Source organism: Stegodyphus dumicola, chromosome X2 (assembly GCF_044657685.1).
Source record: "Stegodyphus dumicola isolate Sdum_Otavi_A_Nest chromosome X2, ASM4465768v1".
Lineage (NCBI taxonomy): Eukaryota > Metazoa > Arthropoda > Arachnida > Araneae > Eresidae > Stegodyphus > Stegodyphus dumicola.
Genome location: NC_140781.1, coordinates 91,303,181 through 91,447,359, shown reverse-complemented (window position 1 = coordinate 91,447,359; position 144,179 = coordinate 91,303,181). Strand labels below are relative to the sequence as shown.

General features: G+C 36.1%; 1 protein-coding gene across 3 annotated transcripts; it reads left to right on the top strand.

The window, feature by feature from the left end:
• Positions 1-30,996: 30,996 nt before the first annotated feature.
• Positions 30,997-117,088, top strand: LOC118201163 (uncharacterized). 3 transcript variants are annotated; one of them, XM_085808759.1, is made up of 5 exons: positions 30,997-31,251; positions 32,627-32,807; positions 70,877-70,999; positions 88,611-88,755; positions 116,611-117,088. In XM_085808759.1, the coding sequence occupies exons 2-5, from the start codon at positions 32,773-32,775 to the stop codon at positions 116,761-116,763; spliced, it is 456 nt and encodes a 151-aa protein (XP_085664885.1). In that variant the 5' UTR covers positions 30,997-31,251; positions 32,627-32,772; the 3' UTR covers positions 116,764-117,088. The 3 variants fall into 3 exon arrangements, with proteins under 3 accessions (XP_085664885.1, XP_085664884.1, XP_035229086.1); XM_085808758.1 differs by lacking the exon at positions 32,627-32,807 and having other exon boundaries at positions 31,000-31,251; XM_035373195.2 differs by lacking the exons at positions 30,997-31,251; positions 32,627-32,807 and adding an exon at positions 69,077-69,268.
• Positions 117,089-144,179: the final 27,091 nt, after the last annotated feature.

The following is a 144,179-nucleotide window of genomic DNA, read 5'->3' as shown; positions in this document are numbered from 1 at the left end:
GAGAGTGTTGTAGGTCTTTCACCACAAAAATTAATACTTTGAGATTTTCCTCTTTTACCTGTAAGTTTAATGATAATTTCCCGATGCAGTGACATGTTTTTCCTTGCGCCGCTATAATTTCCGTATTATTGGTTTTAAATAGTCGTATCCTATAAAAATTCTTTTTGAAGAACTTTTCACTCATAAAATTTTCTTCTGCTCCTGTATCGATGAGGGCTTCTACTGGTACATCGCCAACCAGGACTTGTATAATTGGTAGCTGTGAGTTTTTTACGATGACCGTGTTTAAATGTCTTTTTGAGGGTTTTTTTTAAACTTCCGGGGTCTGGACCCTCCCTTTCACAGGCCCCTCTACTCGTTTAAAGCTTTCTTTTCAATCTGTGTCTTTTGGGTACGCGGATGTTTATTTTCAAATTTTCTTATTGGGCCTTGACCTTCGAGTTTCGATGCGTTAGCTTGATAGTTCTTTCCCCCATACGAGCGATTTCCATTTCTGGTTTCCTCCTTCCTTCGGGTACTTTGAGAATACGTTTCCCCTCTCGCTTTTTCCGCTATTCTGCGATTTTGAAACTTCACCACCAATTCGAAAAGTTCCTGCAATGTGCTTGGGTTTCTAATTTCAAAGTAGTCTTGGACAGCGGGTAACAATCTTGGTAATATTATTTCAATAATCTCCGCATCGGGTTTTTTTCCATACAGCATATCCGTTAGCTTGATTTTTCGTAAAATAAAGTCCGTCAATTGTGCTGTATCCCGTTGATAGAAACTATATAGTTCGGCTTCCAGCCGTGTGCGATCTTTCACTATGGGGAAGGCCTTTACTAACGATTTTTTGAAATTTTCAAATGTATACGTCGGGCTTCCAAATTCACCTAGAAGAAATTTGCCTATATTTTTCCACCATAGCGCGGCCTGTCCTCTTAGTGCTGATGTGGCGATGGCTACTTTTTGTCTTTCAGGCACAGGGTAGAGCTGAAAGTGGTTTTCTAGACCTTCTAAAAATACCGCCACCGAATTTTTTCCGTCGAAATGGACGTTTGGCTTGATTGATGCTCTCAAAGTCTGGACCAGGTATCCAAATCCTTCTAACTGAGTTGTCATTTCTTGGTGTTTTCCAGCGGCTTCCATCCAATTTTCGGCCATTTCAGTTCGATAATTGTTCGGGCGCCAATATAACGTTGCGCGCCTCCAACTTGCACGCAACCAAGAGGTGACTGTGAAAACTAGTATAAAAGATAGAGTCTTGTAAAGGGTTTAAGTCCCTTTTTATTCAACGTAATAAATTACAATTGCGTGCTCTTGACGCTCACAGACTGTGCCAACTTGGCAGTCAAATAAAAATAATAACCTGAAACGAAAGTAAAGACAAGATTCTAACTACGAGGCTCTCTAAAATAACTAACTCACCGCGTTTTACAATACCGCTGCTAATTCAGCCGACTTGAAGCTCACTGGAACGATTACCACTACTTCCCGCCAAGCACATAGGCCGCAACGCGGGGTTCTTCAATTCTCGCTTACTACCTCCGCGCTCGCTAAGTAAGAATAACACACCGAACTTGTTTCCTTCCTATTTAAATCATAATACTTCCGCTGATAATTTGAATCCTTGCGCGTTCTACTCAAATTTACATATTCTGGCATTGGCAGTTCCAGGAAAAAGTAAGGCTTGACAGGAAAGATAGTTTAAACTTAAAATAAATGTTAGTTAAAATAAATATAAACCCTACAACAGATAGAAAACCATGGTACTCAATAAAACTTAGTCAACAATGTCACTGAGGATAGCAATAGGACTTTCAGCATTACATTGATCAGGAGCATCGTAGTCATATATTTTAATGGCAGGATTATTGACAGATTTCATATCGTTGTAGAATTTCTTAGCAAGGCGACAGTAAAAAGTTCTAATTGGATCAATTCTCAGTTCAGTGTGTAACCTATGATTCTTAACATACCATGGGGCATTAGTAATTTGTATCAAAAACCCCGTTTTGAGCTGTTTGTAATTTTTTTCATAACGATCTACTTAAATAGGCCCAAACTGGGCACGTATAATACAGAATGGGACGTAGCAGGGACTTGTAAATGAGTAAACTTGTTATCTATAGAAAGAATACTGTTTCGAGCTATTAAGGGGAATAGTGTATGTTTACGTACTCGAAACTTTCTGATAATAGATTCAAAGAGAGGGAACCATGAGAGAGTTTTACTGAGGATCACCCCAAGGTAAAGAACTTGCTTGACCCAGGAAATTGACACTCTGTAAAGGTGTAAGTTTTTGTTGAATTTTTCCCTTTTTGGGAACAGAACTGCCTATGTTTTTTCCACATTTACAATAATTGTCCATCTGATGAGCCAAGTCTCTAATGCATGTATATGGTTTTCTAACCGTTATATAGCTGGACTCAGAAACGCACTTTGTGTAAGGATCGCAGTGTCATCAGCATACATTGCGTGTGTTGTGTTGTTCATAGTGGGAATGTCGTTCACGTAGATATTAAAAAGCATAGGCCAAGAAGACTTCCTTAAGGGACACCTGCAAGAATAGGCCTGGGTATAGAAAGTGTTACTGTGACACGAACGACAAAGTGTCTATCTGTCAGGTAGGATTTAATCATGTGTGTGATGTACTCTGAGAAACCCAGACTGTGTAACTTGTATATGAGAGTATCCAGCCAGACATGATCGAAAGCCTTAGCTATGTCGAGGAAAAGGCCTTCTGTGACCCTTTTTCGTTGTAGGCCTTCACTAATTAACTCCACAACTCTATACAGCTGATGGGTCGTTGAGTGGTGGCTTCTGAATCCGAATTGATACGGGATAAGTATATCGTTGCTTTCGATGGGTTGTTTGAGTCTTGTAAGGATGGCAGTTTCCACAATTATGCTTAACGATAACAGGCTAATAGGACGATATGATTCCGGAACGTTTGCAGGTTTCTGAGGCTTGAGTATAGGCGTGATCACTGCAACTTTCCAACACTCAGGGAAGTGTTGTCACTTGAGAATGATGTTAACAATTTTGGTGAAAAACAGGATAGTCTTCTTAGGAAAGCTCTTGATCATCCGGTTCGTAACTTTATCATAACCAAGGTGTTCTTAAGTTTCTTGATGTAGCTGCAGACTTTCGACTTCCGACGGCAGGACTGGAATGGTGTTGTCTGTGCGTGGATTTGTTGTGTAATTGGCATGAAAATTACTGATTAACTGCTCTGTAGGAGTATCATGATTGTTGTTAGTGCGAAACTGAGATTCTAGATGCTGAGCTAAAAGTTCTGCTTTCTCACTTTCAATGTAATGGGTCCGTTGAGGGCTTTTAAGGGGATGAATAGAATTGTGGCATTTTGTATACCTTTTAAGAAATTTTCACAGAGATTTGTCATCTATAGTAAGTGATTCAAGGTACTAAACCCAGCGGAGATGTGTACAATAATTAGTGTGCACTTGACTGCATCGCAGAGTCTGTTGAACGTGGGTCTATCCAGTGGATGTCCCTTCTTTGGTACTGCCTTCTGGCAGCGTTTCTCCTTTTAATTAATTGAATCAGCTCTTTAGATCACTTTGCAATTCTTGATTTCTTTTTGAGCAGTGCAGTGTGCATTTTGTATTGCTGTGGTGAATTCCTTGACCAAACTGTCAATGTCATTCTCCGAGTGAATTGGTGGAAGATTGTAATGAACGTCGTTTAGAGCTTACTGACTGGCGAATGCACGCCAGTCAATATTAAAGGCTCTTTTGTCTGATGTGGTATAACTAATGATATCAAGATTAGTCTAACCGGGTTGTGGTCAGAAGACAACTCATCTAACACGAAAACATCCAGCGGAACACTGGTGTTTTTGAGTAGATAGAAGTCTAGAATACCAGTGGAACCAGCAGTATACCGTGTTAGGGGGGTAGGAGCTCCTATGCATAAAGGGGCCTCATGGGCCAAGTTAAATATTATTATGCCATTAGTATTCGAATTATAGCAGTTCCACGCTCGGTGTTCTACGTTGAGGTCTCCACCTATAATAACAAGTGTATCAAGTGAGAGTAGAACGTTGAGATCACTTTCAACATTTACAAAATATTTGTTGGAGAGTATTTATAGGTGGAAATAAGGGTGTATGTTTGCGTTGGTGTTTGTTATGATGGAAATAGCTGTGGCCACAATGGCTGAAAGCTGTGGAATTTTTATTTCATAATGAGGAATGAAGCGCTTGACAAGGAGTGCTGTTCCTCCTCCTCGAGATTTTTGAGAAGTAGCTGGTCTGTTTAACCTCATAAACACAGTAATTTGCCATGTAAATTGGAGTGGAAAGGTCAAGACGGTATTCCTGTTTTAACAAAAAGTCAGAGGCGTACTCATTTACGAAATCCCGTAGCTAATTGAGTCTACGGGCAACTCCATTCGCGTTCATGTAATTATATTAATACAGGTATTTACAACAGACACAATCACACATTATTAGGTAAACTAAATATTTCTTCGAATACAGAGAATAATATAAATAACTTATCAATTGAATGCTATGCGAGTAGTAACCACAGGTAACCGGGTGGCGGAAGTGACGTCACAGAAAGGGTGCGACCTCCGCCATCTCGGATTACGTGACAACCGGAGGTGACGTTGATGGATTGGATGACGTTCACGGAATGACGTCATGCATAGTTTCGTTTGTTTTGTGGCAACGAATGTGGCTATTTTTCAAAGTTTTATTTTTGTGGCAACGATTTCATGAACCACGTGTTTGGAATCACATCAATTTTAATTCATTATTTAATATTAACTCTTTCGCATCAAAGTCGCCCCAAACGCCAGACATCGGCTGGACGCCCGAAACGCCTGAATAATTTCCTACCCAGTGCTTTTCCCCATCACGTTATTGCATTACTCATTGCTTTCAGGTGTTGTTAAATCACATGTCAATCATTCTTTTGAAGCTACTAAAAGTAGCTTCCTTGTTTCCTTTGTTCCTTCCTTTCCTTTGTTTACTGTCACTGTTTAGCTTTTGATGCCCGAAGTTGCAATCCCGTCCCAAGGGGTAACTTCACACAGTGTCAAAGCGTCGAAGAAAGAAGTTCTCGCTTTACTTAAGTAAGGGTATTGTTAGCGCTGTAGTATTCAACTTGTCATGGGGGAAGGAAAAGCATTCCAAGAGAAATTCTTAGATACGGGCGTTTTCGATGTTTGGGGAATTGAGATTTTGCCCTCTCTCGACGCGAAAGAGTTAATTGCTTTTAATTATTTACTTTTTGAATTATTTTATACGAGATTAATTTTGATTACTTAGTACGTCATTATTTTAATTATTACCTTTATGACATGTGATTTAATTAATTTTTAATGAATTTAATATTATTTTCTCTGAATTTTAAAAATAACCCCATGGACAGGATTCGAACCCGCCATCTCTTGCACAGGAGACTTTAACGGATGGAACTCTTTTTTTTTTGTCATCAACAAGATTTTTAGTGTTAGAACAGTAGTTAGTGCGAACAATAGTTAGCGGCTGCTATTCGAATATAGTTGTCCGAGTGTTCATCAGTGAGTCAGTTTCTGTACTTATTTTTAATGAATTTCATATTGTAAAAAGAAATCTCACACAGATATGTAGAGCTGAACATTCCTTTTACTTTGAGACAAACCTGGACCAAAATTGGGTATTTTTTTAGGAACAGGAGGCCAAATATTTTCAGGGCTCGAAGAAAGCGATTTGGAAGATAAATCATTTTGAAAATCAGTCAGTTCTAACTCCACTGCAGCGTAGTCTTCTTGAAAAAAAAAATGATCAATGACAGAAGTAGAGAACTCTTCAGCATTAATCTCTACTAAAAGCGATTTGACAAACTGTGCAACAAATGAAATTGTTTTAAAATCTTGGAAGCGTTTGTTGAATTCTATTCACAAATCTGAAATAATTTCAACGTATTTTTTGCTGTTGCAAGGAGAAAAGACCCTTGCTTGTCAAGGGTTTGTTTCAAATAGGAAAAGTGTTTTTATTCTCCATGTATGATATTTTTTTCCCACTATTCCAGCCTTTTTTGAGAAAAAAGCAACACCTGAAATTGTTCCACCAATATCGTTATCTTTACCTTGAAGCTGCAAGTTAAGGGTATTTAAATTTTGGGTGATGTCTGCGAGAAAAGCAAAATCCTACAGCTTTTCTCGCAGAAAGAATTCTCTCCTGGAATGCTTTTCCTTTCCCCATGGATCTTCTAGTTCACGGAAGGATTCGCCTTGTTCTTTGAAAAATTCTGCTAGGCAAGAAGCAACTTTTGAAAGCGTTGTAAAACTCAACCAACGAACTTCCGTATGAAGCACTCGATCATCATATTGGCATTCTAGTTCAGCGGCCAGTGCTCTGAAAAAACGTTTCTGAATTGCATGTACTCGAACTTTGTTCACTATTTCTATGAGTGGTTTCATTATATTGTTCATTAGAAACTTTCCACACAGTGATTCCTGGTGTATTAAATACTGCTAAGACAGAAATTTCGGAAACCTGTTGACTTTACGACACAAGGTTATGAATCCCTTCCGTCTACCTTCCATCGCTAAAGCTCTATCATTTGATAAGCCCACCAACTTATTTATGGGAATATTTTCAGAGTTCATAAGATCTTTAACTACTAAAAGTAGGTCCTGTCCTGTAGTGTGTCCTGTTAACGGTGTAATATTCACCAGCTCTTCTCTTGTTTCGAAAATATCAAAACCTATTCTTGCAGAAACGGTCAACTGAGCTGTATCAACTATATCAGTTGATTCGTCAAACTGCAGGGAGAACTAGTTGTCAGTGATCAAAGTCAGTTTAAGTTGTGAGGTAACGTCAGAACTCATAACGTCAACCCTTCTCATTCCTTTATTTGTAGAAAGCTGTACAGATTTGATAGCAGATATTGTCTCAGTTTTATTTTTGAAACTAGTATCAAATAATGCATCTGCAGCTTTTAAAAATTCAATTTTGATTATTTCACCGTTTTCGTATGGCTTCTTATCCTCTGCAATAATATTTCAAACTCGGAATGATGCCTCAGTTGCTGTTTTATTCTTGTTTAATGACTTCTAAAAAGCTGATTCTTGAGCATTAAGTTTAGATTTTAACTGCCTTACCTTTTCTTTCCTTAGAGGAGAATGCAGTGGGAAATCCTTTTCAATTCCTGAGGAAACAGTTTTGAAGTGACGTTCGATGTTCCCGTTCTTCCCAATGTTTTCCGCAATTAGAACATGCTTAGTAAAAATGCGTTAATCAAACTATCCAAGATAGCAAATGTGTAATATACACACGAAAAACTATGTTCACAACCTCATTCCGTATACAGTCAACTATGAGATGAGGCTGACAACGGCAGTTGCATGAGAGAAACAACCAGTTGTTGTCGTTAGCATCAGCTCAGTGGTGGAATCAAGGTTAGCCAACCGGAGTGTTAACGCGGTCTACCGAAAATGTCCCCGCGAGCTACTAGTAGCTCACGATCGAAGGTTTGGCGATCACTGGTTTATATGATTATGACAAAGCCTTCGTGGAGGACTTTCTGATGGAAACTGGCCTGTATCACATGAGGAAAACCAAGAAAACGTCCCTGCAGCCAGCTTGTTAGCATAGAATCGAATCTTAAGGCGAATTACCATTGTCGAAACAAGCAATTTTCACAATACAATGCATTGGAGGAGAGCAAGCGGTGAACCTCTAGACGGGCTCTAATGGAAAGTATAAAGCGTGAATTTACTTACACATATTCATTTCTGTTGTGGATTTCAGAAGGCATGTCGACGCATAGTTAAGAAAAGGCGGACATCCATTTTATCTATGATTTTGCGAATGGAAATGCTGTGGAAGCCGAGAGACTGTACAGGCGGCGTTTGCTGAGAAGACACATGCCAGACCAAAAACTGTTCAAGCGATTGCATCGGTGCGTGTGTGAAACGGAATCTTTTGTCACTGGCATGTATGAAACAGGGCGTGGGAGGAGTGTGCGGGCGCCACAAGTAGTAGAGGACTTTCTGTAAAGAAAGGAAGATCGTCCGGATATTAGCGTGCGTGAGGTTCCCCGTGCGATAAATGTGCCCCACTCAATTGCTTAGTGAGTATTACGGAACGAGGGATTACACTCCCTACAATGTACAAAAAGGGAAAGCCTTGATATCTGCTCAGTTTTGCCAGATCGTGCCATTTTTCGCAAAATTTGCGACTTTTGACAAACTTGTGCTACTAAAACTTTAGTATTTGCGATTTTGCGAAATTTTTGCCACCTCCGTCATTTTCTTATGCTACTTTTTGAGTTTTCAAAGATTTTTTAATGTATCGTAAAATGCTTATATGTTAAAATAATGTATCAATTAAAAGTAATTTATATTAAAAAACAGTTTATTTAAGCTTAAATAGAAGTTGACATCTGGCAATTCTGTTACAATGTAGGCTTTCCCTTTTAAGGCTGCACAGCCTGACTCCGGCATAACGAGAAGAGGGTAGGGGAAGAGGGAAAAGTGGGAAAGAAAGAAAAAAACTGCTTCGGGACCTCCTCACCTTCGGGACCACTCGTCCACCGTCTGCTTTGTTTCTGAAGAGGTTATCACTTCTAGCAACAGTCTCTGCTAGACGGGACTTTTCTGAGAAACGAGATTCTGGTAGCATTGGTTTAATGGGGAGGTTTCCTAAAAAAAAGCTCCGCTGGAAGCGAAGTCCCGCCTAGCTACGGAAACGATGTAGCGGCTACGCGGGATTTTTTTCAAACCTCACAGAAAATGTGTCGGCTGGAGCACTGTCCCGGGTAGAGATCAACCAATCAGACGAAAGTTCTGCTTCTGAAGGATCACATGATCCTATTCTGAGCGATAATCGATTACTGTTTGGAGTTCAAGAGTCTTTTTAGTAAGTGAGAATGGTAATCTAGCTACGTGGGTTTCCTGGAAATATGCGGGTTCTGAGAATTGTCCCTTTCTACGTCCCGTTCCGTCTAGTCGAAACCTATTGCTAAGAACTAAGCAAAGGAAATGACTTTTAAAAAATCAAACCAACGGCATTTTTCTAGTTGACAACAGAAATAAATTTAACAGTGAAGTAACAAGGCTTTCTTAAGTAATCATAATCTGAAATAAATCCACCACGCAGAACGGAAACTCAATGAAAAGCATTCCTCAATTAAAATCTTCATAATTAAGCATAAAAAAAAACAACGAATTAAAAAAATTAACTGCCAACTCAAAAAATTTAATTCAAAAGCGCTAACAATCCAGTGAGGAATCTCTTAAGAATGGATATGCACAAATTAATTTTAAAATACAAACCTAATTTAAATGAAAATCAAAAAAGAAATTGATATTTAAATAGCTGAATATGAGTAATATAGTTTTAAAATTTTCGTTAAAGCTAAGATATGTAATTAAAACGACTAAGAATCGAATACAGTCAGCTACTTACGGAACCAATAGACAGTAAATTTGTGATGACGTCAGAGCTCATGTGAACATAGATAACTATGATGTCACAAAAATCAAGTAATCTCTGACATCATTTGCGAATTTTTTAGTCTTCTTTTGCTACTTAGGTTGAAAAACATCTGGCAACATTGTACCTGCTTACGCGCCATGTTTTTGCAGCAGCTAGCAGCGCAGCCGATTTCAGTGTATATGTGTTATTCGCGAATGAATGCACCGTTACCCGTGAAGGCATTTCTAATATGCATCTTTATCATCCCTTACATTTTTGCTCATGAGTTTCGAAACACCCTGTGTATATTTGGTACATTTCGTTTAGGTGGCTATATCGAGCTCTGCGCTTATGGTTAATCAGTAAAGCATATGAGGGCTATGTTCCCAAAGAAAGGCTTCATGGTGGACTTTCGCAAAGAACCTCAATGTGCTTTTGAATGCAGATTACTTGAACATTTAAAGACAGACTACACCTATTTTTCTCTAAATAGTCATAATCTTACCGTATGAGCATTTGTATTATTGTTTGAAGTAAAATGAAAATCCACAATGTGATAAGCTGCTTTAGGTTTCTAATTTCAGAAGTGCAAGCAATAATTTCATATTACAATAAGATTAGCTGTTATTTATCCAGCAACTTGTTATATTACTTGATATCTTCCAAACGGCATTCATAACATCACACTTATTTATTTTAGTGCTGTTGATAAAACAGAGAAAACACCTACAATTTTTTGAAATGGTGTGATTGATAATAAATCTTTACTTAGCATTTATTAGCATGCTAAAAATAAATAAGTTTACATTCTTTAACTAAACATTATTTCGTTTAAATAATAAATGTAATTAATAGTAATGAAAAAAATTCGCAATGTTAATAAAATAGTATATTACATATGTTTACAAACGCCTTTAATTATTATGCACACACACACACACACACACACAAAAAAAAAAAAAAAAAAAAAAAAAAAAAATATGGAGGTGTTCTAAAAAGTAATTCAGGCAGACGGAAAAGGACAAAAAGACCTTTTTAAATTGTTTTGGATATTTTTATGCAGTGAAATCGGAGAAATACTCAAGTTTATCGTTTATACCAAGCTCAGTTAGAATACTTTCAAGACTCCACAGCTGTATAGTCTACTGCAGTGGTCTTAAACTCAAACACGATCTGAAAAACAGCTGACAAGCCAGAATATTTTTTAACAAAATGGTAATTTTTTATTAAAAAATAAAACGTAATTTATATAAATTGTAAGTTTTTATTACTAATCATTTATCAAAGTATACTTAAACAATAGTAATAACATCGAAAAAGAATCAAATTTGTATTTATTTTCCATCTGAAATCTAAAGTTTGGTAACTGCAAGACACTGTCACTGGTTACACTTTGTTATTCAGATGTACTGATTTCTAAGTACTGAATTTTCCCACTGACGTTTATTTAAAATTTCTCTAAGATATTTAATTAATCATTAAGTAACTTACTTTGAATTAAACTAAAAATAAATTAATTCTGAAAATTTCCTAAGTTTTTAGAGAAAATTTACCAAGTTGGACAAACTTGCGAATTATTAAAATTTTTTCCGACTCATAAATAAAAATAGGTATTTTTGTATGTTAATAATTATAAACTTCTTTACGGAGTTTCGATTTAAGATTGCAGTCTTTTAAATAAATTACTAAAAATTATCCTTCATCACAAATTGTATATACTCATTGGTTTCTCTTATTATATTTCAGCTCTGAAAAAAAAAATAATAATCACCGCAAAACGATTATTCTTAGAGCAAAAGTGCGTGCCTGAGCTTATTTACTTTTTTTGACAAGTATGAATAAAATTTAATAAAATCTGCATCTTCAAATCTTTGAATAAGATTCACATCTCGCCGTAAATTAATCCATTTATAGGCTTGTACGATTCCTTTATATTAAGTAGCCAGTTATTTTATGTTCTGGGTCTTTACTGTCATTTCTCCTTTCCATGTTCCAGCCAGAATGCAAATTAGTTCCCGAGTATTTACAGTGAGAGCTTTAGACTGTAAAACAGAGCGTATTCTGCCTCTCAAGGCCACATTACTAGGTTGCTAGCCCAGATAAAAATTGTTGTCTTCAGCCTTGCACTGTAATCGCCGATACTGAATCTCCACGCCGGTTAGACTATGAGCCAACTTTGCGTTAAAGTAATTTCTTGAATTTAACTTTATATTTGATTATTCATTTAAGTTATCTCGCCGGAAGTGCTGGCTGAGCTTGTAAACAACAGATGCGTCTTCTATTCTCGACGTAAAAGACATCAATGAAGGCCGCCGTGGGAGAGAAGTTAGGTGTTCTATAAAGATATTCTTGCTCGGTAGGAAATGATGAGGAAAAGGAAGTCTCGAAAGCTTTGAGAAAAAATATCAGCCAAGGCCGCATCCTGAGTTATTGCGACTTCGGGAGAGAACCGTTGAGAGCAGTCGATAAAAAGACAACTACAAGGCCATGCTAATGAAGCAATGGCAGAAGGTCTGAGACGATGCAGACATAGGCAAAAGAGTGTACACTTTTATAACAAAAACTAGTGAAAATTACATAGTTCTAAATCTGAAGTCACATGGTTTTTCATAAGTACGTCAGCTATCTCCATCGCTTTAGGGAAATGATAGATGCACAGGCGAATGGGTTTGCGACTCGGACCGCTATTTACGTATTCCAATACCCTGATACGAGAACTTAACACCTTGAAAAATCATCTCTCCAGAATTACTACGCATGGGCCAACAATGCATGCAGTAATTCATAAAAAATTAAACATATCCAAAGCTGCACCAATGCTTTTTCTCGATTTGGAACAGATTGCAGGACTAATTGTGTAAGGATCCTAAGTTTTACTAACGTTTATTTTATTTTAAAACTGTACTATCACTCTTATTTTATACTTCCGGCCAGAATTAAATGCTTTAACGTGTTTATGCAAATTGTCTTGCTAAGGCCCAAGTATTTAAGTCGTGGCTTTTTGCCAAGAGAGAGAGAAGGAGATTTAGGAAGCGAGCCGCTTGCCACTGCAGGCTTACGAGTTTTTCACTCGGTTGCTGTTTGCCTTTAAGGCCAGAGGTTTAGCCCTCTTGATATTTGAAAACGTATTGTAGTTTCAGCAGCTCGGCGTACTATATACGTATCCTTTTAAATAAAGGCCAGGCTTAGTGCTAGGCATTTGTATACTAATTCAAAGTTAGCTTTTAGTTAGAGTTTTAGTTAGTAGTTTTATATTTTTACGCTCAGACCACAAGTGGTTGGTCTCTGTATCCCGAAGTTCGGGAGTACCTATAAAGTAGTAGAGAATAAAGGGTTTCGTATATCCTTCCTGCTTGTGTCGTCTGTTCCACACAATCTGGAACAGAGCTTTAGTAAGCTCACTGTTCTTATTCAGGATACAGTATATTCCCGAAGCAAGTGAAGGGGCATACATCACCTGACAGTGGCGCCCGAAGAAGAATAACCATGGCCGAGTTTCAAGAAGAAGCTCAGGTGCCTGCAGCAGCGGCTCAGAATCCAGAAGTGCCAGCTGCCGCCCTGGAAGGATTTGGTTCCATAGGCCAGACCATGCGCGCATCGATGAAACCAGCAGGAAGCTTTGACGGAAACTCACCGGTGACCAATTTTTTGGAAAAATTGGATGACCACTTCATGCTACATCCAGTCCATGAGTTCCAGAAAGTCATCTTAGCTACCAGCGCTTTGAGGGGCCAAGCGTTTAATTGGTTCAAATGTATCGGAAGAAACCTCTTGGGTCAAGTGGAAAGTCCCACTTACACTTACGAAAATTTCAAGACCGCCTTCGTAAAGGCCTTCCCTGTCGTAAGAAATAGCGCCAAATTGGAGGCGGAACTCTTTAGCACATACCGGCAACGAATTGAAAATCTCTCAAAGTTAAGAAAAATACACGTCTTTAAACTTTTGTATGGAAGCCGGCCGGATGCTGAAATAATCCAAGTAATTTTGCCTAGGTTACTTCCCCAAGTACAAGACTTCATTGAATTAAGGAATCCAACGACATTGGAAGAGTTACTTGAGCTCGCAATTGAGTTTGAAAGTAGAAGAACGGCGGACATTGAAAGAAGACGCCAGTATGAGCAACGAAGCCAATTTGGTGCGCCAAGACCACAACAGAGCAAGATCACGGCTACGGAAGCAAGTCGAATCAGCGGTCAAAGAAACTTGAGTATCCAAAAACAACCGGCGAACGTCGACAGTTCAATAATAAGCCAGAAAAAAAGTTTGAAGGCTAGCGGAAAAAGAAGGAAGGCCTGGAAAAGAAGAAGATTTAAACTTAAACGGATTTCTGCTGACGGGAGGGTGCGGAAGTCCAAAGGCCAAGAAAATCCCTCTTCCTTCAAGCTCAATACAGTGATTGTGAAAAATTTGATTCTTCCAAAGATTGAAGTGTTGGTGAACAATATTCCAGCCACCGCACTCCTGGACATAGGCGCGCAGTGTTCCTGTGTGGCAGAAGACTTTTTTAGGAAATACTTCCGTAAATATAGAATATATAATTCGGATAATACGATAGTATTAGCTGCCCAGGGGGGAACGATGCAAATGCATAGGTAAAATACCACTCTACATCCGTATTAAGGACGAGCAGGTAAAAATTATGATTTTTATCGTAAAAAATCTGCAAGCACATATAATTTTAGGGATAGATTTTCTTTCAGAGGCCGAAGCAACGCTTGATTATAACCAAGCATCCCTTAAGCTGACGATGAAACCAGTGCTGGAAGAAAAAACAGAACCGCCCACATTAAATCTCCACCACCTGCCTACGGGAGAGCAAGAAAAAAAATTCGCCAAGTGGTAAGTGAATTTTCTTCTTTATTTAGTGATATTCCCGGATTTACTCAGGTTACAAATCATGAAATCGATACAGGAGATTCACTGCCAGTTCGTCACAAGCCATATCCTTATGATAAGACTAAAGAAAATATTATAGAGCGGCACATTCGAGATATGTTAAGTAAAAAGGTCATCACGCCCATCTCAAGTAGTTATGACAGCCGGGTTGTGTTATGTAAGAAAAATAATGATTATCCAGTACACATCCAAAACGGTGGCGTTTCGCAATTGACTATCCTAAGTTGAATAACATTACTAAATATCCGGTATATCCGTTACCTATTATTGAAGAAATTTTAAGGAACATAACTTCTACGAAATACATGACTACGTTAGATTTAACGACAGGCTATTTTCAAATAGGTGTAAAACCAGAAGATGTGCATAAGACTGCTTTTATAACTAAGTTTGGCACTTATGCATTCTTGCATATGCCGTTTGGCCTTTCAGGGGCATTGAAAACATTTCAGCGATGTATGGACATTGTGTTAAGCCCTGGTCTAGGAAAGAACACATTTATATATTTAGACGATATCATTATTACTAGTGATAATTTGGATCAACATATAAAAGATTTGAGAGAGGTGTTTTCATTATTAAATGAGGCCGGTCTAAAAGTTAATGTTGAAAAGTGTAAATCTGCAGCCACTGAATCAAAATACTTGGGATATAAAATATCTCAGAAAGGAATCGAGACGGACAAATAAAAAATAATCGCCATTCGAAAGTATCCGCCGCCAAATACGGCGAAGAAGCTGTCTTCTTTTCTAGGACTTTTTTCATATTATAGGTCCTTTATAAAACCTTTGCAACTATTGCTGAACCATTGTTAAAATTAAAAAGGATAAAGGCAAGTTTCTCGTGGACGGCGGAAGCCAATAGTGCTTTTGAAAAATTAAAACAAGCTTAACACAAGCCCCTGTTTTAAAATTTCCTGAGAACGACGAGAATTTAGAAATTTTAGCGGATGCTTCGGATTATGCTGTAGGAGCAGTTCTTCCCCAAAATCAGTAGCCCGGGGCATTTTTTAGTAGAACTTTAAATGAAACTCAAAGAAATTATTCCGAGACTGAGAGAGATGCACTTGCAGTTCTCTTAGCAATGCAGAAGTTCGGAGTCTATTTTAGAAGTGCGCCAGCAACAGTGTATTCTGATCATGCGGCGGTAACTAGATTATACTCAATGGAAAACTTATCCCCAAGGTTAATAAGATGGATACTCAAGTTACAGAGTACAATTTGGTAATTAAACACACCCCCGGAAAGGAAAATATCGTAGCAGATGCCCTATCGAGAATAAAAATGGATGAAGAAGGTAATACTGTAAAGGTGGCAATGCTCACAGCATATACGATACATTCCCGAGAAACTGTAATAACCGAACTGGGTAAAGATCCGGAATTTAAAAATATATATGATTATTTAAAAGGTCCTGAAAATTTTAGCCACCAAGATATTGTGGCGATAAGAAATAGGGCGGCCCATTACATACTAATAGATAGCCTATTATTTTATACAGAAACTACGAATTCCAACAACGAATTTCGACCTGTTATCCCAGCTAATCTTAGCTTGAATATACTGCAGGAATTGCATGATTCGCTGTTGGCATCTCATGGTGGTATTCGAAAAACCATCCAACGCGTACGCGAAGCAGTTTATTTTTCTGAGCTGCAAAAGTTAATAAGGGCGTATGTCCAGTCCTGCCCAACATGTCAAGCAGTTAATTATGTTAATTTCCGGTCGGGTTTCTAAATAGCATTAGATCAGAGTTTCCAAATGAAATAAGTGGCATCGATCTATTGGGCCCTTTCCCAAAAAGTCAGTTAAATAAAAGTCGGTATCTCCTTGTTATGGTTGATCATTTTAGTAAGTGGACCGAAATTGTTCCCTTAAAACGAGCCTCCGCGAAATTAGTTACTGATTCTATTTGAAATAAATATATTTTAAAATACGGGGTGCCCCTAAAAACTATATCGGATAATGGTCCACAGTTTGTAATTAACATATTTGAAGATATGTGCCAAAAACTGGGCATACGTCATATAAAAATGGTCCCGTATCGGCCGCAATCAAATATAGCGGAACGGGTCAATAGAAATATAGTGAAAAGTATTCGTAGTTATGTTAAATTTTTCATAAAAGCTGGGATAACTATGTCAATGAATTAGCTTTCGCCCTTAGGACCGCCAAACATGACACGACGGGCAAAGCTCCTGCTGAGGTTTTTAGGCAGAAAGATTATAACGCCGTTAGATAAATTATTTTATGTTCAACAAAGAGCCCCGGAATTTCAAATGGGCAATAAAGAAAATTTAATTAAAGAAGCAAAGAAGAACACTGAAGTAGCACAAAGAAAACAGAAGCTGTATTATGACATGAAACGATGGCGAGTAACTTTTAAAGTAGGGGATGAAGTGTTAAAAATTAAGCATTCACTTTCTTCAGCACCAGAAGATAAAATTGCATAGTTCTATCCACGATTTGAAGGACCATATGTAATAGAGAAAGTAACTCGGCTGTAGTGGTGTTAAAAGCCAAGAAGGGGGAAACCTGAACCGCAAGCATTGACCAGATAAAACAATTCAATTATCGTAATAAAATGCAAATATTTCAAGATCTTTTGCAGGATCCGGCACGGCAGGCACAATCTCCAGAGGTGGCGCAACGACAATCGCAAGGACCAGCCATGAGTAGAGAGGTCTACACGAAAAGAATGTTCCCCGTTGGAAAACTGAAGGTAACAAGAAAAAGAAGCCGTTCCACCGACCAGAAAAGAGAGGGCACGACTGCCCTCAACATGAAGAAGGGAAAAGTTCTAGTAATGCAAAGAGAGCCAGGAGAAATGGTCGCAACCATAACACTGCTCCAAAACGAAAGAGGGAACCATCGGATAGGATTCTACGCAGCAAATGTCGACGAATCGACCAAGGAAAACTGGCTGCAGATGCAAGGAAGCAACTAACGTTTAAACAGCCTGCAACTTGATCCAGGTAACAACGGAAGAGAGTTGTCCCGATATCTCCAAGAACAGCTGCCGTCAAGCGTCTGGGAGTACAATCAGAAGTCAAGAAGAAGGTCTTCAAGAGTCATCAAGAATGCAAAAAAAAAAAAAAAAAAAAAAAGAAGAAGAAGAAAACGCACTGATGAAGGAACTGAAGGTTGAACCCACACAAACGGAGGATAAACCAGACAATAGTCTTCGCCATTTTAAGGACTGGGCGGCTAAACGGATGTCTGAATATCACAAAGAAAAGTAAAACTTTATGTTACTTTGAAACTTTAAGTTAATTTTTCGTTCTTACTGCAAGTGGCAGAATTTAAGAAGTTTTTACCTCATGTGAGGCCTACCTTTATCGCCAAAAAGGCGAGAAATGAGTTTTATCTATTTTGTTACTATGTTTTTCAACTACTCGCGAGTAATCTAAAATTATTGTATAATAGTAATGTGTAAATACTTGAGTATTGTAAAAGCTTTTGTAATCTATGAGAAAGGTACCTTAAGAAAATTGTAAAAATATTGTATAAAATTTTATTTAAAAAATTCTGTCAAGAAAAGAAATTTTAGTCTGAAGGACTTTTGAAATGTAGTATTTAAATTTAAAAGAATTCGCACTTGCTTTGAAGAAATAGAAGTTAACAAACATTGTACTACTAATGTATGTTTTGAAATGCGTAAAATTAACGGCATGCTAATACGTATGTTCTTATGCACAATGTGAACTGTTATCTCAAAAGTTAAGAGGTACTGTGATATGTTAGAAATGAAAATGTTCTAGTAATGCCAAAATTTTAACTTACTGGTATGACTGAAACGAAAGAGTTAAGCATTGTGAATATGTGCTAAAGGTTGAATGAACATAGTTAGGCTCTCTGACGCTACACTTCAGAGTTAGCCACTTCTTGAGAATAGTATCTCAGGGTTCAGAGATGAATATAAGTTGTATTCTGAAGTCTTGTTATGTTGAATTTTAACACGTTAGTGTTTTGATTGCAGGTGGTAGTGTTGAACACTTGTACATAGACACGCACGTGTTTGGTGTTTCTCTTTACAACACATGTCAGAGAGCACGAGGAGATAATTAAATAATGGCATGAATGAAATAAGAATAGTTTTAAAAGAAAGATATACGTGTTCATGTTACTTGCCATTCGATTGTTTAACATTTCATTAAACTAGGTTTCCTTCCAGTTCTCTGGAAGGCCCACCAGCGGCCGAGCGGTAAGTCACTGAACACTGGTAGTTCGGTCCGAGGTTCGAATCCCGCGAACGGGCTGGCTGCATGGGCGTTTTCGTGGTTTTCCCCATGTGTAACGTGTATACGAGCCAGTTTTCCTTAGAAAGTCCTCCACGAAGGCATCCCTCCCCTTAGGCAGATAGCCCTCGAGGCTTTGCCATAATTACGCACACACACACACCTTCCAGTTCTCTGGAAGGAACCAGATTCAACTAAGAAAACTCCTGTTTTTAGATGCAGTGCAGATGAAAAGTAATTGTCCATGGAATTGATCATGTGAAAACAACTTTTTAATTTCTAGATTAGATAGTTTTTAGTGAGGAGTGTTTGTGAAAGATTGGCCTCGCGTTAGATTTAGAATCTAGAGCTAAAAGTTTCCAACAAGGTCGTTTAGACCTCAGTTTCAAACTAATCAACTCTGGCGGGAAGTATGTAAGGATCCTAAGTTTTACTAATGTTTATTTTATTTTAAAACTGTACTATCACTTCTTATTTTCTAAATCCGGCCAGAATTAAATGCTTTAACTTGTTTATGCAAATTGTCTTGCTAACGCCCAAGTATTCAAGTTATGGCTTTTTGCCAAGAGAGAGAGAGAAGGAGATTTAGGAAGCGAGCCGCTTGCCACTGCAAGCTTACGAGTTTTTCACTCGGTTGCTGTTTGCCTTTAAGGCCAGAGGTTTAGCCCTCTTGATATTTGAAAACGTACTGTAGTTTCAGCAACTCGGCGTACTACATACGTAACCTTTTAAATAAAGGCAAGTCTTAATGCTAGGCATTTGTATACTAATTCAAAGTTAGCTTTTTAGTTAGAGTTTTAGTTAGTGGTTTTATATTTTTACGTTCAGACCACAAGTGGTTGGTCTCTGTATCCCGAAGTTCGGGAGTACCTGTAAAGTAATAGAGAATAAAGGGTTTCGTATACCCTTCCTGCTTGGTCTCTGTATGGTCTCTGTATCCCGAAGTTCGGGAGTACCTGTAAAGTAATAGAGAATAAAGGGTTTCGTATACCCTTCCTGCTTGTGTCGTCTATTCCACACAATCTGGAACAGAGCTTTAGTAAGCTCACTGTTCTTATTCAGGATACAATATATTCCCGAAGCAAGTGAAGGGACATACATCACCTGACAATTGAAATTTACTGAGTAGTATGTTATTCTACTTTGGTATGCGTAGTTGCTACAGTATCATACAAGCGTGTATTAATTTCTGACAATGCAGCTTGAATTACCGTATTTTATTTCTAAAACTATGCAGCTTCCAATATGCAAGTTTTCGAGGGTGGCTGTATAATGCCATATAGAGAACTTTACATGTTTCGTTCGAACTGTAAATTCTTCATAACAGAACATGAGAAAAGCAACAGTTATAGGAAACACTGTCTGGCTTGGCAATAATTAGAAAGAGGTCTGTCTTCTGATACGGGTAGCGATTACTTCGATACCTTTATCAGAAAACAGTCGTGATGTTACAGGCATCAATTGCAACAGAATTTGTCAACATTGTGAAATGAATCGTTAATGCTATATTATTCTTTGGCGAAGGTAGACTTGCTTCGAGTTGTGGTTCTCAACGTATTAGTGATAAGGACAATGGAAATTTTGGGTGCTAATAGAGTTATTGTCTCATTGAGATGCAGTTCTAAAAGAATATGTGTTTTCAAGTTAAAGAGTCAGAAGAAAATAGAAACGACTTAAATGCGTTAAAAATGCGTAGAATCACGTAACTGTCCGTAGACGTTTTTTGGTAAACAATTTTTTTCTAATGCATTCTAAAAATGAGTGATATCAATTTCCGGCAACGTTGTGCTATCAAATTTTGCTTTAGACCTGAGCACAATAGGACAGAAATTTTGCAATGTTTCAGCAGGCCAGGAGACAATGTTTCGTCAAGGGCCCAGGTTTTCATTTGGTTTAAAGCATCCTTACAAGGTAGTAAGCTGACTGAAGAATTAACAAAAATGTTGCCGGAAACCGAGTTGTTATATATTTTGAACTTTGCTTGAAAGTCAGAATGGTAGAAGAATTGAATTTGAATCGCACCACCATTCATCAGATTTTGATAAGTGAATTCGGAAAGAGAAAAAACTGTGCGAAAACTTATCCCCAAAAACCTTTCGCAGGAACAAAAGAAAAAGAAGAGTGACAAGTATCTTAATTTTTTGGAGCGTATTAAAAATTATTCTCAATTTTCTGGATCGTGTAATCACTGGTGACGAGTCTTGATGGGTGCTCGAGTACGATCCAGAAACGAAGCTCAAGAGCTAATATTGGCACACTTCAAATTCACCAAGATCCCGCCCCCTTGGAAAAAAATCTAGAATAAGCAAGTCAAAGATCAAAGGTATGCTGATTTGCTTTTTTCGATGATTAGCAAGTTGTTTACAAACAACTTGTGCTTCCAGGGAAAACGGTGAACCAGCACTTTTACCAAGAATTTCTTGAAAAACCTCGAAAGAGAGTCTTGCATGTGACACCAAGAATCAAGAACAACCGAGTGATTCATTACGACAATCGCTTTATCACACAGCATTTTCAATTAGGATTTTGGTACGTAAAAACATCTCTGTGGCTATTCCTACCCCTTACTCTTCTGACTTGAGTTTATGTGACATTTTTCCAAGATAGAAAAATTAGATAGATACCCCACCCCAAAGCACGTGATTTTGGGACTGTAGGAAACATTAAAACAGCTGTAACTGATCAGCTAGCTGATCAGCTGAGTAGCTTCCTACGGTGATTACATTGAAGGACAGAATGCAAGATTTTAATTTTAATTGAAGAAAAAGTTATAAAAATCAGTTTCATTACTTTGTATAAATTTATAAAAATCAGTTTTACACACGCTGTATTTCAAAATGGGATTCACTTTGAAAATGTTGGGATCTTCCTGAAATATTTTGCTGGCAAAGAAAAAAACCGCATCTGACGTAGCACAAATGATTGCAGATATATTGAAAGAACATGATATTTCACTCACCTATTTCCAAGCACTACACAACCAACATTTCAAGAAAATATAAAAGTGCATAAAAAGAAAAGCTTAAACAATGTCCAATAACTATAATTTCAAAATGTCGATATCCCAAACTCCTTTCTGTGGAATCATGCTGCAGAACGTATTCCTGAGCTCATAACATAATTTGAAATTATGCATATTGTTTATACCTTGTTTAGTTCTAGTCCACATCGATGGAAATTTTTGCAGAATCGTATTTACTGCTCTCTTCACAGCATACGGAGGATACAGGATACCTTGGTCAAATCGTGCTGAAAGCGTGAAATCCTTTGTATCTCATTTGCTTGGCATAAAATTAACATTAGGAGACCTTTTGAAGCTAAACTTCAAGGAGATTTATTTAATTTACTTAGCAGTTATTTTAAGCAGCTTTCCTGTCGCTCCTTTCAACTCCAACTTTCCGTTTCATGTTGCCAGAACGAAAACGGACAAGGGAGCGTGTATTCAAATGAGGTAGAAAAAAGTTAGTATTTAAGGAAAGGTTTTGAAAGGTAAAATGAGAGCGTGTTCCATCTGCTTGAATGCCACGTTGATATCTTTGATTCTCTGTTTCCAAAACGAAAGCCCAGATTAATGGAATTTTATTTTAAATGCTATCATTCATTTATGTGATAATGTACGTTGCATGGTACAAAATGTTGATTCCAATTAAAATTTGTAACACAGATATCCAACCCAGAAACGGAACGCTACATGTTGAAGTGTCGAGCAAAAACCCTGATTTCAGGATTGATAAATCTTCGCAAAAGGAGATTCTGTGATGACAAGGCCAATTTGTCTAAACAACATGAAACGGATTACTCCTCTGAAGAAGAGTATTTCAAAAAGTCTCTACTCTGTGCAATATTTGATAATGTACTGGTGCATTCACATTTCGTTTCAACGCAGCGGAGAACATTTGTGAAAAGTTCAGGTTCCTTTGGAAGTACATGGCAATTCCTGCAGATAGTCTATATGAAAACCTGAACGAAAAATGTGACAAAGAGGATCAATATCCTGCTGATATCAGAGTAGATCTTGTAATAGATGTGAGTCATCTGCCAGCTACTCATTGACCTAATTTTGAAGAGAACCGAGACCACTAGAGCTGCTGAATTGCTTGAAAAACTGCAAACTAGAACGACTCTTTCTTAGTACATCTGTATTCTGTTGACAATTCCTGCCACTGCTGTCTCTGCAAAGCACTCATTCAACAAACTAAAACTGGTAAAATATTTTCTAAGACCCAGTATGTCACAAACACGATTTGATAAGACTCAGTATTAAGTCTGATATAACAAACTGAATAACTCTGTCTGCTTCAGAATTTCGCCAGAAAAAAGGCCAGAAAAGCACCTATATTTCAATAGACAGTAAATGCCATTACAAACGTCTTTTTTAATATGTTACTTTATTATTGCATTTATAACTATTCATACATATCATATGTCACTATAATCTACAATGGTTAGAAATAAATAATAATATTATACATACATGTTATAAAATTTTGTATAAGGAACTACAAACGTTTTACAGAAACTCAGATTTTCCTTCGGCCGTCGTCGTAAAACCTTGTCTTGCATAGAAAACCAGGAAAATATCCATGCAGACAGTCAATTTGCCAGGACTCGAAGCTATCGAAATTATGATGAATCCAGAGTATTTCACATTTGAAATAAACAGACTGGAAATTAAAATAAGGGAAACTTGGCCATTAACCATTTTGCTCTTCTTTAGATCAGCCGAAAGTGAATTTTAACAAATGAATTAAGCTCTTTATGATTCGGAGTAACTGAAGTTTAGAACAATTGTTAATTATAGCGACTGAAAAAATATTTTTTTCAGAAAGAGTGAGATTGAAAAATAAAGGACTCTCTCATTCCAGATCTCTTAACAATTCTGAGGGCATTTCAGCTAAAATATTCAGAAGTTTTCACATGCAAGTCCCAGAAAGCCTTCCACCTATGCTTGAATTCCGAATGAAACAAAATTTTTCGATATTAATTCAGTTAAAAAAAGATATTTTTTGAAATGGCTGCAAGAAAAGATTTCGCAGAACCCCATCAACCCTGGCAACTGCTAATGAATCGAAGGAAAACGGAAACATCATTTCGTCGTAAAACCTTGTCTGTCATCAGAAAAAAATTTAAATCACGCGGAGAACGGCAGGAAATTAGGTTTCGACGTTTGACCTTAACTAGCAGAAATTTGACAGTGGTGGCTAAATAAATCCGACAAAAGCGTAATAAAAATTATATGTAAACATCACGAGCACTTTTGTCTCTTTTGGAGTCTTTTTATTTATCGTTGCAATACAATACATACATCTCGCTTCCTTGCAGACTTTTAAAAGTGTAAGAATCCATTCTGAAAACCAGAAACATAAAGTAAAACTTGCTACTTTTAATTTAACAGCAGTGTCCTTTTTAAGCTTTTGTACTAAATTCCCCCTTCAGAAATATATTCTACGAACCGCATTTGGTGTTGGTGTATTTAATTATGGCAAAGCACACGAGGGCTATCTGCCTAAAGGGAGGGATGCCTTTCGTGGAGGACTTTCTAAGGGAAACTGGCTCGTATACACGTTACACATGGGGAAAACCACGAAAACGCCCATGCAGCCAGCCCGTTCGCGGGATTCGAACCTCAGACCGAACTACCAGTGTTCAGCGCCTTTACCGCTCGGCCGCTGGTGGGCCCGAACCGCATTTGAAATCTGCGGACTGTTTGCCAACAAAATAAATTTAAAATTTAAATGCTTTAAGTACTGCTTTAGTTAAGATTGGAAGTTAATAACATTAGATTTATTGCATCATTGTGTTAATTTTACGTTACAACAAAAAAGGATTTAGGATCTGCTATGCATGTAAAAAAATATTATTCTTACGCATGTTATAGTGATATAAAAATATGAAATAATCAGAATTCTTAAAAATTGTTTTCGAGTTTAAATACATTGAGTAGTAGTGATATCCTGGCAAATGAGCTAACTAAAGTGGTATTTTCGTTTTTTTCCCATATGCATCATAAATACGCGACATTCTCCAGCAGAAAATCCACTCCTTTAGCAAAAAGCCCTTGCAAGCTTTGTTTTAGTCAGTTAATCAAACATCTGTGATGAGATGTGTGCTTAACGCATTGTGTTACACGTCATTTTGATATTTTGTTATTTAAAAAACTTTTATGCACAAAAATACACATTATTGAATTTAAGCTAAACATTGCTCAGACTGCTCAGACTGGTTTCTCTCAAAAAGCAGTCGTAATTCAATGGTACTTTCTGAAGTGTTTATTTCTTTTACTCGAATAAAGATTAAATGACATAATGGACAAAAATGTATTTTTGTTTGATTACATAATGTATTATGAATTAAAATAAATTGATGTATTTTGCATCTTGCAATATAAACATAAAAAAGCAATCAATAGATTCCTAGAGGACCATGAACTCCAAGTTTAAGAAGCTCTCTTTTAGAGATTTATTAAATGACCTGATAATGGGGATTTTCAGCCCGCCCTAAATGAAAAATTAACGAAGCAGAATGCAAGGTAGCTTCGGTAGATCAATTGTTACAGCATGTTAAGGCACTGGTATTTTAAAACTTCGTTGATCAGACCTACTCAAGAGGATAAGTGTTACATAGTCTCCTAGGCACAGCAGCGGTCGTGGGATAAATTCGATGAACACTAGTAGTTCGATTTGGGCTCGATTCTTGACTAACGGGATGGCTGCATGAGTGTTTTCGGGGTTTTCTCGATGCGTAACTTGGATACGACCCACTTTCCCTTAGAAATCCTCCACAAAGACTTCTCTTTCCTTAGACAGATAGCCCTTGAGTGCTTTGCAGGAATCATATAAACCGAATCTAATTTAACATACTGGCAAGTGATTCACGTTCATAAGCCATCTGTCATAGATATTTTTCTGTTTACTGTAAAAGACTAAGAACAAATTTTGGGTTTTAGGCTAAATAATGTAGCTGTGTATTTTAGTTCTTTAAATTGTTACGTTCAGCTAAATTCAGCATAAAAGAAAATTAAATCTACCCTACAGTCCAACATACGCACACTGACATAAAAGAAAAAATTGACCTTCCTGTCAGGGACATGCTGTAATTTTCAACGAAGGGAATCTATCAGGGAAATATATTTCTTAAATACAAAGATAAAGGAACAATAATGTTTAATATGCTTTGAACAGAGTTTAAAAATCAGGAAGAGGCGTATTAAGAATATTCATGAGGTTGATGGATGTTAAAAAAACAAATAATTTTTTTACGTTTAAATTTGTTTCAGAAAGAACCCAAGAGCAGCTAAACAATCTGTTTTTCAGTTAGTTATAGTTAGCCAGGTAACCAAAAATTTCGTTTTTCGTTTTTCAGTGATGTTTCCCCGAAAACGTCGATACGATCGTAAACGTGAATGGAAGATTAACATAAATATTTGCCTTGGACAGCTTAAAGATAAGGCTTACTATCTGAAAAGTTTGAAAGATCAATTGAGTTTTCGTTGTAGAGAAAATTTCTATTTATGAACAGTATCATTATTCCAGGGTGTTTGTTGTACGAATTCCAACTGGGTACAAATGCTTTTGAGACATGCAACAAAGTAAACAATGCATTTGGGTACAATGCAGTAATACATCGAAAGACACAAGGATGATTCCGAAAATTCTGGATCTGGTGAAGAATTGCTGCATGATTAGCAACATCCGAAAGACCATATATCATTAACAATGTTGATTTGACAAAAGATTCCTCCTTTACTTAATTGGAAGTTCAACGCAACAACTGAAGCAATCTGTTTGCACACGCCCAAACGGAGAAGGCGGAAAAGGGAAGCAAATATACAGGGTGATTCCAAATTCATCGTACAAACTTGGAGGGGGTGTACAGAAAAAGATATGAATAATATTCATGCAGGAAACGGAGGTCGCGATCCATTTATTGAGTCATAAATACAGCTACCTTACTTCAACTGAAACAAGATGTTTGCAAGAACTGCTCAAAATTCCGCCTACCAACAGCGATACATGCTTGTCAGCGTCGGTGGAGTGACTCGCGTATACTGGCAAAGATGCCAAGTAGTTCCCGCACAAGCAGCAGCTACTGATAATGGGGCAACGAGATCATCAACTGAGTCCCGTGAAGTCGCATAAACAAAATTCTTCAGATGTCCCCAGAAAAGTAATCGAAGCTCGATAAATCGGAAGAACCCAAACACCTGTCCCAAAAAATAGCATAACGTTGGCCACTGAGTGTCTTCGGCAGTAGGTATGGGCCAATTAAAAAGTAGTGGAGGAAACCCGTCCACACATTCATACTGATTCGTTGTTGAAACGCATGTGGTCGCGTTGCGTTTTAATGATTGCGGGCAATAAATACACCTTGGCTGGTAAGGGTCACCTTATTTGTAAATAGTACATGAGCTGTGAAGTCCGGCTGTAATGCAGATTGCTGCAAAAGGCACTGGCAGAAGTTAGGCACAGAGCGTAGTCTTGTGGATTCAAAGCTTGTACTCGCTGAAAATGGAAGTGATATAAGAGATTTTCGTTTAACATTCTGCAAATGGTATGTTGACTCTTACTTACGTTTTGTGTACCTGCTCTTGTACTTGACTCTGCTCTATCAGCCACAGTGTTCAAGATGCTTTCTTGGATTCAAATCTTGAATTGCGTACAGTTCTTCGTCGACCAGCATCCTGTTTGGTGACGTCGAAAAAAATCTGTTTCACAAGGTTGACGATTAGTGGCATTAAGGTAACTGTGACACTAATCAGCGACTGTACTGAAACATTCTGTAATCCGGCATTTGCCTACCCGGAAACTGCTCCTGACACATTCGTAGCGCACCTCTGGCACCGTTTGCACGGCCGTACATGTGATGCATGTTTGTTTTTTCGGCATACGTAAAATCTCCCATCACTGACGACAGCACAATCAGAATGGCTTCTTCCCCTACTCAGATGCACTCCTGCTGCCCTCTACAGCCAATACTGTATTCTTATACAAATTACTCAGACTCAAATGTATTTCGTAACGTAATTTGAAGCAAGGTGTTTTTAAGTGATTGATAAAAGATTCTGTGGGTGCTGTTCTTCTTATGAAGTAATTCATACAAGATGCTTTGTGATTTCAATCTCATTTTAAAGTTTTTCGTATTGTAAATGCATTTTAAATTGTATTTATGACTAAATAAATCGAGTGCGACTTGGGTTTCCTAGGTGAATATTTTTCGTATCCTTGTCCTGTACCTCCCGTCCAAGTTTGTACCATGAATTTGAAAGCGCGCTATATAACGTGGATACGAGCAAGTTTTCCTTAGAAAGTCCTGCACGAAATCATCTCTCTCCTTACATAGATAGCCCTAAGGAAAAAACGGATTTTTTAATTTACTCATATTATACAACGAAAACTGATTTTTTTATTTACTCATATGTATCAGCTGTATTAAATAATGCGCTTAACATACACTGCTGTATTGCGCTGTAGAATCATTAGGTTATTTTGAAGCAGGAAGACAAGAAAAATGTACAATGCCTTCGCCGGGACTGGAACTTGGATCTCTCGAATGCATGGTGAGTGTGCTACCGTTACACCACGAAGGCATGCTGGAAGAAGGGAGAAAATACTTTATATACTCCCCCTTTTAAAGGGCGATTGGGGATTAGGGGACTCACTCAACGAATCCTGGTGGTGACGAATTATTGTCCAACACCTTTTAATTTGGGGGCCATTAGCCATCATTTATTTCGAAGCAGGAAGATGGTTAAATTGCTCAATGCTCTCGCCGGGACTCGAACCTGGACCTCTCGAATACGCGTGGAATGGGCTACCATCACAACTACACCATAAAGGCGTTCGGAATTTAGTGAACATTTACTCAACATAGCAAAGAGATTATTAGAAACTGGGACAGACACATTGAGTGTGAGCGGAGCGTGCACATACACATGACAGTAAGGAGTTGTTTCCGTGACAGGTGCAGACGTGTTAAGTGATTAGTTGAATGCTACAGAAAATAGTGCTATTGATAAAACAGCTCGTGGTCATTACTGAGAGTTACGCGAAGCACCATTCGTGGAAAACGTGAGCTGAATTGCTTGCGGAAGGTTTGTAAGGTGTTGTTTCTCTCTTTTTTGCATGCCTTCGTGATGTAATTGGAAACATGGTCGATGCATTTTCAGGAGGTCCGGAGCTCGAATCCCAGCGAAGGCATTGCAAATTTTTTATGCTTCCTGCATCAATAAACCTAAAGACTCTACAGTTGCGCCCGAACTAAGAAGTGATGGACGATAATTCATTATCACCAGGATTTGGCGACTGGGTTCCCTAATCCTCAGTAGCCCTTTAAAAGAGGAAATATATATGGTACTTTTCTTCCCCTTTTTCGCATACATACGGTGTAACTGGAAGCACATTCAACGCGTATTCGAGAGATCCGGAGTTTGAATCCTGGTGAGAGCAATGCACATTTTTCACATCTCCAGCATCAAAAACCTAAAGATTTTACAGGTAGCAAAATTTCCAGCAAATATACAACGCAAAACTTAGTGGGAAGATGACACGAAACTGACTTTGTAGTAATAAAAACCGTAACTTTACAAAATGAGTTCAAACACCAAAAAGTGTAGCTCAGATAAATGATAGCCTGCAGAAGTCCGAGAGCACATCAACACCAGTTATTTGTGTAAGTGGGAATTCAGAGATCGTTGTGTCAGAATATTATCAAGAAGGACTTGCATCACAAATTTTCAGTTGCTTATGAGTTAAATCTTCCAGATAAACCTGTGTGTTCAATTCTGAGGTGATTTCCGAATAATGCTTCAAATTAGAGTTTTCGTTTCATGAACTTGCTTTCTGTATTACCTCTTGATATATTGAAAGAGAACTGCAATATATGGTAAACGATCTATGTTTTTCTTTGAACTAAGAATGCACATTTAATATTTCAAAAATTAAAAACAATAAAAGTACTATTTTTTCCTAAAAACGTATCTTCATGACTGAATCCATAAAACGTCATGGGAAGAAAACTGATTTAGTTCCTTGTTGTGTTTGTCGCCTGTAATAACGCTATTACCGCTTCCATTATCTTCAACTTTTGTTAATGACTTTTATAGTTTTAGTTTTGCTGTTGTTTATTATCCTCATCTGAATCGTAGCAGGTCTATGAAACTCATCAAGGCCAAGATGGAAAGAGTAGTACTTGTCTTTGGAAACCGTAATTGCTCCATCTAAATTTTAATCGAGAACACTCCGGGAAACGAAAGCCGAAGATCTCCTATGCCCTCTTTCCCTATCACTCACCTCTCGAAGGGACGTTTTAGATTCACTTTCAGACACCTTTGCCTACTTCGGGACTAGAACCGACGACCAAAAACATCCCAGCTGGTTTTGTTAACCACTACAATGGACAGGACGACTCCTTGTGTCGCGAATACGCTCAGTGATTAATTTGCTAATTAAATTTCAGTTGCAGTTTTTGAAGATAACGGTCTATTTCGTTATAACACAGTTTAATAACTGTAATTTGTAATTCGTTTTAATAACTGTAATTTGTAACTATAGTTACAAATTACACTTATAATCTTTGTCTGAGGAATTTTATGGTAAATTTCATTTTCTGTTTTTAAATTCTCAAATAATAATCTACCTGTAAAAAACGCCTTATACACTTTGTTGCGCCTGCGCGCGCATTTCATTACTAGCGTCGGCGCATGCGTCTTGAGATCTTGAAGTTTGTGACATGAGATTGTGAGCTAAGAGCGTGTGAGAGAATTCGTGGCTTCGAATGGCCATGAGCTATGTAAATTAATGAGAATTAAAGTGAGATATAATACAGTCCATTGTTCCTGAGTTTATTGAATTATAGTGTAGTGCCTGTGCAAAACACACTTAAATTCTCCAAGACATCCTGTAATCAGAATGGCGATTATTTCTTAAGTTTATGAAATTTAGAATAGTTTTCGAAAGAGGATTTACATGAGATGCAATAAATTCAATTTAAGAAGATGAGAAGAGGGCATAAAATACAGTCTGTGTGCAAAATAGCGTGTTTATACATGTAAACAGTTCATCAACCACATTAAACCGGTGAAGAAGTGATTTTTTTCAGCTGTTCTTTATTGATTAGATTTAATAATTTACTGCCACTCGTACTATGATACAGTGAAAAATTATTAATACGTTTTTGCATTTGAATTTCTAAGAAAAGAGGTTTCTATTTTGATTTGGTTTAGTAATTCACCTCCACTACGAGTGCGATGATACGGTTAAAAACTAAACATTTTTTTCGTTTGAATGATCAGCAAAAGAGGTTGTCTACGGATTGTATTTAACGTGTGCACTACGTGTTCAATGATAAGGAAAAAAATGTAAATGTCTTTTTTCGTTTTAATTATCAAAAAGAGCGATATCTCGCCAAATGCTGCAATTCTTAATAAAGGAAAGTATCCTTGACCGTCAGATTCGACTGTTACGGTGATAACAGCGGGTTTCTTCGCGGCGGCAAGACGAAAATCATTTTTCATCATTTCATCTTACGGTCTGGTGTAGCTTTATAATTCCTTCAGCTCCACAAGGAAATTTCGCTCTCTGATTTCCTCCGGTATCTCAACAGCCATATGGATCATGGGCTCGGGACTTTCGACTACGTCTAGAGCAGCTGTTAGATTGACGAACGACAAATGTTATCGGACAGATTCCAACCGCAATCAATTCAAGTAAGTGCCCGTCATAAATATTTTTAGTTGATGAGCTAATCGGGATTGAATTTCTTGATAAATGCAACAAGTAATGGTACTAGCTTTCTAAATGGTAGACGAAATATAAGCTACCTGTTAAATCCTCGACGAGGTATCAAATTTACTTTTTCACTAAAAGTACAGTTCTTAACATGAGTAAATTAATATGATTCGTTTACTGTTCAGAACCTTTACTGTTTACTTTTTTTAATATCCTAAATTTTAGAAATATTGTTAATGTATTCCAGAGTATTCTTTTAGGAAATCTTGAGATAAATGGCAACGAATTACTGGATTTGAACAACAATTTTCAGTTTATACTTTTTCCTTGAAGAGAGGAGAAAAAGCATAAGGTCAAACTGTAATGAAAATAAGTGATAGTACAGCTTTGTTTGAATTCGTATTTTACTTTGTATGTGTATTTTACTTTCAATTTTTATATTAGTATTCAATTTGTATTTCAATTTGTGCATATTTTACTGTCAATAAACCCCGAGCTTTCGATTCTTCCATAAAATATTACTTTTAAATTAGAAAATTATTTTCACAGAAACTGAAATTAAAGAAAAAATACTCTTGTAAGGTAAAAGTGTATAAAAATAGTTTCTTTTTTAGAAAACGACTGCGCAGGAAAGTTTTCAAAATTACGTTTGGACTGGATATTCACTTTAATTATTTTCTACATTTCTTTAGTTTTATAACATTAAATGCCCATTTGGGCTGCATATATTTCTACTGTTGTAATGTGAAAGATAATAGTATCGAGAACAGGGAAACAAATTCTTATTTTTTTGCACTAATATATTCATGATTAAGTTTAACTAAAATGTTTTATGCTATACTTAATGTTTAAGTCTTGGCGAGGTTATCAGTTTGAATAATTTTTGCAGAAAATATTTACAAACCGTTAAGATTGCTAATACTGTTTTTGATATAAATGAGTTTTAAATGCAGATTTTGTTTAGTTCAAACTACAATTAATGTTTTGGTTGCGTCCCTCAAATATTCCCATCTCTAAGAAATGGCCCTTCTTTTCAAAAGATACGTGTTATTTTTAAATAAAAAGAGAGAAAAGAAAGCTCATGCATGCAGATGGCGGCCTGTTTTTTGTGATACGTGTTATTTTAAAATAAAAAGAGAGAAAAGAAAGCTCATGCATGCAGATGGCGGCCTGTTTTTTGTGATACGTGTTATTTTAAAATAAAAAGAGAGAAAAGAAAGCTCATGCATGCAGATGGCGGCCTGTTTTTTGTGAAACTCTTTTTGCGTTACTATTATATAATATTATTTGTGCTAAAATTATTTTATTTACTATATGGAGTTTTCAGAGTACAAGCGGTTTAATTGCATCTAGGAAAATGTTGAGGGAATCCAAGTCCACAATTTCACTCCAGAATTCGCCTCTTCTGATGATGTCAACCTTCCTGTGACATCACGGGCCAAGCCTTCCTCCAGCTCATTCCGGAAGGCGAAGAACCCCCACTTTATATCTATTTTTAGATGTTGGATCTTTTCTTCACTTGTGTATATTTAAGGTACTTTGTAGATGAAATTAATGTTTTTACTCAGGAAACTGAAATATTTTTCTTCTTAAAGTTGTAATCATCGTCTAAAACTGTGTTCTTGGTAATCCGCAAGCGACTTTTTTAACTAAAATGTTTAATTCTATTGCAAATAACGTCTTTGTTAAAAAATTTGTAAAATCAAAACCTTGACTTCTTCAGAATTAAATCCGCTTGCAGACTTCTTATACGATGGTTTCCTAAATCTTGCTTTTAAGCGGAATGACTGACATGAGTTATAATTGCACGAGATAATATATATACACAACTGGAAGAAAAGTGATTAAGGAATTGCGTATCTTCTACATACTGTTATTTGTGCAAAGAAACGTTTTCAGTCTTGCATTAGTATGAAGCAAATATCGAAGTCGGTTACCTTATTTTAAGTGTTCATATTTCTCAGATATTGTATAGTTAAGAAACGTCAACTACCGGAACAATAGGATACAACAATATATATATATATATTCGTTGTAATTGTATCTTTTACAAATTTTTATCAAAATAAATGTTTGAAAAAAATTTAAACTCAAGATGTGTGTAGTGAAGTACTATAAATGACTTAAATACATGAAAATATTTTCTTGCCTTTTACTAAGCAAAAGTGTATAGTCAGGCGCCCGACAGTATTCACGTTATATTAATGTGGTCTTTGAACTCATTTAAGTTTCCGTACGTACTATGAATATTAAACAATTTTGCTATTCTCAATAAATCGATTTCCTTATCTACAATTGAGCCATCAGCTAACTGCTGTTTTGGGCTTTCTTTATACTCCTTCGTATGTTTTAAGGACTGCATTGGTGCTCCTGACAACACTTCTGCATTTATATGAGTAAGAGTGAACCAAGAATAATCAGTTTTTTGTACTATCGTGTCGTGTTATTTTTGACCTGAAATCAAGAGTTACCAACGGCCGAGCGGTAAGATGCAGAACTCTGGTAGTTCAGCTTGAGTGCAGATCCGTGGGTTCGTGATGCAGATGTATGGAAGATTTCGGGGTTGTGTAGTATGAATACGAGCCAATTTACCTTAAAAAAATCCTCCAAGAACGTATCCCTTCACCTGGGCAGATAGCCTTCCTGTGCATCGCTATACTCCAAATAACCTAACCTGAATAAAAAGCGGTTATTTCTGATGTGAGAATTGACAAAATTGTACTAATCTGAGAATTGACAACATTGTTCTAATCTGAGAATTGACAGCGTTGTGCTAATCTTAATTCATGTTTGAATACTTCTTGAAGGGATACAATAAAGTTCTTCCACTGAGCTGTCTGTCTTCTAAAGAAGTGTTATTCGAATTCTGTTTTATATCAGGAACATCTAAAATCCCTGTAATCCACCATCCCCTAAGAAAAACTGCTTCTTTTCCGAGGAGAATTTTAAAATCAATAAACAGATATGATACGCCATGTTTTCCATTTTAATATTAGTTATATTCATTTTCTTTCTGTATATAACGGGTGGCCATAATTAAGCTGACGGTGCTCACAGTGCTCTGTAGCGCGATCTATTTGCGAGAATGACGCCACATTTTGTAGGAAGATTAAATTCCAATGAAGTTTGCTTCACGCTTAATAATATAAGACATATGAAGAGGGAGAGGCGATAAAAAACGCCACGAAAGGGTGGAGGGCTTTGCATGCTTCCTCCTCGTTCATTAGACCATTAAACTGATTCTGAAGAAGTTCAAGTCGACAGATTTCGCCGTGATTAAAAGATGAGGAAATTAAAAAAATAAAATAGTTTTTTAATAGTATTGCTTTTTCATATCAATCAATGCTGTCTGTAACTTCACGTATGTGATAGAATTGAACTTCATTTAAACGTTGTGTTTTAAAAACTGAGCAAATTCTCAGTTTATTTTCATTTCTCTCGCTAATGATGATTAATTTGTGATCAATGGTGCAAATGAACTCTTCACATCGTGGAAGTACTTCCGTAGTGAATGAAGTTCTACTGCAACATTGCGTTTGGATGGTATTTATTGCCTCTGCATAAATCATATACTTGTAACTGATGTCCAAGGCTGTTCCTTAAAATATGTTTTAAGTTTATTACCGTAATATAAGTTCTAATGGTGCGCTAAAAGCTGTTTATTTCGAAAAGCAGAGCGATCGCGTATCAGGATATGTTTTAAGCTTATTACCGTAATATAAGTTCTAATGGTGCGCTAAAAGCTGTTTATTTCGAAAAGCAGAGCGATCGCGTATCAGGAAAATTTTTATTTCCTTTTATTTATTTTATTTCCTTTTAAATTTTTATTTCGTTAACGCGACTATTGTTTCAAGCAGTAATTGCATAGCTTTCTTTCAATTCGATAGGTTACTTTTAGTTCGCCGACATAATTAGCCGATATTAACCCTTTAACTACTGTCCTCTGTCTTCACACTTATTCTGGACATTATCAATTTGACAAAAATACTGTACTGTCTTTTCCTTGAATATTTATATGTTTTTATTAATGTCTAAAATATTACAAGTATTGAATATGTAATAATTAATATTTAAAGTATTCGGCTGCAAGAAACGATCACTTTCTCATTTACCGTATATTCTTTGATGTGGAAATCGTTGGACTAATTTTTTATAATTCTGATTTTATACGCTGGCTCAGCAATAAATTAATAATGCACTCCTGCTCAAAAGATAAGCAACAAAGGCAATACACGAAATGAAACAAATACTATTTAATAGATATGCGTAATACTGATGCAAGAGTGCGTGACATTGATCCAAGATGTTGGTATGGCATTACTGGACCACATAGCAAACAATAAAACAAAGACATACAAAAACACGTGTATTACGACCATTATATCGCGAAAGACCAAATGGGTTGGAAGAATGTGCAATGGAAACATCACGCTAATAATGGGTATGATACCTCTAGCTGAAATCAGAGCTTAAATTGCGCCGGAGCTCACCGGAGCCTGGCTTCTGTACTTCTCAGTTTCTGAGGTAAATCGTAATTCTAGCCGAATCACACCAATTGCCCTAAATAAAAGGGCTGCAGTACTTCTTTTATGTAAGTAAAATACAATTTCAGCAGATAAATTTTATTTTAAAAATAGATATACCTCTAAAATCGGTTATAACTTTCGCATTTATACCTGTCTTTCTCTGGGGAACAAACGCTTTGACGGAGGTTAAGACATTTAAGGAAAGAAAAGCCTCCCATCCTCATATCAAAGCCTTATTCTCCAGACAGTGCAATAAATTTATGAAAGTGGGTAAAATGTTTTGTTCCAGAAAGTATTAACAGTGATTACCTTGGTCTTCCACGTCCAGTGCTAATGACCTCTCACCGTAGAGCTCCTGCAGACTTAAACTATGTAACCATATACGGCGGACAAAAATTTTCACCTTACTACATGTGCTCGCCTGTTGTCATCGGATCGGATTCGGGCTAAATACAGTAGCATTCTGCTTGACAGCTAGAATTATATTGGCAAGGTATAGCGGTCGGAAATCGTTGGACTGTTCTCTCTTTGATTTCGAAGCTACAATTCTCCATTAAAATTTCTTTCCATACTCACATATGTTTCTAACATTCTCTCTATTTTCATTAGCGACGCTCTAATAGTTTAAATTTTTTCCACAGGTGTTCTGGAAAAAGAAGTTCTCCCCCCATTGAAATCGTACATTTATATTTAGAGTCTAAATTCAGCTGGAGGCCGGATGAGCTATTTCTTAGTTTTTTGTTTGAAATTTTAAGTCCAGTCGGAACTCCAACTAAGACGAGTTTCGATATTTTATTTCTTTTGTTTAACTAATTATAATTAATTTTAATGATTTATTAAAATTTTTATTTATATCTTTATGTTTATTGAATTTTAATTGTAGTTTAATTATTTTAATTATTAATACTTTTATTTATTTATTATCCACCCCCTCTTCCCGACAACCTTCTAGAGGGCTCCAGCACTTCTGATTTTAGAAATTAAGCCCTGGCTGAAATACATGCTTGACAAGGCCAAGGCAAGCTGGCAGTAGTTTTGTTGATCGCTTGTTGTGGCAATATCTACCATGCCTGAAGTAATGCGTGTCGGAACTCGTGGAGCGTGCCTGGCGGCACACTGCGACCTGCTATCCGTCGTTTCAACATATCCCACACATGCTATATGGAATTCAGGTCCGATAATCTAGCTGGGCACGGCAGATATGGAATGGTTTCACTCTCGATGTAACTCCGCATCACACCAGTTCTATGCGGGCAAGCGTTTATAGTCCGTAAATATCTAGTCGGATCCCATTCCAGGAGTAATAAGACGCAGAAGAGGGTGTAGAATTTCTTCGTGATATCGGACGGCTGTGACGTGAAATCGATGATCTGACGTATTGCTGACACATATGCCCCAAAAGAATGTTTTACGAAATGGTGAATATATACATAAGTTTGATGCGAATAAATTTATGCCTTTCTACAATAACCCCTCTCCCCCTCTTAACAGGAACTGACTTAAGGCGAACATTGGGTTAACATGAACAATATATCGGTTCCGACAGCAATGTACATGATTTTATAGGAAGTTTTATCGCTTGACGCGAATTTCACCTAGCACAAATTACGAATTGTCTTTTGTCCGTTGCGTCATTAGATTTTTTTTTCTCATTTAACAAAAACTTTGGAAGTTTTTCATATATTTTTGCTGTTGTTTCTCTGATAAGTTTGAGTTCAGAAATGTTCCTTCTCGTTTAATTGAAAAACCTCGCAGAATACACTATATTTTTAAAACATAGCCAGCACGAGTAACATTTCTTGATAATCACTGTCGGCGCATCAACAGTGAACTTCAATCGACAAATGCAATTCTATGTTCAGATGCGCGTTTTTTTTTCTTTAAAAGTTATCTAGTACGACTAATGTTAAATCTTGAACAATTCTTAATTGATCAAGTAAAATTATTTATATGCCTCCTTCTTCCAATGGTCACCGGGGGAACTAGTATCTTCTCTTCTTCCTAAAATTCTCTTCTTCCTTCTTAGAAAGTCCTCCACGAAGGCATCCCTCCCTTTAGGCAAATGGCCCTCGTGTGCTTTGCCATAATTAAATAATCCAATTCAATCCAATCCAATCTGGAGTAGCTGTTCGACAGTCCTGTAGATGGCATTTGGGTAGCTTTCAGGACGCAACGATTAACGTTATGTTGCAAGCAGTAAGAGAGTGAGTCATAGCTAATACGAAGTAGGCAGACGTAGATCTGCATAATGGAAGTAGACCCTGGTGTATTGAAGAAAAGTACGATTGCGAAAAAGTATGTAATTGCCAAATCTTCCTTATATCTACAGTACTTAAAGATCGTGAAAATTTTCGTAATGCTCTTGCATAGGGTTCCGAGAGCAAATCTAAGTGACTTCGCAGCGCTAAGTAAGAAGATGTTAAATCTAAAATGGTTCAACCATATGCGCGCTTCCAAAGTACCTTTAAATGGACCTGTAATTCAGTCTAAAGCAAAAGGTGTTACAAAATATTTAAAGAATAAGTTGTTCCGTTTGTTGCCTGTACTGGTTCCATACGAGACAAACAGTTTCGTCAACAGTGATTTTTGGTAAAGCAAATAAAGTTGATGAAGAAGAATGAACAACTGGTTGCATGAATTTGACCAAGTGAGAGAAAAGTATGCCTCGTTGTGATATCTACAGTATGAACGAAATTGAAAATTTTTACAATTTTTTCCAAGTCGCACCCTTGGAATAAAAGGTCACAAGTGCCATGGTGGAGCATGCAATAAACAACGTGTAACTAATGTCCTTGTATATAATGCTGACGACAGTGATAACACTCTCACTGGGTGATCGGTAAGTCCGAAAAACCATGTCATTTTAAGAATAAAACCCTTGAATCTATTTTCACCATAAGAAAGATTGGATCGACAGCTCATCATTTCGGAAATGGCTTCTTTGTTTTAATAGTCGAAGGGTGTCTAAGAAGAGGTATCTTCTTACGACATTGGGCAGATATGCAGCCCCAAAATTTACACGATTTGAACTTAACGAACGTAAAGGTTCTCTTCCCCCCCAAATACAACAAGTCGTCTTCAGCCTTTGGATCAAGGTTTCTCTTACGAAGAGGTCTATCTCAAGCGACTTATGATGAGAGCTCTAATTCGCGCTGCTGCAAAGGAGTATTTTGCTAAGGCAGAGAGCTTGGAGTGTGCTTACTGCAATAAAATCTATTGCCGCATCCTGGAAATCCGTGTCGTCACAGCACATACAGAGCTGTTTCAGCAGAACCTGGACACATGACGACTCTAATCCCATTGACGAGTTAGATGGTGACAACGATACCACTTCGCCAGACGAATGGAATATTCTGCAAGACGATACGAAATCTGATGTTAGTTTTAAGGAGTTTTGTTTATACAGATGACAATGCTACCGGGTGTGCTGCAATAGTATCTGATGTACAAGCAATTGTGTCTGAGGTGCAAGAAATATCATCAGAAGAAGTGAGCCTGACATCATTCGGCCACCAGCCAGAAAATGTTGCACGCCATGAACGCTTTTTAGAGCGTTTTGTCCGAATTGAACAGAAACATCCGAACTGAATGCTAGTTTTACGGAAGCCATGAGTGCAGTTGCCCGTGAAGTTACCAGATATTTTCTTTCTCATCTGCGACAGCGCAGTATACAGGAATGTTTCACCAGATAATGATTTGTGAGTAAATTTTTTTCAAGTTCCAGTATAGCAATTAATGTAGTACTGTAATGTTTTCTATGATGACATACATAATATACAGTAGTACTTATGTACTTTGTAGATTCATTAGGTTTTTGAAGTAGGGGAGGTGAATTAGTATAGCAATTAATGTAGTACTGTAATGTTTTCTATGTTGACATACATAATATACAGTAGTACTTATGTACTTTGTAGAGTCATTAGGTTTTTGAAGTAGGGGAGGTGAAAAATCTGCAATGCACTCGCCGGGACTCGAGTTCTGGATCTCTTGAACATGCATCGAGTATGTTTCCAGTTACACCCCGAAGGCATGCAGAAAGAAGGGAGAAAATACCTTATAACTAATATACTGCAAATAGTTAAGGTGTAGAAAAAAAAAAACTGTTCCAGAAATAAAATTTAAGTCAACAGTTAACAAGAATTTTTTATTAACACGAACTCTTGATTTTTCAGTCTCTTGAGATTCGTGTTAACGAAGGTTTATTACAGTTTGAGAGGAGTAAAGTTTCCAAGCATACGTCTGGATAACTGTCTGTGGTGATATTTTTAACTACAGATCAAATGGAATTTTGTTTAATTAAATACCTGTGTAAATAAGTGAATAAATCTTTACTTAGCATGTATAATAACCATCCGCATAAATCTACTGGCATGGGTAAAGTATTTATTAGATATTTTTTATTATATTTTAAGGCAGATATTTATAAAATGTTTATTTATTTAACTTAGTTAATTAAAACCGAAACAGAGTGTTCATTAAAAAGATTGGTCTGAGAATAAATTAAGGAATTTTTTGTTTAATCCACCGCAATTGAACCTGAAACACTGGAGAATTCAGGAAAACGAAATTGATAAAACTTGTGCGGTTCCTGCCTTTTATCCATTAACTAAGTGTGGAGGAACCTAGTGAACTACTAAGCAAATAATCGCTTAAGTCCGGAAACAGAAACGCAAAACTCAAGAAGGATTAATTACCCTTTATTGCGCAAACTAAAGGTGTACAAACGGACCCTTTCTAAGAACGTACAACAAAGCTTCCACTTGGCATTAAACTAAAAAATATAAGAAATAAGAACTTAACTAATAACTAACTAAAGAGATTTAGCCGAAGCTAACACAGTGTCTAACTAGCTGGCCCTAATATTAAATTAGCTAGTTAAGCTATCAAGGGCACATAATACGGCAGAGCGTAGTAACAGCTTAGAGAGACGTCGCCAAAAGGCAAACATCCGGTATTCAGGAAATTGAATTCTCTCTACCGAAGTTAGTGGACTCCTCATTTGCATTTAACGCGATTCTAAAAACTCATTCAGGTAAAGAATTGTAAGCTGAAATTAGGAGAGATAAGGAAGGCGTTTTAACTTAAAAACAACTGTTATAAACTTAGGATAAACCTTAACTGAGACTTCAAACTGACAAATTCCGAAATGATAAATTCAAAAATTGATAAAACGAAATACTTTCGGTTTAATTCCTTGATTTAAAGGCTGTTACACAGTAGTAGTAACCTTTTCCCATCTACTGAACTTTGTTGTTGCTACGTAAAATAATCTTGTGCAGTCATTAGGTTATTTTGAAGTAGGATGCCTGAAAAATGAGCAATGCCCCCCTCCGGGACTCGAACCTGGACCTCTCGAATACGCGCCGACTGTGCTATTGTTACACCACGAAGGCACACAGAAAGGAGAGAGAAAATACCTTATAATATGTGAAATGTTCTTAAATTTAGGAATAAAAAAAAAGTGCCCGTAATCTCACTTTAGGTTTTAGCGCGATGTTTCTGAACCGCTGGTAAAAATTTTAAATATGCGTCGTTACGATCTCAAAAGTTGCTAGATATATTAAAATGCTAAATTGACTCCTTGTTTCTGAATAATTTCTGAAAGCTGAGTAACGAAATGTGATGTCGTAATTCATGTCTATACGTATTTGTCAATTCTTTATCTAAATCCAACTTTTGTCCTTCCTTAGATTATATAAAATATTTATATATTTACGAAATTTGGTGAAGTATTTGTGCCATTTAGTGTGTTTGTTTATTGATATAAGATTTATCAACACTAACGTTAATGTGTGTGTGTTATTTTATTTCTATTGTAATATCGTAACTCTTTTCCTACCTATACAAGGAGAACGCCAGTTACGTATACATTTTCAAGGGATACATGAAGCATAACAAGCTGAGACCTGTTGGTCTAATGAGTCTTTCCAAGCATGAATATATTAATAGGACGCGTTTTTCGATTTCTTGGGTCCAAACGTTTCTTCCTCAGCATCCCTTGTTTTTTTTATTTTTTCCTCTTTTACTCTGATGATAAGTTTCTGCCTTGCCGAAGTGAGTAACAAATGCTTTTTGGTAATAAAAGAAATTCGGTGTCATCCATTATCATCATCAAGATAAGATCGTATGCACATTGTAAGTTTAACAATGAAACAAACAATGCACGTGCTATGAATGTTTCAGATCAAACTAGTTGCGCGGGCAATCTTAACAGTCGTCTGTTTAGACGAACAACATTCTTCCTACCAAGTGTTCTTATCCCCCAACATTCCGGTATATTCATGAAATGAATCAGTGTGGTTTAAATGCAATTTTATTAATTTTCATATTGGAGTGAATTTAGATTGTAAGAATATGCACTGTAGAATTAGTGAATATATTTTCTAGAGCTGTATAATCAAAAATTACTTTCACAGCCATGATTATCTTCAAACTCCATTAATAGCCGTACATTCTAATGAAATATTTGGAATAGCGTGACTTTCAGAAATACCAGAATCTGACTGCAATATGAGTGCATTCGATAAGGTTAATTAAAATTAAAGCTTAAATTCGAGCTATATAGCAGTGGTTTTGTTAGAAAAATATGGTAGTATAAGAAATATTTCGAACTGAAAAATTTCCAGACATTACGGATCTAGTTTGTGTTTGCATAGCATTGTATCAATTTTATACTTTTCATATCATCGATACTGTATAGTAGAATATATTCAGAAACCCAAAATTTATATTACACTATTATTTCTTGACGCGACAAAACTGATTCTTTCTTCTTGAATGTTCTTGAAGACTTTAAACACCACTTAACGGGTAGAGTTTTTAAGCACTCTAGCCTTTCGCATCTCATGTGTAGAACTCGAATGTCGGTCAAAACAGCATTTTAGTGCTTTAAAATCTTCTTTATAATGTATTTATATAATTAGACTTTAATGTGCCAAAAATGGCTCAGAGCAACAAAAGCAAATCCTTGAGCCTTGATACAAAAATTGATTAACAGGTCTCAGTTAATATAATTTTCTAGATCATTTGAAGATCAAAGCCTTGGAATATTAGCCGTTGAGGTTTTGATGCCAGCTTATCGAATGGTTAATATGTCATGTTATAAAATAAGGCTATATTATTGCTATGCATTTGGGAGCTGTGATCGATTGTATTAATAGAACTCCGTTTCTTATGTTGCAAGAAACTTGTTCATCAAAGGATAATATGTTGTAAAATATGGAATTCGGTACACTGCCTGACGCTGAACGTAGAAATATGCATAGCATTTGGATACATATCTAACATTGTGTGATAACATAAAATGTGAGGAAAAGGATTGTAGGTATGCAAGGAGAACCCGCGTAAGTATATTAATGCAAACACCGTGTGTAGCAGTTTATAGGATTTTACAAGGTACACTGCTCAAAAAAAAAAAAAAAAAAAAAAAAAAAAAGAGGGGGGGACAGTTCTTCCGTTCTACTGGGTCGATTGACAAAATTCAAATTACGTTTTTCATGCCTCAAAAGCGCGACTTAGGATATATATTAGATTTATATATAGCACTATTCTAAAATAGGTATTTTGACACAAAATCGGACTTTTTCTGAAATAACACACCAATTTTTTTTCCATATTTCGATTCTACGACTCAAATTATGCCAGAATGCCAAGTTTTGTAAAAATTGTACGAGTAGTTTTTAAAATATTAGCTCTCAAAATTTTAGCTCCTCAGTGTTAATTGAATTTGGCAAATATTTATTAATATCTCTTTTTTTTTATTAAACTTTTTTTATTTTTCCTTTCACATTTCGAAATTTAGGTTCATTCCAAATAAAATTTATTCATTTTTTGTGTTTTATTTTTTAAATTTCTATTTTGAAATATTTTTTATAAATTTTTCGAAAACCATTTTGAATTATAACCTATAAAATTTTTACCATCATCTTAAAGTAGGTGTATTTCTAAGCATACCTGCGAAAAATTAGACTTTTTTATTCAACATTTTTAAGATATACACGAATTTACATATTTTCGCGTTTTGAAATTTGGCATCTTTTTTTGAGCAATAATAACTCCAAATGTGGTTTATAGATTTTTGTTACAGTGAATTGCGACAGCTATTTTTAATCTTAAATTTCAAATAAATTTTTACGGAAAACTAATTATATGAAATTTTTTCCCTCAATGATGCTTAATAAATATTTATTAATACTATACGAAAAGCTATTTCTTTTTTAAATTATAGATGATATTATTCAAATTTTTAACTTTTTTTTAAAAATTTCTCTTTTTCTTCCTTTTTTTAAAAGAATATTTGTAAGAATAAATTTTTATCTTTGGCATTTTATCGTCTGCTGCGTTAATTCGTTTAAATCGAATTGTCTAAAACTGAGAACTTTCGTTTGATGATTATTTGAATTTTATGAAAATATTTTATAACATTAACTGCGTAATTTATTTCTAAACAAGCTGTTGCCTATGAAGTGGCTGAAAGAGCGGCTGATACTATCATCCATATTTTTAAAGCACAGTATATTTATATAGAAACAGAAGATTTAGAATAATCATTTTTATAAAAGTAAAATTATGATATAAACATACAACCCTCTAGAGGCCGAATTAATGGAAGTTCAGTGGTTATGTAGAAATTTTCTGCAGCTACCTAATGGCTGGATAAGTCAACAGGTTCTGTGGACAAGTAAGAATAATTATATAAACGAAACTCAACGTTCTGGATTCAATTAACAACGAGGGTACGATGTTTATTAAATGAATTTAAGAAGTTTTTAAACATAAAAATCAACTCATTTTTTATCCTAAAATGTATTTTTCTGCGTAGCGTATTGTCATTATATCCTTAAAATTCTAATTTCTAATGTAATTGTCAAGAACTGAATTCTAATCATCAGTAATATAATGAGTAATTATTACGGTTATTAATAAATCCTTCTTATAGAGTAATTGTAAATATTTCAAAAAACTTTCTGTCTGAATGCAAATATTTTTCTATGCAAATATTTCTAATTTTATATTAATCAAGATTGCAGTAGATATTATTTATTTGCACTTCAATTCTTACCGTCAGCTCTAGTAGAAGTTACAAATCAATTATGTTTAATTAAGGAATGACCATCTAAGTTTAGAAACAACGTACCGTAACAGCAATTTGATTATTGGCGCCGTATCTTTCATGTTACTCCCGATTGGCAAGTGATTGGCAAGTGATTGGCATTGTATATGATTTTTAATGAGTATTCGGGTTTTGCTAGTAACTTCTTTTGGAAATCGCGCTTAAACTAGTTGGTTATTTGAACATAGAAAGAACATGGGAGCTATTTGGTTAAGATGCTTTCATAGAGAACCTTTGTAAAGAGAACCTAGAAAACTACGAAAACCAACCATGCAGCCTGGATTAGACAACGCAACAAACAATTAGTATTTAACAATCCTCAATTGCTAGGCAACTGGTGAGGCTCCAATTTAATATTTTATTTGTAAATATTTAAAATATTGTTGTATTCTTAGACACACAAAAAAGCAGAATTTAAGTTTTGTTAACTCGTTAGTAAACTACCAAGCCGTAGTGCAAATGAACATTCAATTTCTTTTGCAATAATTGTATTCACTTTATATTCTTGGAATATGAGCTAAAGAAGGAATGTTTTCGTAAGGTTAAAGAATTGTTTAAATCCAGTGATATTAGGTTTGTCTTACACGTTCAGGATCAAAACGATTCTGCAATTGCCCGAGTAGGTGACTTGTAAATGGCTGTGAATTAAGCAGATGACTTTTAATCTTACGTTATTCAGTCAGAAAACGTATTCCAAATGTTTTGTATTGCATCACACTGCATCTTTTCATTATTCAATAACCAATCGGAGAACCGCTTGTGTTCCGAAAATAAGTATGTGTACTCAATCGTCCTGCATGTTCTTCAAATTTGTCTTCTTGTGATTTTTTTTTCTTTCTCAAAAACTAAAGTTACCTCTCAAAGGAAAGTTTTTTGACACTGAACTGACAAAAAGAGTATGATATCTACTTTTAGAGGCATGTCAAAAAAAAAAAAAAAAAAAAAAACTTTACGAGCCTTCTCTTCCATTGCACATGCATTCAGACAAAAAGTTGCATCAGCGTAAATTCTATAATCTATTTTTATTACACTTTGATTACTTTATTAACATACAGTGAATATATCCTAAACCTTTTACTTTGGCTTCAGTAATTCGGAATTTTCGATGGAATTGTTGTCGGAACTAGGACTTAGAAGATAAGTCAAATTGAATATTTCGATAATTCAATAAATTCAAGGTCGAAGTTTCAATATTTTATTTTCGGAAGGAAGGGAAATTTTTTCAGTTTTGGTCCATTATCCTAAGTATATTTGCTTCGATTCTTTATTTTTTCCATAAAAGCGAAAATCTTACGCATGGTATACATATAACGCATAGCTTCAAATTAAAATTTAATAATATACAGTGTGGTTATAATTAAAGTTCCACTCTGAAATGGTCATAAAAGGAAAACTAACTGGATGAAATGTTATCAAACTTGGTAACCGTGTAAAGGAGGTCATGGGAATTTATTTTTCCCGAAAAAGTTCGAAACCTCACCACCAGAGGTGAAATGGCGCTGTATGCAATATTGTTAATCGAAATAAGGGTCAAAATCTAACTTAACCTTTTGTTACACGGGTTTAATATGTTGCATACCCTTAAGAAACTTTGAACTAAGAAAATTACCATTTAAAGGCGTAAAGTCGATAAAAGTCGAGTGCGCCATCCGTGTGAGAGAGAAATTCGTCCGTGAAAACCACGAATTAGAGATTAGAAAATGTGAGATCGCAAATCAGTCGCACAAGTGCGCACATTCTGGAAATCGTTTTCGTACAGATCTCTAATTTGTAATTTTTGAAGCCTGAGTTCGGCCCTAAAACATGAAGATACTGATTCAAAACGCTTTTAATCGATTTGGGCCAAAGAAATCCCTCATGTTATGTACCTAGTTCCATTGCATTCTCCTACTGCATTCCATTGCATAGCAGTCATTCCACACAGTTTGGTGTGGAATGACAGCTAGTTTCATAACTGAACCATTTTTCTCTGAAGAGCAGTCGACAGCTGGACCACTGTGATTGCAGCTTGATGAGAGTCAATGTTAAAATGTTTCCTGATACATGAACTGCACTAAGGCATTTTAGATACTACGATTTTTATGCAAGGCTGGGCCCCACCTCACATGTGTCACACAGTTACTTAGGCAACATTTCACGAATGAACGTCTTATAGGCCAACACTTCCCCTCTTCCCACCAGACCTCAACCTCTGTGACTTTTGTCTATGAGGTTATCTCAAAAGCACTGTTTATGGTGATAATCTAAACAATTTGGCAGAAATGAAAAAAGTGATACACCGACATGCCCGTAACATTCCTCCTGATATGCTAAGAGCTGCTGTTGAGAATGCAGTAACAGGAATTTAACTTGCTTTCGAAAAATGCTGGACGCTACATTGAACATGCTTTGTAATATGTTTCGGAAACGTTTAAACACATTTTAAACCGATGTTTTTTTCATGCCTTATTTCATTTAATAATATTGCATACAGCGGCATTTTTCCCCTGGTGGTGAGTTTTTTAACTCGTTTTTTTTTCCCCGCGGAAAAAGAAATTCCCATAACCTCCTTTACACGATTCTCAAGTTCGATAACATTTGGTCCGGTAGTTTTCCTTTTATGACCATTTCAAACTGGAACTTTAATTATAGCCACTATGTAAACTTTAAAAGTTTGACAGTTTGGTTCAAGTCCTAGCTTTAAAAATATATATATAAATATAAATTTTTATATTAATGCTTTTAGAAAGAATGTTTTAAGAAGCTAATTTTTCTCTCGCGTTATACATTGTATAAAAAAACATGATCTTTAATATGATTTAGATTGTTTCAGCAGCCGTTATAAGAATCGGGTCGTTCGGTGGTACAGATAAACACTGCTGGACTGTTTTATTTCTTTGTCATTTAGCAAAAAATCTTTTAATTAAAATATTTATCCTTTGGACTTCGCTTTAAACTTTATTTATAGTTAAAATGACTAGAAAATGAAAAGTTGTCTTCAGATGAAACGCAATTCATGTAATTGATATTTTTAAAAAAATGACAAGAATGCAAAATTTATGGAAGTCTAGCAATCGAAAAATCTGAATTTTTTTTTTTTTTTTTTTTTTTTTTTTTGTGTGTGTGTGTGTGTGTGTGTGAGCACTGAAAATAACTGTAGAAGGAAAAAAGAAAATGAGGGAGAAAAGTAAGCAAAAATTTGAAGGGAAATTTGGCTGTCAGACATACCAAGATGTTTCAAAAAGTATATACTTTCAGGATACTTTAAAGAATTTAGGTGTTCAGAGAGAAAACACGTGTACAGCAGCAAATACCATCAATTCAGTTTGTGTAACAGAAAAGACAAAAACGATATCATTGCAGATTAAAGTGAAGAGAGACTGGTTTTAAACTATATGGTTGTATAAATTTAAATTAAGTTATAGAACATTATATCGTATCATAAACGGAGAATCCCATGGTTTCTCAGTCGAATTATTTGAAGATTTAGGAGTTTATACAGTGATGAATGTGGATGTCACCTAAAGACTTTTTTTTTTTTTTTTTTTTTTTTTTTTTAAATGAAACAACGGCCGAGCGGTAAAGTCGCTGAACACTGGTAGTTCGGTCCGAGGTTCGAATCCCGCGAACGGGCTGGCTGCATGGGCGTTTTCGTGGTTTTCCCCATGTGTAACGTGCATACGAACCAGTTTCCCTTAGAAAGTCCTCCACGAAGGCATCCCTCCCCTTAGGGAGATAGCCCTAGTGTGCTTTGCCATAATTAAATAAACCAAAACCTCTTGATGAAACCAGTCTTTCCTTTCATCTCATCTCATATTTTCAAAATGCCTAGCCTCTAAAGACTGATAAAGGCTCTGACTAAATACTGATGGAATGGATTGAATTGGATTATTACGTTACGGCAAAGCATACACTGGTGAGGGTCCGAGTATACAAGAACGTAGCGCAATATTCGATCTTTCATCAACGTATTTGGTGAATGTTAACATTCTCCGGTGAAAGTCGACATTCACCAATTTCGGTCTTTCACGGTAACATATACAAGGATTTCAGAACTCCACGTACAAACTTAGAGGAGAGGCAGAACACATCAATGAGATCAGAATCACTTAGAAAAGCAGGGTCCCAGATGGCTAGGTGGCGCCATAAGCGAGTTCTCGAGGTCAGCACGCGCGGTTTTTTCATTATAGCCGGCGACGGAGTCAGGTGAACATTTACTAACTTCAAATTGGCCGATATTCATTCGTTTATGGTCTAGCTAATGGAAATGGGCGCGCTGCTGTACGGCTGTATTGAGAAAGATTTTCAACGAGGCGAATACTACATCACCAAATATTTACTCATGTGCATCAGAACTTGTGTGAACGCGGATCCTTTAGACTTTAGATCATGACACTGGGCGGATGAGACCAACACGAATAACTGACTTGGAAGAGGGTCTGTTGAATGCTGGGGACCAATGCTGCCCGGTGGGTGGTATTTCGAACACCTCCTTTAATGCTTTATTGTTTTAGTACTTTTTTTGTCTGATAAAATGCTTTATACTGCTTTCTGCATTGTGTCCTTGTTTTGTCTTTATGTCTCTTTATCACCTGGTGGCGGGGCCGACATCTGGGACCCTGCTTTCCTATGTGATTCTGATTGCTAATGATGTTTTCTACCTTCCTTCCAAGTTTGTGCGTAGAGTTCTAAAACACCCTTCACACACACACACATATACATATATATATATATAATAATAAGATGACTTGGAGTAAGCTGCAACAGTTTGACGATTGTTCTCTGGCGTTATATTCTGGGGAGACCTTACTGCGTAGTTAAAAATATGACACTCGAAGGAGAGACTTGTAGACAGCCGTGGCCGAATTGAATATAATTTTTATTGGTGCTTACGAACTAATTACCGAAAACATATTTTTCGTCACATTTGATCGTGGGCGCAATATGAAAACACACAATTTTATTTAGAGTATGACATTTTAGATAACGGCGTAGGTAGTAGTATGACAAAGCAAAGGCAGCGAAGTAGCGTATTCACAGCAAGAGAGCTGAAGCTTAAGTGCGCAGTTATCCAGTATGGTAGTTTATCAAGAGAAAGTTTTGGTTTAGATTAGAAATGTTTCAGTTCTCAAAATTTTGAGTTCGGGCTTTGAATTAGCTACGTCCTCATCGTTACGTAAGCCATGCAAGATAGACTGATTTAGAAAGGATGCAGTTCAGAAAAGTTATTACGATTATTAGAATAGAGAGGGAGAATTAGGGGGGTTATAGCTAGTCTAATTATAATTTTGATTTACATATTTTTTATTTCATATATATATTTACGATGCCGTAAATCTAGAATTTCAAACTTTGAAGAGTATTTCAAAAACTCCTCATTGTTCTTGCTTTCTGAAATGCATTTAGGAGAGAAAATTTTAACTACTTTCATTTGCGCTTCTAAATATCGACAACATATCTGGCTGTTCTCCTTATTTCACGATAATTCCTTTGTGAGAAGATCTTCATTAGCTTCTGAGCATTCAAACTAGGAACTGCAGTAGTAGATGAGAGGTGATGAATACAGTTGAGCATTTCACAGTTTAAAGTTAAATACAAAGCTACAGAACTTTATTACTTTTTTATTGTTATTGTGTATAACTCGTATTAGTTATACATAATAACAATAAAAAAGTTATTTTATATTAATTATTATCCAACGCCTAAAATCTAATGAAGTAGATAAGGGGAAGGCACACAGTGCATATACATAAGTGTTTGAATTTACGGGAAAATATCTTCTCCGATACATTTCCGCAAAATATTTTGAAAGTATGGAAGATTTCCTAAAATTTTGAATACAAATAAAATGTATAATTTTTATGTCAAAAACTACATCGGGCAAATGTAAAAATTTTAAAGTAATTAAGCCGCTTGATTTTTTAATTAACAGGATAGTCTTAATACCACATGCGTAAATTCTCAAATGGATTATTCAGAAAGAGAAATTATTCGGCTGCTCTAGAATGCTTTATTCAGAATCTGTCTAAAGGAATTTGGCTAGAGTGGAGAAAATTCCGGGAAACACTGAAAAACCTGTTCTACAGAATAAATATTTGGCGTTTAAACAATTTTACCTTATTATCTTTTATGTCTGGAAATAATTAATTAGAGAATGTTTATGACCATAACTTCCAGTAATGTAATATATATATATATATATATAAAACTTGCACTGCTATACTAGAAAGTTCGTCATTATTGTTCTTACATTTAAAATTGTCAGAATTTTTATATTTGTTAAAATTTGCATACGCAATTAGTTTTAAATAAAATTCGCTAAATATTAATGAAAATTATTCAAATGTTAAAACAATTCTAAAATAATGAGTTTTCAAAGGAATTGATGCATTCTTCTCATGTGATCCAGCAAGCGTACTGAACCTGTTATTTGAAAGTCATATATTCGATTCTTGGCAAGAGCAATATCAGTTTCTGTAGAAGAATCACAGAATCTGTGTGAACATTTTGTGATTTCTCGAAAGTTAAAAATTAAAAAAAGTATTGCCTTTTTAATGATTTCGAAACAAAATCATGCTTACGTATTTTAATATATGGGAAGTTTGAAAATATCATCTTATGTGAATACTTCAGTTTATGCCGCACAACCGGGAGGGTAGTTAATGATGCTGACTACCGTACCGAAGGCCCCGGACTTGAATCCCGGAGAATGCATCGATGTTTAAGTGTTCAGTGTCTGTGCGGCATGGGGGTACTGTAAACATGCAGCTAGCCGAAAGTCCCCTGGAGAGGTTGCTAGTAGAGGGACAGAGGTGAAAGAGTATCGGTCCCGTCCCCCCCCCCCGCGGTGCGCTTCCTCAGCATTGTTGGCGGAACTAGGCAAAACTCGTAATCTTACCTTTATGGTGCCCAGTGCTCTTGCCAACCACAGACGCGATCTTGACTCCATGCCACGATGAATTTCGTGAGCTTGCTCTGATTTCAGAGACCTGATTTGATGTTACTGTCGATCGAATAGGATAAGACACAAACACACATACTTCAGTTACTCTTTGTTCATGTATAAAGTATTTCTCCCGCCTTCCTAGCATGCCTTCGTGATGTAATGGTCAGCACATTGAGCCGGTATTTAAGAGGTCCGTGGTTCGATTCCCGGCGAAGGCGATTGCGTATTTTTCATCTCCTGCTTCCAAAAAAAAAAAAAAAAAAAAATCCTAATGTCTCTACACATTAGTCGTTAATATTGGTATTCCCTATCTAGATGTGACTCTGTACTCTTTTTTTTTTTTTTTTTAAATTTAGACTTAATAAATGTCTGCAGGGCGGATATCATACTGCAAGGGCTTGTTCCCGGTCAGTAGTCCTCCTTAGCAGTGTAAAAGTAAAAAAAAAAAAAAGTCGTTAATATTGCAATTAAATTTTGCTCTTCCTCTCATTTCTTACTTTAAGTAAGCATCTTATTCGGCCAACACTTGGCATGGATCTGATTAGACATACGCATACATAAAACATAAAAGTTTCAGAAAAGGCTTACCTTTTACGAGAAGCTTATAGGTAATATTCTTATTTAAGCTGACGTATTACAATTATTCATACAGGAAATAAACTTCTAAAGCTGTTAAAATTTGGAGTGAACAGGAATAGTTTGATATTTTTAAGAACATCTTACTAGAACTCTTCATTTTTCAGAAAAACATGCAATATTTTTGCAAAGTAATTGATTTTCGTTTATCGCCTTTAATTTTTCCCTGATTTGGAAGATGAATGTCTATATATTACCATTCTAAGTCAAATATGCTGGTAATATTAGTTTGGTCGACGCTTGTTAAAACGATCATTTCATTACAATGAATCTTACAAAGGTCAGTAGTTGATGAGAGTATTAAATAAATTTTCGCAATGTCGATCATTCAATGTATCTCATTTCTGTGTGATGCGAAAGGTTAAAAATAAATTTGCAACGACTGTTCATTACCTTGTTAATCATATCGAAGAAGATTTTAATACCAGTATTAGTAATCTTCACCTTAATCACACGTTTTATTTGCGAGAAAATTTGACATGTGGCAATAATATAAAATCACTTCCTGAAACTAGGAATTCTGAGAGTTCTAGCAAACAGCTTCCAGTTTTTTCCGGAATTCTCCTAAGAATTTCTTTGGTTCTGGCGAACAATAGGGGATCCTGATATACAGTGCCTTTATTTTTTTCCACTTTTCACACACGCTCGATCCAGAAATTTAAAACTTTTCACACAATTAGCCTGAGCACCAGTGTTTCACCCGTTACTACTAATGATTTGAAAGCACTCGTCTGGGAAGGAAGAAAAGAAGTATGAGCAGTTTTTTTTTTTTTTTTTCGTTTTGTATTCAGATTTGTTTTCAGTTAAAATTCTGATTGATGCACATAACACAGTGGTAGAACTTGTTTTCTGTATTTCCAAAGGTCCCTTAACGTATTGCATTCATATTTTATTAAAGCCATTTTTTTTTTTTTTAAACATCTAAGTTTAAACATCTAAGTAGAATTCAGCATGAAATGTAAGCCCCCCCCTTATGCCCGGCACACCTTGCGTACCCCTATTTACGCGACTGACATCTATGAGAGCTTAGAATCAAGGGTTTGAAAGAATAAGTACACCTAGGCCTTTTCTTTAGCATTTTTCCTATATCAGATTTATATTTATTCTTTATCTATAAGTTTGTCAGAGGTTTGGTGGAACCCAAAGTAACTAAACTGGCTGGCTTTTGAAGAACTGCACTGTTCCGAAAGATGATGTTATTCTCAAAATTTCTTAAACATCAGCTTATTAAAATAAGAAATTTAAATTGCTTTTCATGTATTCCGCATACATGGATACTCATATATTCCGCATGGGAAAGCAAAGCCTATTAATTCCATACTTAAATAAACTGTAAAACAGCATAATCATGGCAACAACTGGTCTGTTGTGAAATACCGACAATTGACGCATTGCATAACTACCCAGCCAATCGACCTTCAGAATCCTGAGTGAGAAATCTACGTTTTCAAAACAGTGAGGCTTTCACAGTCAATGATTTTTCTTTCTTCTGTCAGGTGCAAGAGAAGTCTGAATGAAGCGCAGCAGTACTTTCCTTTAAAAGGAGTCTTCACGGAGAAGCGTTTCGCAGAATGAACCCCCTAGCTGTATCTCGAAAAAGAATTAATATATTTCATTTGAGATGCTATCGACCTCAAGTAGCATAATCAGCGGTGGTATGAGAAGAAAACAAGTTATGTCTATAGCTAAAGGCGCGAAATAACCCTCTTTTTTTTGCGTTTCTTGTTCAGACTTCAGTGAGTGGAGTGAAGGCCGTCTTCGGACAATCCAATAAAAAGTGTCGCAAGCGGCTTGGCTTCTGGCGGTCGGGTTATTTGTTTTCCCCCTATCTTGCATACTAATTAAGGAAAGCTTTCCCTCTTTGTGGTAATATTAGGCATTCATAATCAACAGCTTATTTGTGAGGTGAAATGTCGTTAATATTTTAAATGTGAAAGTTATCCTTTAGGGTTATAGACCTAAAATGCTGTTCAAATAATAAGGAAGAGGATAAAATTCTATCAGAGTACCATAGATCATTTGGAGCCGAGCAAATAAAATCAAACCGCTGGTTAATCATCATAATTTAAGTATTAGCAGCATAAATGATTTTCGTGTTCTGATTTTTACAACACACTTTATAAGGTAATAAATTGTAATACATTGGGGGTACGCTCAGACCCTCCTGGCCTAAAAAAAAAAAAATAAATAATACAAAATATAAAATATAAATAAGTTACAAATAATACTCAAATATAAAAATGAGGAAAGACATATAACAAACACTCATGAACATGCAAACAAAAATTAACACAAAGGACAACATCAGATAAAAATTCCAATTACACTTCGCTTTGCATTGATAAATTTGAGGACACTTTATAGAGTATTTCTCCCGCTTTCTTAGCATGCCTTCGTGGTGTAGTAGTCAGCACTCTCGGCGCATATTCGAGAGGTTCGAGTCTCAGCGAGGGCATTGCTCATTTTTCACCTCTCCCGCTTCCAAATAACTTAATGTCTGTACAACTTATAGTAAAATTAAAATGCTTCTCTCCTCGAATGTATCATTTTATTATAGGGCTATCACAACGCTTTCGTAAAACATAATTATCAAGGCTAGTGTCTCTTCAAACCCGAACTAAAAAGGAATACAAACCCGAACAAATTCAATTGTTTCGTAAAACATAATTATCAAGGCTAGTGTCTCTTCAAACCCGAACAAATAGGATTTAATATTCTCCCAACCTCCAGTGGCCTGGCACTTGCCGCTTTGACATTCACCAACGATTGACTGTACCCATCGATTACAGGACTGTTCCATGACTAAGAAAGTTACCTAAGGTGCCTAACTAGAGGCAGGCTAGGCGGACAAAGGGGCATTGTTTTTGCATGGTAGCTCAAATACCCCAACTCTGTGCAGCATTATTTCTCCCAAAGACAGTGGTGGAGAAGTCAGCCTCAACTAAGCGCCATATCATCCGAGTTGGCACTGCGTAGTAATAATCTTATTTCTTTATCTTAGAATTTAGTGATTCCCAACACTCTCAGCTCACCAGCGGCCGAGTGGAAAAACCGCTGAACAGGGATAGTTCGGCACGGATTCGAGCCCAAACGAATGGTTTAGCTGCATGGGAGTTTTCATGGCTTTCCTCAAGCGTAACGCACTTTGTGTAACTAACGTGACTACGAAGAAGTTTTCCCTCATATGTTTGGCACGAAGGCATTACTTCCCTTAGGCAGATAAGCCCTTGTATGCTTAGCCATAATCCAAATAAACTAACACGGCACAACATTTTCATTTAACCGACTGTGATCTTGCGACAATATACGAATTTGTATTTTGAACTATTATTATTATTAATGTAGTGCCGATCGCTTGGAGCTGTGTAGAAATCCAGATCACGAACCTTATGAGACATAGACTAACCCAGTGGGCGGGGCGCGCGTCACCGACATGTCCGCAAGAAAGAGTAGGGACGATCTGGTTTACTTTAACACTGAAACCTATGGCGTTTATATCACATCACTGTTTTTAATTATTAAATTTGATATGTTGTATATCGATGAGATTATGAAAGTCACAGATTTTTTTCAAATAGGATTTAATATATCTCATTAAAGCAGTTTTTACTGCATTTCGCGCATTTTTTTCACGCGTAATTCTTGTACATAAATCTTTACTTTGGTAAAACGGTAAAAACTCTTAAGCAAAAAATTTATGAACGTAATTTTGCGTAAAAATAAAGTAAAATTAAATAAGATTGGTAGTACGTGATGCTTTGAAATAAATAAGGTAAAATTAAACAAGATCTGATAATTTTTTTTTTTTAATTTAATGAACATTTTCAGGCAGTGATTTTCAAAACTATAATAAAATTACAAAACAATCATTTATTTGATTATATCATCATTAAATTATTAACATTAAAGTGGATTATTTATTTTAGTAATTTATAAAATTCGGAGCATAAAATTTTCTGAGTGTAATAAATGGAAAATAAAAGATAAAATAAAATCTAGAAGCACTCAGATTTTATATTACGCCCTAAAGGAACCTTTTTTTAACATTTTGTGTGTTACCTATATTTATTGAATATCATGTTCTTCGCCCGTAAACCACATACCATTTGAGAACAGCATATCTTGCGAATTTCCGCACTGGAGATAAAAATGTTATTTTCCATACAGTGTTACGATTGCTCGCTTTGAACTCGTTGAGTTTGTTAATCAAAAATTCTTTAAAGTTTTACAAATTCGAAATTCGGCCGTCCAGATGCCCATGTTCGGGTGGAGGATTACATTATTCAAAATTTGATGGCTCTAGATACCTTCGTTTTTCTCACAGTGCGAGAAACATACATGTATCCATGCAGATTCTTCATTATTTAATTTCTTTAAATATAATACAGGGCGATAATATTTGTTAACAACAATTTGCAAGGAGACACGGGCATTTATAGTGAAACAGCGCAAAATGCCGCTTCGAGCTAATAAATTAAATTAACAGTAAATAATAAAAATCTTAGGCAGAACTAAAAATAAATTAAAAAAAATAATCACTATAAAATACAAGCAAAATTAATTATTACGGTTAAATACAATTTTAATATTAGAATTAAATGTATAAAAATTAAGATGTCAAAAGTGTTTATCACTATGATGTATTATGAAATATACTTGAAATAAAACTCTTTAGAGAAATTGTGCTATAATACTCATGTAATTTAAAAAAAGCAGCACAATTTAGAATTATAAACAAACTTTCAAAAATTCGTTTTTAAATATTTTAGTATTTTTTACTTATTTACACCAATAAAAAACATAAAAATTGCAAGAGAAAATTGCTTGTTTGAAATTTTCTATTAGTTCAGATTTAAAATATTATTTTCTAGAAGAAGTAGTTACAAGTTTCCTTACAGCATAGGAAAAACTAAAAAAATATCCAGTCTTGAAAGCATGCAATAGCTTTATAATTATTTGGAACGCTAATTATACTTGATAAATATGCTAAATTGTTAAAAATCAATCTCAATTTCAAAAATAGAAATATGTAGAAATTCTAATTTGTGAAATGAGGCGCTACAACCAGCTTTTTCTTGACAATTATACACGCTGCAATAGGCAACCACTGTTAAAATTTCTGCAAGTTGTCCCTACTCCTCCTGATGTGATCAAGGTGACAGCAGGGAACGCGTCAGACGATGAAGAAAACCTATTTGGGTTGGTCTATTTCTTAAAGGTACATGCTCTTCTACTACAAGCTCCGAAGGCGCCAAGCAAAATTAGGGAAATTACAGTTTTGAGATGATTGACGTGGGAGCAGAGACGCTGCTTCTGTTTAAAACGAACTTGGATGAATCATTACTTTTTTAATTCTCGTAAATGTTAAATTTATGTAATAATCGTTTGTATAATTGAAATGTCTTTCGTTAATTAATTTGTTCATCGTTTATTCCCCACAAAAATTTACTTCTCGGCCATCCGAGGGTGGACTGGCCCTCCAGGACACTTTAATATTATATTCATACTTCTCTGTTCAGGAGAAGTGTTTGCTTTACATGTACTGCAAAATTGCTCAAAACGTGGCTTAGAGTCGACAAACCACTACACATATCATCTTTAAAATGCGACTGTCTGTTTTCCTGTTTAGATTTCGCTATTCGTATTTATGAAATACTGATTCTAACAAATATGATGCTTAAACATAAGTAATTTTGCTACTTTTTTAATATATACGTTAAAATGCAATTTTAAATACGTTAAAAAGCAACTTAAAATTTTGTTTTATTTTTAATGTAGTAGAAATTTGAAACGTATATTCTAAGTCGAGAATTTTCTTGGTACAGCTGAAGGTTCGCACCTATTTTACTTGATATGGTCGAAAGCTCACTTGTGATAAAAATAACTTAACCCATCTCGTCTAAATCCAGTATAAAGGCAATGTAAAATAACCTTACATGATAAAAGGTGTGTTAATAATTGGCTTTCCATCTATAGCTTAAATAAATATGAATCTAGACCATTTCTTATTTTCAAATTAAGACTGGAATCTTTTTTTTAAGTTTGATTAAACATGTATTGGATAGAGGTGATTCTGGTAACAATGCCTTTTCAGTGAAACCGATGTTTTTTAAGTAATAGTCATCATCTTTCATTCAAATCACATTTAAATACTTGTTAATTAATTTGATGAATCGGGTTTATGCAGACAGGTTAATTGGAATTGTCCTTTACATAGGTTTAGTTTTTCTTTTCGTTCTTCTTGTTTTCCAAATTATTATAAATGATGTTTCTGTGTATTTAACAAATTGATTTCTGATAGTGATGCTGTTTCGAAGATTTTCTCCAGTACTTCACATGCACATTCTGTTTTCATTCAGAGATATAGAGTTGCAAGATCATTTTCACTTTTGTTCACTTCCTTGTTTCTCTGTTTCTTCTACATTTTAGGCATGATAGAATTTCTTTCGGCTTGCTGTCGAGTTTCGGCTTGTTGTTGGAATTCTTGTTGGCTATCTTCATTTATTTATAGTTATGAATATCAATAACAATTATAAAGGAAGATACGTCATCTGCATACATAATAAGCATCATAAGATTTACCTTCATTTTCGCTTTCTAATAATTCTCTCCCCTCATTTGCAGGAAAAAAATTACCTTGTAGGGTTCAGTATATGAACTTCTGTTTGAAAACTGGAGTAGCAGGAAACTACACAAGAGAAGGGTTAAAGTGCCCTTTATTAATTCTTTAAAATTAACAATGCGTCAACTCTACGCTAACAAACTTCGCCTTTGATTGGGCGGTAACTGAAAGTCAGATAATGAAACTAAAATTTGAGATATTAACAAGTGATAGAACTAACCTACAGGGCTCAGCGAGATCCCGTAACTTAACCCCCCCTTCGAAACCAGTGGCAGCAATTAAATGCAATTAAGCCACTTGAACCAGCAATAAGCAAACGTACCTACGGCAGATGTGGCGGCTAGAAGCTCTCTCTTATCTCGTACCGAAACTCGGCTTTTAAATACTTTCTTCAAAGTAGAAATTTGCATTCCTTCACGCGTGATACAACATTTAAATATTCTGCCACTGACAATTAAGGCAATGAAGGCTTATAGGAAAGTTTAAAATAAAACTTTAACTTGTTAGTTAAAGTAAATATAAATTCTTACAACTTTAAAGATTGCTTTCTAAAACATCTATGGTCAGTATTACAATCGCACTTTCGTCATCACCAAGTTCAATTTGAAGCCATGATGAATATTCAGTAAAATATTTAGAAGCAAGAAATAACTCGTTTCAATCCTTAAGTATTATTGTTAGCTTATACTGAGGAAATTAGAAACACTTCGTGTTTATGATCACCAGTTATTATGATTTGAACCTGTACGTAGTCCTCAATTTTTTGATAGTTCCGTAGTACTCTTTTCAGTAGTTTCCGTAGAATGGAAACTAATTTTTGTGTATTTAAGCCGAGGGTTTGAATGTTTTAGACCTACACCTTCTGGCAGGTTCGCTTTGCTATTATGTACTACTGCCAGCTCTTGCCAACGTATTAGTCTGATTTTAGCCACTTTGCTCGCCGACGTTTAAATACGCACCGGTAATTACTTGAGCCATCTTATGTAGACTATTTTGTATAGTCCCCGACTACGTTACTTAAATTTAGTGTGTGTGTGTGTGATTATGGTAAAGCCTCGCGGGCTATCTGCCTAAGGGGAGGGATGCCTTCGTGGAAGACTTTCTAAGGGGAACTGGCTCGTATACACGTTACACATGGGGAAAACCAACTTAAATTTAGAATTTGCCATCTTAATTCAAGCTCGCTTGTCAGTCAAGTAGGGTCTGAAGGACACTGACTTAAACTTCTACAGCCTGCACTTAGAAATATCCCGAAGCAGCTATCAATATCATAAGGTTGCCTACTCTATGATGACAGTCCGCATATTTTTGAGTCAGTATTTTATAGTTTTCTTTGCTAATGTCAAAATGAAAGTAATTGTAAAAGCACTTGGTATAACTGATGAAATAAATCACTAAGTGCTGGTCGTTATCACATTCAATCATTTGTGGTCTTGTGGTGTAAATCGCCGATCACCAGAAGACTATTATTCGAATCCCACTAAGGCCCAGCTGATATTTCACATTTCTCTCACCGAAAAGCCTAGCAGTCTTTACACTAGTACTGTTGCATCAATGGCTGAAAAATAAATATGTGTGACTGCATAACGTCAATCATAAGTATGTCCTTATAAGTCATAACGGTCTTTCCAAAGGTGTCCAGCATAATTATCTCGGCAAAGAGCTGCCTTTCACAGCAAATGCCTTGTGTGCCGACACCTTAATTCTAATTTGAAATTATTCTTAATTTAAATTTTACACATTAGTGTTCAACAATACAACCGTTTACTTAAAGTCATCATTTCCCTGATAAGGAATTATTGCACTCCATTGTGCCTTCTAACGGGGTGCATGTAGTTAGTACGTCCAGCTAAAGCAACTGAAAAATTCGTGGTTCGAATCCAAACGAGGGCGCTGTTGATTTCTCCCGTTTTCTAGCTTCAAAACTCATAATAAGTTTTATTACAGTGGTGCTCAGACTGAAGTAGTGGATAAACTCTTCATCAACCAAAATTTGGTCAAATATGTCTCGTGCCTTTTGCCAGCCGCTTTTAAATGAGGAAAAACGTAAAAAGGTATCGCAGTCCCTCGTACGCGTTCTGGTGGTGCAAGTGGTTAGCAAACTTAGGTCGTAACTGGAAGATACGTATGGTAGGAGACTGAGTTATAGTAAAGTAAATAGAGCTAATTTTTTTAACTTTAAATATGATATTTTAAAACTATTCTTAATGTGTTTCAGAGTTTGAACTTAACAGTCATTATTTCTTTTTAAAATATGCATATTTCTAGCTCTTCGTACCTTATTTTCTGTGCTCTTGTAACTACCGTCATGTAATTTATTAGAGAGAGATATCCCGCGAATGATTCGTGAAATCACATCGAAACATCGGCAACCTTTTATCCAAAGGAAGCGAAAAATTGCTGCAGAGATTTTGATTCTTATATAAATATCTATGATTGCAAATATATTACACAGTCAGTGTTTTCATTTTCATTCATTAAGTTCCTATTCTGTATTTCGATATTTCGATACAAGTATGAAAAAGGAAGGTGTTTGAATTAACATTCATGAAGATTAACACCATAGATTCAACTCAAATCGCATTTAACGTATAAGGATTTTTTTGCGAGGGGGAGGCATTTTTTAATTAGTTTTTAGTACTACATTTAGCACTTTTTAATTAAAGAAATAAGTCGAATTTGCGGCTTTTCTCTTTGCAAAATAATGCTACTTTTCTACCTAAACTATTGACTGCTGCTCTCTCTGACGTTGTAAAGGATGGAGTGCGGCGTAAAATTACGAGTTTAACAAATTTGTAATATGATAATGAAAAACGATGCTTCCTGTTTGGTCACCATTACAAGTTTATACATGGAATATACCGGAGAAAAGTTACAAATCAGTTTGTTATAAATTAGCAGTTTTGGAAAGACTGAATTGATTAACAGCCGTAGTAATGAAGCGGACGCGATCTTCAAGTTGTCTTCCAATAATGAAATAGTTATCAGAAATCAGTCTACAACAGATAGGAGATAAGAATGCTTTATGTCAGCCAACTTTACAGCCAAAGACGGGAAAAGAAAATTAATTTATTACTTTCGCTGGAGGAAGAATGCTTAATTTGCGTTCTGTATTGAGATATTTCGTTTCTTCTTTATTCCTTTCCATTTAAGGGGAAAATTACATTAAAATATGTAAACTTCTCCTTCTTTTCTAAATGAAATCTAATAAAATATTTTGCTTCCAAAAATTTGGTTTATTTGTGTCGATCTATTATCAATTTTGGTAGTCACCATGCTTACAGATTAAACCTTCAAAAGCGGGTGTTGGTATTCTGAACATTCTTGTATCATAGGATCCCCCAAAATGAAGAAAATTATAGAATATGTTTACAAACTAATTTTTTTCATAACTCCCGGTTTTTATTGGGGGGGGAGGAGAATATAAGAAATTTTAAACCTTGTTTTTTGATTAGAATACAAAATATTAACGGTCATGTAAAATAATGTTCAATTTTATATCCCGGCACTCCCTGGTGTTTTGCTGATACTGTACACTCGGCTTCCAGATCTTTAAACACCGTGTTTTCATTAGTTTGTAGAATCATTAGACTTTCTAAAGCAGGAGAAGGAAAAAATATGGAATGCTCTTTCTGGGACTCGAACCTGGACCTCTCGAATACGCGCCGAGTGTGCTATCGTTACAGCACGAAGGCATGCTGGAAGGAGGGAGAAAATACCTTATATACTCCCCCTTTTAAAGGCGACTGCGGATTAGGAGATTCAATTGCCAATCCTGGTGGTGAGGAATTACTGTTCACTACCTTTTAGTTTGGGAGCCACTGTGGAGACATTAGTTGTTGTATTTTTAATGCTGGAGGCGAGGAAAATATTCAATGCTTTCGAGAAAACTTTTGGCTCGCCACATATTTAGAGCGCCCTCATGCCGCACTGACGCTTTGCATTTACAAACATCCATGTCTTCTCCGGAATTCGAATCGCAAGTCCTCCGGTACAGCACTCAGCGTCGCTAACCACTATATCGGTTGGGCGGATCCACTTACATCTGCTTAGATAATTTCTTACTAATGTGTATTTAAATGCGAAGCTAATTAAGGAACTGAAAATACAGGGTGTTTATAAATTTTTTATAAATACGTTCGAATTCCAATTTCTTTGGAGGCGATCTGAAAAAATGCTGTCAACAGAGGAAGGAATAGTCATTTGTTGTTTGTGCCTGTACACGTGGATTAACGTATCAACAGGTGCAGGAGAACTTCTCCCTCAAATCCAGGAAACAAGCCCCTACCAAAGCAGCTATTAAAACCTTGGTAAATAAATTCAAGCGAACTAGTAGTATTAAAGATGAAGACCGTTTTGGGAGACCTTCGATAACGCCAGAAGCTGAGCAAAGCGTACAAAAAGCGATTACGCGTAACCCCCAGGCATCTACACGACGACTCATAGAACTGTTTGGAAAACTCTGCGCTGTCATTTAAACAAGGATACCTACCACATTCAAACTGTTCATAAACTTGAAGCCGAGGACTATGCAGCTCGGCAAGCCATGTGTTATGATTTGTTGGAAGCTGTGGATAATGAGAACTTAATGGAAAATTTTCTCTTTAGTGACGAAGCCACATTCCATCTCAGCGGCCATGTTAATAGGCATAATTGCCGAATGAGGGCTGAGAACAACCAAACGTGTTACATGAATCTCAGGGAGACACACCTAAAGCTAATGTATGGATTGGAATAACTAAGCTCTGTGGACCTTTCATGTTTGCAGAAAGGACCATCACTGGAGAAAGTTATCTCGATATATTGCAACAATATCTTGAGTCACGGCTAGTATCAGATGGCATTATTGACACTGTTGTCTATCAACAGGATGGGACACCTCCCCATTTTGCTATTATTGTGCGTAATTATCTTAATGAAATTTTTCCTGATAGGTGGATTGGTCGTGGTTCTTAACGGCTTTGGGCTCCACAATCCAGACTTAACTCCCCTAGACTTTTTCGTATGGGGTTTTGTCAAGTCCAAAGTGTACCGAATGAAGACTGGCAGCACTGAAAAATTAAAACATTTGAATTACGGCTGCAACAGCTGAAATTACACCAATAACTTTTACATAAGGTGTTCCAGAGTGTATCGGAATGGTGGCAATTGTGCCTAGACAACTCGGGGGGGGGGAATTGCATTAATTTAGAGTTATGTTATGTTGCATTTTCATGTAAATAATTTATATTTCAGAATAAAGCCTTTTTAAGGGAAAATGTGTAGAGACTTTATAAATGCCCTGTATATTCCACGCTAAGAACTTGTTGTTGCCTATTGACAAAAGTCCGCATTTTAAAAAATTTGATTTTCTTTTAAATAGGCTTCTTTCCTTCTCGTATTTCATTTAAATGGAATTAAGCTGTAGATTACTTTTAGTTTGTGCATATTTTGAGAAACTCAATATAAATCAGTGATAGGACTATATAAACTACAACACTATAAAAATAATAGAGAAATTCTAGTTTAAAATTAATTTTTTTTCAAGTTTCTCAGCTGAAAATATTTGTTCGGTATCTTTTTCCCCAAATTCGACATGTGACAAATTGCTATCTCCTCGAAATACATTTGCTGTAAAACAAATATATGAGCAACTGTTTTTTTTAATCAATCAGCTTGATTACGTCTGGAAGTTTTAATTGTATGCTCTTTTCTTACAATAAAATAATGCTATAATACGTTTGCAAAATATTGTCTTCCTATTTCAAATGCTATATTTGAGTACGAGTTTCAACAAGAAAAATCGTGTGAAAAACATGATTATTTTAAAATTTTGATTACGAATCTGGCAATTTCTTGAAGTCATAAAAGACATTCTATGATTGTGGAGTATTTTTGTTAACACATATCCACCATAGAAAGTCCTTACATGGGTATTATTTAAAACCTAGTTTGGATGTACCAATGAAGTTTGGTGTCAAATTTAAGCATTATTTCATTTTTCAGCATATTTACTGTTTAAATCGTTATCCAAATGATGTTGAACTAGATTTACCTAAAAATTATTGCTTATTAGTAAACGCTTTATAATGTTTTAGCAGTTTTCTGTTTGACGCTGAAATAGTTATTCATGTTTTTTATTCCCTTCCTGATAAGTTCATTTTAATTCGATTCACAGCTTTGCTTTAATTCTTGTTTTTTGCCTTTAAGGGAATTAATGATTTAAAATGGATATGAATAGGATTTTGAATAGATATTTCCATTTTTAGTTTTGAATAAAGGAAACAAATTTCTATTGCAGTATCAAAAATCTGTAAAAAATAATAAGAAATGAAATAATTCATATATTAATCCATTATCGATTAAGCGATTATATTAGAATTTCATCGAATAAATTTATCTAGTTTCAGTTTTTGCTTACTACAATGCTTTTCTTTCTGATGTTTTTCAATCTTTTAGATCTATCAGTAGCCGAACTGATTATGTTTATAATGGCTTCGACTCCGAACGAAACCATAAGACTGCGTTCTTTATTAACTATGTATTAGTTAACTATCTTTTTTAATCAAAATTTATCAGAGACAATAATCCTGATCCAGTGGAAAATATGTTGCGCATTTATCAGATATCATCAGCCCTTTCCTTGCTCTGAAAAATAGACCAATGCTCTGAAAAGTAGACCAATGCTTTTAGTTGCCTGGAAGGTGAAATCCACAAGATAAAAGTCATGTGTAGGGAAAGTGGAAATGGACTTGGATTCAGCAATCCAATTAGGCCGAAGTGTAGAAAGCATGTGCAGTTGTGTTAAGGATTGAAATTTTAATTTCGAGTGAGTTTCGATTCTCAATGCATTTGATTGGATAATTAATACTGCTGTAAAATTATTATTGGCTGTTTGAGTCTTAGTTCTATTTTACGTCACCCACGTTATGCAAGAGTTATAAGACATGGATAAGTTTCGAAATGAAGCAAAGCAGAAGAAGCTTATTATTTTTAGAATACAGAGACGATATATCAAATTAAAATTAAGCATCAAGGGGCTATTGCTAATTTAAATTATAACTTATAGTTACAGTTCACACATTTTTTTTGTCTTACATATTTATATATTGCATCCAGGTTGTTGGAAAATTTGTTACCTCTTAGCTAAGTCTTGTCTTTTTAAAAAAATTATTATTATTATTATTATCATCACGAGTATTGTTTCCTTTATCTGATTTATTATATGAAATATTTATAAGCTGAAAATGGAATTTTTTAAGTTTATTTTACTCTAAATATATTTATAAGTAGCATTGTTAAAAATGAAACTGCCCTCTCAGCTATTCCTCCCCCTCCCCCCAAAAAAACAAGCTTGGCCATGAGTTATCCGAAATGGTTCTACCGTAATGAGATCCATATCATTTGAGTGAGATGAAATTTTATTTCGCTCAGGTATATTTTGCTAGGGTATATTATTCAAGTTTTTTCCTCATCCTCACCCTCACATCCCTGTTGCTACCACTGCAGCCCTTATCATTGGTCTTTTATACTGATTTTATAAAATGCTGAAAATTTCTGTTGAAAATTATCACGATTTAAAATTTTTAAACTGTTGCAGTTGAAATTAATTAATTCTTACACATTTCTTCATATTCACGAATACCATCTCTCTATATGTGAATTACTCCAGTTATGCCAGGCTTTATCCTATCATTTCAAATAAATGTATTAAATTTATAAACACTTTACAACCTCCATTTGTCGAGGTAATGCTGAACGATGCTACATCGGATAACTAAAAACACGTTTAACGAGCGGCTTCAACCGTTTTAGGTAAAAAGTACACTATAAAAAAGTAAAATTAACAGGTTTATAACGCATGTGTCATTTTTAAACTTCTTTTCATATCTTGGTGAATTTAATATTGCATTAAAAATGCAAGTGTGTAATTTTTGTGGAACATCATTCATTGTGAAGCTAATCCGTACAATAAGAATAAATATATTTATTATTGTAATTACGTTTCAGTACGAAGCTTTGTCTTACGTTTAAACTAAAACTAGAATGGTAAAAATATAGAAAGAACCGTGAATGAAAAGAGAATGACTAAAAATGTAGCAAGAACAAATAATTTTAATGCATTTTACCAATGTGAACTTTTCTAAAAATATCCACTATTCCACTATATTCTATAAAGTCAAACTGGCGACCTGCGATGCGGCCCCTGAAGCAGTTTTATGCGGTCCACCAAGAAATTTAAGTCGTGTATTATTTGAAAATATGGCGTTGCAAAAGTTTCAATGTTTAGTTATTTGAAATCTGAGTTTACATTATTTTCATTTCCACTGAAAACAAGCATGAATAATGCACTAGAAAATCTATAAATGGAGCTAATTAATTTACAGTGATCTTATTCAGAGGTTTCCAGATACAAAAATTTATTAACTTTTATTCGTACTTGTTAAGAAATAAACTCAGTTACAAACTTTTCCACTAGTTGCTTAGTTTGGAAATACATTTATATGTGAACACTTTTTTAACAGTTGAAAATTAATACGATAAAAAGCCGATTGACCCATGAGCATGAACAATCGGTAATAAAGGTAATTTCTAGTAATTTCTCTCCCAGGCTGCAAACGTTATCAGAATCAAAACTCCATTAAGTATTTATTTATGTCTTTATCTTGATAATTATTTAATTAGCAAAATTTAAAATTTAGTTTAAATATTATTTCGTTTGGTAACAAAATTTTTTTATTTTGTCAAAAAAAAAAAAAAAAAAAAAAAAAAAAAAGACCCGTCAGCTGTTTTCAGATAGAGCATTCGGCCCTCATGCAGTTTGAGTTTGAGACTACCGTTCTACAGTTTTTCAGGTTTAAAGCAGATATTCGCTATATTAGCGCAACATTCCGTAGTCACTTCAGCATGAGAATGTCACCAAATGTAACGGCTCATTACTATTTAGTAAACAGTAGTAATGTTCTAGTAGCATTTAAATCATGTGTTCCTTTCTGTGCCTTCGATACAGAATCCACGCCAAAGGTGTAATGAGTTTTAAGAAAAATAGGTTCGGTGCATGAATAATTAGGGTTCTACTTGCTAAATTACTAAGCTGTGAATAAACTTTGTTCGTTGGGTAATAAAATTCTTCTCACTTATCTCAAAACTAAATCGGAGCAGCACTGCATAAAGTAAAAGATTTTAAACTGAAGTTTCTCTCTTTTGTTTAAATCTTTTATTAAACAAGAATATGTAGTATTCTACTGTAACTTGAAGCTAAAGTCCTGCAGAACCTGCAGACAGATAGTGAGTTATCACTGAGTCTTAAGGAAATCACAAATATTGTAAGGTGTTAAAATAACCTTTTTATTTAGTCCTTAAAATGAACAGAAAGAGCACAGCTTATGCTAAAACGAACTTCAGCTACCTTGCGGGTGTTTAAATTACGATAGCAAAGTTAAATTTCAAATATAGATAACGTAGTTGGATAATGCACATAAAATAGACTAATTAAGCTACTTCAGAATTTTACTGGGCTTATTTGATAATACCGGCTTGTAAGACCCTAACGCCGGAATATAACTTTAGGCAGAACTGTAATAGTTACGGCGCAGCAAGACGCGGCTGCCAGAAGCTCTCATCTACATATTCAAAACCCTCAGCTTAAATACACAAAAACCTAATTTCATTCTGGTGAAGAAATGCGGAAAGAAGAAATTATAGTAGAGGATAAATCATAATAATTGGTTAATTAAAATGAAATACCTTACAAATAAATGCAACTAAAGAAAAAACGTTCTTGTTTCTGTTATTTCGCAACTACATCCTGTCTAGTCGTATCATGTTGGATTTAAAAATGAAGGGGGAGAGACAGGCGCGTGCGTTTACATGCAGGCATTAAAAAGGAGGAAGTGGATATTCGGTTTTCAGCACTTGGTCTAGATAATGTAGTTTTCTGATTCGTACAAAAGTGCGATAAGAAGTTCTACTGACTGGGCGATCTGTTTTCTTGAGTAATTTGTGACTAAGGATATATGTTTTCGATAATCGAAGTTCTTAAAAGGCTCCCTAGTGTATGCTTTTAGCGCCTAGCATTAAGAATGGTTGTAGAAGCAAATCTTACTTTTCTATTATAAGTCATAACGCAACTGATAATGAATACTTAAATTTAAACAAAATAGTGTATGTGTTTCTGGACAAGTGAGGAGACAAGGTAAAATCTTGGAAATCTCGTTGCTTGTTGATTTTCTTTATGCATTACATTATCAGATCGTTTATCATTCATGAGGCTTGACAGATGTCGCCTCATGAATGATGAAGTATATATTTTTTTTTATCATTTATCATTCACGCGGTCTGGCAATTTGCTATTTCAAACCTAGATGTGTTCGATATGGTTTTTAATTTGTCTTTCAAACTAAAAGAGTTTGTTAGTTAACTAAATGAACGATTTAAAAGTATACAAATTGTTAATGTTTCGTATCTTTATTTTATTTTTAATAATATCTCGAATTCATGTAATTTATAAGACATCTTGTTCGTGTCATTTATAATGTAGTTAATACATAAGTTTTATAAATATTTGCTGCATTATTGTAATTAAAAAAAGTTTCTAAGTCCATATATTAAATATAGGGATCCAGAATAATTATTTACTCATCGTCTTATGACGAGTATTTTTTGGTACACTTATTTGAAAATAAACCTGCTATTTGATATTCAAATGAGCTATTCAGATGTGATATACATAATGCTTTTAACTTGTAAATGAGTGAAAGCCGAGAAACTTAATTAACGTACTTCATATTATTTGTAAATGCGCGCAAAAACCAATGCAATAAAATGAACCAAAAGTGAGAAATTTACAAGCGTGATGAAGTAAGTTCGGAAGAGCGAGATGCGTGCGTTTTCATTATATATGAAAAGGACAGCAAGATTAGAGCGTCGGCAAATGAGGAAACTCTTTAATCTTCTGGTTATTACTTTAGCATTCTGATGTTTCTAATACATTTATTTAGTATTTATTCTAACCATTTCTGCCGTGTACCTTTTTTAATTGTACTCAGTTAAACATTAAAATAATAAATTAGGTTTAAATGTTAACGAAAATGTGACATGACTGTCATACCTAATGAAATTTAACAGATGCTGACTCGTATTTACATTGCTCTTAAAAACTGTGAGCAAAGCCCCAATAGCCAGCTAATTTAGTTGTGACTACACGTCGGGCCGAAATTACTCTGTGGCTTTAGCACGTAACAAAATGTTAGAGAACATGGAAATTAGAAAAGGAATTGACGAAAATTATGTCAAAACCATGCAGTACTCAGTACAAGAGCAAAAGATGAAGATGTTCAGTTGTCTAACAGGAAGCTTTGTCTTAGCTGCGATTGTGAAAATGAAACGAAGAGAAGCATTTGCTTAATAAGAATGCAGAAGCTTCGAGACATTTCTGGCCAAATGGTAGGCCAGATGGCTCAAACCTCTAATGCCATTTATTTGTGTTATAAAAGAGAAAGAAAAACAGCTAAGAATAAATTATCTAAAGTCTAAGGATTTTAAAAGTTCTTTCAAAAAATCTAGAGGTTATGTAACTACAATTTTCACTTTTGTGGGTTATGTAAAGTAGGCAATACAGAACAAATTATTAGCATTTGAAAACAATACAAATTTAATATATCGGTATAATCAATATTGGTATAATCAGCAACTTTCTTAGTGTATACGATCATGGTATGTATTGTTCATCATAATAAAAGATTATAAAACTTAACAATATTTTTTTCTGTAAATTTAGTACCTCTTCGTATTACTTTTCCAGACTTGAACCTGTGATACTGAGCCGTACTGAAGTGGATGGAATCTTAGAGGACGATTCTCATAAGTCAGGAACTTATATTTTGTATGAGGATCTTGAGAAGGAAAAAATGTATTTAGCTTTTAAGTAAGTTATTTTTTTCATATTCATGTGAGCCCCCCCCCCTTTTTTTTGTGAAATTTTCTACAGTCCCAGCTTACTACCAAATTAATGGCTTCGTTTCTTTAGCTGATGATACTAGATTGGAATTTTATCGGAACTTTGTTACAAATGTGTGCAAGCATGGAATGGAGAATGCCCTTGTATCTAAATTTTAAAAATTAAAAAAGAATAAGTGTAGAGATGCTACTTTTAAACAGTTCGAATGATACGTTTGTTTTTATATAAGGCAGTCATCGTTTGTTTCTATATGACGCATATTCAGGTAATGATGTAAGATGGCTTCGATTTCATGCGAAATGTATTTATTGTTGTAAAAGTTCAAAGAAAATATTATATTTTTTTTAATCTTGTACCGTAGAATCTTCTATTTTCCCTCTTAGTTTAATCAAACTAATGAGAACGAAATCAGTTTCAATAAAACTTTTTTTATTAAATCTTAGGAATTGTTACCTAAATATTAAAAAAAATTTTCATGTTATACATGTGCACAACAATTTTTTTAAAATAATGGATGATATTCTTTTATTTTTTTAAAGAATGCTTGTAAAGAACCACCATTTGACGAGTGTATTATCAGTTGTTATTGTTTCATTACTTTCTTTCAACAAAAGGTAAGGCAAACTGGAACACTAAAAGAAATATTTTTTAAATTGTATTTAAAGCACTGTAGCAAAAATATTCCTCAATTAAAAAACAAAACACAACAATAAATATGTACTTTGAGCGCACCAATTTTCCGTATTTCTATTCTGTTAGTTTCTTATATTATTTATGTTTCGATTGATTCGGTTTTGTATTAAACGAAATTCAGTTAAGTGAGTTACAATGCATAATGAAACGATTACATGAGAAATTTTTTAATAGAAAGGTTAGGAAAACTTCGAATCTGGAAGAGTTTTCTTTAACATATAAGAGTCTTGCGAGTAGCATCGCGTTACTCACACTTTGTCCCCTTGAATTTGTAAAAGTAGACTTCTGAGACTTACATTACAGAAGTTTATTATTTGATTAATAACTGGTCTGGTATTAGGGGACAGAAATTAAAAAATAAAGATATTTTCTGCTCTCTTAAAGCTATCATTCTGAATTAGATTTTCTACTGTTGCAATTTAACTTGGCATAAGTTTCTGCTAGCCACGATTACTTCGCGAGCACTTAGTCAAGAGCGAGCCAAAATTTAGGTTAGGCTTGTTAATTTTTTTATTTTGCCATTTGATTTAATTTGAATATATATTGGTTACCCTCAAGTCATCGGAAATCTTTTCCTGTCAATATTTTTCAGTTTGTGCAACAGTCATGTCAAAGTGTCAATAATTAGTTTTATTTAACTTTGTACTTTAGTTGTGATGACACTTTTAGCTAAGAATTTAGAAAGTCGACTGACAGTCTATTATGATTGCCTTGGTGTTTTGATAATGTAAAGTTAACGGCGTAATTGCACAAGATGATCCACAAAATTCGAGGTAATATTATAAGTTCTTTTTTTATAATGTAATTAATTAATGATTAAATAATTGTAATTTCGATTATTTACCATTGATTTTAATATGGATCCCCCTTTGCCCCCAAAAAACTAAGAAAATAGAAGATTGACAACTATGATGTGAATTATAAGCTGCGTAACATCTTTGCCCATAAAAGCGACGTTAAACTGAATTTCCGCAAGACATACTGCGTGAAATGATTTTTAGATTAAAGTCTTCCTTTCGTTCTCGATCTATTGATAAGAAAATAAGAGAGAATTTTATTATTTTAACTGAAAAAAAAATTTTGCAAAGAAATTTGCACATGTTTATATATGATTGTATAAAAAAAAGGAAGGGAAAGGTTTTATTGAAAAGGTACAGCGCAAGCGCATATAAAATCTAAAAGTTCACGATTATTCAAAACTAACAGAAGAAGAAGGAAAATAAAAGTAGTGAAAATAGCAGACAAAAAACTCCCTATAATTATCTTTATTTTTATCGAAATATCAACGTCTCGATGAAATTCAGATCTCTGATTTAGAAACCGGTTCATCGTCTTGTTCGGAACAAAACGTGCTTGCGTGCCAGCCAGAGGCTGAGAGTTTGCAAAGAATACTGCATCAAATAACTTTAAAAAGAGAGAAGAAAGAAAATAAGGAATTTAATGATAAAAATTCAGCAGCAACAATTAATAGCCAAGAAGCAGAAAATGATAAAATCTTTGCGAGCTATTACGGCTGGGAAAAAAACACGCTTTGCCTTCTGAATACTGATTGTGATTTTGTTGATTTTGGTTTAAGACAAGACTGAAATATGTCGGGGATGACAGGCTTTGAGAACTAGAATGGTGTCCATTTTATGCAACTGAAATTTGCCATACAGGAGAAGACGCATTAAAGCATCAGACGATGCCCTATTTTAATATTACAAGATAAGTATCGTAATTAAAGAATATTTTTCTCCATCTACGTCACTGAAGCTATTTTGACCAGGACACAGTATCTGGACTTCATCTACCTAAAGAAGAAAGAAAAACCTAAAGAAGAAAATATTGAAATGAACCTAAAGAAAAAAATTACCTAAAGAAGAAAATATTGATGACACATCAATATCACATTTCTATCACATATAATGTAACACTATATTGGTAAGTGTCTCTTATTGCTTAAACGAACTGTATGACAAAGGAAAAGGAGATTAAAAATCTTTAACAAATTAAAATTTCTAATTTAGCAATTTCTTAGAATCAAGTTTAAAGGTCTAAAAGTATGTAAATGAAGAGAATTAAAGAAAGCTTAAAAGGTTATGAATAAACTGTACAGGTAGTACAAATATTTTTGTTTGATTTGGGCAAAGCATGCGAGGACGGTCTGCCTACGTGGAAGTATGCCTTTTCTAAGGGAAACAGACTCATATTCGTTTTACATATGGGAATGACCCACAAACGGCTGAGCGGTAAAGTCGATAAACAGTGGCAGTTCCGACCTGGGTTCAATTCCAAGCGAACGAGCTGGCTGCATGGGTGTTTTAGTGGTTTTCCCCATGTGTAACTAGTATACAAGCCAGATTCCCTTAGAAAGTCCTCCACGAAGGCATCCCTCCTCATAGGCAGATAGCCCTCGCGTGCTTAGCCATAAACTATTAACGCTCTAAACTTTTCTCTGAAAACTTAATAATAAGATCTAGGACTGTAATTTTCTCCTCAATTAATCGTTACTGTTATCTGAACGTTTAACTGGGGAGAAAAATTAAAAATGTACTAACAATGTAACAGCGTACCTTGACATATATATATGTATATATATAAAGAGAGATTTCAATTAATTTCAAGGTTCCTGCTCCCTGAAGAAGTGATATTGAGATTGATTGAATTCCTCTTCTGTTTTTGTTCATTTTTCTTTTAATTTCATAATTTTTTAAGAGGAGTTTTGCTTGTTTGAAATGTTTTGGTTTTAAAATTTTTTAATTTATTTTTGCATTTCTATGATTATTTGAAATTTATTAATTATGAATTTCAATTTCTGGTCTTTGTGAAATTTTAGTTCTAAATTTCTTACTTTGTCTTTAACAATGAAATAATAAAAGCAAGGGAAAGCCGGAACACCGTCCGTGAGTACTTAGATCCATATTGAAGAATTCTAATTGCGTAGTATGCTAATATGTTGACTTGATAATATCTAAGAAATTTGGCAGTCGAAGCAGTTTTAATTCCATTTTTATTTTCCAGTTGACGTTTGTGGCCACAATTCACTTGGCACTATTCAAGAACATTTACATTTTTGATATTATAGCGATAGCAAGCAAGACAGGGAAATTACATCCTAGCAGGGCAGAGAGCGAAGCTGAAGTGCGTAGTTATGCAAGATGGAAGCACACGATGAGAAATGTTTTGGTTTGAGTTAAAAAGTTTCATTTTCCAATTATTACGTCATCAGCGTTGCGCAGGCCATGCAAATTGGAAGGATCTAAAAATGAAGTAATCCAGAGAAGTTATTACGATTTTTATAACAGAGAGGAAGAATTAAAGAGCTACCGTTAGTTTAAATTATAATTTTGATCTACATATTTTTTTATCTTACATATATATGAAATATATTTTTTCCAATGGCGGGCACTTGCCTATAACGGCATTGACCACTACTAAGGCCAGAAGTGGTGATCATTTTATTGTGGAGGCACTTAACAGGCGGCCACCGTTACCTCCTATGAAGGGACAGGACAATTTTACATCCATGCCTTCTCCAGGACTCAAACGCGGGCCCTATGGTATCGCAGTCAGGCTCCCTTAACCACTATAACCATCTGGGCGGCTATTTAACATACAGATGGAAGACAAAATAATGCGAAAACCTGTGGAAGAGTATGACGTATTTCACACCTGCAGTACAGCCACGCCACCTGCAACAGAAGTCTGCCACCTAGTTGAGCCTGAAGAGGAAGATATCATTCTCTCAACAGCAGTCACCTGCGTCGCATGCTTTAAATGAACTGTCTGTGAGAAGGTGAAATGTCAGACCTGTCAGAGTTCCAAAGAGGAATGATAGTTGGAGCACGTTTAAGTGGAGCATCGGTTATGGAAACTACAAACATTGTGGGGTGTGCAAGGAGTACGGTATCAGCCATTATGACAGCATACACGAAAGAGGGTAAGACGACGTCTTCAAAGCACAACAGTGGCCGAAAGTCAAAACTCTCTGACAGGGATAGATGGTCTTGAAGCGCATAGTAGCCCGAAAGCATAAGCAATCGTTATCCGAGATAGCATCCGAAATGAACAGTCATCTCCAGGACCCCGTTTCAATAAAAACTGTCAAAAGGGAACTTCATGCTGCGAACATTTATGGCAGAGTGGCAATCGTAAACCATTGGTGAGAGCAACTAATGCTTTCAAGCAACGCTAATTGTGCAGAGATCACAAAGGCTGGTCCCCACTGGAGTGGCAACAGGTAATATGGTCAGATGAATCGTCATTCACCCTATTTCATACGACCGGACGCGTTTATGTCTGGAGAACGCCCAGAGAAACGTTTCATCCTGACTGCCTCTTGCCGATTGTGAAGTATGGGGGTGGCGCCATTTTGGTATGGGGTGTGATATCTTGGCGCGGTCTTGGGCCACTTGTTATTCTGCATAGGAGGATCACATCCAATCACTATCTAAGCATTCTAGGGGATCATGTCCATCCTTTTGCCCAGGGGGACTGTATTCCCTGGGGAGCGACCGCTTTTTCAAGACGACAACGCCCCCATCCACACTGTTAGGTAATGGTTCAAAGAGCATGACCATGCAATTGAACATCTCGCTTGGCCCCCTCAGTCTCCGGACTTGAATATTATTGAACATTTATGGGCATATTTGGAGTCCAAACTTTGTTCCCGATTTCCACCTCCATCCGGACTTTCGGAATTAGAGACCTCTCTGCAGGAGGAATGGCTTACTATTCCTTTAAATATTGTCCATGACCTTTATGCATCTATCCCACGTCGCGTTCAATCTGTACTTCAGTCAAAAGGTGTCCAACTCCTTATTAATAAAGATTTTCCATTATTTCACAGGTGTTTGTATTATTTTGTCCTCCATCTGTAATTCATATGTGAATTCTTAAAAATCTTTTAGTGCCCACCAGCTGCCGAGCGGTAAAAATTGCTGAACACTGGTAGTTCGACCTGGCTCGATTCTAGGCAAACAGGCTGGCTGCGTGAGCATTTCCGTGTTTTTTTTCCATGTGTTATTGGATACGAAACAATTTCTCTTCGAAAGTCCTCCACGAAGGCCTCCCTCTCCTTAGGTAAATAACCCTGTAATTGCTGTAATCGAACGAATCTAAATCTAAAAAAACTTTTAATTCTGTTCTTATATTAGAAGACTGTACCATTCTTACACCGCAGAAAGTGTGATTTTCTCGTAGTTGGTGTTGACTCCTCGATTAATTGTTGCACCTACTGCTTTATAGTGCTTACCATCATTCTGAATTTTTAATTAAAATGGTCATCAGGCTTTAAAAGATTTTCTTTTATTATTTGACTAGCTGGTTAATCGATTACAGCAAAGCACGCGAAGGCTAGAGACCTAACGGAGGGATGCCATTATGAAGTATTTTTTTAGGGAAACTGACTTGTATCCGAGTTAAATTATCTATCTGCCTTAGGAGTGATGCCTTGGCTACATAACGAAAATTCGTGTTTCCGATGCACATAGCGGAAATCACGAGAAACCTGTGCATTTAACCTTTTCTCAAGAAACTTTCAAATGGCTAACTGCTAGTGTTCAGTGGTATAATTCACTCCCTCACTTATAGGTCAATAACTGATAAACAAATTTTTGAATGGTAATATGCAAAGTGTCAAGCAGACAAACAGAAAATCTACTTTTCATGCAAAATTATTTATTGAGTTATTCATCTTTTATTTACTGAAATTCAACCACCTAATAGCGTTCTTAAGGAAATACGGTATTTACGTGCGCATTTACGTCCTTTTTTTAATTGATTTTCAAATCTTGTGAACAAAGGGGAAAAAATTCCGCGGTGTATACCATTTTTGAGGGAAAGGGTTTTAAATGGAGGAGGGGGGAGAACCCAGCACACTAAAAAGGAATGGACTTATTGTAACCTCTCTATATATGTATTAAAAAAATTGATAAAAATTATTAATTTGAATGACATTCTTTTTATTTACAGAATGTACATGCCAGTCTGTTCGTACAGACCTTATCGCTTACGCGTTTACGCTTACCAAACATCAGAAGTATTAACCTCATATGGTGGGAGGGGATTTACGTGAGGAGGAGAAATATACGAGTAAATATGGTTACAGGATCAAGAAATTTCCGACCTCTTTTAAAAGAATGGTTTTCTTTATCAATCTCCTCACATTTTTCCCTAGAATATACAGTATACAACATAATCATAATGCAAGTAATTGCAGATAAATAACTTAAAGAAAACAGAATAAGAATATGAACAAACGTTTTCAAAAAGTGATTTATTAGATTTCTTTATTTTGTATATTATTAGTATTATTAATTCTACAAACATAAATAAGTTTTCAGTTACTTCGTAATTTTATTTTATTTTATTTATTTTTGATTGTGTTTTCTTATATAAGTTCTCGCGTTTTGCCTTTTTACATTATTGCTTCAAATTTATTTATTAAACATATTTATTAAACATATTTATTGCTTCAAAATTTATAAATTCTTAAAATATATCGTAACATTCCATTATATTAATCTAACCAGTCATTATAATTTAGATTTTTACTTCTTCTTTCCGTTTCCCTACCACATTGCAAATCAGGTTAAAAGTATTTAAGGTGAGGATTTCAAACTGAGCGTGTTTCCGCCTCTCGAGGCCACTTTACTAGGTTTCGCGAGCTCAGATAAGAGTGTAGCCTTCAACTTTGAATTATAATTGTCGACATTTATTGTTACACCAGTGAGAAGTTTGAACCAACTTCGCGTTAAATCAGTGTTTCCCAGCCTTTTTTGTGCTATTCCCCACCTAATCCTCTCTAAAACTTTTAAGCTCCCCCTAGCATATACATAATTTTTAATATTAAACTGAAATTTTCACGAAAGAAACTTGAATGATAGCTTTTAGGAAGAAATGACTACGAAATTTTATGAGCAAACACAGTAAGTGAACTTTCAAAACATGGAAAACTGAAATTCAAGAAGAAACTCATTTTAGTGAAAGTTTTTTATTTTAAGTATTAGTAATTTTTATTGTTTAAATTTAGCGAGTTCCTTGCGCTTGATACTTGCTGCAAAGAAATTTTATGTCAGATTCCAATTTAGATAACTTGTGTCTCAAGTCTCCCGATTTCATTATATCCAAACGGTTTTTTTTTTTTTTTTTTTTTTTTTTTTTTTTTTAAAGCAGGAAATCATTTATGGCACTAAATCCACATTCAGTAAAATATGAAGATGGAAACGGTAACAATAGTTCTCTTGCAAATTTTGTTGCATTTGGATATCTGATTCTGGTTACCTCACAAAGCTATGTCATCGCTCCTTTTATATTAAATAAAGTTTTAATTGACTCATCATTTTGCATTTCTGCGAGTTCTTTTTACTGCATATTTGAAATGTCAGCCAAATCCACTAGCATTGGCTGCATCATCCAAGTTGGAAAATCAATTTGTTTTATGTTACAAAATCTTTTAAATCAGCCGATAAAATTTTCAGATGATCGACAGTAACAAGTATAGCGGTAGTCGCGTCACATTTTTGGAGCCAATGAGACTTTTCAAACATTTTGTGGTAAACAGTATATGCCTGGCATAATTCAACAAGGATAATGAAACCAAATATCTTCCTTTTGCATCATAAGTTTTATTTGCTCCTTGAAGTTGTTTATTTAATATATTTAATTTTTCAAAGATATCAGCTAAATAACTCACAATTGCCTTGTTATCATCCGTTAACGGATTTTTCATTTCAGGTTTGTCGCTTAAAAAATAACTAAGAGTATCAAATAGTTCCATAAATCTTTCCAAGCAGTTCCCTTTCGACAGCGTTCTTACTTCAGTGTGAAGTACAAGTCTCATATAGTCTTCATTTTGTTCTTCATAAAATAACTTGAAAAGACGTTCACATTTGGCCCTAGCTTTAATAGCATTGATACACTTTAGAACTAAATTTAGTACTTCATTTAGAACAGGCGAATTGTTTTTAGCTACCAGGTTTTCTCTACGAATAACACAATGCACAAGAAGCCTTTCTGGATTCTCATCTTTTATCTATTTTAAGCAACCCTTTTCCTTATTCCGTGCTTTACTTTATTTTTCAACTATCATATTAGGAGCACCATCTGCAGTACAAGATGTATTATATTTTTTAGCTTACTATAAATGTCTTTGGAGGTAGTGGTGCTTTCTAATGATTTACAGAACATTTCTTCGGCAAAATCCCCTTTATGAATATATCTTACACAAGTTACAAGTACGGCCTCACTGTCTCTCAAAGTTGGTTCATCCATTTGCACCGAAACTTTTCTTGTTTTCAGCTTTTCAACAAGTTGTATTTCAATATCCTCACTCATTTAATCTTTCTTCTGCAAACACTATTGTTATTTAGTGGTATAGCTTTAACGTCTTTGTTATCTTTTTCTAGAACAGTTTTAAATGCTGATATTGATGGCTTGATTAAATTCTCCCCTATAGTACGGCTTTTCCCAGATTAAGCGACGAGTAATTAAATTTGATAAATAGCCTCAAGAGCACGATTAACAGTTGCATTATGAGCAGTAAATAGACACTTTAATATTACTCTTTTTTCAAAAATTTTCCTTAAAGTGTGAAAATAATTCAAATCTGAATTAATATCAGCATTATGTTTCGCCTTCAAATCTGCCTCAAGCGACCTAGTTTCATTGATTTGTTGGTCAGGCATTATTGGCATAAAAGAACAAAAGTTTACCGTTTATGGACCGGGTATGAAACCAAATTTTAAATATGCCTCCGAATCGAACGAGAAACAGAACAAGAAAAACGAACGTTTTTTCTTGCTTGCACCCCTCATTTCACTGAGGGCTGAAAGAAATAAATATAAGATGAATATAAACAAAGCTGAAAGCAGCTACTGTTGCCATTCAAGGAAAGAATAATATACCGGTTGCCATTCCTACAGTAAAAATAAAGTAAATTTGTTGGCTGTAATGTGCGAGAAACGTCTGGAAAGCATAATGTGTCAGTTATTTAAATGCCTTTAAAAGCATTTAAATGTCCATGTCTACAGCGAGAATTCTTTATAAAATATTTAAAATGTACCGCAATTTAAAAACTCTTTTACGTATACATTATCAGGTTCAATGTTCCGTCTTACTTTCTTCGGGAACATGCAAGGACCTGACTCGGAACAGAGAGCTTACTAAAGCTATGTTCAATAACTGTGGGAAGTAGACAGGATACACAAGAAGGGTATACAAAACCCTTTATTTTTCTCTATTTACAATAACTTCCGTATTTCGGAATACAAAGACCCACTACTTGTGGTCTAAACGTAAAAATATAAAAATAAAACTAAACTCTAATTTGACTTTGAAATAATAAACGTGGAAGATTGGCCTTATATTAACAGGAAGCCGTATGTAGTACAGAGAACTGTGAACACTACAATACGTTTAAAATTATCAAGAGGATTAAAACCTCTGGCCTGGAAGGCAACCAGCAACTGAGTAAAACTTCTAAGGTAAGCGGCCTGCTTCGACTAACTGCTTCCTCTCTTTCGCTTGGCAAAAAGCCACAACTTAAGTACTTGGCGTTCGCCAGACAAACTTTGCATAAATACATTAACGCTTATAATTCTGGCCGGAAGTAGAAAATAAGAAGTGATAGTAAAGATTTAAAATAAAATAAACGTTAGTAAAACTTAAGATCCTTACAACATCACTTACATTTTTCTTTATTTTGGGGAATAAAAATGAAATTTCGAAAAATTTTGACTTCATGAAACATATTTAGAAAGTCTTTTGTCCCCTTAAACTCTGCATGAGTCCATTTTCGAATTTCCCATCTTAACGGTCACATTGCCCCCTTGTGGGGCTTGGGCCCCACGTTGGGAAACACGGCGTTAAATATATTGTGTAGTCTTCCACTACTAGATTTAATTTGAATTTGAAATTTAAAGTATCTGGCCACAGGTGGTCGGCTGACATTGTTAAACATGAGACGTGCATTTTATTATATTAGTGGGTCTATACTGACCCAGTTGTGAATCTTTGGTCTAGATCTGGGATGGCCAACCCGCGGCACGTGTGCCACGGTGTGCCACGGTGGAGTTTTGACTTATTGAAAAATTTAAAGATTTGAAAAAATAATAATACGTCTGTATCAGCTCCGTCGATAGATACACACATAAAACACATTAGAACAAATATAATAATTCAGTTTCTCTGCAAGACGTTAATTGTTACCCAACTGAAATCCAAATCAAAATTATTGACCAATAGCAGCATGCTGCACTGAAAAGCAAATATGAGAAACTTATTTCAACTGAAAGGTCATCCAAACTATATTGAATTTTGGAAATTTGTACCAACAAGCAATTTTCCAAATTCACTCGATTTGGTTGTTAGATATTGTAAGTTTAGATCAACGTATGTTTGTGAACAAATATTTTCTATTATAAACACAATAAAATCAAAATAGCTTTCAAAATGAACTGATATGCACCTAAAATACTGAATTTTGTTAGCATCTTCAAGAACTGCTAATCCTAATATAGATAACTTGGTAAAAAAAAAAACTACATATTAAAAAAACACATTAAATACTGACTATTTAATTTAAAACTGAATGTTTCGAATTATTCATTTTTACTTTATGCATAACCTAACTGATTGAACCTTTAAAAATGTTTATTAATAATATAACTCTAGTTTGTACGTTTGTTTTATTTATTATATTAAATTTTAAATGTTCAGTCCTGATGAGATGTACATAAAAATGTGTGCTATTTGCGTAAAAATCCCATTATCAGCCTATATACATTTTTCGCTTTTCTGTAATTTTTAGTATGTTGGAAAAGTTGGAAGTGGCACGCATAACTTTTTTTTCAGGTAGTGGCACTCTTTCCAAAAAGGTTGGCCACCTCCATTGTGGATAGATAAATGATTTGAAATTGTTAATTTGAGAATACATATGGGAAATTTTCTAAAGAAGAAAAGCCGAAATATTCATATTCGCCTAGAGCTTCGGGTATAGTTAATTTTTCTTACTTAGAAGCAATGTAAATTTTCTAGTCGCATAACTACATAATTTAACTGATGACACTGGACGTACTGGCCGTCAAACGAGATCTCAAATTGCCGAGTATGTGAAAAAGAATCCGTGGAATTTCGACATGACACTGAACTACATGAAGAGTCGCCCCGAAGCTAACGCGAAAAAAAAAAAAAAAAAAAAAAAAAAAAAGTTAAAGCTGTTATAACAGTCCGTTTGCCCTGTAAAGTCACGAAGGTCATGACGAAGTGGAATTTTCGATGAATTACTGTTTATACCTGAGAACAGGGTTGCCTCAGTAGAAAGTTATGCCAACTGATTTTCATGCTCGCCAAGTTTTTGGCGAGCATGAATACGATATAATTCCAAATGTTCAGACTTTTAAATATCCAAATACGTTGTTCGTCTCCCACTAAAATTAAATTTGATGTTAATGTATTTATTGCTAAAGAAAAACATTTTATTTTATTTTATTTTACGTTAATTTATTTTACTGAAGAAAACGCATTGTTTAAATAAGCCATTAGTTTAATTTATATGAATGTGTATTACTTGTAGATGGCCTTCAAGATTCGGCATATATAGGGTTAGCGAATATCCGGAACTAGTTTGTTAGGTAGAAAAAGTCCGGGGAGTGGCTACAAATGATAAAGAAGAAGAAATTGTTAATTTAGAGAAGAAAGGTGTAAAGAACATCAAACTTCAGTAATGTTTTTATTGGGATACACACAGTAAGGTCTGAGATTAAATAAGTTTGAGATAAAAAATTAAAATCAGGTTATTTCTTAAATTTTAGTTGGTAATTTCATGAATACATCTACATCTTTCTTTACAAATGATCTACTGAAGAACACAGTCTGATTTACAGTATTCTAAGGTCTATTCTTATCTGATGTTGATCTAATTTGCTTTTGCATTTGTTTCTTCATATCTGTTTTTTCTTTGTCGTATATACCTAAATCCTGAAGGCTTTCTTAACACCTAAATTATTTTTTCATTATTTGTCTTGATTAACATGTTGTAAACTATGTCATCTACAAAGGTTTTCGTTAGAAAAGGTGCCGTGTGAATTGTGGTCACAAATGTCAATGAAAAAAAAAAGAATCTACCTCGGCTGCAAAAGTGCTGTTTATTATAGATCAATATCTACACTATCAATATTTCTACAGCATTATCATATATATATAGAGAGAGAGGGAGAGAGACACACAAAAAGTAAGAAATTTAGAACCAATTCTACAAAGATCCAAAAGAAATGAAATTCAAAACCAGTAAAATTTCAAAATTTCTTATAATATGTAAAAAATGAACCAAAAATTAGAAGAATTAAAGAGACGTGAAATGCAGTAACTACAAAAAATACATAGGAAGAGGAATACAATTAAATTTGATTCAACAATATCAAGAGGAGGTAAATCAGACTCAATTGAACCTCTTTCCCCTGGAAAACCACTGCGTTTCTGTTCATCCAAAATTAGCTGATGAACCATTTGACATTTAATTATAACAGTTCACCCGAAAATTTTCACCTCCTCCTCGATGCAGAGGAAATCCATTAAAGAAATATACAGGAATTTTATGTTATATATATCTATATATATATAGATATATATATATATATATTATCAAACAGCTACTCTTCTGTATTAATATTTAGTTCTTATTTTATCAGTTATTAATATAATTACTATATATTACTGTTTTTTTTATTTAATTAATCTAGTCGTTTATTCATTGGCAAGCTAATGCATTTCAGTTTATTACACTATTGCCGTCGTAATGATTCATTAATACGGTTACAGCCGAAAACATCGCAGCAAAAACATCGTGGACGAAAACGTCGCGGAGAAAACAACGCAAGGCGAAAACGTCGTGCTACAAAACATCGTGGGAGAAAACATCGCAGTTCTAAAACATCGTGATACAAAACATCGTCGTCGAAAATAAAGCGGTTCAAAAACTTCGCAGTTTAAAAGCATCATCGTCGAAAATATCGTGGTAAAAAATAAAGTATCTTCAAATCATCGCATGACGATAACATCGTAGACATGCTTTTTTCAGGCTTTAATAACTGTAAATGGATATTCCCACAATGATTTGTGAGCGCAAGTTGGAAAAAAGGATAACGTTTACTTTCATATTTTTTATTAACTAATAAATTTTTGCTGAGAAAATAAGAAGGAGATTTAAGCCTAGAAAATTTATGCAACTTATAGTACTTAATAGAATTTTAAACCGACATAGTTAACTAACAAAGGCCATTAATAAATCATATTTTATAAAGTTTTTACTGGTAATTTTTCACGAAAAGTATAATCTATGAGTTGCATTTAATTTTCTATGCTTAAGTTTCCTTCTTACTTTTTCAGCAAAAATTTATTAGTTAATAAAAAAATGTGAAAGTAAAAATTATCCTTCTTTACATCTTGCGCTCACAAATCATTATGGGAATAAATATCCATTTACAATTATTAAAACCTGAAAAAAAAAGCATGTCTGCGATGTTATTGTCATGCGATGATTTGTAGATACTTTATTTTTTACCACGATATTTTCGACGACGATGTTTTTAAACTGCGAAGTTTTTGAACCGCTTTATTTTCGACTTCGATGTTTTGTACCACGATGTTTTAGAACTGCGATGTTTTCTCTTTGCGATGTTTTCTCCCACGATGTTTTGTAGCACGACGTTTTCGCCTTGCGTTGTTTTCTCCGCGACGTTTTCGTCCGCGATGTTTTTGCCGCGATGTTATCGGCGGACACCATTAATACCCTGGCAAAAGGTTGTTTTCATATTGTGCTTTTATGCCCTTGATTGTAAGGATGAGAAAGAAGAAGAATCCATTCTTCTTGTCTTTCGGAGAACTTTTCTGAGGTGTAAGATTTTTAAATAATTATTCACCCAAAAAATTAGGAGGGCTCTAGAAATAATGGTAAAATAATGCCATCGCGAATGTTTTTAGAAAAATACGTATAAAAGGAGTCCAAATAATACGATTTATTTTCATTATATGGTAAAAAAAGAACCAGATTAATAAATACAAAGCAAGCTGTGGAAAAAAGTATGTAAAAACATTCTGTATTTTTCTAAGGTCGAAATTCTCCGAATAAAACAGCAGTTAATAAATATCTTAAAGTTAACGCTCGCGAATATAACTTGGACTTTTCAAAAAAAAAAAAAAAAAATCACAGCATACTGACAATAAAAAATAAATATATATATAATACATTATATATATACTTCAAGTTTTGGAAAGGGGGAATGATCGTCTAGCAGTGGTCAAAGGGGTGCGTGAGACAAAAAGGGCTGAGAATTACTGCTTCGCTTATTCAATAACGTTCGTTTTCTCAGCTTGTGTAATTTAACCGGTTTAATTTCTTTCTGTCGGTAGCATTTAGAAGTTACTTGTCGATACAAGAAAAGGGAAGAAGGAATACCTCGAAATCTGGTTGATGGTTAGAAGGAACATGGTGTGGATTTCTCTGATGAGAGAGATTTACTGGTACTACATTCTTGTGTTATTCGATAAACACGTTTTAAATCGATTGCTATTTGTCCTTTGCTCTCTTCATAAACTTAAATCTGTTGCTAAAAATCTCTACAAAACGAAAGAAGCCAAAATTAAAATTATAAAAGAATTTGACAAATATACACTTATAAGGTATTTCTTCCGCCTTCCTAGCGTGCCGTCGTGGTGTGGTGGTCTGCACATGGCGAAGGCATTGTTAATTTTTCATCTTTCCTGCTTCCAAAATACCTAATGGCTCTACAGTGGCGCCCGAACTAAAAGGGTGTTGGATGATGATTCTCCTCACCCAGGATTTGGCTATCCCCTAGAAACCCCAGTCGCACTTTAAAAGGGGGAGTATATAAGGTATTTCTCCCGCCTTCCTAGCGTGCCTTCGTGGTGTAGTGGTTCTGCTCGCTGGGCCGGTATTCCAGAGGTCCGTGGTTCGATTCCCGGCGAAAGCATTGTTAATTTTTCATCTTTCCAGCTTCTAAAATACCTAATGTCTCTACGCACTCTTGACAAAAGCTAAATGTTTCGAAAAAATTAGGTATTCTGTGTCAATATTGAAAGCGATAATTTCTGGCTGAAAAATAGAAGAAACAACAGAACTTTTCAGAAAATTTGCTCCAAAGAAGTTGAGTGTCTAAGGGGTAAGTTTACCTGAGGCTTAGAATTTTTTTCTGAAGTTTTTTACTCAAGGCAGTGCATCAAATATCCCAGGGAAGAATCCTAGGCTGAAGGAGAAAGCATTGCAACATTGCAACTGAGTGTGAAGTATACTTGTTTCTTAGTTGGATGTCTGCGTAAATTTACACTGCGCCACGGATTCTCATGTCATTTCATAATCGAAGAATTCAGAGATATTTTAATTCAATCTGTTGAAACATGATTCAAAAATTCATCTAGCGAAATGAATGCAATTAAAATATATTTTCAGCGTTGGTGAAACCGGTTTCTTCTTTCACCTGTAGCCTTTAAAAGCGATTAATGTAATGGACTAAAGTAAAAGCAATTCTGACTATTTTACGGCTTGCAAAAAGTAATGGAACAGAAAAAAAAAAAAAAAACTGCACGTCTAATAATAGGAAGGTCACAGAAATAAAAATATTTTTAAAATATTAAAATTTTATCACTGTAGTATAAATCGGATAAATTGTAGCCATTTCTACAGAGTGCTCAAGAAAATGGTAAAAGCGAAGAGAACACAAAACTGTAAAATTATGCTTTTTGTGCACCCACAACCAACTAACTTTTTGAAAAAATGTAAGTAGTTTCCCACCGCAAAATTATACAAAAACGCATCAAACTTTAGATAAGGATGTTATCAAGACTTTAAAACTATTCTGAGGGAAAAATTAATTCAAAAAGTATTTTAAAACAATATTGCAAGAAATATCTGGAGAACGATAAACGTAATTAAAGATTTGAATATGATATTTCTGACTTGGATTCGAGTAAAATCAGAAACAGTTAAACACAGTTTCATCAAAGGAAGTTTTTCAAATCTAGAATAAGAAAACTCTTTGCAGCGGAAGTGGTAATGAAACTGTATAGATGAAGAAGAATAGTGTCTCCTGGAAGTAAGGCACTGCGTTTTCGAGAAACTGCTACGAACTGTGATGCTGATCTAATGATATCAAAGCCATGTACAGTTGAAAAACTGACTGCATGATTTCCACTTAAACATTCGAGTAAAGAGATGAATAAAGAATAAAGAATTAATGCCATCCTCTTTTTTTTATTCAAGATGTAACGCATTCCATTGATTCAACGATTCCTACAAGAAAGATTTTGCTGAAACTTAATTCAGTTCATATTACAGTATTTAAGGCAATTTCAAACGAAACTTGAATTTTTAAAAAAAATTTAAATCTTCAGCAATATTTAAATCTTCATGGAAAATATGTTATTTATTCAAAAATGGGTAATTGAAAAAAATGTGGCCTTTCTCATTTTTATGTTAAAATATGTATATATAGTTATGTAGTTCTATATAACGCTATACAGTTTGAATGTTTACAATTTTAAAAATGGAATGGTTCAATTTTCTTATACAGAGACTATTTTAAATAAACTAAAAACTAGGATGATAAGATTAAATTTGTATGTCAGTCGTAGTACAGTAATAGACAATAAATCTCTACAGTTAAAATATAGGAACCACAAATTAAACTAAAATTTCAATTATATATCTTTTTTATTTGTACATATATTTTTCAATGGTCCCTTGAAAAAGTATAAGAAGTGCTCTATTCTTATTTGCAAGTTGGGAAATAGCACTCAAAGAACTTTGGGGTTCAGTGAGAAATAAGATTAATTGCTGCTAACTAAACGAAGTTGTAATCTCAACTAACCCTATATAAATTAATTTCAGAACTTCGGACAAGAAGATTGCCCACTACCCAATCGTAAAGATGAATGACCTGTATTACTTCAACGATTTCCCTTTCCCGTACTTGGAATCCATTGTTTTGTATTACAAGAAGTACAAATTCAAGGATACCAAGCTCACAAACCAGGTGAGAAAAACCCTTATTTACTCTTCCAACAGCTTTTTTACTATCAATTAACGGATCAGCGAGTTTCGCTTTTCTTTTCTTTCTATTTTTTTTCTTCTGCACAACTCATTGAACCCAGTTCCGCTGCACTTTCGATTTCAATCAAACAAGCACGTTTGTAGATGTTTTGAAGAACTTGCTGATTAAAGGGAAAATTTCAACTTAATCAGTAAGGTTTCTTATCCTGAAACTCTGTGCTTAGAATAACATGTCACAATGATAAAAAATTTGGAAAACAATACTTTTCCAAATGGTTGAAGACCGAAGAATTCGGAGTACTGAAGGCAATAAGTGGAAAGAAATAGTAATCCTCTGTTGAATAATAACTCTTGAGTAGATGTTAATAGGCTAAAGTTTGATATTAATGTTAGGCCCACCAGCGGCCGAGCGGTAAAGTCGCTGAACACTGGTAGTTCGGTCCGAGGTTCGAATCCCGCGAACGGGCTGGCTGCATGGGCGTTTTCGTGGTTTTCCCCATGTGTAACGTGTATACGAGCCAGTTTCCCTTAGAAAGTCCTCCACGAAGGCATCCCTCCCCTTAGGCAGATAGCCCTCGAGGCTTTGCCATAATCACACACACACACACGATATTAATGTTATGAAACTGGTATTCCATAACTCATTTCAATGTCATAATTTTAATAATGTTTTCTTTATTATAAAAGAGTCTCAGTAAACCATTTTGCTGTATCTTAAATTTATTCTGTTCAAGCTACATTTTTTGCTTATCTTTCGTTTTTGAGAGTGCAATTAAGCTCTGAAACAAGCGAGGTAATTATCATTTTAATAAATGCTATTATTTTCACAACTTATCCATTTTTCAAAATTCCTCCTATACTGCTAATATCAGGCACTGGTCCAGAATATTTTCTATAAAAATAAGCAGCGATGGAATCGCAATAATTTAATTTTGTGATTTAAAGAATTAATTTATTAGCACATGTTTCTAAGGGAAAGCTGTACGTTTTTATTACATATGGCCTTTTTCTGAAGGTACTTACTTCTGCTTTACTTATGATATTTAGTGCAGGAATTTTATGCATAATCGTAATTTGACGACACTGTACGTTTTAATTTCAATGGTGAAATATCACCGCTGAATCCAAATCGTTAAATAATGAAATCAGATTGTTAAATAATGAAATTCAACAATTTTTAACGTTTTAAATATTCTAAACTAAAACTCTAATTTATGAATTAAATACTGAGAAAAAGTTTTAAAAATAGTTGAATGATCTGTGGGAATTGATTTATTGAAATTAATTTTTTTACATCAGTATATGGTACACTACTACGTTTTTTCACACAATATTATGTACATTAATTATTAATTTTATTTTCATCGTATTTAAAAGTACGGAAAGCTTTCCTTCCCTACTCAGAGTTTTATCAGCATAAAACTTGCAGGAAAACTACAAAATGAAATCATTCAAAGACCACAAAATTTAGAATATCTAATTAAATATTATATTTTGTATCAGGTATATTATAAATATGTTAGTAACCTGAATCATTCATTATAAAGTTCCACATTGACTTTATATATTCATTATAAAGTCAATGTGGAGTCACCGCGCTGCGAGAACCTTCCGGTTTTTCATATTTCAGTGTTGGCAACCATATAATTCATAGTTCTGTTTTCTATTTATATTGTAGTGTTGCGTGGCCCCCAACTTGTCAACAACTATGGTAGTGACTGCTATGAACTGTAAATTACACAAACTCGAAAGAAGGGTTTAAATCCCTTTTTATTCCACTTTAGAAATAACAGCTGCGTTCACTTGACGCTCACAAACTACGCCGACCCGGCGGTTTAACAAAACAGAAATGTGAAACTAAAAATAAATGACAGGATGAATAAATAACGAGATCACTACCTACGAGGCTCTGAAATCGTAACTAACTTAACCGCGTTCTAAGATACAGCTGAGATTCAGCGAGCTTACTGATTAAGCAGTTGAAAAATTCAGCGAACTGCAGAAATAGGCACACAGGCCGAAACTCGCGGTTCTTAAATTTCTACCTAGCAACCTTCACGCTCGCGATTCGAGAAGCACACATACAAACTCGTTTCCCTTCTATTTAAACTCAACTTACTTCTGCTAAAAATTTGAATAGACTGCGCGCTCTACTACAATTTACATACTCTGGCATTGGCAATTCTAGGGGAAAGTAAAGGCTTGACAGGAAAGATAGCTTAAAATAAATGTTAGTTAAAATAAATATAAACCCTACATTTGCCGCTGCCAGAATTTGGTAAACTTGGAAGCAGGTCCTAGAAACGACCTGTGGTAAACTTTCCATATTCTGACCTAAGACTCAAGAGCTCCGTTTACAAAAAACAAACTGTTGTGTAAGATAATTACAATCGTTTCTGTAGAAGATTTGGATACAATATCTTCTTACCGGATCCTTTCTGCTTTTCGGTCTTCATCAATCAATCTTTTTCTCTTCCTTCCAGCATCTGGAAGGAATAAGTATCAGTATATTCCAAATACATTATGATTTACACTTTCTTAACAGTCGATAAAGTTTTCATTTTCGATCCTTTTCTTTTCCTTAATTAACTGCTTACATTCACATTCATTCAAATATTCAAACATGAATTTAACTTTACCCTGGTTCTCCACCATGTGTGGTGTCAAACGGGAATTTTCGTATTTTTGTATTACAACACTTCCCCTAACCACAATGATTTGTTAGCATACTAACGACCAAATATGACACACCTTAATCCAACATACTGAAACTCGATGAGCTATGTTTAATATTCTTAAATTCAAGTGTAAGTGGAGAACCCTAAAAAACACATTCATTCTAATTTTCCTCCTCATTCACCTTTAGACATGTAGGCTTTCGCTCTAAAGCATGATTTTAACTACTGTTTAACACTTAGGTTTTAACTCGTTTCTTTTGAGCATTTACTTTTAGCATCTAAAATTTTATGCTTCTAGACTAAATTCTACTTTTACGTAACTTTCAAGTATTTACCTATATTTATAAAATTCTAATACATATGATTTTTACAATTTACTATAAGATGAATAAGAGAAAATAAAAATTTACTTCACTGGCGGCACTGAAACTAAATTTTACATTAATACAAGAATACGAAGTTATTTTACTTTCGGCCAAGTTTTGGCTTTAACATGACAGAACCAGTCTTTTGACCAACACGAATTCCTTGCTCTTAGATTTTACACTTAAAGGAAATAATGCTGTTGCCTTAGCTAAATAAGGTAAAACAAAACTAAGTCTCAACCGAGACAAACTGACTTCCGTCAACACATAGAACTTCGTATTTACACATAACATTTCAGAACAAAGGACAAATTTATAGAAGATTTTAACTTATCTTTGACTTTTCGATGCTTGGAACTCCGACATCCTCTTCTGGCAAAATTGATCCCACGTTACAGAGTTCATGGAAGTTAATCTCCGCTTTTGGTTTCTTCGAGTTTCCTCCATGGTGACGGACGTTCCTTTTTCGCCCTCTGTACGCCGGCCTCTTGGGGTGGTAGTCTTCGAGTTCCTGTCTTTCCCGTTTAGCCCCTGGACGGCTGGTCTTGGTGGCCTCCGGTCTGGATTCTTGCTTGAATTTTTTCTGCTGGTGCCAATCTTTTCTTTCCTCTTGCTGTCTTTTTCTTCTCGTGAACGGCGGCCTTGTTTGCTCCTGACTATCTGGCCCTGGAAGTGGTTTCCTCGACGCAGATTTTCTACTGTGGGAAGTTGTAACCGGTCTTTTCCTGTTTACCAAAGATTCTTTACGAGGCGGCGTTGATTTCCTGCACTTCTTGAATGCTGGAGTGTGACCATGTTACCTTCCTTCTTTTCGGGACCCTAGAATGACTTGTAGAAGGGCTAGGTTCCTCTGTTCTCTGCTTCTTGAGTGGTGGAGCGGGTGGCGTTAATTCTGGAATTTCCACTTCTTTTGCGCTTGAGTCCTGCAAGAAACTTTTAAGGATTTCAAAATCATTTTGATTATAATATTTTTTCACCTGGTCGGGACTTGCTTTACAAGTTTCCCCTCTCTCGTTCTTAAGGTACAATACGACTCCCTTGATTTCCTGTATTACATAGGGGCCTTCAAATTTTGGAGACAATTTTGCAGTGAAATTATCTGGGGCACTTGATAAAGAAAATTTCCGCTTTAACACTTTATCCCCTACTTTAAAATCTGCTTCACGGCGTTTTCGATCATAGTAAAGTTTCTGTCTATTTCTTGCCGTATCCGAACTTTTAACCGCCTGATCAATAAGTTTCTGTATATCTTTTTGTTTAAATTCTTCTTCCCTTTGTTGCACAAAGAATAATTTATCTGGTGGCGTAATTAACTTAAGTCCTAAAAATAATTCTGCTGGAGTTTTTCCAGTAGTATCATGATTTGCTGTTCTTAAAGCATAAGCTAACTCATTTATGTAGCCATCCCAGCGCTTGTGATGTGTGCTAACATAGCTTCGAATTATTTTTACAATATTTTTATTAACTCTTTCTGCGATATTTGCCTGTGGTCTTATACGGAACCATTTTGATATGGCGTATGCAAAGTCCAGAGCAAATGTTTTCAAAAATTTGGCTAACGAATTGTTTTCCGTTATTGCTAATGACTTTTATCGGTGCACCGTATTTTAAAATATATCTGTGTAATAATGCATCTGAGACTGTTTTGGCTGACGCGCGTTTAAGTGGAAAATTTCTGTCCATTTTGAAAAATGATTTACAATTACTAAAAGAAAACGATTTTTATTTAACTCACTCAAGGGGAAAGGACCAAGAAGATCTATGCCTAAAATTTCATTCGGAAATGTAGCGCGAATGCTATTTAAGTACCCGGCCGGGCTGTAATTAATATAATTTATTAATTGACATTGATTGCCGGACCTGACATACGCAGTTACTATTTTGTATAATTGCGGGAAATATCCGCCTCGCGTACCCATTTTATAGTCTTTCTGACCCCTAAATGACCCGCTGTTTTCGCGTCGTGTAATTCCTTCAAAATGCTTAATCGAAGCGAGGCTGGGATGACTGGTCTATATTCGAAATTTTTGTTTGTTGCTTTCGTGTAAAACAATAAATTATCTATTATTTCATAGTTTTCTGCTGTACTTCTTATTGCATCGATATCTGTGTGTTCAAAGCTTTCGGGGTCTTTCAAATACGCATAGATACTTCCAAATTCAGGATCAGCTTTCAATTCGGCACTAATTGTTTCTCTAGAATCTAAAAGTTTTGAAGTCAACACAGCGCATTTGAGTTCATTGCCTTCATCGTCCAGTTTTATTCGAGATAGTGCGTCAGCAACATTGTTTTCCTTACCCGGTTTATATTTAATTATTAGATTATATTCTTGAAGTTTTAAAGCCCATCTTATTAACCTGGGCGTTAGATATTTCCTCGAGTAAAGTCTACCAACAGCCGCATGATCCGAAAAGACTGTTACTGGCGCTTTGCCGAAATAAACTCGAAATTTGTGTACAGCCATTAATACGGCTAATGTTTCTCTCTCTGTAGCTGTGTAATTCCTTTGCGTAGAGTTTAAAGTTTTACGAAAAATTGCCAAAGGATGGCCATTCTGCATGAGAACCGCACCTACAGCATAGTCCGACGCATCTGCTGCAATTTCCAGGTTTTCGTCCCCTTCCGGGAATTTCAAAACAGGGGCATTGATGAGTGCTTCTTCTAACCTTTCAAATGCTGTATTTGCTTCTGCTGTCCACGTAAACTTACTTTTCTTTCTGTTAATTGCTAACAACGGTTCAACAATGTTCGCGAAATCTTTTATGAACGACCGATAATAAGAACATAACCCAAGGAAAGAAGAAAGTTTCTTGGCGGTATTGCGAGGTGGGAAATTCTTGATGGCTTTTATTTTTGAATCCTGAGTTTCTATACCCTTTTGCGAAATTTTATAACCCAGATATTTAAGTTCTTTAGTCGCGAACTTGCATTTTGATGCGTTAATTGTAAGACCGACCTCCTTTAATAATTTAAAAACCTCTTCCAAATCTTTAATATGTTGTTCCAACGTACTACTCGTTATAATTATATCATCTAGATAGATTAAAGTCGATTTTCCTAGGACAGGCTTTAGGACAATGTAATCGATAGCAAACCTCCAAGCCCTTTTATCCGAAGGAGGGAAATCGTTCTTTTTCCTACATAGTACGACTGGACTCGCGTACTCACTGTTTATGGGCGTTATTATCTGGTTCTGCAACATTTCCTGAATGTGTTCCTCAATAATTTGTTCTTTCTGTTTATCATACCGGTAGGATTTAGTCCTACAGGGTTTATTGGCAGTTAGTTGTATATCATGTGTTACAATTTGACAGATACCAGGCCGTTCTGAAAACAAGTTTGAAAAAGTACTCACCACTTGCTGGATGGCTTGGCTTTCATGGTCACTCAAATGGCGCAAGTCTATCTGCAGTTGTTTCACTGGCTCCACCACCCTCCGATCCATTTCCAGCATAATCGAATGCTCCTGAAAATTTAGCTTGGCTTTCGCGGCCTTTAAGAAAACTTTTCACCACAAAAATTAATACTTTAAGGCTTTCATCTTTTATCTGTATTTTTAATGATAATTTCCCGATACATTGACAGGTTTTTCCTTGGGCCGCTATAATTTCTGTGTTTTTATTTTTAAATAATCGTAACCTATTAAAATTCTTCTGAAAAAAATTATCACTCATAAAATTACCTTCTGCCCCTGTATCAATGAGGGCTTCCACTGGTACATCGCCAACCAGGACTTGTAAAATTGGTAATTGGGAATTCTTTACCACGACCGTGTTTAGGTATCTTCTTGAGGGTTTTTTGAAACTTCCGGGGTCGTGACCCTCGCTTTTACAGGCCCCTCTAATCGTTTAAAGCTTTCTTTTCAACTTCAGTCTTTAGGTACACGGACGTTCGAATTTCCTTTTTGTGCCTTGACCTTCGAGCTTCGATGAGTTGGCTTGATAGCTCTTTCCCCCATAAGAGCGATTTGTGTTTCCGGGCTTTTGATTTGAGAATTGCCTTCGGGGACCTTGAGAATACGATGCCCCTCTAGATTTTTCCGCTATTCTTCGGTTTTGGAACTTGACCGCCAACTCGAAGAGTTCCTGCAAGGTGCTTGGATTTCGGATTCCCAAATAATCTTGGACAGCAGGTAGCAATCTTGGTAAGATTATTTTAATTTTCTCCGTGTCGGGTTTCTTTCCATACAGCATGTCCGTCAGTTTAACTTTTCGCAGAATAAAGTCCGTCAAATCTTCCATATTACGTTGATAAAAACTATACAGTTCGGCTTCTAGCTTTGCTCGGTCTTTCACTATGGGGAAAGCCTTTAATAATGATATTTTAAAATTTTCAAAGGTATATGTTTGGCCTCCGAATTCTACTGACAAAAATTTCCCTATACTCTTCCACCATAGTGAGGCCTGTACTCTTAGTGCAGACGTGGCAATGGCAACTTTTTGTCTTTCAGGCACAGGTATAACTGGAAGTGATTTTCGAGGCCTTCTAAGAATATCGCCACCGAATTTTTTCCGTCGAAATTGACGTTTGGCTTGATAGATGCTCTCTTCGTTTGGACCAGGTATCCAAATCCTTCTAACTGGTTCGCCATTTCTTGCTGTTGGAGTTGTACATGAGCTTCCATCCAGTTTTCGGCCATTTAAGTTCGTAAGATGTTCGGGCGCCAATGTAGTGTTGCGTGGCCCCAATTTGTCAGCAACTATGGTAGTGACTGCTATGAACTGTAAATTACACAAACTCGTAAGAAGGGTTTAAATCCCTTTTTATTCCACTTAAGAAATCACAGCTGCGTTCACTTGACGCTCACAAACTACGCCGACCCGGCGGTTTAACAAAACAGAAATGTGAAACTAAAAATAAATGACAGGATGAATAAATAACGAGATCACTACCTACGAGGCTCTGAAATCGTAACTAACTTAACCGCGTTCTAAGATACAGCTGAGATTCAGCGAGTTTACTGATTAAGCAGTTGAAAAAATCAGCGAACTGCAGAAATAGGCACACAGGCCGAAACGCGCGGTTCTTAAATTTCTACCTAGCAACCTTCACGCTCGCGATTCGAGAAGCACACATACAAACTCGTTTCCCTTCTATTTAAACTCAACTTACTTCTGCTAAAAATTTGAATAGACTGCGCGCTCTACTACAATTTACATACTCTGGCATTGGCAATTCTAGAAAAAAGTAAAGGCTTGACAGGAAAGATAGCTTAAACTTAAAATAAATGTTAGTTAAAATAAATATAAATCCTACAATATTTTACTAATTTTTATTATTTCATAACTGAGTTTTTTTATTCATTATTTTAGATGTTATTACTTGTAGATTCCTCAAAGTTTGCAGTTATGGATTTTGCTGTTTCATTTTTCAGGAGTCCATCTTAAGGCAAGATAAACTCTAAAAATTCAAATGTCTCCAATTACATTAGCTTCAGAATAGCTGAAAGGGTAAAAAGTGAAATATCTGTCTGTTTTATGTATAGCGGAATGATCAAATTGAACTATTAACGATTTAATTAACATTTCAGAATATAAGCCGAAGCCGAGAGGTAAGATTTTGCTGGAAAAATTTAGCCAAAACTGAAAACTCGTATATAAGCTGAATTTTAATATTTCTTTACTTTAATTAATTAGATCCAGCTATATACTCGTATATATATCGCCAAATGTGCAAATAATAATTCTATACTTAGCTATACCGCTCAGACGATTTGTAGATGAGTGCGAATTCACCACCAGCTTCCGTACGAAAAAGTAAGTGTTAGAGCAATGCAGAATTAAGGATAATTTTGGCGGCAATAATTTCTCTTTCTCAGTTCTCCCAACCTTTGGGGCATATTACACACATTGGCCTATAAATTAGAAACCTTTGAGAATTTCATTTGATTCATCAAGTATGCAAATTATTTTTATGACGTGGGTTATACGTGGTTAGAATGGTCGTATAAGTAAGGTGTGAGAGTGCTTTTCACGATGAATGAAGTAAAATGGGAAAAACGACGGATCTTTCGCCATTTGAAAAATGGCTTATTGATGGTGCTCGTTTAGCAGGAGCCTCGATTTCGAAGACGGCAAATCTCACTGGGTGCTCAAAAGCAGCCATATCAAAGGTTTTCAAAAGTTAGAATCATCATAACCCACAGTCCTCTGGAAGACGTAACTGAGGTTCGAGCACAGTTTTCCAAGAGAGTGATCGGCGTCTTCTCCGAAGAATTGTACGGCAGAACAAGGACTCTACTATGCTTCAACTGACACAGATCGTCAACAAGGCTCTTCCCAACAGATATTAGCTCGAAGCATGCGCAGAGAATTGCAGAAGATTGAAATGCATAGTCGGGTGCCTGTGAGAAAAACCACTCATTTCTGCTTGACGTGCAAGAATTCGTTTGCAGTGGTGTCGGGAAACAAGACATCTGAGGACTGGAAACGGGAAATGTGGTCGGATGAATCCTGCACCTTATTTTGCACTGATGGAAGACGTCGAATTTGGCGAGAACCCCATGAAGCCACCTCGCCTTACTCGCACTGTGCAAGGGTCTGTTGGGAGTATCATGATATGGAGCATATTCTGGTGGCATGGACGTGGCGCCCTGGTGTTCTTCGAAGGTAAACAAACAGCCATGAGATACCTAGATATACTGACAGATCAAGTGCACCCTGCAATGTTGTATTTTTACCCTGGTGGCGCGGATACTTCATGCATGATGGTGCAACTATGCATCGTGCCAGAAGTGTTCAAAATTAGTTCGTTGAACATCGCACTGACTTCCAGCACTTTTCTTGGCCACCGCATAGCCCGAATCTTAACCCTAATGTGCGGGATATGTTGGAAAGACGCATCCGACATTCCATCGTAAAGATGTAAAAGAGCTGCATAGCCATGCATGATATTCTCTGGACGTAAATACACTCCAGAAGCATGTAGACTCGATGCCCAAACGAATCAGAGCAGTTGTCCTTGCAAAAGGTGGTCCAATAAAATATTGATCTTGGGTTTCTAATTCATTGGCCAGTGTGTGTATGTATCTTTTAGCTCTTTCGCTACAGCGTGGTGAATTTTACTTTTTATGTTTCTGTTGTTCTGTTTTCCTGTTTCTTCTTTATTTCGGTTTCTCTGTTTCGGTGATCCTTCTCAAATAATCATAATTCCCTCCCCCTTATTTGCACTGTTGCTTTTAAGAGTAAAATACAATTCTTGACTTCTGCTATAGACAGAAACAGACTAAGTTTACTGTTAGTTTAAAAGTTATCACTTTTACTGAGCAAATGGAGTGATCTGCAGTGATCTGATAATATTTACTATACCACTTGTAACATAAAAACACAAAATATTATGCAGAATATTTCGAATAATCTCTGCGAATGGGCTTTGTGCATGGACATTTTCGTAGTTTTCCCCATGTGTAACGTGTATACGAGCCAGTTTCCTTTAGAAGTCCTCCACGAAGGCATCCAGTCCCGCAGGCAGATAGCCCTTGAGTGCTTTGCCGTTATTAAACAAACCAAACCAATGTTTTCTTTTCAAATTTTATGCTGCCCTTATTAATTTTACGAGTCATATTTTCCTGATTTTATTATCTTGTACTACAAAAGTTCTTTCTATTTCTTCCGTTGTTCAAATGATACACCCTGTACAGACATTAGGTATTTTTTGGAAGCAGGCAAGATGAAAAATGTGCAACGCCTTCGCCGGGAATCGAACCGCGGACCTCAATTACGCGCTGAGCATGCACACTACTACACCACAAAGACTCGCTAAGAAGGCGGGAGAAATACCTTATATATTCCCCCTTTTAAAGGGGCGACGGGGGTTTTTAGGGCACCCAATCGCCAAATCCTGGGTGAGGAGAATCATCATCCAACACCCTTTTAGTTCGGGCGCCACAGTAGAGACATTAGGTATTTTTTTGGAAGCAGGCAAGATGAAAAATATGCAACGCCTTCGCCGGGATTCGAACCGCGGATCTCTCAATTATGCGCTGAGCGTGCAGACTACTACACCACGAAGGCTCGCTAAGAAAGCGGAGGAAATACCTAATAACCCTCCTTGCTTTTACAATAAAACAATTCAGCAATTAAATCAGAAACGATATACTTTGCTGTAACTAAGGCAACCCCTAAATTTGTTAATTAAAAGAGATATTTTTTAAATCATTACAAAGCTCAACATTTAAAAAATTGTTTTATACTCGTACTTAGAAAGTAAAAAATAAACAAATAAATAAAATATAAAATAAGTCATAAAAAAGGGAAAGAAAAATCTGAAAGTATGCAGATTTTAACGGTCGCCCAAAAGGGTATGCTGAGGTTTTTAGGCGCTTGTTGAACTCCCATTCTACCAGTCTGCTGTTACATTCGCTCCTACTAACCCATTTCTTTTTGCCTTTTTAGCTTTATTAAGCATCATATTCTTCGCATTTACGCCATATACGATTCAGCAGCAAAATTACAAAAATTTTAAAAGTAGCATAGTAGCATATGTTTAGAATTGCTGATGTACTGCTAAGTGTTGGCATAAAAAACATTTTTCTATTTTTTTTCAGTTCATCATTTTAGTGTTCAGTTTCCTTAGTAAGACGACTTGCAAAACTGTTTTTATTATTATTATTATTAACTTTTTGTGTGCTAAATTTATTAATTATGTTTAGAATTGCTGATGTACTGCTAAATGTTGGCATAAAAAACATTTTTCTATTTTTTTTCAGTTCATCATTTTAGTGTTCAGTTTTCTTAGTAAGACGACTTGCAGAACTGTTTTTATTATTATTATTATTAACTTTTTGTGTGCTAAATTTATTAATTAAATATAATTTTCTTCTCACGTACACCACGTAAAATTCAATTCAGCAGCAAATCAGAAAATCTTTAAAAACAGGATATCTTTAGAATTTCTGACACACAGTCTGGAGATAAATGTGTTTTATTCCGTGAAGTTTTGCTATTGCTCCTTTCAAGAAGTTGAGCTTGTTAAACAAAAAATTTCATGAAATATGAAATATAAAATTCGAAAATGTGGGAATACCTTAGGTGCGATTGCCATTAATTTTGCAATAAGCTTCATCTGACCGAACATTAACTCTGTCTGGCACTAATTTATGCATAAATCATTATGGTTTGCGAGGTGTAAAGCATGTTCTTGATTCGATTTCTGATGCACTGGATGTCATTCCCGTGGCACTAGCTTAGAGTTCCATATTTGGATCTGCAGTGAAATATACATTATTTGAATTTCGGTCACTAACCAGGCATTTAAAAAGTGGTCCTCAGTTATATGTCTGATGGTGTGGGCTGTATGGTTATAAAGCACTAGTGCTTTTCCTTAAATAAAGTTAGAATAAAGCCAAACTGGCAGAGCTGAATTTTTTCCCCGACACTGAATGAAAATATAAGGTATTTCTCGTGCCTTCGTGGTGTAGTGGTTCTGCACGCTGGGCCGGTATTCCAGAGGTCCGTGGTTCGATTCTCGGCGAAGGCGTTTGCTATTTTTCATCTTTTCTGCTTCCAAAAATTAACCCAATACCTCTACAGAGGCACCCGAACTAAAAGGGTGTTGGATGATGATTCTCCTCACCCAAGATTTGGCGATTGGATCCCCTAAAAACCCCAGTCGACCTTTAAAAGTGGGAGTATATAAAGTATTTCTCCCGCCTTCTTAGCGTGGTGAAGTGGTTCTGCACGCTGGGCCGGTATTCCAGAGGTCCATGGTTCGATTTCCGGCGAAGGATATTTGCTATTTTTCATCTTTCATGCTTCCAAAAACTAACCTAATGTCTCCACAAAATAACAAATTGAGGATATACACTGGTTATCATAAATTAAGGAAAAATCACAAAAATCACGATTACTGAAAAAGTTACATGTAGAATTTAATGAAACTTACACACAATATACAGCACATAGTAAGGTATCAAATAACATAAAAAGAACTTACCAGACAAATCTGGTAGTATAGAAATTAGCACATGTATAAAATGAACAAATCGAAGGAGTCAGTTTGCTATAGGAAAAGTACCTTCAATATGGAATATGATCGCCTCTAGAAGCCATACAGCGATGTGTGATGCTTTCAATTATGCGGTCTATCAGTTGCAAAGCAGTTGCAAACGCAACAAGGGTCTGAGGGAGCGGATTGAGAGCAGATAGACGTCTCCCTAAAGCATCCTAAACGTGCTCGATAGGATTCAAGTCCAGGGATCGAGCTGGCCACTCCTTGCACATAATTGTTTCCTGTTGATGATAATAATCTACGATGCGAGCCCTGTGGCTCACCATCGCAGTTCTGCAGGCAAATGATGCCTGGAGGTCATTGTTACGAATTGGCTATCTCAGATTTCTGATGTACCTATAACAGTGAAATATATGGGCTTGCTCTCAAACATGGACTTTTATGCTCCTCGCAGATGACGTATTCAGAAAGCAGCGCCACTAATTTGCATATCGCAGTTTTACTCACCTACTCTTACTTGGCAACATATTCAAATTTTACACGGTTTGGCTTAATTTTGAGGAAGTTATCGCTATATTTGTGATGTTTCCTTAATTTATGATAACCAGTGTAGCTATGCAAAAATATTGTTGAAAAACTGACACGATTATCGTGTTTTTATTAACATGTCATTGTGTCTCGAGCTGAAAAAGAACTTTTAGTCTTTATGTTGATCAACACTGCATAGTAACTATGATGCCTGAGGTAGCAAAGTCAGGTCAACGAAGTTATTTCTTTCGTCCTTATTCGCTATAAATTCCCACTTGTTCACTGTAAACATTTGCTTTACACTTGTTACAGAATTTTGATGTAGATAAGAATTATAAAATAGAGTGGAATGTAATTTTAAATAGGAATTTATTTCCGATGCACAGCTTGCATAGGACAAGGGTAAAACTCCGCTAGTTGCTGGAGCTTGAGCAGATACAGAGATGCTATTGATACATCCACACCGGAGAGACAGCACCTAGTTATTAGTGGTGGCGCTACGATATACATTACTTAACAGTACTTATTCGCTGATGAATATTTGTTTATGGGACATTACTTGTTTACTATGGTCGTTTTTTAACAAATATACTTGCAGTTGTAATGGAATTAAAAAAGGTCTCATTTCTAAGGGTTTTTTGCTAGGGAAAGAGGAGCATTTCACCCCCCAACTTTGTTGTGAATTTTTCCATCTACGTATTCTGCAATTTTATTGGGTTTTGAGGACTCGTATTGTACTTAAGAAACGATATACATTACTTAACAGTACTTATTCATTGATGAATATTTGTTTATGGGACATTACTTGTTTACTATGGTCGTCTTTTTTAACGAATATACTTTCAGTTGTAATGGAATTTAAAAAGGTCTCATTTATGAGGGTTTTTTGCTAGGGAAAGAGGTGCATTTCCCCCCAACTTTGTCGTGAATTTTTCCATCTACGTATTCTGCAATTATATCAGGTTTTGAGGACTCGTATTGTATTTAAAAAAAAATCCTGTCAATGAAAGATAATATTAAAATCGCACTTCATAATTTACAATTCTTTACTTTATCTTGCAAATTTATAATTATTCATTTTCGTATCCACACCGCTAGAGGGAGCACCTAGTTATTAGTGGTGGCGCTACGATATGCATTACTTAACACACTCCCGCGTTGAAATTTTGAACATTTTAAAATACATATAGTGACATGTGAACATATTAAAGAAAAGAAAATGTGAAGTTAATACGAAGCATATTACAAAAATAACAATTAAAGAAATACAGGGTGCGGCAGGGAAACTACCTTATTTTAAAAATAAATAACAAAAATAGTATAAGCGATATCAGTTTAATATTTTTCCAAGTTATAGAGAGGAAAGTTTTTTTTTCTATTATGGTTTTAAAATAACCATAATAGAAAACCGTTTAAAATAACCGTTCTGATCAATGCATTGAGATAGTCGAATTTTGAAGTTTCTTTCCACTTTTACGAGCATATCAAAGGGTATGTTATCCATAGCAGCTTGAATATTGTTCTTCAGTTGATCCAGAGTCTTTGGACGATAGAGATTTCAGATAGCCTCACAAAAAGAAATCATACGGGGCTAAATCAGGCGATCGCGCTGGCCACTGAAGATCGCCCCGTAAGAAGATATAGCCTTCAAAATGCTCTTAAAAAAAAAAAAACATGGTCAATGATGCCTATTCTGGACAATGCACACCAAACAGTCACACGTTACGTATGGAGGGGCTGCTCATGAAGTTCTCAGGGATTCGTGCCACTCCAGTATCGCATATGTTTTGTTTATTTACGCAACCGGAAAGATGTAAATGAGCCTCATCGCTAAAGAACACAAGGGCATCATGAGGCATATTGTCAAGAACGGCTTCGAATGCATTTTTTCGTGAAAGAAAATCGCGTGGATTAAGTTTTTGCACCACTGCCAATTTATATGGACGAAAATGCAGTACGTTGAAAAGTACGACTCCACGGCGAACGTGTGCTCCTGTCTCGTCTACTGCATGATCGGTACTAAACCTACATGTCAAAAAACTTTAGACAATCGCTCTTTTCAATGAGCGCCACCCCACCCTTCTCGGAATAAATGTGGATGGCGCGTGTTTCAAATAAGGAAGTTTCCCTGCCGCACGCTGTATATAAATTAAAAAAGTCTCTTAAGATATACGAGGGCCATCCAGGAAGTAGATTACGTTTCCGTCTGTGTCCGCTAGAGGCGGGGCTAGCGCGGCCATCTTGGGGTCAGAGCGTTGCGCAGCTCAGTCTGCATCTAGCCGTGCTAGTGAGAGGTTCGTGCTGTGCTCCGTTCAGATACTGTGACGGTTTGAAATGTCTGCGTTAATTGAAAATCCCGCGAGCTGCGAGGTGCGCTCAGTAATAAGGTTTCTGACTGCAAAAAACTGTAAACCGATAGAAATCTATCGGCAGCTTCGTGAAGTGTATGGGGACAACATTATCACTGAAAGTGGAGTGCGTCAGTGGGTCATAAGATTTCAAAATGGCCGAACCAATGTTCACGACGAAGATCGAAGTGGGAGACCCAGCATAGTGACCGCCGAACTTCTCGAAAAAGTCGATGCTAAAGTCCGTGAAAATCGAAATTTCACAATAACGGAACTTTCTTTGAGTTTTCCACAAATTTCGCGAAGTTTGTTGCACGAAATCATCAGCGAAAAGCTTGGTTACCACAAGTTTTGTGCAAGATGGATTCCAAAAATCTTGACAGAGGACCACAAAAATCAGCGAATGGCTGCAGCGTTGAACTTTTTGGACGCTTACCATAAGGATGGTGACTCTTTACTCGATCGCATCGTTACTGGTGACGAAACATGGGTGAAACATGTGAACTGTGAAACGAAATTGCAATCAATGCAGTGGGGGCACACAAGTTCTCCCCAAAAACCCAAGAAATGCATGCAAACAATGTCGGCAAGGAAGATGATGGCGACTGTTTTTTGGGACAGAAAAGGTGTAATTTTGGTGGACTTCCTGGAAAGAGGCACTACAATAAACTCTCAAAGGTATTGCCAAACTCTCCAAAAACTCAGAAGAGCAATTCAAAACAAGCGCAGAGGAATGTTGAGCTCTAAGATCTTGTTGATTCACGACAACGCCCGGCCCCACACGGCAAATGTCACTCGTAAAGTTCTTGAATCTTTTAAGTGGGAGTTGTTTCCTCATCCGCCGTACAGTCCCGACCTGGCACCGAGCGACTTCCACCTATTCCCAGCAATGAAGAAGTGGCTGGCTATGCAGCGTTTTGATGACGACGCACAGCTGCAAGAAGAGGTAACGAAGTGGTTGAAGGCGCAGGCGGCCGAATTTTTCGACGAAGGAATTTCCAAGCTCGTACATCGCTACGATAAATGCCTTAATTTGTATGGTGACTATGTAGAAAAGTAGTATTTGAGTGTGGCTTTCATCTGTATATAATAAAATTTGTTTCCTATACTTTGTTTATTTTTTTATTCCAAAACGTAATCTACTTTCTGGATAGCCCTCGTATATACCAGATTTATAATTATCATAAAAAGACTAATTATCATTTATGGGTAACAAACAAATTTGAGTGATGCCTCTCTGTACTACTCCATTAGCTGTTCTGAGAATATATAAAGAGCCTTTGATGTTAAATCAGTGATAAGCTCTAAATGGATTGCTTTGGTGTCAAAACATATGAATATTGCTACATATACCTTTTGAGAGGCTCCTTTACGTTGACCCTTATAATTCATAAGAAAAGGACCGCAGAAGTCAATCCCGCAGTTAAAAAAGGTTGGGCTTGGATTAACTCGCTCAATTGGTAAATTTCCCATTAACTGATTTGAAATGATTGGTTTGTTTTTTAAACAAATCACACAAGCATTTACAATCTTTCTAGCCAGATTTCTGCCTCCAATGGGCCAAAATTCGTGTCTGATAAAATGCAAAAATGATTGTGGACCTACATGCAAGTTTTTCTTATAAAAATATTCCATAATGATTTCAGTGAACCTATACCTCACTGGTAATAGCTTTGGGTGTTTTGAATCCCTACTCAATTGAGAATTTTGTAATCGACCTCCAATTCGAAGAAGTTCATTTTGAAAAAAGGATATAAATTTCTTACCTGACTCAGCTTCAAGTCCTTGTTATGCTTTAAACAATTAATATCACGGCTAAAAGTTGCATGTTGAACTAATTTAACTAAATGATTAGATGCACTTATTCCTTCTTCTGTTGTTAACTTGCTTACTTGTAGATTCTTAGGACATTTGATATTATTTATGAATCTGCAAATATAACTAAAAACATGTACAAGTTTAGTAAAATTGTTACTAATATTTAAAAAATTATCAATGAAGATCATTATTAGTAGTGTTAAAAAACTAAAACAGGATTATAATTAGTCGTTAGTTCATTATAATAATCATTATCAGTCATGTTAATAGGTTTCTTAGAAGATGGAATGTTCGAGTTTAAAAATGAAGGACCAGGTCCACCACATAGAGTTCTCCAGAAGATTGATCTCACTGGTTCCTCTAGATATGGAGTCAGCTATATTGCTTTCTGAAGAAGCATGTCTCCAATCATAGTCAGGGTATAGCTCGTTGATTAGTTTTGGACACAAAGGGTTTGTCTTTCATGAGGAGTTTTTAATCCATGCCAACGTTATCATAGAGTCCAACCACAGGTACACATAATGAAACTCAACTTGAGAAATGGAGATGAACCTTGAAGTTAGTTGAGCTAGTAGCAACGCCGCACATAATTCCAGTCTGGGTATTGTTAAGGTTTTTATCGGAGATACTCTAACATAACAGTGTTGCTTGCCACTGTCTTTGGCTATTTTTTGAGCTTATGTAGATTGCTGCACCATAGGCACGTTCCGACGCATTGCTGAATCATTATGGGATTTGTAATGATCACATGCCTAGGAACCTTTACTTGATTTAAAGCGGGAAGTTGGGTTAAGAAATTTAACTATTCCTTCATATCATTGGGAGGAATTAGATCAGATCAATTTAATTTTTTTCTCCACAGATTTTGTAGAAATATCTTTGCCCTTGTAATTGCTGGACCAGTTAGTCCGAGAGGTTCAAACAGGCTTGCTATGGAAGATCGAACATCCCATTTGTGAAACTTGCCTTTGATTCCATATTAACCTTAAAGGTTAAATTATCGGAATTACATGCCCAAATCATGCTGAGAGTTTTCACAAGATGGGAACCTGAAGAAAAGTTACATTCAGTAGCCTTGTTGACGTTTAACAAGTCTGGATATTAATTTAGAAATCAAACAACAAAAATCAGCATTATATTTTCAAAGTTTCACAGGACTAGTTTCGATGGTTTTACCGAACTATCATCCTCAGCTGCAAAAACACAAATGAACGAGATAAGATATAATGATTAGATAAGATAAGATAAAAACGTCTGGACAGGAGATCAGCTACTGGCGCCATCTGTTGATGAAACCAGAGCTAAACATAATTTCTTTAAAGGCTGAAGGCAAAGATGGATTGGAATTAGAACAGAAAGATTTTTTTGAATGTGAAATGCCTCTAGAAAATCTAGTTCATGAATGGAAGATGTTTTTTGAATAATTTTGGCAGAAGAAAAATTGAAAGTGGGATTTTTGGACCAACAATACTGGGCAGCAGAAGACTTCTGTGTTTGCATTTTTCTAACATATGCCTCATGTTCCTTAACGCGAAATTTTAAGGCTCTCTTATCAGGTTCAATGTTTCTTCTAACCTTCTTCGGAAACATACAATGACCTGACTAGAACAGAGAGCTTACTAAAGCTATGTTCACTAATTGTAGTAAGTAGACAGGATACAGACGAAGGGTATACAAAACCCTTTATTTTTTCTTTATATACAATGACTTCCGTACTTCGGAATACAATGACCCTCCACTCGGGGTCTAACTTAAAAGATATCAAAATAAAACTAAACTCTAATTTAACTTTAGAATAAGATTGGCCTTATAATAACAGAAAGCGTATGTAGCACAGAGACTGTGAACACTACAATACGTTTAATTTATCAAGAGGATTAAAACCTCTGGCCTGGAAGGCAAAGTAGCAACTGCGTAACTTCTAAGGTAAGCGGCCTGCTTCGAACTCACGGCTTCCTCTCTTTTGCTTGGCAAAAAGGCCACACTTAAATACTTGGCGTTCGCCAGACAATTTTGCATAAACTCCTTCACGCTTATAATTCTGGCCGGAAGTAGAAAATAAGAAGTGATAGTAAAGATTTAAAATAAAATAAACGTTAGTAAAACTTAAGATCCTTACATACTTCCCGCCAGAGTTAATTAGTTTGAAACTGAGGTCTAAAACGACCTTGTTGAAAACTTTTAGCTCTAGAAACTAACGCGAGGCCAAACTTTTACAAACATAACTTAGCTAGAAACTAGAAAATTTTAAAAGAAAGAAATTTGTTACAATAGCAGCTCCCGGAATATACAACAATCTTTTTTCTTTTTCATCTGTACTGCATCAAAACAGGAGCTTTATTCAATTCTGGTTCCTTCCAGAGATCTGGAAGGAAAACTAGTTTAATGAAATGTTACGGAATGACATTGCAAATAACATAGAATATACTTTTCTTAACATTCTTATTTCATTCATGACTATTTTAATTATCTCTCCCCGTGCTCTCTGACATGTGTTGTAAAAACACCAAACACGAATGTGTTTCTGTCTATGTGTTCAACACTTCCTCCTACAATCAAAACACTAACGTGTTAAAATTCAACATACGAGACCTCTTAACACACCCTAATTTCAACTCTAGACCCTGAGGTACTATTCTGAAAGTGGCTAACTCTAAAGTGTAGCGTCAGAGAGCCTAACTACATCATTCAACCTTTAACACATATTCACCATGATTTAATCTTTACAGTCACACGAATAACAAATTTTTTTAACATTACTTTCACTTTTACCATATCACGGTATTTCTAAACATTCAAAATAACAGTTCACATGTATACAAGAACATATCAAGATGCCGTTAATTTTACACATTTGAAAACATACATTAGTAGTACATTGTTAACTTCTATTCTTTTCAAAGCAAGTGCCAATTCTTTCTACATTGAAATAATACTACATTTCAAAAAGTCTTTCAGACTAAAACTTCTTTCTTGTTAGAATGTTTTAAATAAAATTTATACAATAACTTTTTACAATATTTAAGTCTTTACACAACGCTATTATACATCAACTTTAGTTTTACGCGCGAGTAATTGAAAAACATAATAAGAAAATCGGTCACAACACATTTCTCGCCCTTTTGGCGATAAAGGTAGACCTCGCATGAGGTAAAACTTCTTGAAATCTGCCACTTGCAGTGAGAATGAAAGATTAACTTAAGTTTGTAAAGTAGCATAAAATTTTACTTATCTTTGTAATATTCAGACATCCTTTTCTGGGCCCAGTCTTTAAAGGTGCTGCAGACCGTAGCTTGGTTGATCCTCCTTCTTGTACGGGCTCGCCCTTCAGTGCTTTCCTCTGGAAGCTTCCGTTTTTCACCACTACGGCCACCCTTGAACATCTTCCTTCTGTCCTCTGCTTGTGGTCTTGGCCGTTTGAAGGCAGCTGGTCTTGGTGGAACCGGGAAACTTCTGTCGTGATCCTGCTTGGACCTCGTTGCTGGCCGTTCAAATTTTCCTTGTAACTTTTCCTCCGCCGCTGATGGCCCTTCCGCAGTTCGGCGACTTTTGCTGCGGAGAGTTCTGTCGGATGAGTCAATCTTCCGTTTCACAGCCGGGTTATAGTTGCCGTCCTTCTCCCTTCTTCATTCTGGGGGTGTTCGTGAACTCTGTTTTTTGGACGGTGGAACGGCTTCTTTTTCTTTGTACCTTCAATTTTTCCGCGGGGCAATTTTCTTTTCACTTGCTTCTGTCTCTCATTGGCTTGCCCTTGTACTTGTCGTTTTCCCACCTCTGGAACTTGTACCTGCGGTGTCTGCCGTACCGGATCCTGCAAAAGATCTGAAAAGATTTGCATTTTATTACGGTCATAGAATGGTTTTATCTGGTCAATGTTTGCGGAACAGGTTTCACCATTTCTTGCCTTTAACACTACAACAGCGTGAGTTATTTTTTCTATAACATATGGTCCTTCAAAGCGTGGAAAAAATTTGGCAGTTTTATCTTCTGGTGCTGAAGAAAGTGAATGCTTAATTTTTAGTACTTCATCCCCTACTTTATAAGTTACTCCCCGTCGTTTCAAGTCATAATACAATTTTTGTTTTCTTTGTGCTACTTCCGTATTCTTTTTTGCTTCTTTTATTAGTTTTTCTATATCACCCATTTTAAATTCTGGGGCTCTTTGTTGCACATAAAATAGTTTATCTAACGGTGTTATAACCTTTCTGCCTAGAAATAACTCAGCAGGAGTTTTGCCCGTTGTATCATGTTTTGCGGTCCTAAGGGCGAAAGCAAATTCATTGACATAGTTATCCCAGCTTTTATGAAAATTTTTAACATAACTACGGATAATTTTCACTATATTTCTGTTGACCCGTTCCGCTATATTTGATTGCGGCCGATACGGGACCATTTTTAAATGACGTATGCCCAGTTTTTGGCACATGTCTTCAAATATATTACTTACAAATTGAGGACCATTATCCGATATAACTTTTAGGGGCGCCCCGTATTTTAAAATATATTTATTTAAAATAGAATCGGTAACTAATTTCGCGGAGGCTCGTTTTAAGGGAACAATTTCGGTCCATTTACTAAAATGATCAACTATAACAAGGAGATAGCGACTTTTGTTTAACTGACTTTTTGGGAAAGGGCCCAATAAATCGATGCCGATTATTTCATTTGGAAATTCGGATTTAATACTATTTAGAAACCCGGCCGGGCGGAAATTAATATAATTAACGGCTTGACATGTTGGGCAGGACTGGACATACGCCCTTGTTAACTTTTGCAGTTCAGGAAAGTAGACTGCCTCGCGTACGCGTTGAGTAGTTTTTCGAATACCAGCATGAGAAGCTAAAGGGCTGTCATGGAGCTCTTGCAGGATATTTAATCTAAGACTAGCTGGGATAACAGGTCGAAATTCGTTGTTGGAATTCGTAGTTTTTGTGTAGAATAATAGACCATCTATTAGTTCGTAATGGGCCGCCCTATTTCTTATCGCCACAATATCTTGGTGGCTAAAATTTTCAGGATCCTTCAAATACTCATAAATGCTTCCAAACTCAGGATCCTTACCCAGTTCGGTTATTACAGTTTCTCGGGAATTTATTGTACACGCTGTCAGCATTGCAACTTTTACGGTATTACCCTGTTCGTCTAATTTAATTCGTGACAGGGCATCTGCTACGATATTTTCCTTTCCGGGGGTATGCTTGATTACCAGATTATATTCTTGCAGCTTGAGTGCCCATCTTATTAACCTTGGGGATAAATTTTTTCCAGAGTACAATCTAGTTACCGCCGCATGATCAGAATATACTGTTATCGGCGCCTTTCCAAAATAGACTCGGAACTTTTGCACTGCTAACAGAACTGCAAGTGCCTCTCTCTCGGTCGCGGAATAGTTTCTTTGTGTTTGATTTAAAGTTCGGCTAAAAAATGCCACTGGCTGCTGATTTTGCGAAAGTACCGCTCCTACCGCATAATCCGAAGCATCCGCTGAAATTTCTAAATTTTCATCCTTTTCAGGAAATTTCAACACAGGGGCTTGCGTTAATGCTTGTTTTAATTTTTCGAAAGCACTATTGGCTTCGGCCGTCCACGAGAATCTTGCCTTTTTCCTTTTTAATTTTAACAATGGTTCAGCAATAGCTGCAAAATCTTTTATAAAGGACCTATAATATGAACAAAGTCCTAGAAAAGAAGATAGCTTCTTTGCCGTGTTTGGAGTCGGATACTTTTGTACAGCGATTATTTTTGATTCGTCTGTCTCGATCCCTTTTTGCGATATTTTGTAACCTAAATATTTTAATTCAGGGGCTGCAAATTTGCATTTTTCGACATTAACTTTTAGACCGGCCTCATTTAATAAAGAAAACACCTGTCTTAAATCCTGTACATGTTGGTCTAGATTATCACTAGTAATAATGATATCGTCTAAATAGATAAATGTGGACTTTCCGAGAACAGGTCTTAACACAATGTCCATGCATCGCTGAAATGTTGCTGGGGCGCCTGAAAGGCCAAACGGCATTCGCAAAAATGCATAAGTGCCAGACTTGGTTATAAAAGCAGTCTTAGGCACGTCCTCAGGCCTGATCCCTATTTGAAAATAACCATTCGTTAAGTCTAAAGTTGTCATAAATTTGGTTGATTTTATGTTCCTTAAAATTTCTTCTATAATCGGTAACGGATATACCGGATATTTCGTTATGGAATTTAATTTACGGTAATCAATAGCGAATCTCCACCTTTTTGGATGCTCCAAAGGATAATCATTATTTTTCTTACATAAAACCACCGGACTAGCATAACTACTTGAGATAGGCGTTACGATCTTTTTACGTAGCATATCGGTAATATGCCATTCTATAATTTTTTCCGTATTCTTATCATACCGGTATGGTTTTTGACGAACCGGCAATGCATCTCCGGTGTCAATACTATGGTTAGTAACCTGGGTAAATCCTGGAATATCACTAAATAAGGAAGCAAATTCACTTACCACTTGTCGGATTCTATCTTGCTCGTCATTAGGCAGGTGGTCGAGATTTACCCTTGGCGGTTCAACCTTTTCTACACGCACTGGTTTCATCGTCAGCTTAAGAGACGCTTCATTAAAATCCAGTGTAGCTTGTGCGTCTGAAAGAAAGTCTATTCCTAGTATTAAGTGTGCTTGCAAATTCTTTACTATAAAAAACATCACCTTTACTTGTTCGTCCTTGATACGGATGTACAAAGGTACTTTAAGTACGCACTTACATTGTTCTCCTTGCGCCGCTAATACTGTTGTATTATCCGCATTATATATGCGGTATTTGCGAAAATACTTTCTAAAAAAGACTTCTGCCACACAGGAACACTGCGCGCCGGTATCCAGGAGTGCGGTGGCCGGGATATTATTTACCAAGACTTCAATCTTCGGAAGAGTTAAATTTTTCACCATTACTGTATTTAACTTGTAGGAAGAGGGGTTTTCGTGGCCTTCGGATTTCCGCACCCTCTCGTCAGCAGAAATCCGTTTTAGTTTAAATTATTTTTCCTTTCGGTGCTTTCCTTCTTTCTCCACTGGCCTTGAGACTTTTTTCCTGGGTTGCTATTGAACTGTCGACGTTCGCCGGCTGATTTTGAATGCTCGGGTTTCCTTGCCCACTGATTCGCTTTTTCTCCGTAGCCATGTGCTTGAGTTTGCTGTAGTCTTGGCGTACCAAATTGGTTTCGCTGTTGATATTGGCGTCTTCTTTCGACGTCCGCCGTTCTTCTACTTTCAAACTGGATTGCTAGCTCAAATAATTTTTCCAGTGTAGTCGGATTTCTCAATTCAATAAAGTCTTGCACTTGGGGTAGTAACCTCGGCAAAATCACTTGAATTATTTCAGGATCCGGACGGTTTCCATACAAGAGCTTGAAAACGTGAATTTTTCTTAAAATAAAACTCGACATGTTTTCCATTCTTTGTTGATATATACTGAAAAGTTCTGTTTCTAATTTCGCACGATCCCTTACAACAGGGAAGGCTTTTAGTAGGGCAGTCTTGAAATTTTCGTAGGTATATGTGGGACTTCCTGCTTGACCCAAGAGACTTCTGCCGATACATTTGAACCAGTTAAGCGCTTGGCCCCTCAAAGCGCTGGTAGCTAAGGTAACTTTTTGAAACTCGTGCACGGGGTAGAGCATGAAGTGGTCATCCAATTTTTCCAAAAAACTGGTTACCTGTGAGTTTCCATTAAACGTTGCTTCTGGTTTCATCGAAGCGCGCATGGTCTGGACAATATACCCAAATCCTTCCAGGGCGGCAGCTGGCATTTCTGGATTCTGAGCTGTTTCTGCAGGCAGCACAGGTTCTTCTTGAAACTCGGCCATGGTTATTCTTCGTCGGGCGCCACTATCAGGTTCAATGTTTCTTCTAACCTTCTTCGGAAACATACAATGACCTGACTAGAACAGAGAGCTTACTAAAGCTATGTTCACTAATTGTAGTAAGTAGACAGGATACAGACGAAGGGTATACAAAACCCTTTATTTTTTCTTTATATACAATGACTTCCGTACTTCGGAATACAATGACCCTCCACTCGGGGTCTAACTTAAAAGATATCAAAATAAAACTAAACTCTAATTTAACTTTAGAATAAGATTGGCCTTATAATAACAGAAAGCGTATGTAGCACAGAGACTGTGAACACTACAATACGTTTAATTTATCAAGAGGATTAAAACCTCTGGCCTGGAAGGCAAAGTAGCAACTGCGTAACTTCTAAGGTAAGCGGCCTGCTTCGAACTCACGGCTTCCTCTCTTTTGCTTGGCAAAAAGGCCACACTTAAATACTTGGCGTTCGCCAGACAATTTTGCATAAACTCCTTCACGCTTATAATTCTGGCCGGAAGTAGAAAATAAGAAGTGATAGTAAAGATTTAAAATAAAATAAACGTTAGTAAAACTTAAGATCCTTACACTCTTAGTTTAGCCAATGTAAATTAAACCACATTGGCAAGGAATCCTGTAAATACCCCAGGAATTCATATATGAAATGGGGCCTTTGAGTATGGAACTCGGAATTTTATTGATGGGAGAATAAACGACACGAAAGTTAATTTTCTGCAAAATACGTGCAACTTTATAGCTAATTGATGAAAAGAAGGGAATGACAACAGAATTTTTATAATCTCCTAAAACAAGAGTGTGCCTTTTGGTGTGTTGAGATGAGAATTTTTTAACTGTTTGATTAATAATGTTGGGTGAAAAGCCCCTGTCAATGGCTATTGCTTTTAAATAATTTAGTTCTTCATCAAGATATAGTTTGGAGGAGCAAACTTGAAGAGCACGGAAAACATAGGAATAAAATGAAGCTAACTTTTGTTTAGTTGGATGACATGATTTGAAGTGTGGTGGAAGGCAAACCGATGAAGGTTTACGGTAAACCGTAGTACTGAAGTTGGATGTGTTACGTGTGACCAGAATGTCGAGAAACGAAAGAGAATTGCAAGTCTCAAGTTCAAAAGTGAACTGAATAGCAGGATCAATAGAATTCATTGTTGAAAGAACTTTATTTAAATCACCTTTATTACCTTCAAACGGTAAAAGTATCGTCTACGTAGCGGATCCATACCGGGAAGTTTAAAGTTTCAAACAATTTTGATTCATAATAATGCATGTAGATATCAGCCAGGATGGGACTGACGGGGCTTCCCATGGCTAATCCCTCAATTTGCTTGTAATATTTATTTTGGAAAACAAAATGCGTTTGTTTCAGACAGAGTTGAGTGAGAGAAATCTGGATAGTTTGAAACCCATTTATGTAACTGCATGCCACCCTTGTTCAATAAATTCATTAATTCAAATTGCAAAGAAATTGTGTCCTCTAAATTTTCTGAACCATATAAAATATCATCCACGTAGACATCGGTAAGTAAAACTGCGAAAGCACGGGGTAAACAGCCTTGCTCCTCCTCAGCTAAAGCTTTTAAAGCTCTAGTGGCCAAATACGGGGCACATGTTGTACCAAATGTAATTGTTCTCAGTCTGTAAAGTTTCAACAGGTGAGCAGGAACTTGATTTCCACAAAATTCTCTGAAGTTCTCTATCAGTTTCTTCGACAAGAATTTGCCTGTACATTTTAGTAATGTCTGTGCTAAATACATATGTGTGTGTTCAAAAACGAGTTACTATTGAAAATAGATCTTGTTTCACAGTTCCACCAGTCAGTAATAAGGAGTTGAGACTTACTCCATTTGCGCACTTAGCTGATGCATCAAACATGACACGAAGAGGAGTAGTATTGCTTTCTGTCCATTGATACTCTGTATCAACGTATCAATGGATATTTGTTTATGGGACATTACTTGTTTACTATGGTCGTCTTTTTTTAACGAATATACTTGCAGTTGTAATGGAATTTAAAAAGGTCTCATTTATAAGGGTTTTTTGCTAGGGAAAGAGGTGCATTTCCCCCCAACTTTGTCGTGAATTTTTCCATCTACGTATTCTGCAACTATATCAGGTTTTGAGGACTCGTATTGTACTTTAAAAAAAATTCTGTCAATGAAAGATAATATTAAAATCGCACTTCATAATTTACAATTCTTTACTTTATCTTGCAAATTTATAATTATTCGTTTTCGTATCCTGAAGGAAATCTAAAGTTTATTATTCTTACTATTTTTGCAGGCATTTTTGGAACCTTATCTACGCACGCAGCAGACAAAACGCAAGTCATCGAGGTCGCTGACATCAACAGACAACGATATAAATAAGGAATCCGCCGAGAATGAAAAAGTGTGGACTTATGGTCATTATAAATCTCTTTCAACGAGACTTTGAAAATAGTGCTTTGCCATGCAGAATAGCGAGCGCTGTATAAATGCTACGAGAAGGAATTTCGTCAGATCCATGAGATTAAGGACAATAATTCGGGCAGTGATTTAAAAGTTTGGATTTGCAACCACTGGAACAACAAAGAAGGATCTGCTTCCATTAAACAAGTTCACAATGTAAATATTAATCTTTCAAACATAATCAGTATCTCATCGCAATAAGATAGGGAATGCAGAATGCATATTTGCATTAGATTTGTTAGCAATTTCAGCGACTGCTTTTTGATAACTTTTGGAAATGTAATAAAAAACTAAACAATTGGTGAGATAAATTTGATTCGACAAAACACGTTTCCTGGGGCTGCTCCAAGTTGAGTGCAATGATCTATTTTCATTAATAAAAATGCTAATTCGAATAAGCGACTGAAAATAACTAAAATAGCATTTAATTTCAGACTTACTGAATTTATACAGTTGTTTATTCCAAAACACTTTAAGAAATGTTTCATATTACAAAATAGTATTTTCAGTTTATTTGAATCAGTTTTCTGTATAAAAGTACAGGAATGTTTGTGATCATACTTTGCAAGAATGTAGAAATCTTGTTGGAGAATATGCTGCAATAATTTAAGAATGTAATGCAATGGCATGAGCTAAAAACATGATGCACTCTGCAATAATAATTAAAACATTATGCTATTTCGGCGGTTTAATGCTCCGAGATATCTGCATGGCACAACGAAAGATAAGTAAAGTTTCAGTTACTCGTTTCTTAAAAAAAAAAGGAGCTGTTGTTAACCTGCACTGTGATATTGTACATTGTTGTACAATATCACAGTGCTGTATTATAGTGACTTAATGCTGAATTTCTGTGACACGTTACATTCCGTGTTACAAATGCTGGTCCCTGGTACAAGATTACAGTAATGTGTTATAACACATAATAATGTGCTATTGCAGTTACATAATAATCAGCATAATAACTTAATTTTATAATGTGTGGCTTAACTGAGTAATGCTGCAGTATGTATAGCTAATACCACAATACTCAAACACATTAATAAAATAACAATACAATGATATAATACACTGATCATTTATAAAAATTATCTGCATCTGCTAACTCTACCTGTTCCATTACAATCCTGAATTCCTGTACATTCCTGAATATTATCCATCACAAAAACAAAATACTACTTTGCAAGGTATTTCTTAGATATAGAAATTGAATGTACTATTTACTTTACTGCTGATAATTTTCAACAAATTAATAATTAAGCTACTGAAAATATAGTTTATATCTTAAATATTTCCTATATAAAAAGAATATTTAAAAATGTTTAAGCACGTGGTATTAACACAGAAAGCCTGGTATAAAAGTATATAGGTAGTTTTTATGAGATAGACTAGTGCCCTGTAGTAACAGAAGTATTTGTAAATGCCTAAATGATGATACGCAGTATGTTATTATACTAATTAATGAGATGAAACGTTTGATTCAGATCGACTAAAGCGTAGTCATTTTGTTAATTTAATTAAGATAAAGTATTTGAGGGCTATCTGCGAAGGGAAGGATGCCTTCGTGGAGGACCTTTCCTAGAGAAACTAACTTATATTCATGTTGCACCTGTGGAAAACCATGAAAATTTCTAAGGCGCTAATTTCTTCACTAGATATCATGAGGAACTTCACAGAATATCATGAGGTTGAACTTTCAGGTTTCTGGGTTTGAATATTACCAGCATGAGCAGTCTTATCTGTTCGGTCACTGGTGAGTGATTATACATGAGGGACAACTTTTGTCACTACTAAGAGTAGATTGCAGGGGGTACACTACCGTTGATTTTTTTTAGCTTTAGATACCAATTTCGTGATTCAAAAGGAGTTTTGTGGACAATCTCTAGTTACATACTTACATTTAATGTATGCATCAGTCAATCAATCTTCAATGAATCAGATGAATGTGTAAGATTCCTGTCTTCTAATTTACAGCTAAGGTTGAGGAACCTTAAGAACAGGTAAGCGAATAATCGCTTTAGTTCAGTAGACAGAGAACAGAAGTCGAGAAGGTTAAATACCTTTTATTATTCCACGTAAAGTTCACAGAAGACTCCTTCTTGGAGTTTTACAATAAAGTCTCCACTCCGGCTTGAACTCAGGAAACTATGATATGATATGAGGGATGCAGCCCGACCCTCCTGGCAGACTTTACGTCGCCCTATGACCATTTTGCGGGCTGCGCCACAGGAAACTAATATATAAAACTTTACTAATCTTAAGTAAAAATATATAGCCGAAACTATCGAGATTATAACGGAGTTAGGACCTAGAGGCCCCTATCAAGGTCCTAATTCGGACGATACCCGAATAGTCAGTGAAAGCCGCCCTGGTGTCCGGACCCTGCTCTCACCTGTCACCGCCTATCAAGGTCCTAAAGTACGGCGCATCGTAAAAATAGCTTTAGAGAGAGTATAGCCAAAAGGCTAACGCGCTGATCAGAATCTTTGGCTCTCTAACGAAGTCAGTAGAACTTCACAGTTAAATACTTCTTCTCTTCATTTGCATTCAACCGCAATTCTGAAAATACGTTCTGGCCAGAAGTTGTAAGCTGAAATTAAGGAAAGACAGGAAGTAAATTTTAACTAAAATTTAACTGTTAGAAAAATTAAGCCTTACAAATGTAAATTAATTTATTTTAACTGGGGCAGATTTTGATGCATTATATCTAAAGTTTTATACAGAATTTAATTTCAGCTGACGAATTAAATTTTGTAGAATATTTTTAATTTATTTGTTTAAATATTTCAATCTTTAAACCACTTTCTTATGATTTTAGGCTATATTTTTATATCTTAGTGAAAATGTTTTAATTTTTTAATAATAAAATTTTTAAGATTACTCTTTTAATGAAGTACACTCAATTAAAGAGTAGTTAATAAGTGAAATGGCTGTCAGCTTAATTGTTAATCTTATACGTGATGCAAATACAGGCAGTTTCTTTTGACTAGAAAATCTGCTTTCTGCATTATTTAATGTTATCCTCGGAATATAATTTGGTTCTATCTTTTTTATAAAGTAAACTTAACTGTCAAATTTCAACATTTTAAAACTACTGTAAAATCTTGAAATTTCTAAACTCGTATAGATATCCAGAAATTCAATGAATATGCTTCAACATTAAAAAGCACATTAAGTTTGTTCACAATCGTTCTGGACATAGTGAATTTAGCCATATTAAATTACCTGAAGCATTAAAGTTCCTAGAATAGTATTTTATTAGCTTTTCCGAATATAAGAATATTTATTGCCATTTGAAAACAGACTCGTGTAGAATATTTATTAGATATGGAGATTAAAATCAATTAACAAAATTTTACTTCAGTTTTGCACAGAGTAACTCGCTAAAGAAAGGCTATGAAAGTATAATTCTTAATATTGCTTGCCAAAAAAATTTAGTAATTGACATTTCACGTAAAATTTAGTAGAAAATTGAGGAAAATTTTGATGCATTTACATTAAAACTGTATTTTAAAAATACGTAACCATCTCCTTTATCATTTTGAATTTGAGATAATATTCCTAACATAAGAATTTAAGTTACTAAATTGAGTGGGCTTAAACAGCTTAATTGTAGCTGATAGCACAATTTTTAAGAAGCATAAAGTCAAGCACTTGGACAGGGACACTAAATTTTATTCACGGTTGATATTTTATAATGATGAAGTATGCACACTTGTTAGTTAGCGTTTGTTGGGCTCGATGGAAAATGCGGAAAAAAAGATATCGATTTTTATACGCATTTTATAAATATATTTATGTGAAATTTTAAGTAACCGTAACTGAATTTAAGGGGTATTAGAAATCCCTATACCGACAGTGTTAAATTGTCCATTTACGACGTACCTTTTCTCAAAATCTGCTGCAGATACACGCTTGAAATGTTTTGTATAATTAAAGCGTACCTATCTGGTTATACTGAAATGAGCTTTGGAAACATTTTGAATTTTGAGAAATTTACAGAACGTTTTGTAAGGTATAGTAAAATTTAGCACTTTTCTCACACAAAACGTTTTTTTAAATACTTCTTTCGTAGTATATTACAAAAAGCTCATTTGAGTAAATATTAGAAAACCTAATAAATAAGCCATAAAAATTGTAGATACCTGTGAGCAGTAGTTCCTGAGAAAAGGTACATTGAGTGTAAAAAAATCACGTTTGGAGAAAAACGCATTTTTATGTAAAAATCCTCGTTGATCAAAGCACTCGATGACAAATTAAAACTAGATTTTATACAGTTTTAATTTTCATAGCGATTAAAGAATGATAATTTTAGAAAGATAAATGAGTAGAGAATTCGAATATGCAAAAATCCGAAATCTCCATTTTTTGAAGATTTTGGGGTAACTTAGCACCCCTTAAATAGTAACTTAATTACGCTATTATTAATACTACCAATCTCTCTGCATGGCATTAGTCAGACACAGAAATATAAATATTTGGGAAAAAATATTGAAAGAATCTCTTTTCCATTACTTTCTATTTTGTAAGCTAATGTAATCAATATGCTTTAAAATTCATTGAGGAAGTATTACTGCATTTTCCAACTACAGTTTTATTAATTAATCTTTCAATTTGTAAGACGCCTTATTTTTTAAGGTTCCTTAAGGTTACATACATTATGATCATACATGCTTTTTTTAGTTTTCTAATGGTTATATACACTTATGTGCAAAATAAAGAAAATCTGCACATTATACCGAATTTCTGAAAAATTAATGGCCAAACCTTAATGAAATTTGGTATGAATGTACATTTATAACACACAAAGAGGTATGCCATTTAAAAGTCATTTTGCGTACGCAAGATTGTCAGTAGAGCTCATAATGCAGAGATGTACAAAATCCACGTTGTGATATCTAACTGAAAATGAGTCTAATATGGGTATGGTCTCTTCTCACTGCCAAACAGCTCGCGCAGAGTGACGACATATTGGGTAGTAGGCAGCAGAAAAGTCCCTATGGCAGTCTATCTTACTCTTGCAACAAGGCTGACCTATGTATATGGAGACGAAGCAGGAGATATGAAAAATGAGCAATGCTCTCGCCGGAACTCCGACCTCTCGAAATACGCGCCGAGTGTGCTGACCATTACACCACGAAGGCATGCTAAGAAGGTGAGAGAAATACCTTATATATGGATGAGCACTGTCATCTATTAACAGGAACCCAGGACCAAATGCGCCCATGAAAAGTCGAACATAGGGCTCTAAAATCACCTCTCTATACCTCATAGCAGTCACGGAGGCTTTGTCAAACACATGCAGGGGTGGTGCAGCCGTCCAACATAATGGCTGCCCAAACCAATACACTTTTAGCGCCGCCATGATCCTTTTTCCTAATGAGGGAAGAATGGTATCGTGTTTCAGGCTCTCTCCAGATACGGGTACGCCAAAAGTCAGTGTCCAGACTGAATCTCTACTGATTTGTTGAAAACACCTTACTCCACTGAAGTCTAGCCCAAGGTGCATTTTGTCTGCACTTTAAATGCTAATTGCTTATGCTTATATTAGCCCAGTTGCGCTTTAATAAGCTATATTGATCTAATCTCCTAAGGGCAATCACATGTCAACTATCAGCTAGTTCCCAGCCGGGAAATCGGTAAGGAAAAGCGGGCCCATCGGCCATAGTGACAAAAAGTCCAATCATCAAAGTAACTTAAATTTCACCCCTGAGACAAGAGTAATAATCACGTGTATGGAGCTGGGAAGATTCAAAAGAAATGAAATACATGAAATGTGCATTGGGTACAGTGTTAAACATGTAATAAACAAATGAAAGTGAAGTAATGTACGCATGAAAATGTGTTATTTATTTATATAAAAACGAGCGGGCTAAGTGACAAAATTGTAATTCCTCATTCTGTGAGCCGTGAAAGGCCTGATATTGTAGTCCTCAGGAATGCAGACATAGTTTAGTACAGCATTAAAGTTTCCTTTACTGCAATTCAAACCTTTGTCAAAGAACTTGTTGTTAAGTTTTTGCAGATATTTTTCAATATATTCAACTTGTAAATGATCGTGCAGGAGTTTGTTACGGATGTAAAAATGCGCTCCTGCAATGGTGCGTAAGATTTTGTTTTGAGTCATCTGCAATATGTTGATACCTGAGCTCGTAGCAGTCGCCCAAACAGGGGACGCATAACACATAATTGGTCGTAAAATAGAAATATAAATCTGCCTTTTCCTTCTCAGATCTAACTGCTAGCTGCGCCCTAACAGTACTTGTAATTGTTCAGCAATTCCTTTGGTCTTGTTTGCAATGTAATTGACATGCGTACTCCACTTGAGTCTTTGATTCAAGTAAACACCTAAATACTTGGCCTTGTTTACCATCGGGACACGTTGGCCGAATAGGTAAAGTGGCTAAACTGAGGCTAGTATTTTCTTCCTTTTAACAAGAAGTAGCTAGGATTTAGTCGCGTTGATGGACATCCTCCACTTGGAGCACCTCAATGTCCATAATAATATCCTGCATAACAGAAATTGCCCTGTTAGGCTGAATAGATCTGACCGCTACAGCGATGTCATCCGCATAGCAGGCCAGCAATGTATTTCTGTTGAGCTTATCCCGCGGGAAATCAGCCGCATAGAAAAGATAGAATACTGGCCCAAGACAGGACCCCTGGGGGACGCCTGCAGCGATAGTTTTGTATCATAATCACTCTGCTTGCAGCTAACTGTAAAGTAACGATTTGCAATATATGATCGGGTGAGTAAGATCAGGTCTGTAGGCAAATTCATCATTATCAGATTTTTATATTAAGCCCTCATGCCAGACGCGGTCAAATGCTTTGGCCACGTCCAGCATGAGCACTGCAGTACAACTCTTATGATGCAGAGCAGAGCCGATAAATTCCACAAGCCTAATCAGTTGGTTGTCTGCACCATGCTAAACGCGCTCTTTTATGTTTACCCTCAATTCCCCCACCGGTAGCCTTGTGATTGGCCTGCCTCTTATCTACCCGCTATTATCCATCTCATTCTGTCATCCATACGTTCGTCGCTGCTTATTTTACCTGATACCTCATAAAATTTGCCCAACTCTTGCAAGAAACACGGCGAATATCGTGAAGGAGTGCGATCAAATCACCGAATACCTCTCGTGTCTTTATATCGTATAATCACAGCTCCGTAGACACGCACGTCTTCGAATCACGATTACATATTCGAATCTGAATATTTGCATAATTCTTCAGCGATATGATTAGTACCTTTGGTTCAATACTTTTCGTAAAAATAGACGTAATTTGCAAATTCTCTTAATTTTGCACATTTGTATATATTGTGAATATATACATGCATTTCTGACGGTTATACATATTGTGAACATATACAAGTTTTTGAGGTTCCTAAAGGTTATATACTATACTACGAATATAGACATGCATTAGATCTAGAAATTTAAAAGCCAGGAAAAAATTACAGTATTTCTAATATGAAAGACGATAAAAATTAGCAACAGGAACTGGCATAAAGTGAAGTATGTAGTACTATCCCTATTGCATATGTAGTTTTAGAGAATTATATAATACCTTCGTAAAGCAGTCGGATTACATGTACGAAAATGTACCTTTAATGTTTTTCTAAACTTTTTATTGATGAATTTTGAATAAAACTGAATACATAGCAAAGCTGAAAAATTTATGAATATATTTTTATTCAGAACTTCCTAACTAAGAAATAATAATTTCCTCATTTTAAGCTGGAAGAAGCAATCAAATATATGGATAATTTATAATGAAATTCAACATAAATTCACAATCTATTTAGAATTATTTGAATGGAAACTGCAATTGAGAAAGCTAACTAAAACAGATTATGATGCGGTTTTATTTAGAAATATATAATCAACTATTTTTAAAACATATTGAAATTTTAATGATTGTAAAGTTTTTGAAAAGGGAATACTTTTAATAAATTTCTTCTTAATTTTCTTTTGACAATAGTATTGTAACTATTTATTGGCAATTTGTATTCAATATTTAAGTGATTACATGTTCTAATTTTATGAGGCATAAGAATAATTTATTTTTTAAAATCTCTTACATGCATATAGAATTCAGCGTGGTTATTTTATCTATCTTGTAGGGTTCATTTTAATTTTCTAACCCGTTATTTGAAGTTAAATGACTTTCCTACCAAGTCTCATTTCTTATCCCTGCCAGAATGCTAAATTTCCAGCACGCGCGATATTTAAATTAGGTAGAATGAAGAAAGTATCTAAAGGAAGGTTTTGGAGGGTGAAATCAGAGCGTGTTCTGCCTGCTTGAAGACCACGTTGCTAACTTTGATTCTCTAACGATTAGAATTCTGACGCGTTGAGTTATTCTTGCCATTACGCTTGTTTACACCGACTTCGGTCAGAGCCAGTTTGCGCGATAGTTAAACTGTGAAGTCGTTGTTAGGCTATACTTAAACTTCATCATCAATTTTAAGTTTATCCATGACCTTTTGATTTAAACCAAACGTATTGGCTTCTGTAAGCACGAGCTGGTGCCGGCTGTTAACTAAACGGTCTTTCACAGTCGCGTACATTTTATGTTAGCAAAGAATACACGACGGTACAATCTATAGTAATTTTTAAAAGTAATAAAATTTCTTAATGGGAGAATTGAGCATTTTACTATTTCTTAAACCAAATTTTGCGAGAAGAAAATTTAAGCAATATTTTTAATATTGATTATACAACATATAAAGTAAAAAAAAAAAAAAAACTTAAAAAGGTAAATTATTGCGCAAAAATAGTCTACGGTTGCATAACTCATGACACTTTTACATTAGAAATGAATTTAAGAACTCTTATATAAATATATATTAATTCAAACGCTTAAGCAAATGAAAGTTGGCTTATTTTTTATCTAGAAACGAAGTGAAAATTAAGCTGTCATTTTCCAATTTTTATGCGTAAGTCGCTTTGGACTTTAATATTTATATTACGTATTATGTATACATTGCGGCTGCGGCTTTAAATCAAATTTGTGTAAAAGAACCAAAATTCTGCATAATTCTATATAATTTATACAAGAAAAACTAGAAAAAATGCTTTGATATTGTGTTTTCTAATGTTAAGTATTAAGACCTGATTCTAAAGTTGAAAAATTTTAATGTAGGTATAATTTTTTAATATATTTTTGTAGGTTCAGAAAATAATTATATATGTAATAATTCCCGAAACATAGAAGAGGAATCAACTTGCAGTCGTCGTAGCGGAGAGTGAAGGTTTACAGGTTAAGATAGCAAAGCATGAACTTGAATAATTTCTAGTCTTTATTTCCAAGCATAATAAAGACTGGAAGGATTTAGGATCAGGTCTTAATACTTAACATTAGAAAACACAATATCAAAGCATTTTTTCTAGTTTTTTTTGTATAAATTATATAGAATTATGGAGAATTTTGGTTCTTTTACACAAATTTGATTTAAAGCCGCAGCCGCAATATATACATAATACGTAATAAAAATATGAACGTCCAAAGCGACTTACGCATAAAAATTGGAAAATGACATCTTAATTTTCACTTCGTTTCTAGATAAAAAATAAGCCAACTTTCATTTGCTTAAATCATCTCCATAGATGTTTGTCCAATCATAATGAAATCTGAGACATTTCTATGATTCGAGCATAAGGAAATACGATAGATTTCTATGTACGTTGATTCTAAGAATTAAGACGCAGGCAGTTTAGACGGGGAAACAAAGCGAGGAGCTATTAGCACGGTAGAAGCGAGCAGAAGAAGAAGGACGTAATTGCTAGTTCCGCTGATATGCCGGAATTATCATGCGAACTTGCATGACGTCATCCGGCTCTCTGAAGTAGTGTCGTTCGACGCCTGGCTATAGCATTTTTTGAAGGCTCAGGTGTTTGCACACTTTTGTCAGGCACCTAGACTGGTTAGCCGCATCCTGTGTTTACTCTTGCGGAAGAGAGCATATCGTCCCTAACATAACATGGCAGAGCCAGATGGGAGAATAATCTCGTGAGATTGGATGATGAGCCTCTCGCATATACAGATCAGTAGGTCAGTTCATTGCTACTCAAATGCACAACGCAACTGGACCAACTATCTCACTTCCCTTTCAGCAGACAAAAGCTCTGTCTGGAAGGCAACTGCTAAACTTAAGAGATGCTACACCAACATTTCGCCCTTAAACGGCCAAGAGAAAATTGCCCTCACCGAAATTGAGAAAGCTGAGTCACTAGCTGATTACTATGCTTCTCAATTCTGCACAAACAACATCTCCCACCCTCAAACAGAACACCTGGTTAACACCACACTAACAGAATTCCTCTCAAAACCGCACACGAACAAGATTACTCCTGTCAAACCTTCAGAGGTCTATGCTACATTGAGAAACTTCTCATCAAAAAAGTCCAGGAATTGACAATATTTCTAACAAAATGATCAAGTGCATGGGGAGCCTCATGCTACTAAAACTGGTTTCAATCATTAATGATATGCTTCGCCTGGGACACTACGCCACATCCTGGAAAACTGCCATCATTACTCCTGTTCCAAAGCCTGGAAAGCCACCAGCTTCCTACCGGCCTATCAGCCTCCTGTCCTCGCTCAGCAAGGTAGCTGAGCACATCATCCTTCAAAGAATCCTCGGTTACACTGATCTACACAACATCATCATCCCGTAGCAGCATGGGCTCCGCAAGAAACATTCTTCGGTCTACCAACTGTATAGAGTTACAGAGTTCATCTCCCAAGGACTCCAGGAACGCCAGACTACAGGTGCCATCTTCCTCGATGTAGTTAAAGCCTTTGATCGTGTTTGGCTGGAGGGTCTCATGTACAAAATCATCTCTCTGGGTTTCCCAGAATACATCACAGCCATCACTTACTCCAATCTTAAGGATAGACACTTTATCGTTCGTGTAAACAACACATACTCTACCCCACGGGCTATCAGGGCCGGCGTCCCGCAAGGGAGCCTCCTTGGGACCATCTACTATAATATCTACACGAACGATATCCCACAATCACCACACACCACCCTGGCAATGTACGCTGACGACACGGCAATTCTCTCAAAAAATGCATCTTCTGGTCCAGTTATACAAGCACTCCAATCACACATCCACACACTCGAGTCCTGGCTTAATGCCTGGAAGTTCAAAATCAATGTGGACAAGTCTGAGCCCATCTGGTTCTCGAAAAGGATTAACATCGACTCAGAAGACTGTATAATCATGTATGCTATCCTTATCCAGTGGACTAAGCAAGCCCGCTACTTAGACATTACTTTAGATAGGCGACTCACATGGACCCCACACATTACACAGCTTATTGCCAAGTTCTGTGTCCGTAAACGAACACTTACCCCCTAAATTGGCCGGAACTCCGTTCTCTCTATAGATAACAAATTGCTCATTTACAAAATCCTTTTGCGTCCCATACTTTCTTACGCCTGCCCTGTTTGGGGATATACCAGTTTCACTAATATTAAGAAAATCCAAGTGCTACAAAATGTAACACTCAGACAAGCCACGAACTGCCGCTGGTTCATTAGGAACACGGCTATTCACGAGGAATCAGAAATTCCTACAATATATACCTACTTTGCCCTGCTGGCTGAAAAATTCTTCAAAAATATTCCCAGTGTCAATAATAGCACAATACCTGTCCCACAGTATGATTTTAGAAATGAAACAAATAGTAAACGACCGCTTGCGGTCTTAAGATATCTACCATAATGTAATATAAAATTTATTCATGTACACTATCCTTACTTTTCTGTGCTTGTTTTGATGCTGACTGCTGTATATATTGTATATATTTTTCTTTTGTATATTTTATTATTTCCTATTTTTTTTTATTTAAATGTTAATTGTGTAAACTTCTGGTCGCCACTTGTACTCTAAAACTTAGTGAGAATAGGCAATTTCTTTTTATCATTATCCTATATGCCATATGCCATGCGTACTACCTTCGTCAAGGTTCTGCAGTTACAGGGGTATTTTCCTCGGACTCGTACATCGTTCTTCCCCAGACTTCCATGGTTATGAACTCCAATTTGTTTTTTCGAATTTTTCACCAAGCACTCAAAACCTCACAAATTCGAAAATCGAAAACAAAAAAAAATTACGCCGGGATAGCGTCATAACGCGGGGACCCGATTAGCGAAAACTCGTCGAGTTTGCCTTAGCCGAAGACGAAGAACAATTAAAAATGCCTACTGAATCAGCTAACTTGGTTTCTTCACAGGGCCGATAGTATGGTCGAAGCATGAGTGGAGAAAGAAGTCCTTTGCCGAGGGGGAGGAGCTACTGGTGTAAAAGATCCAATGAGGTGGCTGGGAAAGAAGTGCATTAACTTGAAACTCAGGCATTGGTCGGAGGGCGGGCTAAGAACTAAGTTCAAATTCTAGGTCAATTTTACAACATAATTAAGTAATAAGGTAAAATAAAATATTAACAATCACGTATAACAAGTAAGTAAAAGGATTGTGGAGTGTAATAAATGGGAGGCCTGAACAACTATTGAATGAGACTAATTACAAATCATACCATAATTATAGTACATGCAGAGAATTTTGACTTTGTCAATACTATTGAAAAATATCTTCGCTAATTTGGCTATACATATGCAAATCCTATCAAAAGTCAGTTTCATGTGGATAGCTTCAGATAGTAAGAGACATATCCTGATTAATCTGAGACATTATTATTAATTTCGTTTACAATTTCATAAAACATAAAAGTTTGTCAACTGGATCAGACAATCTGAGGATTCAGCTATCTGAGGATTGCTGATTCCTCAGATAGCGACGGTTTTATCAAACCTCTAAAAACGGCTAGAGCCGTTCATATGATCAATCCTAGAAATAATATGCCTACAAGCAACAAATTTGATGTACTTAATGCTAATAGTAGTACTTTCACTAGTAATAATGATAATGTCAAAGATAATATTTTCAATTCCGAAAATTATGTTATGAATGTTGATAATAGTGATAATAATGTAACTGCTAGCCTTAGCAAATTAAAAATTCAAGATAGTACTTCTCAAATTGTTAATAGTAATTTGAAGCAGCAACAGGATAGTCCTAATGCTTTCCCCCCCCCATCATGGTTAGGCCTGGCGAGGATGCTGCCTTTTAAAAATAATCGGATGAATTGGCAATCACGCTGCCTAATGTAGAGTTCCTTGGCCGCATCAGCGGAGAATTTTTGAAAATCCTTCCCAGGACCCCCGACGACCACAAGCGAATATTTTCTGCAAAATAACGTTGAGCATTTCCTTGTAAATTTCAGACAAGAAAAGCCAGTCAAAGTTATATTAAGAGGGCTTCCCTCCAGTATGGGTACTATGAAAATACATAATGCACTAAGTACTCGCGGTTTTTATGTGCACAAAGTTGTGCAGTTAACGAAGTTTAAGACTAAAGCCCCTATGCTGCTGTTCGATATACAGCTGTTTAAAAATGATAAGTTGGAGGATATACACCATCTGCAGGATATTCCATAACTGTTGAAAAATATGGTGCAAAGAATTTAGTGCCACAATGTTTCAACTGCCAAAAGTGGCATCACAGCTCAGATAACTGCCACTTTGCTCCTAAGAGTGTGAAATGTGCAGGAGATCATCAGACAAGAGACTGCGACAAAAAAAGTCGCATTGATACACCCAAGTGTATTAATTGTTCCGGAGATCACCCAACCAGTTATCGTGGGTGCCCACGATTCCCCTCTGCAAAAAAGCAACAAAAACCCTCTAACACTAGGCCTGGTTTCAGTTACGCACAGGCAGCGAAGTCGTTTCCTTCAAATTCTCGAAATTCTCAGCTAATTCTAGGTAACGGCCCCAAAGCCCGCCCTACTGCTGCTGCACAAACGCCATTGGCCTATGAAAATTCGCAGGAAAATGTTAGTACCCATAAACACGGGCTTTATGCCCCTAATATTCAATCAAGTGTTAATAATAATTTGTCTAGCATAACCGAATTTATTGAACTTATGCAAATCATGTCTGAATTGAAAATGCTTTTGGTGCTAACTTGCACAAAGTTATGCAGATAAGAAAGAACTCCCAAATGTTCAAAATAGTACCTCTCTTGGTGACAAAGTATCTCTATCGAGTTATAGAGGATGTAAACGGGCTTGACAGTGTCAATTATGGCCAGTGGCGTTAGAATCGTAACACGGAATGCACATGGATTATTTCACAGAATCCATGAGCTTAGAGAATATATAAAGAAGTATGACCCTGACATTGACCTTATACAAGAACACATGCTTGGTTCCAGTCTTCAGCTCAGTATTAATAATTTTGATCTGTATCGTCTGGATAGGATCAGGAGCACTAGGCATGCTGAAGGTGGTTTGATCGTACTCATTAAGCACTCCATTCCTCATATTCACATAACAACTCCACAGCTTTTTCTCGTAGAAGCGTTAGCTATCACTGTCACACCACGCAACACACGACCATTCACAGTAATTTCCACATAACAGACGAGCTCATAGAAATGTAGCCGCAGACTTGCGCCTAATTTCTCAACTCAACAACAGAATAATTTTTGGTGGAGATTTCAACGCACATCTTCGCGACTGGAACTGCGTTAATAATAACTACCTTGGACGCGTAATTCATCATTTCGCCCAGTCGGCCGGAATTGCCATCGCAGCTCCTACTACATCCACGCGTTATGGCGAAGCCACCGCTTCCACGTTGGATTTCTTCTTAGTAAGAGAGATTATGCATAGTACTGCTGAAGCGCTTGAAGAGCTGTCTTCAGATCACAATCCTGTGATGATTGATCTGGATGTCAGCACGCCAGCCGAAAGGGCCTTTATTACAAATTGGTGTTCTTACACTAAAGCCCTAAACAACACCCACTGCACAACCCGTACGATACAATGTAGGAATGAGATCGATGACTTGGTGAGCGAGCTCACCACCAAGATGCATGCAGCTGTTGACAAAAGTAGCAAAACAATTCCTGACCGCAAAATACAGAGAAATGCGACTGTCCGGAATCTTATTAAACGCAGGAACGCAGCTCGAAAGGAGTGGCAGCTGTGCAGACACCCTGCTGACAGAATCCTGCTTAATAAACTGAATTACGAGGTCAGGATCCGTACTCGACAACAGGCTCACAAGGACTGGACTAACTACTTGCAGTTGCTCAGTCCGGAAGATAATTCTATATGGGAAGCTTCTTAACGACCTGCAAGGAATTGCATACACTGATACTGAAAAGGCCGAATCGCATGCCGATCACTTCGACAGTCAGTTCAACTTGCACAACATTTCACACACCCCAACAGAAAATTTTGTTTCAGATACGATTGCAAATTTCCTTTCCAATAACAACACATCCAACATTCCTCCAGTTCTCCCCTCGGAAGTTCTCATGCACATCGTGAAACTGAAATCTCGCAAAAGCCCAGGCATGGACAAAATCACGAACAAGATGCTGAAAAATATGGGTATTGTCACCGTATTCAAAATTGTTAAAATCATCAATCTGATCTTCAAATTTGGGTATTTCTACTCTGTTTGGAAAACTGCCATTATCACGCCACTGCTGAAACTTGAAAAAGATGCTACAGACCCAATTAGCTATCGACCGATCGGCCTGCTCTCAGCGCTCAGCAGAGTAGCTGAGCACGTGATTCATCAGAGACTCATCCAATTCATCGAAGAGAAAAATATCATTCCTCATCAACATGGGTTTCGGAAATCTCACTTCACCACTCATCAACTTTATAGAGTCACTGAACTCATTTCCTACGGTTTGCAAAATAGACCTACCAGAGGTGCAATATTTCTCGATGTCGTTAAGGCTTTCGACAGGGTCTGGCTGGAGGGCCTCATAACAAAACTCATAGTTAGAGGTTTCCCCGGCTACATCACACACACCATTTATTCCTATCTGAAAGAGAAATTTTGTCGTTCGTGTCAACGACACATATTCCACATGTCGCGCTATTCATAGCGGCGTCCCACAAGGGTCTCTTCTAGGGACCTTATTAAACTTTTACACGAACGCTATTACACACACACACACAACACTTGCAATGTACGCAGACGATACTGCAATTCTTGCTCAAAACGCATCTGTTAGTTCAGTCAAACAAGCACTACAATCACACATCCATGTATTGGAAACTGGCTTCACAAATGGAAAATTAAGGTGAATGTTGACAAGTCCGAAGCCATTTTATTCACCAAAAAGTTAATACCATTGATGAATGGCAAATTATTATGAGCAATATCCCCATTCCCTGGACCAAGCAGGCCCGATACCTTGGCATTATTCTTGATTATCATCTCAAATGGAAGCCCCACATTGCACATGTTATTAAAAGGTATCGAGCACGTAAAGCTATACTCACCCCCCTTAATTGCTCGGGACAGCGGGTTATCGCTAGCTAATAAATTACTCCTTTATAAATCCATGCTACGACCTCTCATAACTTATGCAGGCCCTGTTTGGGGATTTGTATGTGATACACACATGAAAAAGTTGCAAGTGCACCAAAATACTTTACTCCGGCAAATCACGCACTGCAGGTAGTTTATACGAAACGAAGCTCTGCACAGGGAACTGGGTGTTCCCACTCTCAGTAACTATATTAAGCAGCTTACCAAAAGATTTGTTAAAAGAATTCCTCGTACACAAAATCGTACGACTCCTCGGCTTACCTACAATTTTAATAGTCGTCGTTTTCGTAAAAGACCGCTTGCAGCGCTCAGATAATTATCTTTTTCATATATACGTTTATTTGCCTCTTTTATGTATATATATTAAAAAATAATAATAATTACTAAATATATTTAAAAAATTATTAAAAATAAAAAATAAATAAATAAAAAAATAATACTAATATACACTGGTGTGCAAAAATTAAGGACGAAGTCGAAAAATTAGCATATCAGCTGAACGAAGAGGCAGAGCGGACAGAAAGACCAATCAGGAGATTAAGTAAGGTGATGTACGGTAGCACATGCGCAGATATGCAGGTAGACGTAATGGGGGAGTGTCCGAGTAGTATAAAGCATGTTGTCGGTGTAAGATCAGTATTTCTGGCAAAGAAATTGCCCGCCGTATAGAAGTTAAAATCACAACGAGTTGCTGCCTCAGCGAGAAATGGCGAATAATCAATCTGTTAGACGACATCTGGATGCTTTTACCCGAGGTCGAATCATTGGGAAGTTGGAGGAAGGCCGCAGTGTGACAAATGTGGCTGCAGAGTTCGGAATTGCTCACAGCATCGTTTCACGACTTTGGAGACAATTTCAAACTACAGGAACAGCTATCCGGGGGGTTAGTAGTGGTCGTCCACGAGGAACCACACCCGCAGATGACCGGTATATTGCCTTACAGGCCAGAAGAAACAGGCGACAGACAGCGGGAGAAATCGCTAGACACACGACACAGGCGACTGGACGACCGATATCGCGTTTCACCGTGGCCAGAAGACTGCACGGTGGTGGTCTGTTTGCACGACGCCCTGTACGGTGTGTACCTCTAACGCCTGCCCATCGGAGAAGGCGTTCTCTGTGGTGCCGGGAACACCGGAATTGGAGAGACAATGAATGGGGACGAGTACTCTTTACAGATGAAAGCAGATTCAGAGCGATTCTCATCGCATACTCATCTGGAGAGAGCGGGGAAGCCGCAATCATCCCTCGAACATCATTGAAAGGGACAGGTATGGAGGTGGCGGTGTTCTCGTTTGGGGAGGCATCATGCTTGATAGTCGTACAGACCTTCACATCTTCCACACAGGTTCAGTCAACGGGACCCGTTATTGTAACGAGATTTTTCTTCCATATGTGCGTCTTTTTAGAGGCGCTATGGGTCCGCAGTTCCTTTTCATGGACGACAATGCACCATGTCATCGCACAGTAGCTGCCGAACACCTCTTAGAGAGTGAGGATATTGAACGTACGGATTGGCCGGCACGATCTCCGGATCTCAATCCCATCGAGCATGTATGGGATTTTCTAGGCAGACGCTTGGCAGCTCGTACCTTACCACCAGTAACGATTCCGGAGCTTCGATTGGCGCTGCAAGACGAATGGGCAGCAATGCCTCAACAACTCATTGACACCCTCATTCTCAGCATGGGCAGACGCTGTGAAACCTGCCTAGCAGTCAGTGGAGATCATATCCCCTATTAAAGACCGGATGTTTTTTGCTGGACACCCATCACAGGGATGTTTCGGCCTTCAGTCGCATTGCGCTCCATGCTAGTTTTTCAATAAAGCTTCTTTTTATCCCTCTGATTTCTCTTTTAGTAAGTGTTGCTTGCATTACTCATGTCCTTACGTATTGGGGATCTTACGGTATTAAATGTGTTGATTTGGAAAGCTTTTGTACAAAGTTATATTGAAAAAACCGTCTCGTCCTTAATTTTTGCACACCAGTGTATATGTATGTATAATTGTGTATGCCTACCTATGTTAAGAAATGTAATACGAAATGAAAGTTTACGTGTTGTGCGAGTCACCTGCCAAATGTTATATCCTTTTGCAGACCTGTGTCTTGTAAACTACAATTCCTGCCTTGAAGTCTGTGCACAAGGCGGGTCATGTGTGTAATTTTTGTATGTATTTCTGTTTGTATCTTAATGTCACTTCTAGTTTGGTTGCACTTGAGTTACTCTATTTGCATTATTTTGTATCATTATTTAACTTGTTATATGACTTTAAAGTACCAGCATTGCCTTCGTGTATCTTGTATGAATCTACTGCCTCCCATTGGTTGTCCGCTGATCACCCTATTGGCTCCTGTCCTGGCTTCTTAATTCATCTGGCCACGCCCACATCCACCTAGCTTGCCATAATCTTGCACTTGTCTTTCAGTGAACCGCCTGGATTTTTTAGTTGATTATCACGTTCTCAGGACTTTGTCTCTACGGCCTTAGTGCCGTGGCTCTTCAAGCAATCAGGGACAGGGGAAGAACTCGGGTGGGTGACCATCTGGTCCCCTTGCTCCGCCCATTCTTGTTTGGAACGCGGGGATTCGTCGATGACTATTTCCAACTTTTGGTAACTGTTTATCTTGCTATTTTTCTCATCTTTAGGAACCTTCCCACTCTCATGACTTGTGGACTATTTTTCTGCGGCATCTTCTACAATCTATTTGTATACATGTTAGAAAGTCTCCAACATCTTGTTAGTCTGGGATAGCGCTACCGCGCGGGAGCCCGTTTAAGCGAACTGCGCTCGCCTGAGTCGTCGTGTATATGATCATGTTATTGTAAATTTAAATTAAATAGTAAGCTTGCCTGATTAAGTATGAAGCGATGGGACGAATAAACAAATCTTCTAAGATGATTTCGTAATACAGAATTTGAGCAAAGTTTGCGGTCTTGTTCGTCGCGGCTTTCTCGAATAAGTTCGAGTTGAGTTTATGTAAAAAGTCTTTCATATATTCAATCTTGAGATCCCAGTATAGATTTTCGTTTCTAATGAAGTAAGGGGCGTTTGTAATAGTCCTTAGAAATTTATTTTGAAGAACCTGTAACTTGTGGATGTTTCCTTTGTTTGCACTGGCTCAGGTCGGAGTAGCATAAGTTATAATCGACCTAATGATGGCTGTGTATATCCGTCTCTTGCGGTGAGGCTGAGGCCTAAGTCTTTTGCGAGTAGTGGAAACAGTCTTTTTACTATACTATAAGTTCTCCACACACATAACTTATATGGTTAGACCAAGTAAAACTCCCGTTGAAGATAACGCGGAGATACTTGGCCTTCGTTGCGATGGAAACTGGCTTCCCAAACATAGTGATTTTACAGCTAAGCTGATATTTGGTCTTGTATTTCCGGATAACTAAAACTTAAGATTTCTCGAGATTTATCTTATATTTCTTGCACCATTCTTCTATTTCTGGAACTGCTTGGTGAAGTTTCTCTAGAGCGTGAATGGGGCGTCTTGATTTCGCGACGATCACGGTATCATCCGCGTAACATGTTAAGATGGTGTTTGTTTTATCTTTAAAGTTAGGAAAGTCGTTAACATAGATTGTATACAATAACGGCGAAAGAATCCTTGTGGGATGCCTGCGTGGATGTAATGAGACATCGAAATATGGTCTCCTTGTTTTACTGAAAAAGTCCTGTCTTTAAGATAGGATATGAGCATAAGAGTGATTTCCCCGGGGGAGATTCATGTACACGAGCTTGTAGATTAAACCCTTATGCTAGACGCGATCGAAGGCCTTCGACACGTCTAGCGTAAGGGTGGCCACACTGTTTTTGTTGTAGATTGCCGCTCTGATGTATTCCGTAATCCTGATTAGTCGATGAGTGGTTTTTTTTTTTTTTTTTTCAGTCAGAGCTAGGACGCAGTAACAGTAGGCCGTCCAATTTTAGCTCAGTCTGAGTTTCTAGCTGATCGTCACTTGATCACCGTTTCGAAGGGAAGACGCGGTGCGCGAAGGTCAAAGTGAAAGCGATTGCTCCTGCCACCAGATCCGGTTTGACTACGTGCTATTGAACGAATCCACGTGCTCCCTTACCATTGCCTGATAGCTTAGTTATCGCTATAAATTGCTATTATTTTTAGCTTAGTAAATATTTAATTATTTTCCTTGGATTTGTCGTACAACGCACATAGTTACCCCAAGCTCTCGCTGTGAGTGTGAGAGGCAGGAGCTTTGTCTGTTTCCACCTGCCCATCCGTCTGTCGGGACACCGTTGAGTGGGCCCAGTTCTGGGGCGCAGGCTACTTGCGAATTCTCGGGCGTGGGATGTTTTGGATCGATTTTTATACGTGACCATAGAGAGGTTACTGAAGATATATAATGCGCAAATTCTAGAATTGGATCAGACTAGGGCTGAGAAAGGTGAATTATCTGATATAGAAAGTAAATTCTATACTTTTCTACAAAGCTCGCTGAATATTATCAAAGCCTTATTGACACAGAATGCGAATAATGCTAGTAATAATAACACGAATCAAGATGTTATTTTACAGGATAAAACAAGTGTAAACACTAGTTTACAAGATAATGTAAGGGCCAGGAGTCCTATTAATTTGACAAATGAGGAAACAGACAGTGCAAAAGAGAAAACTCTTCACAAAGATACGAGTTCTGATGACGAAGAACCAAAACGCCGCCGCAGACCATTCGCACGAAAACCTTCCGCACTGGAATCAAGAAAATTAAACTCAACACGCATACACAAATTATCTCACCCGCAGTTAAAATAAATCAGGATAATATACCCATAAACGCAGACACCAATACCATTAATCAAAATAATTCAGATGCAAACGCTAATATTCATATTGAAAACGAAGTCATGGATACAATTGCGGCTGATGAACAGTCAAATGGTAATAACCAAGAAAATGCACAACCAGTCAAACAAAACCCTAGACTACTGCCTATTGTTTTAAAAGAGACCAAATATGATTGGGCCCATATAAAAGACATATTTTATAAAAAAAAAAGTTTGATTTCGTAGGGTTTAAACTCCGTGAAGGAATTAACGTCATGACTTAAAACCCAGACTGCTATAGAGGTATTGTAAAAGTCTTAAAAGATTTAGAGGTTGAACACCATTCTTACATATTACCAGAGGACAAAAACCTAAAAGTCGTCATTAATGGATTTCTTCTTTCCACCTCAATCGAGGATATTAAATCAGAATTGGAAAATAAAAATTACAAAATATTAGATGTGAAACAAATGTCGAGACGCAGAGGAGGAGAAGTGCAGAAACTCCCTGTTTTTCTCGTTACTGTCCCCAGCGGCCGAGCGGTAAAGTCGCTGAACACTGGTAGTTCGGTCCGAGGTTCGAATCCCGCGAACGGGCTGGCTGCATGGGCGTTTTCGTGGTTTTCCCCATGTGTAACGTGTATACGAGCCAGTTTCCCTTAGAAAGTCCTCCACGAAGGCATCCCTCCTCTTAGGCAGATAGCCCTCGAGGCTTTGCCATAATTACACACACACACACGTTACTGTCCCCAAGTACGAAGTTTCGAGAAAAGTCTATCATGAAAACCATCTTGGTGATTTAGTTGTCAAGATTGTTGAATATAAGGGAAGACAGGGCCCTGTACAGTGTTTCCGCTGTCAGGGATTTAACCATACTCAGGATTACTGCAGATATCAACCCAAATGTGTCAGATGCAGCGGCCTCCACTATATTAAGGACTACCCGGACAAAAATAACCCCGATAAGCCCCTCTGTTGCGCAAATTGCAATGGGAATCACGTTTCTAGCTTTAAAGGGTGCGAAAAGTACCCTAAAAATAAAACTGATAAAACCGCGAAACCTAAAACTTTCTCCAATAGGATCATAGAAGGGAAATCGTACTCCCAAGCTAGTTCGATAGGAATCTACTCTCAAACAATCAACGAAGCCAGGAAGAGAGTTGATTAAAAAGCTAAAAGCACGCAAGGCGCCTGGCCACGACACAATTTCTAATATGGCTATTAAGAAATTCCCACTTAACGTAATCACGAAATTCGCAAGTATATTGAACGCTTGTATGAATATCAGCTATTTCCCTAGTGCGTGGAAACACGCAAAGATTATATTACTCCCAAAGCCTGGTAAGGACGCTACCAGACCTAAAGGGTACAGGCCCAATAGTTTACTCTCGGGTCTGTGGAAAATTTACGAGCGAGTTATTTTGGATAGGCTCAGGCCATTCTTAGACGTACTGCCACCGGAGCAATTCCGGTTTCGCAGTAAACTTTCTATGACGAAGCAACTTGTCAGGCTCGTAGAATTCTGCGGAGATGCTCTACATCAGGGATGTCAAACTCATAGGTACACTTGGGCCAAACAAACCAGGTTTAACTTTAGGCGGGCCGCAAAAAAAAAATCAATATTCATAGAAACGTAGATTTATTTCGAATAATACAATAATAAACATATATATATATATTTATTTATATAGAAAAGAACAAGAAAAATTTAATGTTTACGTCCTGATACTTGACATCTCTTCTTTGCTATTATCTTTCCTATTTCGGGAGAAATTTTGTTTGCAGTGATAACTTTCAACGCTGACCCAAGGTGAGCATCATTAATACGGTTTCTAATAGGAGACTTATTACCTTTCATGAATGAAAATAACTGCTCGCACCGATAAGTGCTACCAAACATGGAAATAATTTCATATGCGAATTTTCGAGTATTTTCAAACCTGGCTGGTAAATATTTGTAAAATTCAGGCACGCCCACTTCAATGAATTTTTCTTTCAAATTTGAGTTGCATTGAATCTCGATCACCTCTATTTGCATATGGCTGGGTACTGAGTCAATACTTATTGAGAAAATTGAAGAAAACAAAAACAAAAAAAAAATTGTCTTCGAGGGAACTAAAATCATTAAACCTCGTTTCAAATTCAGTTGTTAAATTTGCAATTTTTTCTGCGTATTTTTGATACGAACAAGTGTCATCTAAATTTGATTTGTTCATGCTGCACGTCGGAAAGTGCGTCAAATCTTCATTTTTAAGTTTTTTTTCCCAAAGAACTAGTTGACATTTGAATGCTTTAATTATGTCAAACATGTTCGTAATGATATGATCTTTTCCTTGTAACGATAAATTTAAATCGGTTAAGTGTTTGGTTATATCAACCAAGAAAGATAAATCTTGTATCCATATTCGATCGTAAAACAAACTTACGTCTTGATTTTTCGTTTTTAAAAACTGACATATTTCTTCTTTTAAATTTGATTTGTTCATGCTGCACGTCGGGAAGTGCGTCAAATCTTCATTTTTAAGTCGTTTTTCCTAAAGAACTAGTTAACATTTGAATGCTTTAATTATGTCAAACATGTTCGTAATGATATGATCTTTTCCTTGTAACGATAAATTTAAATCGGTTAAGTGTTTGGTTATATCAACCAAGAAAGATAAATCTTGTATCCATATTGGATCGTAAAACAAACTTACGTCTTGATTTTTCGTTATTAAAAACTGACATATTTCTTCTTTCAAATCCCAGAATTGTTTGAGAATCTTGGAGCAAGATAACCAACGTACCTCGGTATAGTAGGACAAACCCGAATATTCACTATCTAACTCACTTAAGAAAGCAGTGAATTGACGCTGATTTAAACCTCGAGATCTTATAAAATTTATAACTTTTTTTATATATGACAAAACATTCTCCATATTTATTACTTTCGTGCATAGAACTTCTTGATGTATAATACAATGCATATGATGAATGGTTGAACCGTGAATTTCACTAAGTTTTTTTCTTAGTAATGCTACGTAGCTCTTGTTTTTTCCGGTCATTGATGGAGCGCCATCTGTAGCTACAGAATTTAATTTTGCCAAAGGTAGATTGTATTTCTGCAGAAGTCCAAAAACACAAGTAAATATATTTTCTCCTGTGATAGTACCAGGCATCGGTATTAGTTCCAGTAATTCCTCAGAAATGTTAAAATTCTTGTCACAAGAACGAAGAAACACTGCTAATTGAGCTTTGCCACTAATGTCCGTGCTCTCGTCACAGGCAATGGAGAAACTTTCGAAACTAGATGATTTTGCTTTGATCTGATCACTTAAATTCGCGGCTAAATCAGTAACTCTTTCCACAACTGTATTTCGAGACAATGAAATTGATTTAAAAGCCTTCACATTTCTAGGACAAACAATTTCTCCAGCTTTCATTAGGCATTCCTTGATGAAATCACCGTCAGTAAAAGGCTTCGAATGTTTAGCTATCAACTCGGACAAGACGTAGCTTGCATGTACCGCCGCTTCGCTTTCTTGCAATACTTTACTAAACATGAACTGTTGCTTTTTCACTCCTAACTTGAGCCCTTTCAACTTTTCTTCTCTCATTAATCCTTCGTAATTGTTATATTTCGATTTGTGTTGTTCGTAATGACGTTTAATATTATATAACTTTGGTACATTAATAGTATTATTACATATCAAGCAGATTATTTTATCTTTTATTTCACAGCAAAAATATTCTAATAATATTCATTAAAATGGGAATATTTTACTTGGAATATTCTATGTTCGTCAGCGATTTTTCGTTTAATTTTACTACCACTTGGTTTTGATATAGACATACTGAATACAAAGGGCTGGAATAAACACGGTTAACGTTAAAAGGTTAACAAAAATTTATTCTTCCCACAAGAGATAAATCAAAATGCTGAAATATTTCTTCAAAAATATTTTAACAATATCACAAAATGTCAAACGTTTAGCAAAAATCAATTCAAAACAGAGAAACTAATTCTATCTCACAGCGAAATCGCTACAAATCAATCACAGCATTAAGTAAACAAACATTTCGCTAGAACTACAGCTACTACTGAGATTAGTTGTTTGTTCTCGGCTTTGATAAGCTTTATAATTAATTTCTCGAATATACTGGAAACATCTATAAATATCTGGATTTTTGTGGATGGCAACAGCAATTACGAAATATTTATTTATTAGGTATTAAATGCACGCGCTGTTCTATTTTTAACCTTCCAACGCAGCTGTCTTTTCAAAAATCGTCTGCGTTGCTAAGGCAACATGAAGCAAATCTAATTACAATTCTAAATAAAATTTAAAAAAAAAACTAAATAAATAAATAACTATAAAATCCGTAACAATATGAATTAAGTAATAATTTGTAGGGTTTATATTTATTTTAACTAACATTTATTTTAAGTTTAAACTATCTTTCCTGTCAAGCCTTACTTTCCCCTGGAACTGCCAATGCCAGAGTATGTAAATTTTAGTAGAACGCGCAAGGATTCAAATTATCAGCGGAAGTATTCTGATTTAAGTAGAAAGGAAACGAGTTCGAGGTGTGATATTCTTACTTCACGAGCGCGGAGGTAGTTGGCCAGAAATTGAAGAACCCCGCGTTTCAGGCCTGTGTGCTTGCCTGGAAGTAGTGTTAATCGTTCAAGTGATCTTCAAGTTTGCTGAATTAGCAGCGGTATTGTAAAACGCGGTGAGTTAGTTACTTTTAGAGAGCCTCGTAGTAAGAGTCTTGTCTTTAGTTTCTTTTCAGGTTATTATTTTTATTTTGACCACCGAGTTGGCGCAGTTTGTGAGCGTAAAGAGCACGCACTTGTAATTTATTACGTTGAATAAAAAGGGACTTAAACCCTTAACAAGACTCTGTCTTTTATCCAGTTTTCACAATCACCTCTTGGTTGCGTGCAATTTGGAGGCGCGCAACGCTACAAATTAATAATAAAGAAAAGTACATGCACATGCATGCACCAATATATCGTACAAAACTATGATTGGAAAACTGAGACCAGGAGTTCGGCCACATTCGGCTATCGGGGGATGCGTACAAGTTCTGGGTGCACGTGTCCCCCAAAAGCCGAAGGTAGCTGAACGCAGGCTACTCACACGCATTTGTAATTTAAGTAGTGTGTGTGTGTCAGCTCGCTGTGAGTAATCTAACAACACTGAATAAATTATCGTTAATTACTTAGCAGTAAACATTTCATTTTTTTCTTCGTCGATATGTTATTTTATTATTATATATTATTATTTGCCGATATATTGGCCGGGCCGCAAAAATATTTATTGTGGGCCGCGAGTTTGACATCCTTGCTCTACATCATCGTAATAATGTTGCTATCCTCATGCTAGACGTGGCAAAAGCTTTTGACAGCGTCTGGCATGAGAGGCTTATTTACAAATTATTTAATTTCAACATTGATAGAGAATTGATTGAACTTATCGTATCGTTCATCACTAGGAGGAAATTTACAGTTTCTATAGGTAATGATTTATCTGACACAAAGGAGATCAACGCTGGGGTCCCTCAAGGGAGCATTATTGTACCTGTGCTCTATCTACTCAACGTTGCCGACTTCCCTAGGGCCCACCTAGACAGGAACAATTTTCTAGGATGCTACGCGGACGACACAGCTTTAGCTGTGAAGTCCGCCAATGCTAATCATGCCGTCAAGAAGCTACAAAAGTATCATGACGGAAATTGAGGATTGGCGAACAAGGTGAGGGATCTCTATTAATGCCCAGAAATCCCAATTTTTAGTAATCAGAGGAAAGCACATTAAAACGCCTCTCAAAAGAAAACTTCATTTATTCAATGAGTTCCGCAGGTTAATAAGGCTAATAAGGCCAAATACCTGGGCGGTCGTGATTAACAATAAGCTGAATTGGAATTACCACATCACAAATGTTCATAAGAAAGCTTACGGTGTGATCAATAGCCTGAAGCCCCTTTAAAACAAATTTTCCAGCTTAGACCTACGTACAAAAAGTCTCATTTACATAATGAATATCAGGCCAATTATTTCCTATGCCTTCCCGGCTTGGAGCGCAGCGAAGAAAAAAGATCTGCGCAGGCTCCAGGTGATTCAAAACAAAGTACTCCGTATAATTACAAATGCCCACTTTTTGTTAGAAATGATACATTGCATACAGACTTG

What these genes read in the sequence shown, in the direction of transcription:
- LOC118201163 (XM_085808758.1), top strand. Translation starts at nt 31,160, where the DNA reads ATGGGCTCGGGACTTTCGACTACGTCTAGAGCAGCTGTTAGATTGACG. An exon ending in TCCAACCGCAATCAATTCAA is followed by an intron (nt 31,252 to 70,876) that starts GTAAGTGCCCGT and finishes TTACTTTTCCAG; the next exon opens with ACTTGAACCTGTGATACTGA. An exon ending in AAAATGTATTTAGCTTTTAA is followed by an intron (nt 71,000 to 88,610) that starts GTAAGTTATTTT and finishes AATTAATTTCAG; the next exon opens with AACTTCGGACAAGAAGATTG.